This window comes from Acipenser ruthenus, chromosome 17, assembly GCF_902713425.1.
Source record: "Acipenser ruthenus chromosome 17, fAciRut3.2 maternal haplotype, whole genome shotgun sequence".
Taxonomy (NCBI): Eukaryota; Metazoa; Chordata; class Actinopteri; order Acipenseriformes; family Acipenseridae; genus Acipenser; species Acipenser ruthenus.
Genome location: NC_081205.1, coordinates 21,651,001 through 21,795,179, shown reverse-complemented (window position 1 = coordinate 21,795,179; position 144,179 = coordinate 21,651,001). Strand labels below are relative to the sequence as shown.

Here is a 144,179-nt window from a genome sequence, read left to right as displayed (position 1 = left end):
AAACAGTGCATGTATCTCGAAATAAGCAGAATTTGAAGGTTCTAGCCCAGTTGCACAAACTGATAGTCTTATGTGGTTTCTTCTTTGTTAATCAGATAGGTCTTTATAATACTAAATGTATTTTGTAGACCATCATCTATGGTTTGATAGGATGTTCACAACATAAATCTGTTTGCTAGATTGTCTTACCTTAACAACCTTCTCTGGGATAGGAAAACATTTTAACTTGAATACACATTTTCTTTCTCCTAAATCTGGGCAGAGGGAAGGAATCCAGAATGAAAACATGTTGAAATGCTTTTTAAAAAAATCATCCTTGCCATCTTTGACCTCAAAACATACACCCGTGTCATCTCATCTCTGAAAGCATTTTCATTAAGAACACAACAAATTTTAATCTGATTTGCTGCTTTAGCATGACGTGACCCTGGAATCAAGAATGAATCTACAGATAATAATAGACAAGGGAATGGTTTTATGAGGAGGCTGGTGAATTCAAAAGGCGTAGGGCTAGTTCTACAGCAGAATTAATTGTAGTTCCCGAATAGGAAACTTCAATGGAACAGGAGTGATAGTCCTTTGCAGTAAAATAGGGTCCCATTATCTGAATTGAGCTAAAGGGATATTATTAATCCTCAGAATGTAATCAACGAATGAGATGTAGAGCATTGCCCCTGAGAGAGACATCAGATGGGAGGCATGATGATAAATAACTGTTTTCTTTTTTTTCATTTTCAAACAGCTTGCAATAAAAACATTTTACTTAAGCAACCAGAGCTACAGCAATTTGTCTCCAATGTTTACAACTATACAACCCAATTCAGAAAATTCAGTACTGAACACCAGACCAAACTACAATTACTGTTGTTTTCTGTCTCTTCAATGGTCAACTTGTCAGCAATACTGCTATTCTTGCCAAAAAGGATGGTAAGCTTGGCACAAATTGTATTTTTTATATTTTTAAGCATAGCACACACACACAGAGGGTCATGGAAATGTGTTATAAATGTGTATAAAATCAGCAGAGTATACCAAAACAAAATCAAAGAGCTGTATACATGATTAGGAGTATATGATTAGTTTATGTTTGGAGAAGATTTGTGAAAATTCAAAGCAGTTATCATGTTCACTATGTACAGTAGATTGTGACAGACAGTATCAATGCATATTATTCACATTTTGAAAGAGAATACTAAAAATGCACAATTCTCAGTTCATCTCAAACAATGGCCTTTTCCTCAACTGATCTCCACTCTCCAAATTAGGTTCTTCCCACTTCTTAGGTGAAGTAGTACAATATACAATATTTGCAGTGTTAAATCTTCAAGCATGCCCAGACATTTATAATTAGCAACACTGCACAATGTTACATGCCCCCATTCAAACAATACAAAAAGAACTGCTGTTTAAAAATAGAACACATAGGCAAATAACCATAGCATTTGTGGAAACAGTGACTTCTTCTGGAATTCCTTGAACAGAGCCAGTTTATTTCCTATTTTGTTAACAAAATGGGATGTGGTTTGGGAGAAAGGGGCAATTTTGAATCCAGAATGACACAATTGGAGAAAAGCTGGCCGTCATGTCCACACCACCCTGTACACAGTGGGGGAAATTTAGGAGGAATGAAGGCTGCTGGATAAAGCATTCAACTTGAATCAGGGCACTCCACAAAGGGCATGGGTGAGCATGCTGTTTACTGAGAGGCTACTAAAAGTGCTAACTTGTTAAGCCACCTGAAGTGCCATATTCAGGGTAAACTGCATAATTGATAAAGGTTTAACTGGGACACTGTCGGCGAGGCCAGGGATGGCTAGCCGAGTAAGTAGAATGGATGGGCTTATGAATAATTCATGCATCTTTGTGATAAACTAGTAACAGTTACTCCACATTTGGTGCTTATTTTAAAAGGGGTTTTGTGAATGGCCACTTTTTTTAGTGCTCTGTAGAAAATTGCACAACTTACACAAACTGTTTATTTTCTGTACTGTATGACCTCTGTTCCCTTTATGCATTTGTTATTTTTAAAAATGTTTACCATGTTCTTGTTTTCAAAACGTGCTTTCACTATCCTCTTGGGTTTCCTTCCAGGTTATAACCTAAACTAATAAACTGTGATTCTTGATAGATTCAAGTCAGCAAAGCCAAAACAATCAATATGTGAGCAAAGACTTGGTCCCATGGTGGCTCAGTCTTATGTACTTTACTTTTGTAGAAAGTGCTTTAATAGTGCACTCATCTGCTTCAAGACTAAGCTGCTGACTGAGATCGGGAAGGGTTCATTCAGAAGGACAGGGTGGTATGTATCTGTAGTAGCAGTATTTGTACTGCCCTTGGGCTGTTTGATCCATTCTAGGTTATTTCAATACCAACAACCCAGTGGTTATCTTAGGAACTTTTGAATCATAAAGTCAATGACTTGATTTATATAACAACTGCAGACAGGGTATAATGGCCTCACAAAACAGTTTGCAATGCTATGCAAGAGGAAATGGGTACCAACAGTAACCACTGAATCTCAATAAAATAAAAGTTGTTTCCTCTATTGGCTGATAAGATAGCCTGCATGCTGTTAAATACCCCACCACTGACTACAGTATTTGTGGCGCAGAGATCTGTTCAGTTCCGGAAATTCCACTCCTATTCTACTAATACTTATTGGGTCTTTAAAATGATGTGAATTTAGTGTTGATGGCACAATGGTTACAGTCAAGCAACAGAGTTTCCCAATGCAATTCTGCAATCTCTTCTATTGAGTCCTGGGCCTCAAGCCAGTTGGTTTAGACTGTGTAGTGGTGTTGCCACGAAGTTATTCATCTTCCCTCTTAGGCCTCCAGCAGTGAAAGGCATAAGAGACTAATCAGATAACCCTCTGTGTAACTCCAGCCACAGTCATCACGACTGAGATTAGCTTCTATGTATGTCTCTTTATTTTTTGTTGGTCTGTCTTCTTCCCCCCTCCCACTCTCTCATTTTAATTTTCGGTGATATAACAAAGTAAAAACACAGGAAAGTGTAGTAAAGTACAGTGAAGGCATTGTAAAACACTGATATGTTTTATAAAGCATTTCAAAACTACGGTTATACTTGGAAGATCAAAGTAAGATTTATAATGGATGTACAGTATGCCCCTGTGACAGGCTGGACGAGTGGTCTGACGTCAGGCCAGAAGCTGGAAGGAAAACTACTGACACCAGGCAAGTACTGCAGTTTAAGGTGGCGTTTGCAGTTTTATTTAAATACAAAAAATAAATAAAATATTTTTATCACAGAACAAAATAAAACAGATAAACAAAACAAAATCACAAACACAAAATATAACACAACACAGGTCAGGCTGGGCAGATTGCCTTCACTGTTCCTATGTTTAATTTTTAGTTTTGTTTTCTGTTACTCTCACTCCGCTCGCTCTCTCCTTCACTAACACCCACCCCGAGCTGCAGCGAGCTGCAGGCTTTTATATTATGGCCGAGGGGTTTAACTGCCTAGTAATTAGTCTATTACCCCTCGGCCACAATCTGCACGAGTTTTTAAATTATTGTGGATGGTGTTACCCATCCACGCTACATAATAATCGGCTATGCCGTCACATCTATAAACAAAACAATAACTAAATATACGGCGCTCGCTGACACAAATACACTTCTAAATAAGTACAAATAAACACACGGCGCCTCGCCGTCATAAATATTAAATACATAAACAAACACAAAATAACCCAGGGGCGGAGGGGGAACCCCCGTTCTGAAAATAAATAAAACAAATGAATGTGCAGGGCACCTCGCCCTGTTACAGCCCCATATCAGCTTATATGAGCTGCCACATTTGTACTTGTTTCCAATAAATCTGAATTTTAATTTGAATATGGATTAGATTTCCTAGGCCTGCTCTAACATCTGCTACAAAGTGTTTTGTGCAAAGCAGTATGTGATAGAGAGCACAGCAAAGCAGCATTAATGTTAGTATTCACCCATTCACCTTTGAGCACCAATGCTTCCCTGTACTGGTCTTCTGCGTGCCTGTAGAGGACCAAAAATACATTTTCTCAGTTCAAACCCTTTTATGTATTAAGTGTTTCACAGGATTTAAACAAATCTATACATATAAGATAGCTGTGGCTCACTTTAAGATTACCAGAAGATGTTGTATGTGTACTAAGGCAAAAATAAATACATTACCCTGAAGACTATGTTTGATGCTAATATGTGAATGCATCATACATGAACTGATCTGCTCTTCCTGTGTAGCATGATGATTAAGATTTAATATGTTCGTCAGAGTTGAAGCCGGTGCCATGAATTCCCTGGATAATACTGTAGGTTCAAATTATGGTCAGGCAGGCTAGCAATGTAACCCTGTATTGCCTGAGGTTTGCTCTGGTGTGTTGCGTTGCATTGTTATTTGCATCATTTTCATATTTTATTATATAAAATTTTGAGTTTAACAAAGACATACAAATAATACAAATACAATCCCAGCATTACCATTAACAGCAACACAATGCAACAAATATTGCACAGGGGTAATAATACAATGCAGGCTACAATGATATGTTACTGTACAATGATGGAATACCAGTGTGCATTAGTTTATACAGTACCATTGTATTACCTTTGCTTCTGAGAACACAATAATTATATTGCCATTATAACTTTAAATTCAAATGCATGTTATTGACATGATATAATATTTGAACACAACTATTCATACTAGTATAAACAAGGAAAACAGAACATTTTCTTGTTAAGCTTTTCCAATGCCAAGAAATTGCAATTATTTTCACCTGAAAGTTCAAATATGTGTAATCAGATGTGCCTCAATTATTTATATTTGATACAAATAAAATACCTCAAGTAGTTTCATTATTTGTTTCCAATCTAGTGCTGCATATTTGAGACAAGGAATAAGGAATAGACATATAGTTTAAAAAATTGAACAAATGTAATGAACCATACATTACTTTAAAGCAATTCTTTTTTTGAAGTGGAATTGTTTTTTTGAATGGATTATTTTTTATAATAAACTTGCTGCTTATTGCTAATAAAAGTGAATTATGAAATAATAAAATAATGACATTTCTGTTTTTTATACTTTTATTCATATTGATTGTCATAAAGTTTGCTTTGATACAATTCAGGAACTTGATCAATTGATATTAATAATTGTTCTAATGACCTGCAGGGCAAGATCATAATACATGTTCTTTGTAATAACTTGGCCAGGCGATGCTCGGCCAATTGTGCGCCGCCCCCTGGGGGCTCCCGTCCATGGTCAGCTGTGGAATAGCCTGGACTCGAACCGGTGACGTCCAGGCTATAGAGCGCTTCCTGCACTCCACGCGGAGCATCTTTACCAGATGCGCCACTCGGGAGCCCCCTGTAATAACATTTAAAGATCTGTCTAATGGTTTTTTGCACGCAATAACAAGTTGAATGGAATGCACTTTTGTATGAAGTAGAACCTGAATTACGAACACATCTTGAATGGTACTATTATTTTCAATTACTTAATGTATGTGCATTATATTGTAGCGATCTCAGTTAACACAAGCAGGCGCATCACACAGGGCAAGGCAAACCACACATAGGCGGAGGGCGGGTGCGAACCCGGGACCTCTCGCACTAAAGCATAGCACCGATACCGCTGTAAAAAAGAGCCGGCTCCTTTGCAAGAAGCGTATATTGGGCTTATGTCCCAGAGTGTGATTACGTCACCTACCAGCCCTGCTGCTGCCTTCTCCCATGCACGCTACACTCTCCCCTGCCAGCCTCAAGTCCGCCCCGGACTTGCTCACCAGGCTGCAGTCCGACGAGTGCTTGCCAGGGTACCTGCATCCACTTCTGACACCAATGTAGCGATCTCGGTTAACGCAGGCTAGTGCATCACACAAGGCGAGGCAATCCACACACAGGTGGAGGCAGGCGTGAACCCAGGACCTCTCATGCTAAAGCATAGCGCTGATACCGCTGTACAAAAGAGCTGGCTCCTTTGCAAGGAGCGTATATCGGGCGTATATGTCCCAGAGTGTGATTACATCACCTACCAGCCCTGCTGCTGCTTTCCCCCGTGCACGCTACAATATTAACAAAATGCCTTAAAATGATGAATAACAAGTAAGCCAGGAGAGCTGTGTTTAACTGATATTTCATCTTTTGTGTTCAGGTAAGTGTGAGCTTCATAACTTTACTGTTCTGCTGCAGAGGGTTTTGAAGAGGATGACGGTCACAGGGTGAAGGTCAGGGCCAGGTTGTAAATCATGAATTGCTATGAAAGCACAGTAAATTCCAGTCAGTAGGTGGTGCTGGGTTTCTAAAATATCTATAATATTAGTCATTTAGGAACTCTTAATGGAGTAGTAACACTTAAGGCATCAGTTCAGTAAATGGAATCAGGAGAAAAAATGCCGTTATCATATATGCACACCAATTCCCATTAAACAATCTGTGTCTGTTGGCATTCACCAGCCTCAGGACCAACATGCTGCAGTAAATCTGCAATTATAACAACAACAATGAGAGTCTGTAAAAACCCCAATGCAAAAATCAAAGGAGCTTCCCTCCAGCCCAAAAGGAATATATTAAATACTGACAGCAAATGCAACCTCAATTAGATTAGCCTCATTACAAAATTTAATTGAGGGTGTATTTCCCTCCAGGAGAAAACTGCCCCTGTTTGTGCACTAACACGAGGACATTAAGCATCGGAAGCTCTTACTGGTGCCCATCAAGAGAGTTATAACACAACACCAGACTACAACCTAAATGGGCTTAATAAAGATGCTCCTGGCCCTAATTCACTGTAAGTGACTTGCTATAGTATCTCCCTCATGTTTTAAACCTATTTTATTAAGTTGGTAATGTATTAGGGCTCTTTTGCTTCCTTTCTGATGCTTGCTATGAATACCAATAAGCCAATTTCTCAGACTTATGATGGAGAGATACTGTTTTGAAAGCTGCTTCTGAAACCAGCGAAATGTGTCAAAACAGAGTTAAATAAAGATCAAGAAACATGAAGAGAACCTTACATAGGGACAACATTTTTGGGTTAAGTTACTTCAAATAACCAATTCTGTTAGTACAGGGTCTGTGGATGTTTTCAGTTCACACTTGGCAAACTAGTATACTGTAGTTTGTCATACTGTACTGAAGAGGCATTTAAAAGGCTAACAGAGTGTGTGGTTATATAGTATGGGGGAGAAGTGCAGTGTATAAATTAAGGGAGGTTATGATGAGCTTTCTAAATGCTCTGGTAAGATTCCAACTTAAATGTGTGTTCCATTTTGGTCACCGTATTACAAAGAGAACATGCAACGATGCAGACAGTTCTCGGAGAATATCAGCTACTGTCGACTCATCCCAGGCCTCAAGGGTTTGAATAAACAAGTTGGTTGAGGGAAATTAACCCATTTAGCTTAGAAAATAGCAGCGAAATCCTAAAAGCGGTCAAGAAAGTCAACCTCTGTAATTTTTTCTCAGTTGGAATTTAAATAGACATATATTACTGACAATGGACAGGAATTACAACCTAAATTAGTATCTACATCCCAAAATGGACAGCCTTTCAACAATGCTGCTATGTTTCCCTAAATTCTAAAAGCATGTTTAATCAAAACTGGGTGAGTGATTCTTTAGAAATGTAAAAATGTAAGTGTGATATATCACAGGTTCTACCACTAGAGTAACCCTTCAGCCTAGAATATGAATCCCTCTCGGGGGATAAAAAGCACTTAAACACTGCACCACTTTCCCAAGGAAAAAATGTGAAATAAATTAACAGAGACAGTGGCCAAGTGTTTCTTAGCACATTGGATTACTGTGCTTGCCGACTACAGTGATAGAACAAATTTGTCGTCCACTTTACCGTACCTTGGGCCGGGTGTTGTACACTTGCACTGTACTCTGAAATCCACTTCTATCTACTGCAATAAAGTTTGGGCATTTTAAATAAGTTAAATGAAGATTTAAACAAACAGCCACCTGCAACAGAAAAAGTGATGAGGCCTCACACAAAAAGGGGAACAATGTGTGTTGAGACACCCGTAGCAGAGGTTCATGATTATCTCAGACTAGAATTTGTAAGGACAGGGTCACACAATCAGCTTGCTGAACCCAAGAAAAGCTTTATAAGCAGACAGTAAGAATAACAGCATCACTAGATATGTAGCTCAGTATAGCTCAGCAGTTTAGAAACAAATGGAAACTGCATGGAACAGGCATGCAGAACACACGCACACACATACACACACACACACACACACACACACTTATTCCCAGCAAACCCAGAGAGAGCTCCACAAATGGAGTTACTCATAACACCAGGGGAGGAAAATGACCAGAATTGGGGGAGACAAAATTACGGTCACCAATACATTCAAACATGTTATCTTATAAACTCAATTCTTGATTACACCAAAAAGACTAACTGAGTCACCCAGAACAACTGGAAAAGTACAAAAAGTTGATGGACATTTCAGTTTTGTTTTATGTAATTATTTGTTCCTCAGGAAACTGACTTGAAAAGGTAATCTTATTCACATCAGGTCTTCAGCAGACAAAGATTTTAACAGTAATTAACAAGATGGTAATAATCTTCAACGAACACAGCAGAGAAAGAAAAAACTTATTCTAAAACATAAAGGCTTTGTTGAAAGATCACCTTTTGCTGACGGCTGAAAGAAAAACAGGATATTGTCCATGTAGGTTGTGACTTATGATACAGATAAGCTGCACTTAAGTATACTGCATGTCTTGCATACAATATGTTGCAATGCTTCTAAATCTGGTAACAGGTTGTACATAATATTTAGAAAAGTATGGTGAATACATAACTATAGCCTGGAAGGGACATTGATCAAGAGTAGGGTATTTGATTTTTACTACAAGTCCTTGGGGTATTTTAATCCATCTGTGGTGTAGTCTGAAAACTGTGGAAGTCAAATGCCCGTCCTCATCTGCAACTGATCAAACAAAAACCACACTACAAAATGAATAGTAATATTGTAATGTTCTGCAGGGGACAGGGAGTAGCTGTTATGTTTTGTTGACAGTGGTTAGGTGTAGCAATGGTACACATAGGTATGGGACAGGAGATAGTGGAGTCACCGGAATAGGGCCAACTACTGTACTGGGCGGCACCAGGAGGTTATATTTCAGAGATACCATAGCACGCCTGTGAGCCTGTCACAAAGACGGCCGGAGTGGGTGGCGTCAGACCAGAAACAGGAACACAAACGACAGAGAGGTGTGGTTTGGTGAAGCTGAGCGAATGGTTGCGCTCAGCATTTAATAAACAGCACAGAAAATAAAAGGTTTGTAACAAAACACAGGACACGGCACTATACACCAAAATAAAAAGACAAACAAAACGAACTAAACAGTGCACAGACAGACGAACAAAACACGGTGAGCAGATTTAACTATTATTACTTTCCACAAATACCTCCGTCTCCAATCCCGTTCTCCACTCACCGAACACCCAACCCCGACTGAATGCTACGTGTCTCTATATATACTGTTGTGCTGGGATTCAATTACTAATTAATTATTCACTTGAATCCCAGCACGTGAATTAATTCTGTGCAACCCCGTGCTCACATATTACATTTAACCAGCACGTTAAGTGATTTGTGCCCTCCTCGTGCCTAAATACAAATCTACACTTTTTTAAATACACGTGAAACACAGACCCGTTTATATCCCGTGTACCAATGACTATACACCAACATTAACACACGCACGCAACATACAACACATAATATGCACACAGGGGCGGGGCACATTGCCACAGAGCCTCATAAAGGGAAAGCTACAGACGTTCCTTCCTATTGTATTGGGGGAATACTAAAAAGCTGTCTATCTTCAAACAGGAATTTAGGACATAAGCAACAGTGACTGGATGCTGTAGGAGCAACTAATCTAGTGGAGTGTTAAGTCTTCGGTTTGACACTGTGTGAACACTGGTGAACCCTACCCAGTCGATAACATACAAGATGATTCAAAAGTCCCTGGACACATAGGCAAATTTGACCTCTTAGTTTCTCAGTTAAATGAGCTCATTCCACTTGCCCAAAAACTTCTGAATCACCCTGTATACAACTGAAGTATTCTTTCTACAGCTATCCCAATAATATCTTACCAAAGTTTGTTGATTAATTGGAAACATTTTCCTTTTCAATGAAACCGAGGACATCTACAGATCACATACTGTACTTAGCCTCAACAAACAAGCAGTACTACACAGTATCTTAGTCGTTTACCACAGAGAGAGGATGAGTTGTTAATAGGGCAGTTGCATAACAAGTGGTAATAGTGTAGCCCTGTTCAGAAGGACATTAATTAAAAGAGCCTAATTAAAATACTATATGCAGTCTGTGGTATTGCAGTGTAATTAATATTTCATAGATTGCTTCAGTTTATGGTCCTTTCATTGTATGAATACTGTGCCTTCAGAGAACGTTTGAAAAATCAACTGCTGCTCATCTGGAGTTCTCCAGCAACATACAGTATAACAAAAAAAAGGACAGTGTCATAGTGGTTGAGGTGTTCTGCACAGGTATAGCTGCCATGATCCAGTGGTCCAGATTCATATAATATTGCAGTGATAAAATAACAAAGCCTTAACTATATACTTTATCACACATATTTACCATACAGATTACTGAGTAGTGACAAGGAGGCTGTCAAAAGGGGACAAAGGTTGTGTATCTAATATACAGCTAACATTTGGGCTATGTAAACCAATTGAAGTCACTGTGTATATAGTGCAAGGAAGGGCAAACTGTTAAGTAATGTATGAAACAAGATATCATTATATTTACAGAATAATGTTAGACACTGCATTCCTGGACAGTATTTCTTTATATTATTATTATTATTTATTTCTTAGCAGACGCCCTTATCCAGGGCGAATTACAATTGTTACAAGATTTCACATTATACAGATATCACATTATTTTTACATACAATTACCCATTTATACAGTTGGGTTTTTACTGGAGCAATCTAGGTAAAGTATCTTGCTCAAGGGTACAACAGCAGGGTCCCCCACTGGGGATTGAACCCACAACCCTCCGGTCAAGAGTCCAGAGCCCTAACCACTACTCCACACTGCTGTTATAATCGTATTCATTTTCTTTCTCATACACCCGGCCCCATGAGAGATCCAATGCCGCCGCCCAAACACACCTTCAGGCAATTTTTTTTCATATAAAAAATATGGATTTTAAAATTTTGCTTGACCATTTTTAACTCAAAGCATGTAAAACAAATAAAATAGCAAATAAGCAAATAAAAATAAGCAAATAAAAACAAATTAAAAAGGTATAGTTCAACACATATGAACATTGATTGTTTGTTATAGCTCCCTCAATTTGCTATGCAATCAATCTAACCCAATCTAACCCATAACCAAGTTGATTAGTCAATGCAATCAACTGTACTGTGTGGGTCTTCTTGAATGCCTAGAATTAAACTCATCAGCGAACCAGTACTGCGTGTTTCTAAGCACTTACCTACACAAGTGGGCCATCTGCATAACCCTAAAAGACTCCTAACAGAAGCATTACAAGCCTTTCAATTTCAGACCAAGGTTTCACAGCATTTTCATCTTTTACCGGAGCGTAAAACAACCATTCAAGAACGTCACATAAAGTAACAGATTTCCAATTCAAAACATACAATCATTGTATTCTAAGTAATAACTACAATGCAGCAAGAATAACCCAATAACCCTAAACCACGTCTAAAGATGACATAGATTCTATAGATTCTCTATGTAATATTTTATTTTCATGTAGATGTAACTGGTGGAAGCACAAGTTTGATACTGGAAGTCTTCCATGAAGAAATGACAGTAGTTGGTAATCACAGACGAATGACCATGTGTCACACCAGAGTAATTAGGGCTTGGTGATTATTTTCTGACAGGTCAAATCAGTGCTTCCCTGGTTGCCCATAGTGGTTCTAGTCCATCTGACAGTATTACAGCAGGTGTGTGTGTAATCCTTGGTATAAGTAATGCCCATCACACTTTCCTCATCTTATATTTTTAAGATGATAGATCCAATGAGATGTGACACCTTGTTTAAAAGAAGGATTGCCCAGCTCTTAATGGGGAAGAGGATTTGTTTTTGTCTTTTTGTATTGGGACACAGGTTTGTCAGCTGTAGATAATGGATACAACAAGGTCTGTCATGGCTCATATCTTCAAACACTACACCACTGAGAAAAGCACACAAGCAGTTTTGAAGACTATGCAATCATATATATATATATTTTTTTTTTATCTTTACATAAAACAATGCAGTATACGACGTGTAAATGGATTAAAACACCAGACATTTAAAGCAATCCCTTAATAGATGAAGATTTTCTGGTAATATCTATTCCAAGCCAGACTTGTCCTGAAGAGCAGGTTCTATTTGTGAAGTCTGTCACATGTGCAACACAAAGCAGTCAGTGGCCTCTACTGACCAGATGGATGCATTGCATTGTTAATAAAGCCTTGCAAATTTTTTCAAATGAACAAAAGCATTTGCTTTGTTATCCCAATGGGGGAAAGAATAAAGCTGGATGATTTGCTAGATTTAAAAACACAAAAACAATGCTATTTTTATTTTTATTAACAGACATTTGTTTTTGTTTGTTTGTATTTGTACAAACAGAGCTGTAGTCCTGTAGTCGCGGGTCCGGGTCAGAAGCAGGTCATAACAATCGGACCCGCGCAGGACTCTAGCAGGGGTTGCAGCAGTGAGTCGGGTTGAATAATTAGGCATTCCAAATTGGGAGAAAAATCGGGGGGGTGGGGGTTGGGGAATAATTGACGTTTCCAAATAATAATAATAATAATAATAATAATAATAATAATAATAATAATAATAATCTAAAGGGAATGGCTGATCTTATAGAATAGTGCATAAACATGAATAAAACAATGTGGCAGCGTACACTGATACTGAGAACTGGTTGTAGAATTGTAGAAAATAGCTTTGTACCAACTATAAAAACACTGCAGTTTATTTTAGTGAAGTAGCTGCTCTTAATACCTCCACCCAAAATGTATGTATCTGATGTTTTGTATTAAATTTACTAAAAAAAAAACATTGTTAATGGTGTTCTCAGTATTAACATCACCTTAACAGCAACATTAATTAGATCAATTGTAATGTATATGGCCCAATAACTCAAATGGATAGTTTCACAGACATCGATTAGCACTAATCTTGGACTATCTGATGTTATTTTAGGTACCGGTAAGGAATTCCAAGACTAGTACTCATTCGAGTCTGTGAAACCAGCTGAAAGTATTGTCTCAGTAACACAGAAAACACTATCTGTACTAAATGTGTATAATAAGTACTTAATTGTAAAGATTCTAATATGTGTAATGTTTGAAGAGGAGGAAGGTGGTTTGCTTAATACAACAAACAAAGTAATTTTAGGAAGTTTCACGACAGATACTGACAGAACAAAAAAAAAGTACACCAGAAAAGGAACAAGCTCTCTTGGTGAATGCCATTAATACTGGGGCTAATTTGGAATCTTTTTGCTAAAACAATTAGGATTGAAGATTATTTTAACAATACCAGTGTAAACTACACTCACATAGAGAATGTATGGGCCTTCTGTAAGTATGTCCACTGTATTTCTGGAGCACCTGTGGACCACTCATGAAATGTCAGGAATGAGACAGACAATAGCATAATCATTATTGAGATACTGAGATTAAAACCGAGTTTGAATCATAGCTCAGTATATTGCTGGGAAATGTTAAAAAGTTAAGTGGGGTGGTGCATACCAGTCACAAGACATTTAGGGAGAAAATCGCAGATTATGTGTTTATGGATATTCGCAATCATACTAAATACAAGACATGTTGTGTGTGTGTGTGTGTGTGTTTTTTTAAGAATAGGAAGGAGAACAAGTTCATGTTGGGTGTAAAAAAAAGGTTCCATCCACGGAATAAAACTGCCATGGCAGATTATCCTGCAGCGAAATTTTCCCACATCAGCACACAAGGTTCCATGAAGGCTTTCGATTACTTGACTAGAAACAGTGACTAATTCAATAACTTGCTGACTAAGAAGATAGTATCATCATTTTATTGATTGGTTTGAGATTTAATATCATAACTCTGTGAAAGTGGAAGAGTGAGACTTTTCTATTTACATTATTTGCTGGTAATGATGAGTTGTTTTTTTTTTCTGATGACTCTTTCTAAACAGAGGGCTATATTCTTGGCAGCAGGCCAAACCAAGTATAAACACCAAATAATACTGTACAATTGACCTGTTAAATTGTAGTTAATTTCAGTCTAACAAGAACCTGTGCTTTTAAAAGAAAAAGGAAATGCAAGCTTTAAACATTCAAGGAAAAACAAAAAAGCTGTTGGATTTGTTATTGAGCAGTCACAAAGTTCAATTGCTGAATCATTCATAGCCCATTATTACAATTATTCCACTCCTGTAAATTGCATATTTGGTGGTTAAAATAAAACTAATATTCTGACTAATATGGACACAGAGCTATGTGACATCTGAAAGGTGACAATCAACATACATAAAAACCCAAACACCGAATTCAGACAGTAAACAAGCTGCATTGACTGAACCATTCATGCAATGTGGATTGAGCAGCTTATCAATGAAATACTGGGTAGTTATTACAAGACTTTCTTTCAACCAGTTCTCTAATTATTTAATTGACTGCTGTATTCTGAATAGCCCTGCATTATAGTACTATCAGGGACTCAATTCAGACATCATCCATCAAAAGTGAAAAGGAGGCAAAAAAAACAGAACAAATGACAAGAAACATAAAAAGATGCTTAGTTTTAAAAAAAGAGTCTTAAAGTATAAACAACAAGAACGTGCCACTGATTTACCATAACAGAAATATACTTATTTGTAATTATGATTCCTAAACACTGCAATTTCTTATTGTTATTTTATAAGCAGCAACACATGGGCTTGGTTAATCAAGCTAATGATGTAATTCAATAGACTCATTATTTTCTGTAATTTATTCTCCAGTGGGGACTGCCTTCACTGCCAGAAAAAGGCGAAGAAAAAATATTAATATTCATCCAGCAAACAAAACAAAAAAATCTATCACAGCTAATGAGCAAGCTCAATAGGCATTTAACAAAGCAACACAGGAGGTGCACTAATAGCGAAAGTTATTTATCTAAACAGAGATTAGGCTTGGGAAGCAGAGCGGAACAAAGTGTACGGATATGATAAACTCCATGTAAATTAAGCACAGATTTGAAGCATTTATGATAGAACAGAAGTCAAGGTCTACACTTGAGAAAGGTCTACACTTTTTTAAATCTGCTGCAAATGCACTGCTGCCTACATTAGAAGTTTTCAAACTAGAATTTAGATTTACTAATGTGAAAGAATTTGACACTGGATCATTACTTGAAATTGGTTCCACACCATTTTTTTACAGGAATATTGCTATTGTAATTTCCATCAAAGCAAATTTGACCAGATTAACATAACTGAGAAATGTGTATATCAAATTTAATGTATTCATAGTGTGGTGGCTGTGAATATAACACAGAGTTTATTAAAACATATACAACATAAAAGCAGCCACATTCAGTAGCTGCCTAAATATTCTACATTATTTGGAGGACAGCTTTCCTCTGCTGATACAATAAAAATGACAAACATTTTTAAAACATTTTTATGTGCTGGCTTCTCTGCCCTGGTTACTTATGAAACAAGCATTTGTGTTATTAGAAAACCCCGGCCAAGAAAATAGAGAGAGAAAATAGTACTCTTTGTTATGCTCAAGCTATCGTTTAGGCTATTACACTTGTAATGAATCTCTTTCTTGTGGCAAATAATACTGACATCTGCATGAGACCTGTACTTACCACTCGACTACAGAGCTTTCTCTTTAGTTAAATGGTAAGTCGTTTGTCTTTGAACTTTATGGTTTGTGGTTCGTGCCCAGCCCTTGGCTTTCTATTCAATTCAATTCAATGTCCAGAGATGCCAGCTCATTACAGTGACCCTATGGGAAGAATCCTGACCCCTGTGGTTGAAACAGGTAATTAAATGGCCATGTTCTTTACAATATTATAGCTACAGTATAGCATGTATGCTGGCTTGCCAGACGTGTGATTCCGTAAAATTTTTTGAATCCCTAGGGAAAGCAAGAGTCTAGGTGGTTGTGCACTTGTGTTTATGCTAGAGGATGATCTTTGATTAACCAGGGGGGAGGAGCGGGGGGGAATGTAATGAATTTTCTCCGAGTGGCTGATGAGTTAATAATACTGACATCAGCATAAGACCTGTACTTACCTCTCAATGGCAGCTTGCTCTTTAGTTGAATGGTTAGACATTCGTCTTTGAACCATGTCCAGCCCTTGCCGTTCTATTCAATTCAATGTGGTTTGAGGTGCCAATTCATTACACACTTTAGGCACTTCTCAAGTGTTATAAAGTATATTACCACTATTGTTTATGTCAATGTTATAACATACATATTAGATATGCTCTATAACATAGTGTGGCAGGATGGCCGGGTGGTGATGTCAGGACAGAAGCAGGAAGGGAAATACTGTGACACCAATACTGCAGTTCAAAATAAATGACGCGGCGCGCCGTTTTATTTTTAAATAAATAAAACGTTTTAACAAAAAGACTGTGCTCACAGAGCGAAAATAAATATTTTAAATAAAACAAATCCCGAACACAAAGTATAAATAAACCATACAGGTCAGGCTGGGCAGTCGCTGTCTCTGTTCCTGTATATTATAATTTAGTTTTGTGTTCTCTCTCTCTCTCTCCTCGCTCTCTCCGCTCCTCTCATACACCCACCATGAGTGCAGCGAGCTGCAGGCTTTTATGCAGGTGACCATCTCCCAACAAATTAATCACTTAATTAATTCGGGAGATGGCCACCTTCTGCACAAGGTTTTTATAATAGTGGATGGGGCTTCCCATCCACACTACCAAACAGTATGAAACAAACATTCAGCTACGCCGTCACTAAACAAAACAATAACAAAACATACGGCGCTTCGCCAACAAATATACAACTAAATCATAAAACAAACAAACACAAAACAATAATCTGCACAGAGGCGAAGGAGGGAACCCCGTTCTAAAAATAAATAAATAAATAATACGTACAGGGCTGCTTGCCCTGTTACATAGTTTTTGACGTCACAACATCATGTCAATTCACAGTATGAAGGAATCCAGTTAAAAACTGAATTGCACCCGGGGTGATTCAAATGTAAAGTAGATCTTTCTATGTGAACACCTTTATATGCATAACCCTTTCATACCGGTATAAATCATAAAAGGAATCATATCTTGTTTTACAAACCATTTGGAAGCAGCATGTGGCAGCTTAATGTTCCTTTGCTAATGTTCCTACCCAGTCATATTCAGTAATGATATAAAATTACTGCCATCAGTGTGATAATGATGTTTGCTTTGGGTGCACTTAGAGCGGCAGTTACATTGTAATTACTTCTGCAAAGTCTCCAGAGGGCACTGTGATGAGTCCTAGCTTGAAACTTTTATTTCCTGTCTCTCAAAACAAGGCTTGCCTGTGTCAGGAAAAAGGGATGGTAATATTTTTGGGGACAGATTCCTTCAGTTTCTTTACCCCTAACTTTGGTGTTGTCAAAGTTTGGAGAAACCATCACTGAAAAGTTATTTAGTTGTAAGCTGATCATGATGCTTCATCCTTCGGATGAGACATAAAACCGAGGTCCTATTTTAAGTGACTCTGCAGCAGCAGTTGTGATGCATAGTTCACAAGTATTGTGCTGGTCCAAATCCAGCACAAATAGCAATTGTTTACGTTTCACTCACGTCTCTCTCCTGTTCTTTCTCCCTGAACACTCCACCAAGAGTGAGAGATCTTGACCTCTTTTATGCAGCTGTGCCTGGGCTCGATTGCTTGTTAATCGTTCAATCGGGCCCAGGCACAGTCTGCACATGAACCGCTTTGTCAGAGAAGTCAATTAACCATTCCCTGCCAACCTTAACCCGTAGCGGTCCATTTATTCAGCGCCTCTCAGGCGTGTCAGGTCCAATTTATTTTCACACGTGCTGTTTATTTTACACTCGCTGTTTAAAAGTATTTTTTTCACAGTAAAACAGGTTTAAAAGGTACTGCATATCAACAGGACACTCAGTACTGCATCTCCAGCCCCGCCCCACCCCTTGTCCGCTGTATTTTTCACATACCTCTTCATAGTCGTGCATACTGATAATTCATCTCTTGATCACTCGTATTATCACCAAACTCCTCAATAATGCTATCCAAGTCATTATTTTATTACTATGACATCTCAAAAAGCTCTGCAAATGTCTGTGATATTCTTTGAGCGCTGGATGCGGAAGCAGCTATCTTGTTTGTTTATGTCTGACATAGGACCGCAAAGAGTTAAACACCCGTGCGCAAAGACATACATTTTAAACAATAATAACACATAACATAAAATATGCACATGGGAGGGGTGTACCCCGTCACACTGGTTTACATCTTGTGCATAAAGCACACATTTTGTATACTACATACCAAAAACACAATACAGCAGTACAGTAAATACCAAGCATTCTAGCGCAAGTCAGAATACTGAACGTTACACAAAAAAGCCAGACACAAACTTTTGACCTCAACTTTCCGACAGGTCAGTATCCATAACAGCAGTGTATAATACTGCACATTACACATTCAGCACACAACCTGTATCATGCATACATTCTCCTTTGAAAATAACTGTGTTATATTCCAAAATAACAGTAATATGGATATTGTAGCTGACCTTGCTTACTGTGGGCATAGTCATTAAAAATACACACAGAAAGAAAGCTTCACAGAAGCACTTTCCCACTCATATACTGCATGCTGAGTCTTCAGGATGTCCTGATGATGGTTCTTCACAGTTACATAGAGCAGAAGGGTTCTGATACCAAGCAGTACTGGAATATCCATGACTAACTATTGTGCTATATACAGTATAACATTAGGTTATTATCATAACCCTGGTGCCATGAAATAGAAATGTACCCAGTACCTAATGGGTGTTTACCTCCTAAAGACCCCCGAAACCTAAATATGTATGTCAAAGCTGCTTGCAGAGCCTGTGACGCAGTCATGTCCCGCCCCCGAGGATGTAAATGAACTACACGTACAGATATCAGCGTCATTTATTCTTCAAGCCTGTTGCAATCATGGATGCAACAACCTTGGAGGTTAATGGTTACATTTCTATTTCAGGGATCCAGGGTTATGATAATAACCTAACGTTCCCTTTCAAGTACGAAATGTAACCATTACCTAATGGGTGAGAGTACCAAAGCCGTTGCAAGGGAAGACTACAGAATGACTAGAATACTACAACGTTGTGCGTTACCATTAGGAACCCCAGTAACAAGTAGATAGGGCTAAAATATGAAGAGAGAATAGCACCGCTGTGTCTATGTTGTAAGGGTGGACCCATAAGCCGCCCTTAATACTCTAGTTCCAAAGCCAGGGTTTTCTTGATCCATAATATTCAGCCTTTATAACCTAGAAAAGGTATGAGGAGTAGCCCACAGTGGTACATTGCAAATGTCTTTGACAGATGCACCCTAGAATAAAGCCCACAAAGTTGCCATGCCCTTGGTGGAATGGGCAGTGAGCTTTTCTGGAGGGCTCACTCATCAGTAGTCCTGACTGTCTGCTATCCATTTGGACAGTCACTGTTTAGACAAGGCTTGACAATGGGACTTCGCCCCATAGCAGATAAAAAAAACTGTTCGGACTGCCTCCAACTTTTTGTCCTGTCAACATAACACTGTAATGTCCGCACATGACAAAGCGGATGGAGCTGTCACTCCCTGTCAGACGGCTTAATGCAGCCGTTCAGGGGCCAAACCCAGAACTGTAGACTCAATGGGTCAGGATGCCATAAGGTCCCCCGGGCCTGACTGAGCTGCTCAGGAGCTGTATCAGGGCTGAAAACCAGTCTCCTGGGCCAATAAGGGGCTACTAATAGCACCCTGGCCCGGTCCTGTCTGATTTTCAGCAGAAGCATTGCGAGTGGTGGGAAGGCATATAACTAGGCTTGCTACTATTCGATTTTCTTTTTTTTTTGCCAAATCGACGATTAATATCGACGTTTAATTTACCATTTTTTTCAATCTTTATTTTTCAATTCAAGCAGAGAATGGGTGAAATTTACCTTTATGCTTTAAATAAGCAGACTTTTTATGCCACTGAAAAACATCTCATATAGCGAAACCCCTTTATCATATTCAACATGCAACAAAACCATGCTTACCAACATTCTAATTGAAATAATGTTTGGTCACAGTGGAGCTATACCTTGTAAAAATAATGATCCTTCACAAATAAAACATAAAAACTACACAAACTAGAGAGGATTTCTAAATGATCACAGGATGTACTTTTTTATCAGTTGTAGCTGTTTACAAAAGCTTGAAAAAGTAGAACACTTGTATAATGAGAGGAGGATTTGCATAAAAACAACTAGTGATGAACCTAATGATCCTTGTGAACCTGGTCAGATGAACCAGAGTAAGAGAGAAAATAACCTCAACCGGCACAAGCCTGGAGTTAAATGGCCAGGAGCTCCTAAGAAAATAGCATGGGACACAGTTAAAACAGTGTCTCTGTTTTGCGTTGGAAAGGTTAGGTAAAACAGTTGAAAAGAAGCTGGATAAATTTGGGGATACCATCTACACATATGGAAGCAAGAGGATTGGAGTTGAAAAAAAGAAAGGAGAAAGTACAAACAATTCCTGTAAAGTGTAGACGGCAGCAGGAGATTGAGCGCATAGGTAGAGAAAGGAGGCAGCTGAGGAAGCAATGGAGGAGAGCAGAACAAAGTCAGAAGGAGGCACTCAATCTATTACAAAGGGTCATAAAAGATAAGCTTGCAACATTGCTCAGAGCTGAGCACCTACGGAAACACTGCAAAAAAAAGGAGCGCGTAACAACTAACTTTTATAAAGACCCATTCAAATTCGCAAAGAAGTTATTCACCAAGGAGAAAAATGGCACACTAAAAGCAACTAAGTCTGAGCTGGAGAGATATCTTGAAGAAACACACACAGATTCAAAAAGGCAGGAGCCTATGTCGATTCCTTCAGACATCCCACCTATCAATCCACCAGAATACCAAATGGAGGACTGCACACCTAAGAGGGAAAAAGTAGAGCAGCTGTGAAAAAGGCAATGGAGTCATCATCTCCTGGACCTAATGGAGTACCGTACTGATTGTACAAGAGCCCCTGGTGTTCTATGAATCCTGTGGAAACTGATGAAAGCAGGTTATACCAAGAGCATGGTGCCGAGCAGGTGGGGTCTTTATACCAAAAGAAAAAGATTTTACAAGTATCGGTCAGTTTCGCCCTATGTCCCTGTTGTTCAGAGATTGTCAGCGTACATATTGAAGAACTGCTTCATTGACACTTCAGTACAGAAAGCCAGTATTCCAGGTTTCCCAGGATGCTTAGAGCACATCAGTGTGATCTGGCAGCAAATTCAAACAGCTAAAAAGGAGAGGAAGGCGCTCCATGTGACATTCCTGGATTTAGCTAATGCATACTCTTCAGTACCACATGAGCTTCTTTAGGCAGCATTTCATTTTTTCAGCACTGAGGACAATAACAAACTTAGTGAAAGCCTACTTTGGAGATTTGCAATTTTGTTTTTCAACTTCGTTTGTTCATCACCAGCTACATGAAGTTACATTTTGACATGATGTAAGGTGGGCCTTAGCCAAGGACGGTTTACTTGGCGTCATGACCAGGTGCTACGATGTTTGGCCTTAGCATTGGAAAACAAGCACAGCATGACCAACAGGTTGCCAGCAATGCCACACACAAAGAACAACATTCCTCCGTCCAGGGGAGCAACCACCAAGAAAAGGTATTAAAACCAAAACTTGTCTAGGACAACTGGAAGCTACTAAAGACTGAAAAATGCTGGCAGATGTTCGACAACAGCTTATTTTCCCACCTGAGATTGCCACCACTAACCTTCGACCTGATATTGTCTTGTGGTCTGGATCAGCACACCTTGTAGAGTTAACAGTGCCATGGGAGGATGTTGTGGATGAGGCGTATGAAAGGAAGAAACTGGTTGCTGAAGCGAAACAGCAAGGTTTACCCACTGGAGGTGTGTTGTCGAGGATTTGTGGCACACTCCACAACCCGGCTTCTCAGAAACATCGGATTCAGTGGTCAAGGTCATAGTGAAGAACTTATCTGAAGCAGCAGAGAGGAGCAGCAACTGGCTCTGGTTGAGACAAAAAGTTTCTGGTTGGGGACCTCATGCATTGTAGAAAGAAAGCAATGTCGATGTAAAGGAAAGTAAGTAAGTTGGGCTTAGCTGAATGGGGGACGGAGGGGGGTGATGCTGGAATGCCAGAATCATTGTCGAGCCCTCTGAAGGTGTTGTGGGCTAGTCGACGAAACGCCAAGGATGAAAGGTGCCCACTTGAAGACCCCAGAGAAGTACCCTACTCAGCTCAGTCCAGACGGTTGTCATGCTGGGGAGGCCGTACAGTGGCTGATCCCTGGAGCCAGCATTACCCTTCAGCCATCAACACCAGGCAGAAGGATATCAACATCATCAGATGAAAGGAAACACAGATGGAAAACATTAGTTTATAGTAAAATAAGCTATGTCTTAGTTGGTGCTTATCTTGGTTTTAACACCTACTCTCATGTAAAGGAAATCATTTATGAATTATAGAAAAAAGAGAAGTATTCTGCTTTCTCTTTATTATCGTTTTCCAGTTTGGAAATTGTTATACTTCATTTTTTCAGTGTTTTCTCATATGTGTGTAGGCTCCATGCTGTTTTCTCTGTTCTTACTCTCCTGTAATTAAAATGTTCTCTCTGCTGCAGTTTTACTCTGGCTGGAGTGATATTATTGCTCGTTAGTCTCTGTTGTAGTGAAACAAGTGCTTTTTGTAATTTTTTACCGATTACAATTACTGTATTTTTAGGTTTAAACTGCCTGTTAGTGTGTTTCCTCCTTTCTCTTTCTGACTGGTACCTCTCCCTTTCTCTTACAGTTTCAGGATAATAAACCTTATAATCTTACTAGGTAGCCTACATAACGGCTGTAAACTCCACTGATATTACTATTACTGATAGTTACAAAATATGTTTAATAGTAAAAACTAATACAATGTAAAAATTATAGAGTAATATATGCAGATAAAATCAACAAGTATTTATCTTTCTATGCTCTCATGTCAGGTCCAGTCCTCTGAAAGGAAAAATGACGCTGAGATCTGTGCGTGCAGTTCATTTACGTCCTCGGGGGCGGGACATGACTGCTTCACAGGCCCTGTGAGCAGCTTTGATATACATATTCAGGTTTCGGGGTCTTTAGGAGGTAAACACCCATGGTTACATTTCGTACTTGAAAGGAAACCAATTAGGTTTCCTAACATTCCGAGGCATATTGGTAGCCTGCCTCTGATAACTCATTTAAACACATATCTCCAATCACACCCCATCATCTCTCAGTATAAATATTAATTCTGTGAGCATGGTATGTTTACATTCTCACCTCACCATTGCAGTAAATACTATTTTTAGAGCCATCAGTATTGTAGATCACCATGATCCACATCAACCATATGAACATGGAAATGTGTGGCATATGGACGGACAGACAGCATGATTGCAGATATTTTTTAGAATTCTGATTCTCAAATTGTGCTGAAGAAATCTCATCACAATAGGATAACTGATTATGTGGATTATGTAAAACTCAATTGGGAGGGGCATACATACAGTACACATACAGTACATATTTCTATGCACCCTCAGTGGGGTTTAATGCATACATGTGGCTCTGATATTAACAGAACAATAGGGACCAGAAGTGACTGCAATATCGGCTCCCACTTTTGCTGAAAGGTATTGTGGCAATGTGCCCCGCCCCTGTGTGCATTTCTGTTTTGTATGTTGCGTGTGGTGTGTTAATGTTGGTGTATAGAGATGGCTGCACAGGTTATAAATGGGTGTGTGCAGCACAAGTTATTTAAAATGTAGAATTGTATTTAGGCACGAGGATGGCACATCACTTCACGTGCATTTAAAGTATAATATGTGAGCACGAGGTTGCACATAATTCATTCACGTGCTGGGATTCAAGTGAATAATTAATTGGTAATTGAATCCCGGCACAACAGTATATATAGATACATGTTTTACTCACTCGGGGTTGTGTGTTCGGTGAGTGGAGAACGGGAGAGAGAGAAGGAGAAAAGTAAATAACAATTGCTATCGCGTGCTGGTAGGACCAGCACGATACTTGTTTGTTTATATATAGACTCACCGTGTTTGTTTGTGTGTCTGTCCGTGCACCGTTTGTTAAGTGTTAGTCCGTTTTGTTTGTCTATTTATTTTGGCTTAAAGTGCCGTGTCCTGTCTTCTGTTTGTTTAAACCTTTTATTTTTAATAAACCGCGCAACAGCGCTTTCATCTTTTCACCTCATCTGTTCTCTGTGTATTAATTTCCTGGTTCTGACGTCACCACTCAGCTAGCCATGTGACAGGTATATAAAAACAATAAATAATATTACACTACCAAGAAACATCTTTGTTGCAGGTATGAGCAGTTAAACTATTGCTTTGAGTTTTCCTAGTTTTTATGCTACATTTCTTTCAGATAAAAAAAAATGGGATCAACTTTGAACTAGTTTCAAAATAGTGCTATAGTGTGAAATTAAGTTTTAATTGTATTATTTACGCTATTAATATTTTAAAAAAGGAGAAAAAAAGTATTTTTACCATTCAGTTGTTTGCAACCATGACTTAACACATGTTGTTACTGTGGTCAGGACTGATACAGTGTGAATAGCCAAGAAAATTGCAAAATTCACTTTCTCATCAAAAACTCCTGCATTTTCAGAACTCTATATAGGGCATTGTGGATGATTTGCATACAAGCCCAGAGAATCTAGATGGTTAGCAGAAATATCTTCATGACAACACTGCTGCAACTTTAGGGTTCAGTATTGATGAGATAGCGGGGATCCAATTCTGCCAAATGCTGTGTGTTTTATATTCAAAAATATGTTTGGATGGTTGCCTATATGCAGCACAGACAAAAGAGACAGAACTACTATCCCATTTTAGATACCAGTGCCTTTCTATTGTTATTCAGACCCCTGCAGTGGGAGCCTATCCTTTCTTTTACAATTTGGACATTGCAATTACCCTTTAAAGGTCAAACACAGACACTTTCAATAATCGATTTTTTTTCTGGTTGGTGAATTTTAATGGCACCAAGAGCTTGCCATATTAACACTGTGTGTGATTGGAATGTTTAATCATTATTTATTCCATGGCTCAGTGTTTTACTGTAGTGGTGAGATGGTTCTGAAAGGGTTGAAAGTCACCAGTCACCAGTAAACTCAAACTTGAGATGGTAGCCAAATACACAACTAACATGTCACTTGAACAGATCAGCTATCAGATTGGGTCCACAACTTAACGTGTCAGCTTTTTATGATGACACACAAAAGTTTTAATAACACAGCAGGGCCATTGGTATCTCTCCACGAGTTTCCTAAAGAGCTGGTACGATGCTGGCAGTGGGTGAAGTTCATGAGGAAGACAGCTTTATTAATGTAATGATGTTCAAGATAGGCTGCTGTTAAAAAAAGTCAAATTAAATAAGGATGCAATACCATCCATTTATCCGAATGGTACCTGCAGGACAGCAACATCTTCTAGTAAAAAACGTAAAATCACCGGGACTCGAGTGGCTGCTAGGAAAAGAGGGGTGCAGAGGGTAAGGGCATGATCCTATCATTTCATTATAATTATCTCTTACTGTTTGATGAAAATATGTATAAAGTGACGCGATTATATAGCCAACAACTTCCCATGTACATTATTAATAAATAATGTGATAAAATGATCATGTTATGTCACATTCTCGTATGTATTCCTTAAATCTCTCGATTTCGTCGGGACACTCCCGCGTAAGATCTTCTGCCTCCGGATTATTTAGATCGTCAATCTTAACATAAAAAGCCTACAATGAACAAACGAGAGACTTTGAACGGAGTTCCTGGGCTGTGAGAACGCACCTTTTTTTATTCTTTGTGTCTCAAAACATAGACGGTAGAGTCTGTATTCTTTTTTGTTTATTTGTTTATGTTTAAAGGTTGTCAGCCGACAAGAACCTTTGCAGCAAGGCATAGCCTACATAGACAGTGAAGGTTATCGGGTTGTGTGTGTGTGACGCTGTGTAATTCACTGTACTATTATGTAAAGTCTGGTGTTACATCAAGTAAATTCTATCACTATTGAACATCTTATTATAAAAGAATTTAACAATAACTAAAACTTTCAAAATACTTCAGGGTCTGTCTTGTTTTTACTGTGAACCTGAACAATAAACGCTTTTGCAATCTGCCTCCTTGTTGTTTTGTAAACTTCCTATCAGTCACTGATGTTCTGCCCAGTTAAATACCTGTGCGGGAGATAATTAGAGGTCCCTCACCTTTATTGAGTGTGGTGTAGTTGAAACATACTATTGATAATTGAGCCTCTTGTTTGATTAATAACTAAATTCCAGGGATGCATAGATGCAACAATCAAGCGATATTATTCAAAATAAATTCACCATCTGAATAAGGATGCTTGGCACAAGCTTTTCACTAAAAGCAAGCGTGAAAATACTGGCAAGAAACAAATTCAAATTAAAAAACCTGAAACTGGCACACAAAAATAACTGTCATGTGCTACTCTACCATCAACAGACTACAACAAGCCACGGAAGAGAGAGAAGTAAGTGCAAATGTAAACAAGCTTATTTATTTATTTATTTTTACATTGTGAAGCCAATATAAATGAAGTACAAGACCAACATTTCTGATCTGTTTGATTTCAACATTTCTGATCCAAACCGGTAACATTGCTTTCACTTCTGTCCTCCATCTACTGCATTTGTTTACAACAGTGAATGTCCTGGTGTGACGTCATGCTCGCGAGCTCTTCCGGGTAGAGGTCTCAAAGGTTTTTGAAAACGGTCTAACTACAAATTTGCCTTTTTTTCCACTTTATAAGTAACGAATATGAATGAAACTTTCAGGACATGTATAGAAAGTTTAGCTGCATTCAACAATTACTTTTATTTCATTGCAACCCACCTTCAACAGGTGAAACAATATACTTTTTCAATGTGACTGGATCTGATTGATAATTTTTACCAACATGACGACTGGTCCTTCTAACAGGTACATTCTTATCAGTGCACAAGGAGCCAAGATGAGCGGTACTGCTTCTCTGCCACTGATAGAATAGGAAAAATGGAGCAGTGTGCGAGAGAGAGAGAGCTGATGTATTCTGAATTAGGACAAGGGATATTTGGTGGAAAATCAGGACTGTCCCGATGATACAGGGACCTTTGTTATGTCTGTCATTAAATCATTAAAATATTCCCATCTCTTGACATAACAGACAGTACACTAAAGAAATTCCTAGGCACTGGAAAATGTGTTTGTTTAAAAAAAAAAAAAAAAAAAGTTTAATTCTGTGATTCCCTACTTTCATTCTACAACCACTTAAGCGGGGTGGCTTCAGTTCCTGGGGGATCATGGGAAAGCTGCAATACTTTATATCTTCATGTCGTTCTGAAAAGTGAATTGTTTTGCAATTGCGAGCCTCTCAATCATTTTAGAATGTCACTGTTAGTACACATGTGATCTTCCAAGCTGCTGCAAATTCTGTTTAGTTGGGCCTGTGTGACTGTATTTTAAGTTATCTGGCAAACAGTATCCACAATTTCCAAAGTAAAAAAAACATACCTAATAAACATTAAGGACATTGAGTCCATACCAAAGCTGGCTGTGCAAAATGCATTTCAAAGTGACAAGAAAGCTTAACTTCTGAAGCGAAGGGATCTGGCACTGGATTCCAGCATGAACAGTGTAACTATAATGACAGCTGTGGATGGACAGAATATTTAAATGTTGCCTGGGGCATGAGTTGCATTGTCAAGTGATTACAATTTCTTGCCAGTTTCTCAATGTGCTGATTTGCCAGTTAGACCCTTGGGCCTATTTATAACGATGGAATTGATCAGTTGGGTTATCTCACTGTTGGGTCATTCCATATGAAATCAATCAAAACACAGCCATTTTTCACTTCACTGCCTCTGATTTTGAATTGCAGGCCTGAGTGACCTCCCATTCATGAGACACAGGTAATCAAAGGCTGTGTGGGCCAGTGGTTAAAGAAAAGGGCTTGTAACCTGGAGATCCCCGGTTCAAATCCCACCTCAGCCACTGACTCATTGTGTGACCCTGAGCAAGTCACTTAACCTCCTTGTCCTCCGTCTTTCGGGTGAGATGTAGTTGTAAGTGACTCTACAGCTGATGCATAGTTCACACACCCTAGTCTCTGTAAGTCGCCTTGGATAACGGCGTCTGCTAAATAATAATAATCAAAGCTTGACCTGATTTGGACACCCACCCTACCTTTACATGGTCATAACTTCCTCCAGAATTGACATAGAAAGCTGGTGTTGGTGTCATTTTAAAACTCTCAAATAGGACTATCTATTCATCAAAATGTGAAATACAAGATAATAAAAGTGTGTGAATCTGTGACCTTTGACCTCACTCAGGTCAAATCGTGTGACCTTGGATTTTTGTCAGTTTTTGATAGATTGTAGTCTAGACCCTTATCTACATTTCTTGCAAGTTTCATTTTGTGCCTGCCGTTGTTTGAAGCACAGCACAGAGTTGAATGCAGAGTGTCAGGTGAATCTTTTAAGTGAAGCGATTACACACAATTAAACAAAAATATGTATTTGCAATCGAGTATACTCTAGTCTCCTGTTAAATTGAAGCGGCAGTGAACTGGTGCAGCTGTAACAGCTATTAATATATTAATGAATAACCCGATTTTCAGGTCTCTGTCCTTATATTTCTGCATGCAACACAATTTACCACTCACCTATGCTTAAGTTGCCCTTTTCCTGCGTACCCACTCTGTCAAGGCTTTTGATGCTTTGGCCCTCTCCTTGTCTCTCAGGGTGTATGTCCTTCCTGTTGCAGTCGCTGGCTCCACTGATGTCAGCACATCCCCCATGTCTACAATAAATTGATCTGGACGGCGAGGGAAACAGAATGATCGTGCTGGTCCATTCAGGTGCAGGAAGTTAATTTCAGCTTCCCGTTACTTCTGATCAGCAGACACCACCAGCCACCAGTGATTGTCATACTGAATAGTAACATATTCTTTCACTTGGTAGGACATCCTCTTTGACTGTGATTGATTCTTCTCTTTGTTTTGTTGACTGGGAGAGCTCTCATACAAGGACTTTTGCTTTGGAAACTGGTTGAAAGAAGTGGAGATGTCGTGTGCCAGGCACAGTTCTTACCTTGAGGAATCGTTGATCCAGAAAATCTTGCTCAGCTTGCCATTGTGCTATCGTGAAGTATTCTACTTCAAGAGCAGGAATGTTGTCTTTTGCAAACCTGTACAATTGGTGTGGAGTCTGGATCTGGTCATGGTATGGACGCTGCAAACTGGCTTTCGTTGCCATTTGTTTAATGGTTCCTCCTACACCATCACAGAGTCCTTTGCCATGAGATGTTGCAAAGAAGTTCCACTCTGCTTCCATGCCAAAATCTTCCAAGTTCTGGCAAATGTTGAGGACATTTTTACAGTTCTTATATTGCCCTGCACACCTGTCAGAGAAGTAATAGATTTTTCTCGGGCGCCTCCCAAATTTGTTCTCCAAGAACTTCAAAAGATGCTTTCGAAAGAGATAAATAGCGACTGTGTCATGAGTCATGCATTCTGATATTGCAACATATGACATGTGCTGAGAATTCCCATCTTTGTCTCGCTAATAGCAAACAAAAGAATGTATGGTTGCCTGTGAACAGGCTAGCTGTATGGGTGACGTCAGGCCAGAAAGGAACACACAGCAGTACTGGCGGATGAAAACTGAGACGCTGCGGCACGCAGTGTTTTATTAACACACAGAAAATAAAAGGTTGAACAAAATGGAAAACGGCACTTCAGGCCAAAATAAATAGACAAACAAAACAGATAGTGGACGAACACTAAACAAGTATCATGCAAGTCCTCTCGCATGAGTAGCATTTGTTATTTTTCTTACTTTTTATTTTCTCCTTCTCTCTCCACACCCATTCTCCACTCATCGAACACACAACCCTGAGTGAGTGCTTCGTGCCTCTATATATACAACTGTGCCGAGATTCAATTACTAATTAATCATTCACTTGAAACTCAGCACGTGAACTAATTTGTGCAATCCCATGCTCACATACCATTACATACTTTATCTGCACGTGACGTGATTGTGCAATCCCCGTGCCTAAATACAACTATATATTTTAAATCACTTATTTTACACAGACCGATTTATATCCCATGCACCAATACCTATACACCAACATTAACACACCACACGCAACATATAACACACACATGGGTGGGGCACACTGCCACATTACCTGAGAGTTGTTCCAATGATGTGATTTTGCTTCATCTTGTATGATGAAAGTGAAGTGTGCAGGGCAAAATATGCAGTCTGCATCTTTGCGATGAAATCATATCAACGAAGACATTGGAGATGGCTGGTGAAAGTCTCTATGAACTGATCAACAGTTTAATTGATTGTCTGAAGGTTGAATCTGTCAGTTGTAGTCCACTTCTGATACTCCACTGCATCCACCAGGCTATCTTGAAATAGCATTTGTAGATGACTCTTGAAATCTTCAAGTGATGGACAATTTTCACACTTTCCTAAGTGGCAATTGACGTTAGGTGGGGAACACATGAGATAAGATAAGCAATGCCGATAGTGATTCAAAGGTACTTCTGTACTGGCTTCAGTTGTGGAAGCTTAGAACAAATGCACATCAGCTTTACATTCTGGTGTGCTGTGCAGACACAAACAGCATGTGTACCGCTACTGCCTGCCAATACACACTCAATCCAATTTTTGGATTCGGTTTCAGCTCTGCAAATTTGGAGAAACCGATCTTAATGTCAGGATGCTGTAATTTGAAGAAACGACAGGCCTCTGAAAGATAGCAGAGAACAAGCCTTTTTTGTTGGTGTCAACTAACATCTTCTCTTTTTTAAAACAATTTTATCATCTCCTCTGTTAGCGTTCTCCCCCCCAATTTTTGGATTCGGATCCAATAAGCATCCCTTCTCTTCCTGTAAAGCCTTGGCTGTCCTGGACATGTGGTACGTAGCACCAAGCTCAGCAGCAGTCCTCCGTATAGACCAAGACATTGGGACAGCTGCCAAAATATGAACTTGCTGACTTCGATTGATATTTGAATTACATTTTTCCTTCAGCTGGGCCACAATCTCTTGATATGCTTAAGCCTGCTCCTTGATTGTTTCACGGTCTTCCACTTCTGTTTGTAGGAAAACCTTTCTTAGCTTTCTCTTCATTGCTTCTCCGACCTTCTTTACCTTCTAAGCTGCATATACCTTTTGTGACAATTCTCTTCTCTTCAGTGGAGATTCTTGTATTGCCTCCAAGGCCTTGTTTATTTGTGAAATCTCATGTTTCTTTTCAGCTTTGAAAATGTCATTGCTTTCAGGTTGTTTGTCTTGAACATCAGGAGGGCTGGATTCTCTGGAACTAGACTCCTTGTGGTCACTTTGTGCTGAAGATGATGCTTGGTCTTGGTCAGTAGGATGATGGGCTAGAAACTTCATACAAGGGTAACATAACTTCTGGCCATACATAAATTTCAGCTTCTGGTAGTCCTTGATCTGCTTCTTTGTTAAGGTGCGATCTTTAGTGCAGCACACTCCACAATGCTTTGCAATTGGGTCAAAGCATGCTTTGATGTCTTTAACTCCAAGAAAGTCATTGGAAGTACTTACCTTTTATGCAACAAATAGTCTTCAATATCAAATAGACTGCAAAACCAGTTCACTGCAGCTTCAATTTAACAGGCGAGTATACTCGATTTCAACTAAATATTTTCTTTTAATTGTATTGGGTGTGTAATCGCTTCACTTAGAAGATTCACCTGACACTCTGCATGCAGCTCTGTGCTGTGCTTCAACCAATGGCAGGCACAAAATAAAACTTGCAGGAAATGTAGATAATGGTCTAGGCTACAATTTATCAAACACTGACAAAAATCCAAGGTTATGCGATTTGACCTGGGTGAGGTCAAAGGTCACAGAATCACACAACTTTTTTTATCTAACACTTCACAGAACCTTCCATAGAATGAGAAGATAGCACTATTTGAGAGCTTTAAAACAACACCAAACCTACCTTTCTGTGTCAATTCTGGAAGAAGTTATGACCATGGAAAGGTTGGGTGGGGGTCCAAAATGGGTCAACTTTGATGAGCTGCATCTCATGAATAGTATGTCACTACACTGCAACCACTTCTCCTAAATTTGTTATCCAAATCAAAGGAGGTCGAGGTTTTTGGTGATTGATTTCATATGGAATTACCCTATCCTTACTGCTCATAACTGCTGGGTGACATATAATATAATATCTTTATTTTTATATTTCATAGTGACCCACCATGACAAAGTGCTTTACAGAGGTAGGCTGTGAACTGTGCATTATATGCAGAGTCACTTACAATAGGACATTGATTTAACAACTCATCCGCAGGATGGAATGAAACTATCAAGTTCTCAAAAACAATACGTAAAGCCAAATACAATGGTGTACAATGCTGCTTACACACAAAAAAACATAAAACATCATTTTTTAATCAGATCAATAATAATATTTTGTATTATTTTCTTAGCAGATGCCCTTATCCAGGGCAACTTACAATTGTTACAAGATATCATATTATTTTTAAATACAATTATCCATTTATACAGTTGGGATTTTTTTTACTGGAGCAATCTAGGTAAAGTACCTTGCTCAAGGGTAGAGCAGCAGTGTCCTCCACCTGGGATTGAACCCATGACCCTCTGGTCAAGAGTCCAGAGCCCTAACCACTACTCCACACTGCTGCCCCACACTATTATAGTACAGAGGGATTCTCTGTCCCACTGACTTCATTTCAATAGCAGGGGTTATCCTACTGCTCTGCTTAACTCAAATGACTGAGGAGCAAGATATAACTGCATAGTTTTTCAACTGGTTTAACAAAGTATTGAATTAAAAAAAAGCCTAAGACCAAATAGTACAAGAAAGGCAAGAAAAAAGGATAAAAACAAAAAAGTGGGACACAAAAAAACACATCATCGCCATCTGTGGTAATATATTCAAGTTTCACATCTTTGCCTTGCTCGCTTGTTACACCATACAATTATTTCTGAACTAATCATAAACAACTTGGCTTATTTCCAGATGTGGTCTGTGCAGCACACGCCAAAGAATAAGTGGTCCTATGGTTTGTATCTCAGCTGCTTATAGAGTCTCTGATTAGAAGCACTTACCTCTAGTGCACATGTTGGAAAGAAAATCTAAAACAACACTTTAAAAGTGAAGAATTTTTGGCACCTGTGCCATCATTTTTAGACGATACAGCTTGAGGTCTGCCTATAATTTTGAGCTTTCAGAAAGCCCAGCTTGAGCTCAAGAGGTTTATGAAAAACAATCCTCTAGTTTTAGCCCACAATTAACAAACCAAGCTTCCTGTTGCAATAATTCAAGTTTACCGCATAAAACAAATGCAGTTTGCTAAACTATAACTATATAATTTAAGCATGGCAAACAAAGAACACTAAAGTAACCTGGCTGGCACAAGATAACAGCACAAGCTAAAAGCCATCTACATTTTTTTTTTTTAATTCTCCATTGCCAACCATCTGGAATTATAACCAGCACTTAAGCATCCCCAGTGCTGTAATTATAATCAGAGTTTCTGTAGTAATCTGAACCTCTCCAATCCCCTTCCCATTCTCTGCATCAACAGGTTCCTGATTCAAGAGGTCTTCATCAAAATGCACTAACATTCCTGCCTTAATCACAATGATTATGTAGTTCCTTTCCTGCAGGGGAGCCATTCTTTTCACTATAGGTCTCCCATTAGACACCCCGCTTCCTGATGACAAGTCTGATTGCAGCTCTCAAAGGTGCCTACTCCAGTTTCTAAATCTAGAAGTAAAGGAGGTTACATTGCAATTGAGTCCTCTATGATGGCAGGTGCTGCGCTGCGTTAAATAATGCTCCTTGGCCTTAATAAAATCCCCCCCGATGAAATATTTGCTAAATACAAATGGGGGCCACTCTCAACAAATACAACTATTACCAGAATCCATACAGAAAATGCAGAGCCATATTTAAGAGCATCTTTTAAGAGTCATGATCAGTTATAATTGCTGGTCAATTCAGATGTTGCGAATAACTGTCATTGTGGTCTTTTTAGCTTGTTTTCTTAGGAGTTTTCTACATAAAGTCTACAGGGAACCAGGGAGAGAGGCAGATAGATAAGTTCCTGCTTTTTGTAATTGTAACTACTACAGTTGGTGACATTGTAAGGTGGTGTTTGAATTGGCTGAGTTTGTGTGTGATTAGTACCAGCGCCAGCCAACAGAAGAGCCTCAACAAAAGAGCCGGGAGTCTAGCTGTGGGAGTCCAGCGAGGGGAGGCCTGCGCTGAGACGCTGTTCGACTAGATCCGAACCTAACAGCGCTCTGGAAGAAGCCATCTACTAGTCAGGTCTGTATCCTCCACCCCACTGCTCCTACTGTGCCTTTTGTCTTGCTTGTCCTGCTATGACTGTCTCTCACATCCCTGTTCTGTCCTCCCGTCCTCGTCCTCTGCCCTCCCTCCGCTGTTGCTCCTCCAACCCCTCTAACCTCATTTCTCTGCCTCTCCCCCCCTCCCGCACACTCTCTGGTGCACTCTGGAACTGTCACTCTTCTGCTAACAAAGCTGATTTCATCTCTGCCTTTGCCTCCCACCTCTCGCTCGATTTCCTTGCTCTCACTGAAACCTGGCTGTCCCCTGATAACACTGTTACTCCTGCTGCCCTGTCCTCTCTCTACGTCCTGTCCCATACCCCGCGTCTCACCGGACGGGGAGGTGGGACGGGTCTTCTCCTCTCTCCCTCCTTACTCTTTTCTGTCCCCTCCGATCTCACCTCCCTCTCTGTTACTACCTTTGAATTTCATGCAGTCCAACTAACCTCTCCCTGTCAACTCCTGCTCATTGTTCTGTACCGCCCCCCTGGGCCTCTCACTCACTTTCTGGATGAACTCGACTATCTACTCTCCTCCCTCCCCTCTCTGTCTACCCCGACTGTCCTGTTGGGTGACTTCAACATCCATCTCTCCAACCCCAGCCACTCTGCTGGATTCCTCCCTCTCCTTCACTCCTTCGACTTCTGTCTCTCTCCGTCCCCTCCTACCCACAAAGCTGGCCGTCAACTGGACCTCACCTTCTCCAGGGCCTGCTGCCCCTCCAACCTCTCTGTCACCCCCCTGGACCTCTCTGATCACTATTTCATCTCTTTTTCTCTGTCTCTCCCCCCTCTCCCTGCTCCTCCTACCCCCACTGTCACCTCTCGCCGTAACCTCCGCTCTCTCTCCCCCTCTGTCCTTGCCTCCACTGCTCTCTCTCACCTCCCTCCTATCGACTCCTTTTCACAACTCTCCGTAGACTCTGCTACCTCCACCCTCTTCTCCTCACTCACCTCCTCCCTCGACTCCCTCTGTCCCCTCACCTCCCGACCTGCTCGCCCCTCCCCTCCCCATCCCTGGCTCTCCTCTGTGCTCCGCTCGGCAAGAATCACACTGCGATCTGCTGAAAAGAAATGGAAGAGAACCAAACTCCCTGCTGCCCTAGACCTTTACCGCACTCTTCTCTCCTCCTTCTCCTCTACTCTCTCCTCTGCTAAATGTGCTTATTTCCAATCTGTAATCCAAGCCTCCACTAACAACCCACGTAAACTATTCTCTACCTTCTCCTCCCTCCTAAACCCTCCCCCCCCCTCCTCCTCCCTCCTCTATCTCCCCTGACGACTTTGCCTCCTTCTTCTCTTCTAAAATCTCAGATATCTGCAAACTCTTTAACACCTCTCCCTCCCCCGCACCCCCTCCTGCTCCAACCCCTACACCCACTACATCCCCTACTAACTCGCCCTCCCTCTCCACCTTCTTGCCCCTCTCAGACTCTGACCTCTCCTCCCTGCTCCAGGGTCACAAACCCACCACGTGTGCCTTGGACCCCCTCCCCACTCACCTCTTTCAAGCTGCTGCTCCTGCTCTACTCCCCTTCATCTCCTCCCTCCTCAACACCTCTCTACTTTCTGGCATCTTCCCCTCTGCCTTCAAAAAAGCCTCTATCACTCCCCTCCTCAAAAAACCTACCCTCGACCCCACCTCCCTCCAGAGCTACCGTCCTGTCTCCCTCCTACCCTTCCTCTCCAAAACCCTCGAGCGGACTGTACACCGCCAGCTCTCTGCTTTCCTGTCCAACCACTCTCTGCTTGACCCTCTCCAATCTGGCTTCCGCTCTGCTCACTCCACTGAAACCGCCCTTCTGTCTGTCACCAACTCACTTAAGTGTGCCCGAGCTGCCTCTCTCTCCTCTGTCCTAATTCTCCTCGACCTCTCTGCTGCCTTTGACACCGTTGATCACTCTATTCTACTATCATCTCTTGCTGACCTGGGGATCTCTGGCACTGCTCTGGCCTGGTTCTCCTCCTACCTCTCCAACCGCACTTACCAGGTAACCTGGCGTGGAGCAACCTCCACACCTCACCCTCTCTTAACTGGAGTCCCCCAAGGGTCAGTCTTGGGTCCTCTCCTGTTCTCTCTCTACACCCGCTCCCTGGGCCCCCTCATCGCATCCTATGGTTTCTCATACCATTTCTATGCTGATGATGCTCAGATTTTCCTCTCCTTCCCCACCTCTGACTCCACCATCTCCTCCCGTATCTCTACCTGTCTGTCTGCTATTTCCTCCTGGATGCACTCGCATCACCTCAAACTCAACCTCTCTAAATCTGACCTCCTTTTCTTTCCCTCCTCCTCCCCCTCCTCTGATCTCTCTATCTCTGTTCCTCTGGAATCTACCACACTCTCTCCCTCTTCCTCAGCTAAGAACCTTGGAGTCACCCTGGACCCCTGCCTCTCTTATTCCCAGCACATCTCCACTCTGGCACGCACTTGCAGATTCTTCCTGAGCAACATCCGAAGAATCCGACCCTTCCTCACCAACTATGCTACCCAGCTCCTGGTCCAGGCCCTGGTACTCTCCCGCTTAGACTACTGCAACTCCCTCCTGGCTGGCCTCCCTGCGTCCGCCACCCGTCCGCTCCAGCTCATCCAGAACTCTGCTGCTCGCCTGGTGTTCTCTCTACCTCGCTTCGCCCACGCTACTCCACTACTCCGCTCGCTCCACTGGCTCCCGATCACCGCTCGCATCCAGTTCAAGACTCTTGTACTAGCCTACAGATGCCTTGATCAGACTGCACCCAGCTACCTCCAGACCCTCATCTCTCCCTACACCCCCACTCGACCTCTCCGCTCCGCCTGCACTAGAAGACTGGCTCTACCTCCGCTACGCTCCCCTGCCTCCCGAGCCCGCTCCTTCTCCACCCTTGCTCCGCAGTGGTGGAACGACCTTCCTACAGATGTCAGGACTGCCCAGTCCCTGACCACATTCCGGCGCCTCCTTAAGACTCACCTCTTCAAACAGCACCTGTAGAACTCCTCTGTTGTATCCTGGGACACTATCACCCTTCATTTAAATATGCTTTATTTTGCTCTTATCTGCCCCCTATTTTACTGCATTTAATCCTGTACCTCAGAATATTGTAATCTGCCAAGTGTTTAATCTGTAGTATTTTGTACTTAATCATATCCTGATGTAACTATCACTATTTAATCATATCCTGATGTAACTTTCACTATTATCTGCTGTATTATTGAATTGTGGTTTGTCACACTTGAGAATTATTGTATTTCTTGTTCTTATTGTATGATTTATATTGTAACTCTTGAATGTATTTGTATTTGCTTGCGATTGTAAGTCGCCCAGGATAAGGGCGTCTGCTAAGAAATAAATAAAAAAATAAATAAATAAAGCCAGCAGCCAAAATAGATCATTTCACATCATATGTTTCTTTTTTTTGGTTTTGTTTTTACATCCTGGTCTAGAAAGTTCATCATAAGCACATACAAGGGTAGTAGCAATCACCCTTGAGTTTACATATTTCACATAGCCCATTTAAGAGCTACTAAATAGAAAGATCTGTATTCACTCCATGAGCTTAAAAAGCCCTTGTCACAAGGCTGGCTGAGTGGTGACACGTCAGACCCGGAAGAAACACACAGACAGACGGTGGTGATGAGTAATGCTGAGTGCAGTGGTGGCACTCAGAGTTTATTAAACGAAATAAAAGGGTTGAACAAACAGAAAACAGGACACAGCACTTTACGCCAAAATAAAAAGACAAACAAAACGTACTAACACACAAAACAAGTGGACGAACGTTTAAACAAGTACCGTGCTAGCACTTCCAGCACGCTGTAGCAATTGTTATTATCTTAGCTTTTAATTCTTTCTCCTTTCTCTCTCCCGTTCTCCACTCACAAACACCCAACCCCGAGTGAGTGAAAACATGCTGCTTTTATGCAGTTGTACCGAGAGTCGATTGCTAGTCAATCATTCAATTGGAATCTCGGTACAACTGCACGTGAATTAATTAAGTGTACTCCCGTGACCACACATTACATTTTAACCAGCACGTGAAGTGATCTGTGCCATCCTCGTGCCTAAATACAAATCTACATTTTTAAATACACGTGAAACACAGACCCGTTTATATCCCGTGTACCAATCTCTATACACCAACATTAACACACGCAACATACAACACAGAAATGCACACAGGGGTGGATCACATTGCCACAGCCCTCTATGTCACATTTGAATGCCACCTTATTTCCTGCCTGCATACAACATTTTCATGGATATTAATGCTGGTAGCACACATCTTCACCCCATCAAGAGCTCAGGGAACCACAATATTGTCCTCAGTCAGCCAGACTACTTAGGCTGTAAGCTGCTGAGTGAATCAACCCAAATAAGGAATTCAATTTGTAACACACCCAATCAATGGGTGTCTAAGATAAATTAGCACAATATGATTTAATTGATTTGCTATAATATACAATTAAGATCTCAAAAGATCTGCAGTACATCAGATCAGTAATTCATATTATTATTATTTATTTCTTAGCAGACACCCTTATCCAGGGCGACTTACACTTACTAGATATCACATTATTTTTACATACAATCACCTATTTATACAGTTGGGTTTTTACTGGAGTAATCTAGGTAAAGTACCTTGCTCAAGGGTACAGCAGCAGTGTCCCCCCATCTGGGATTGAACCCACGACCCTCCAGTCAAGAATCCAGAGCCCTAACCACTCCTCCACACTGCTGCCCTATGTCATATGTGAAAAGGACAGTCAGTATGTCTTTAAGGTGTACTTAAAGACCTACTCACCATTTTGTTATTTTGTAACACAGGTTTTCTTTGTGAATAGCCTCCGATTTGTGTCACAACCTCTTTTCTCTCTGGCTTAAGCAAGCATGTGGCTGCAACATGCAAGTATAAGAGCTTCACCACTACCTGTTGCACTGTGCTGGTGAAACAGGGACCCATCAACTACGTAATGATAGACAGAATGATATGGAACTCAAGCTCATAGAAAAAGACTGAAAAGGTTATTAAAAGCTCACCTGTAATGTATTATACAAACACCACATGAAAACAGTGTTAAAATAGCAAAGGCTCTAACTATAGCTGTAATCCCCAGTCATCCACACTATGGGTCGAAGCCTGTATTTATAAAACTTAACAAGATGTCTTAGCCCTCCTACTTCCCAATTGAAGAGCGGCAGCACTGGGAAGTTGTCATGCTGACATACAAGCAAAAAATGGGATATTTTTTTAAACAGTTGCTAAATGTAATAAGACTTCTACTTCTTTACTGTTTTGCTGACAGGAAGCTGAAAGTGAAAATAAGGCCTCCCCTCTAGAAGGTCACGAAGGGCAGCAGACTGTTTGCTGACAGGTACAATCTCTGCTGTCACTCTTCAGCCTGGCCTGGAATTGATTGTGACAAGAGAGGCTTGCAAAGAGGCTTCATCCTGATCCTCAGGGACCCTGCAGTGCTGAGGAATGCAATACTTCCACTAGCTGGGAGGCCCCACCATTTCTTTCACCAGCTGACGTTAATTTATCAACAAGGATATTGATTTGTTGTGCTTTTTGGAGAGTGAGAAGATTTAAAATTGCACTATCCATTTGAGTTGGGTAATGAATGAAGGTTGTTGTGGCAGGCTAGTACTACTGGAAGACGGCGAGAGATTCAAATTCTGCCTGGAGAAAATCTGACTAAGGAGCGACAGCATTTTAGTATTGTTTTGGAGAAGGTGAATGGATAAAATTGACTATTAAAAAGCTTATTGTTTACATAAAATACCACACAAAGCACTATCCTTCCCTGACATTCAGTCTAGCCCAATGCATTTACAGAACATTTTGTCTTTTTAAATTATGTGATTAATAATTCTGAAGAATAGAAGACGATTCTGTCCCTTTTCTGCATTTATTAGAGTAATCACAATTTAATTTTACAAGTGAGATGTAATGCAAAACTAACTTAAATCCTACCTAAAAGTCAAGATTAAGATTTCCGGTAAGCAAGCAAAGAAACCAATGCAAAAAGTCTGAAGAGTTCACAGAGAATTGTAAAATATTCATGTGTTTTTATTAATGTTATAAATGTAAATGTTATACTGCTGTATTATAACAGCACCTTATGCTGCTGAATAATAATGAGGTATGGGAATGCTTTCCTGACAACAGATGGCGATGTCATTTAAAAAATGTACAGTAAACCTTCTCTAACAGAACAGCCCTAACAAGTTCATGAAGTATTCTGCTCTCACTTTTTTTATCTTCATTTATTCCATATATTTGCAATTTGAATAGCTGTGATTAAACTTTGGATGTTTTTTTTTTTTGTTTGTTTTTCTTCATTGGCTTCTACATAAAGAGATATCATGCTGGATTTGTTCAGAATCCTGTACATTATATTAGGTGGAGAACCAAACCGTATGTCTCACAGACAAGCATGTTTCAAGGAGGAGGTTTCTAAGAAAAGTGTACAGTACACAGGGTTATAGAAACATGTATGAAGCAGATATCAAGAAATTACATGTTGGTATTAAATAGAACATGTAATAGTGTATTATGCAGCTTTAAATTGGTAGAGACCCAAACATCAGGCAAAGCTTTTCAGACCAGGTCCATATACTGTAGTAGAATGCAATGTTCTGAATGTGTCTATTCATACACATATTAATACTTGATTAGCCATTAAAAGTAGACCTGATATTGATGTGATGGTTGCTCTAGACACAGAGCTGTGTGTATAATGTGTGAAAAGGTCATCTTGTGCTGGCTTTGATGATGTCCTGCAGTAACACACTGGGGGAGAGCTGCAACATTTTCTGAAATCTTTATCCATTATGTCTTCAAAGTCAGGTTTGCCTGACCTTTAAAGCACAACATGGCCTGAGCTGGGAGAATGACATGGATACACATGACAGTACACCAGCAACACCTGACCTAGAAAAACCACATACCCCCCAAAATGTAATTTTATACAAACAGATTTGTTTTAATGAGACCCCCTTGTGCATTTAAAAAAAAGTCAGTATCGTTACTGTTTGCTACTTGAGGGGATCCTATTCTTAAAGTCTGGGAAGTCCTGAATGATTTAATTGTGCTTTGCCACACTTACCGATATTTTTACCTGTCAAGAGGACCATGTAAATAACATTACTAAGAAGACACGCAAAGCGGCTGCTCAGGGTGTTAATCTAATTGCATCACTAGAAGCACACAGGCGCTGATTAATTGCAGCATGGAGCTGTCACCGTTCTCATGCATTTCATTAGCAGCATGTTATTTGTTTTAATGACGCCCACTGCTCAGTAATTGAAAAGAATATGAGGCTGGGTGCCATAACCCCCCCCCCCCCCCCCCCCTCAAACCTACGCACCTGCTTCTGCTGCAAATGAATAGCCTCTAATTTACTCAATGTGACAATTCCCTAGATAGAGCTCAAGTGTTTTAAACTGTCAGTCCAGTCATTTCTAATGGCCAAATTGTGTATTCATTTGCAAAATACAAATATACATCACAGAAATAGCTGTGGCCTCAGCTTCTCTACCCTGGCCATTTATGGATGAATATTAAAGAGAATAAATGTTCTCCATAAAGGAGAAGGGAATAAAGTGATGGACCATCCCTTCCTGTTATGTTGACCAAGTGACCATTGTTTATTTATGAAAACAATTCATGAGGAGGATTTTGTGCAAGGTTTGGAGGCAATACATTCACTCCATTTATTTAAACTTGAAACCAGAAAGCTCTGGTTAGATGCAATTGTCTGTTGAATGGCAACTTAAACATCCCTATACTTGGTTACATCTACAGGAAGTCACAAGCATCATTTCTACTGTACATGGGACTGGATATACTGTACAGGTACACAAAAGTCACTTACCTAGTTAATTGTTGCATTTCAGGAAAAAAGATAATGCACTGTCAGAGCATTAGCTCCATAGTGTCAAGAAGCCATTCCAGTACTATTTTCTATAGGCAGCTGTGGTGTAGTCACATGACTCACATCTCCTGCACAGCTGTCTGATTCAGAAAGTAGTCCACTTGATGCAATGAAAAGAGCAGTAGGAACTTCTTCGATTACAAACTTCTTTAAGAAGATTAAAAATTCTGATGAAGATGACAGCAACAGTCTGCGGACACAAACAAAGCTCTTCCATGTGGAATCATCTCAGCTATGCCAAAACTTGGCTCAGGCATCATTGTTCTGCACTCACACACAGACATGTAAAATAAAGCTTTCTGATGAGTGGAAATACTTGTAGATATTAGATAAATGCCTTACCTATTGCATGTGTGGAGTAGTGGTTAGAGCTCTGGACTCTTGACTGGAGCATTTTGGGTTTAATTCCAGGTGGGGGACACTGCTGCTGTACCCCTGAGCAAGGTACTTTACCTAGATTGCTCCAGTGAAAACCCAACTGTATAAATGGGTACTTGTATGTAAAAATAATGTGTAAAAAAAGAATGTAATTGTATGTAAAAATAATGTGATATCGTGTAACAATTGTAAGTCACCCTGGATAAGGGCATCTGCTAATAAATAAATAATAATAATAATAATGTGTTACTAAAAGTTCAGTATACAAATAAAATGGGCATTTGCATAATAATTCTTGTTTAAGAAAATATTAGTGGCGTTCCGGTAACTTCAGATGTAGGACTGCACCACTGATAGCAGAGTGGCCTGGATGTGACACTCTAATATATATATATATATATATATATATATATATATATATATATATATATATATGTGGAGCTTGAAAATCATAAAGGTTTTCAATTGCTCACAATTCCTGTCGATTTCATCACAATCACGAAACAATCTGTAGGAGAAACAAATGGTGGTCACATTCAACACCTATAGACATGCTAGTGCAGCACTTTGATGCAGACTGTCAACCATCCTCATTTCCATGGTCCACCATGGCTACCTGCCATGTTTCACTGCTCTGTACTGTTCATATGCTGCATACTGTTTCCTCAGCATATCTGGGTTGGCAAAATCCTATTCTAACTCAAAGGAAGACTGGATGGACAATGTGTGACTTGCACTATATCAAAGTTAATAAAAAAAAAACTTTTAAATGTTAATGAATTCAAACATTTAATGCCAGAATCCCTTATTTTAAAACAAATATATTAAACTTATGTTAAATGTACAGTCTTCTTCACCTTCCAAATTGCTGTCTCTAAGCCTCACAACAGACAGTTTTGTGAACTAGGAACTGGACAATGAAATGTGACCTTTCCACAGAGGATTCAAATTAATCCGCAGTGGTTTATAGAGCCCCAGGTCATGGTATAACATCAGAGTTTCTTGTAAAGCCAGCCTAAGCTCTATATAAATGTCACCCTCCTTCACTCTAAATGAACTACAGAGAGCAAGCAAGCTAGGGCCTTGAACTAGCAATGAAGGGAAATATCACACAGAGCTCACAGCTTGAAGCTTTTTTTCTCAGTATTCTAGTACTACTGAATGCAACAGAACAGGGGCTGCAACTCTTTAAAAGAGAGCTCAGACTCCCTTTATACAGTACCTCTCCTTTGGTTGAACCCACAGCCGCTACTGGAAGTGCCCACTCTGTGTGCCCTCAGTCTCTGCTGTCAATTTTCTGTATCAAGACAATTAATTAGAATTTGCACATGCGACATACAGTATGTATATTTTACTATACAATTCACAATAACTGCATTTCACATTTTATACAGTAGGGGAGAGCAGCTTACCACTAGCTTCCCCCTAGCTTGTGCTGACCAGAGCCTATATTTATCAACTGTGCGTGCTCAATTATTCCCTTCTAAACTGTGCATACGCACATTCTTACAGAAAGCATGTGATTTATCAACACAGAAGTTTGCGTGAGAATGTCTGTAGACTCGTGCACACTCTGGACCATATGTACGACCATTTCTTTATGTTAATGATGGTACTGCAAGATAGGATCAACTTCCTATTAAAATCGGCTAAAGATCAGCAATCAGTGCAAAATGTAAAATAATAACGTTCTCATTCGATTTATGTTATTGCTGAAATTGCAATGCTTGTCGCATATAATTCTTTCACAATTTATTGCAGTTATACCAAATATGGTGTTATTAATAGTTTTTCCTATTTAGGCAGTAATATGATAGCAATGTTGGTAAGCAGGAGTTAATGTTTTTTGACTCCCTTGTTTCAGTTGTGCACTGGTAATTACAGAATAAATTAATAGGATATGTTGTAACAGGGGTGTTGGATATTAAGATTTTTTTTTCTATGAATTCACATACGGTAATACATCAAAAGGTAATTTGAACATAGCTGAGGTGGAAGACCTCTGGAAGTGTTTCAGGACAGAAGAACATTTCCAAAGGCAGCCCTAATGGAACTGTGCGAGAATGTTGGGTTCCAGGTTGAACAGAACAAACAAGCGCACACATCCTATTCCTGGACATATTCTAGTGCTGTATACTATTGGCTTTTTGGCCACTGGTAGCTTGCAAAGGCAGATCTGAGACATAACTGGAATTTCACAAACCTCTTGGCGCATTGATGCCTTGGGTTTTGAACTCGATCATTTTCACTCTGTCCTCAGTTCATTCAATTTCCTTACAGGGAATAACAGCAGATTGGAGTAAAAAGGGATTGAGATGTATAAACACTTATTACTTTGGATGTAATTAAATGTGCGACATTTCTATACTTTATGCCTACGAACAAATCAAGTCATTTATTCACACACCAATGATAAATATAGGCCCAGGTAAGCTGGAGGGGGGTGGAAACCATACACATACTTTTACTGTACATCAGATGTCTGGTTTCACACAGGATTTTAGACTGCAGACTGACTAACAGCAGTTTTCCTGACTAATGGAGATGGAACTATGGCATTATTGTACCGAGGTAGGATAAATTGTCTAGAATACTAAACTATTGAAAGCAAAATGATGTGCATGTGAGAATGTCAATGACCCTACAAGCTTGGTGATTACACCTAATTCTAGGTAAATGAAATACCCAGCATCCATATTTATAAAAGTCAGTATACTCACCTGTAACAGGGTCATGCTCGTGGGTGCGTGCATTCGCTGCTGAGTGACAGGCAGGAGATCAAGACAGAGGTTGAAGTTGACACGCCCTGCAGGCGCGCAGGATTTATTTACACACACACACAGTGAGAACAGCTCACTGAGTACATACGGCCAGCATACGAAAAAACAAAATAAAACACAATACAAAAAACTATAAAATAAAAGGTGCCATAAAAACGGCATGCACTACTCCCTAATGCATGGAGGTCCCGCTTGCTCACCTCGCTATACTTTATGGGGATCTATCATCCCCGAACTAATCTTTATATATCAACACAAACCCCAACTCCGGCACAGCTGGCAATCACACACAGCAGGCAGGCTATCCCAGGAGCGTCAGATACTTCATTAATTAATTACAACAATTACACACATTTACACAATACTATTTACAATGTATACACAAAAACCCACTCTTCATGTGCAGAAAAAATCTGACAACCTTCAATTGACATGAGACATGCTTGGGTTGGGTCACAATCTTAACTGGGGCTCACAGAGTCCAAGTTGGAAATAGTTTTGATCTCAGTCTGCTGCTCATAGAAACAAACAAGTCTAATTTCAAATCGCTTTCAATTCAATCTCAGTGGCACATGGAAATGTGGAATTTGGAGCATAGTCTGTGCTGCATTGTGTTGCATAATACATTTGCACCTCTTGTATAACACCCAATCAAAAACAAACCATAAAATACTATAACCTGAGTACTCATACTTTATATAATAGTGTACGGTCATGCAGTTTAACATGGAAATTGCCTATTTTTTTTAAGGGATGCATATTACATTCTGAAACGTAATTGGCTTGCCATTACTTCTGCTTGTGTTGGAAATTTAGAGGCGGCAGCAATTGCTACTAATCCTTCGATCCCTCTCAAGATCAAAGCATATCTGTACCTGAAAGGGTCCCACAGGTTTGGGGTGCAATTTTGACACTAGAAGTATCATAAACGTACTGTCACTCGGCCGCAGACAAGCCCATATAAAATCGAATTAAGTACCACAATAAAGAAGAATGCAACCCCTTTGGAAAGATTTAGCTGTAAAATCAATATGCAAAATGAGTAACACAGTTACTATTGAGCTTTAGTCCTGCTTTAATGCAACAGGCATCAGTAACAAAAAAAATATAAGCCCCGTGAAAGGTTTGCAACATTCATTTCAATAAATTCAATGTCACTATTTTAGCAGTAATCTACTTAATTTTCAGCTTGCGTAGTAACACCAGCAAGATTGAAAGGAATTAAAACAATAAAACGTCCTGTTGATTTATCCCCAGTGATTGGTAGGGATTTCCATCATTTTCATGACTTTGTTTTGATCCCTGTGTGAAGTCAATACTCTCCTTCAGGAATAATTACTCAGTGCCAAGTTGAGATGCACCAAACTCTTTGTGCAATGTCAAATTGAGTAAATGCTAAAGCATGGGGGGGGGGGGGGGGCGGGAAATGCTGTGATGTTGTATGTTGTCAATAAGAGCCCTACAGATTGCCACTGGCTATTCCTTCCTATATAGCTGCTATATAGCTGCTAAATGTGGATTTAGTCTCACCAGGTGATCCCTTTGAAAGATTGTTTTATGAAAATAAGCTATGGATAGTGCACTGGAACATACTTTATTTGAAGATGTATACAGACACTACGCAGTCATTTGAGTAAGTAAACTCATTTATATAGAATTTGAATTACAATACTGCCCTCCCTGACTATTTTAAAAGGTGGGGTCTAACATATACTTACGATTTTTTTGTTGTTGTTGCATATACCTATGTTAAAAAATGTCAGCACTATCAATATATGGACAACAAAAACACTGTGGAGGAAAGTTGAGTGATCCCCCTTTCTTGTCCTTGTCCAATGTCTGACCAGTAGGGGGTCGCTGAAGTGCAAAGAGTTGCAGAAATACAAAGGCTAATGCAGCAATCCCTATAGGTCCCTAGCAAAGACTAGAAACTTTGCATAAGAAGAACTCTCTGTTTTGCTTCCTTTGCTGTACGAAGTGCTTGAATAAATAATGTATAACCCCCCACTGCTGCAAGTGGTACTGTACCTGGAGCTATTGAGGTGAGAGTGAATTGATGAAATGGCTAGCAGGCTTCAAGGGGAGAGGAAGTTGTGTCTCTGATCAAATAGAGTGCATATAATAATTAACTATGGGGGAAAGTGGTAAACTGATACCAGTGATTTCTATTTTAAAATCCAAGGAATATAGTTAGCTTTGAACATAGAGACTATGGTACTTTCTGTTCCGGGACCAACAACCTTGTGAAGTGGGTCTCCTGCACAAAAGCTTTTTAGGGAGAGAGCTTCAGGCATTAAAAGCAGCATTGAGAGTCAGGTAATGCTATTTTATAAGCAGCTTTCTTTTTTAGTGTTTTCGAGCTAAGACTAGCAGGGTTTTGTCAAATAGTCTGCTCACAAAAAAAAAAATGAAAAAAAAAAACCTCACCAATTATGGAATCTGTCCCTTGTCGTCCACCCCCCTCCCCGATAACTTTTCACATTCAACTCTTGACATTTTAAACATGGGATTCAAAATGAAATCCTTGTTAAATATTTAAAAATATATAATATTGTACACTTGCATTGTAATACAGACACCATTTCAACTTAGAATCAGTATGAAGTGAAAGATTTGATTTCAATATGTGCAGAGACTGGCAGTCAAGCACAGTTGGAAGGTTCTGCTTGGAAAACAATAAAACGTGTTAGAGTTTTTCAATATTGTTAAACGGCATGGGGTACAGTAGAAATCCAATTGAGTGTTGGACTCCCTGGATGGAAATGCAACCTCTGGCATCATTCAAAACTCTGTTTTTGATTGATATTTGTAACCTGTGACACATGATTTTGGAAGCACACATCGTTTTCCATGAGGCACAGTTTCTCGATGAAAAAAACTATTTAAAAAATCCCAATAAAGCCACTCACTTACGTCTTACAATTACTGACTCTGCTCAATACCCCACAATTATCAGCTGGTCCACCACAAAAAAATAATGTAAAAAATATATAGATTTTTCAGTAGGCATTGCAACAAATTCACTGTAGGAACCAACATCTTAAACAAGTATGTAACATAACTTGCCACACTTGTAAATTAAAAATTAGACCCATCAGTGTCATAACATAGACATTTACAAATCTGAAACAATTTCAATAGAATAAATAGTTCTCTAGATCCACGTAGAAATGTAAGTGTGACACATGTACATTTTTTCATTTATGTAAAACAGGGATCCTAAAGCATTACTGGATTCTGAGTACAGACGAAATACAAGTCTTTTGTGGTTAAATGAAAATAGAGTATTGCCAGGACAGATTGAAAAGACAGAATACATAGCAATTGCTTCTCTAATTTTTTCAACTGTGCAATTGAGAAGCCAGAGTTCCAATCTTGGTCTTTCTTCCTACTTCAGCAGCTTTTATTGCTTACAAAATGAAGCGCACTACCCCCACTTCATCACGGCAGGAAATTAAGCCCGTTACAGAGGTGGCAGGTAGAAAAATCAATTCTTTTCCATCTGCATATTTTCCCCCGGACTCCTAAATCACTCTGTCTGGATCACTAGTAATGCACTCAAATGGCTTCTCTCTATCTTTTCCCTGAAACTGAAGGGGAACTAAAGGTCATTGTTGGCAAATTACTTTGTGCCGCTCGAAAATGGAAACAATAAAAATGCAAACAAGATGGCTAACAGATAAAGTGTGTGTGTGGGGGGGGGAGGGGGTCGGATAAACGTATCAACCTGAGGATAAATGATAAATGAATCTGTTTTCATATATATATGCCGTTTAGCAAATTCCAGGTGCTTACGTTTGTTGGTTGCTCTCAATAAAGGCTTTTTTCTGGCAACCCTTCCAAATAGTCTACTGGCATGGAGGTGGCGTCTAATTGTAGATTTGGAGACTTGGTGACCCCAAGATGCAACCAAGTTCTGTAATTCTCCAACTGTGGCCCTTGTATTTCCCTTTGCCTCCCGAACCATCTGCCTCACTGTGCTTGGGGGCAAGATACACTTCCTCTACCAGGCAAGTTTACCACTGTTCCAGTGGTTTTGAACTTCTTAATTATTGCCCTAATAATGGTATGTGGTATATTTAGTTTTTTAGCTATTGTTTTGTACCCATTGCCTGATTTATGAAGGTCAACAACCATTTGTCTCTTTTCATTTGTGAGTTATTTGCCTTTCCCCATGGTGATGGATGACAAATGGATTTCATATGCGTGTTACCTCATTTTTATACCCCAGTGAAACAGGAAGCCATGGAAGGCCACAATATAGTTCCTTAAGACTGAGATGAACTGAAAGAAGTAGAATGTTAATGCAGATTTAATTTTGTTTCATTTTATTTATAAGAATCTTTAGGGGTGCCAATAATTTTTGAGAAAAAAAATTTGTTAATGAAAAACTTTTTCTCTGAGCAATTGTATTAGCATAAAAGAATATGGTTTTCCCATATATTTGAGCTTAAAATATAGCTCATTACCTGTGTTGTTTATTTTATACAGCCTTTTTTGCTCATCTTTATCAAGGGTGCCAATAATTTTGGAGGTGACTGTATATATTATATATATATATATATATATATATATATATATATATATATATATATATATATTTTCATTCTATGTTGCCATAGAAACAACACAACCTTGTAATCTTCATATACTTATATAGATATGCGCAACAAATATATTCCTATTATATAGGCCTAGATGTTCCTACATCATGACGTTCCCTGGTGGGCAGCTTCATTTAACAAACAAACCACCGCCATTATCACACTGATATAAACCTCACAACGTCGTATTTGTGTTCAGTGAGAGAAAGAAATATAGAATACTGCATGGGGTAGTGTGTGATATGAGAATTGAATGTACACCCGAGGAGTGGGCATTCAATTCTCATTTATCACACAGTAACCTATGCAGTATTTTGTATAATCCCTGGTGAGCAATTTTTGTCCTGCCTGCGTTCTAAAGTTCTGTGTTAGTCTATGTTAGTGAGTTTTTAGACAGAGTGAACTGCATACATTAGTTAAAATAGTAGAAACTTTGATAACTTTGATAAAAAAAAATTAAATAAGGTTTGCATTATGTGAGACTGTACAGAGAAAACTGTCAATATGCAAGTGTCACAAAGACGGCCGGAGTGGGTGGCGTCAGACCAGAAGCAGGAAATAAACAGACAGAGAGGTGTGGTTTGGTGAAGCTGAGCGAATGCTTTCGCTCAGCATTTAATAAACAGAACAGAAAATAAAAGGTTGGAACAGACAAAACACAGGGCACGGCACTTGCGCCAAAATAAATAGACAAACAAAACGTACTAAACACTTAAACAGACAGACGAACAAACACGGTGAGTGAAAACACTTATTTACTTATATTTACTTTTCTCCTTCTCTCTCTCCCGTTCTCCACTCACCGAACACCCAACCCCGACTGAATGAAACGTGCATCTATATATACTGTTGTGCTGGGATTCAATTACTAATTAATTATTCACTTGAATCCCAGCACGTGAATTAATTCTGTGCAACCCCGTGCTCACATATTACATTTAACCAGCACGTGAAGTGATTTGTGCCCTCCTCGTGCCTAAATACAAATCTACATTTTTAAATACACGTGAAACACAGACCCGTTTATATCCCGTGTACCAATGACTATACACCAACATTACACACGCACGCAACATACAACACATAATATGCACACAGGGGCGGGGCACATTGCCACATATACCCCCCCCTGTGCAAAGCACACATGGCCTCAACGGCCACCTCCCCCTTAAAAATCCAGCAGTCCAGGACAAAGTCTCGGGCTGGGAAGGGAGGCTTCAGTGGGCCCATGGCTGGCCATGCTGTCAGCACCCCTGCCGGTAGTGGCACGGCTGACAGCCTGCTGGTCCACGCCTGCAGCGAAACTGCTGCAGTGGGAGCAGGTCTCCGGACCTCCCCCACGATCTCCGGCAGCGAAACTGCTGCAGTGGTAGCAGGTCTCCGGACCTCCCCCACGATCTCCGGCAGCGAAACTGCTGCTGGGGTTGGTGGTCTCCAGACCTCCTCCCCCTTCTTCGTGGTCGACAGCTCCCCTTTTTGGGGCTCCGGCCACCGTACTCCCTGTGGTGGAGGTACGGGAAGCAGAGACAGCTCCTGCTGTTCTGCTTCTGGCTGTGGCGGAGGCAGAGGCAGCTCCTGCTCCTCTGCTCCTGGAAGTGGCAGAGGCAGCTCCTGTTCCTCTGCTCCTGGTGGTGGTGGTGGCGGAGGCAGAGGCAGCTCCTGCTCCTCTGCTCCTGGCGGTGGTGGAGGCAGAGGCAGCTCCTGCTCCTCTGCTCCTGGAGGTGGCGGAGGCAGAGGCAGCTCCTGCTGCTCTGCTCCTTGCGGTGGAGGCAGAGGCCATGGGGCTGATGCTGGCCACTCAGAGGGAGGTTGTGGCGGTGCTGGCTCCCTCTGCTGTGGCGGCTGGGCTGGTGTTTGCCGTGCTCCCTTCAGCAGCATAAATAGAGGCTGCTGGGGGACACCTGCATCCTGCCCTTCTCCCCCCCAGAAAAATTCAAGGGGTTGAGCCTGTAATTCCTCCCCTTCTGGCTCTTGGGACGGCAGCAATGGCTCCTTCCCCTTTAGCTCTCGGGATGGCAGCAGCAGGTGAACCAACAGGCATGCTTCCTCTGCTGGTGTAGATGGGGACAGCAGGCATTGTTCTTCTGCTGGTGGAGGTGGAACCAGCAGGTATTCTCCCTCTGCTGGCAGCTTGGGTCCTAGGGCTGTGGAAGCCCCGACTTCCCTCTCTTCGGGCTGTGGATGCACCGACTCCTCCCTTTTGGGCTGTGGACGCACCGACTCCTCCCTTTTGGGCTGTGGACGCACCGACTCCCCCCTCTTGGGCTGTGGACGTTCGGGCTCCCCCCACTCAGGCGTAGGATGTTCGGGCTCCCCCCACTCAGGCGTAGGACGTTCGGGCTCCCCCCATTCAGGCGTAGGACGTTCGGGCTCCCCCCACTCAGGCGTAGGACGTTCGGGCTCCTCCCGCTTGGGCTGTGGACGCTCTGGCTCCTCCCGCTTGGGCTGTGGACGCTCTGGCTCCTCCCGCTCGGGCTGTGGACGCTCTGGCTCCTCCCGCTCGGGCTGTGGACGCTCTGGCTCCTCCCGCTTGGGCTGTGGAGGCAAAACCAGCAGCCATTCTTCCTCTGCTGGTGGAGACGGGGACAGCAGGCATTCTTCCTCTGCTGGTGGACCTGCTACCTGGGCTGTTGTAGTTATGACCGCCTCCAGGTAGCTGAGGACCAACTCCACACCTTCCTCCCAGGTGCTTACGGTCTGTTCCCTCTCATACGCCTCCCATCGCTCGCTGTCCATCAACCGCAGGAACCGGACGGCTACTGGTATAGACTGGGCCTCCAGCCAAGCATTTTCCAGGATCCAGTCCCGCACTTTGATGGCGTCTTCTGCCATTTTTTTTTTTTTTTTTTTTTAATCCAAATATGCGGTTCCTGCTCTGGTCTGAGTCCTGGAGGCGCTGTAGATCCCACGTAAGACACCACGTGTCACAAAGACGGCCGGAGTGGGTGGCGTCAGACCAGAAACAGGAACACAAACGACAGAGAGGTGTGGTTTGGTGAAGCTGAGCGAATGGTTGCGCTCAGCATTTAATAAACAGCACAGAAAATAAAAGGTTTGTAACAAAACACAGGACACGGCACTATATGCCAAAATAAAAAGACAAACAAAACAAACTAAACAGTGCACAGACAGACGAACAAAACACGGTGAGCAGATTTAACTATTATTACTTTCCACAAATACCTCCGTCTCCAATCCCGTTCTCCACTCACCGAACACCCAACCCCGACTGAATGAAATGTGCATCTATATATACTGTTGTGCTGGGATTCAATTACTAATTAATTATTCACTTGAATCCCAGCACGTGAATTAATTCTGTGCAACCCCGTGCTCACATATTACATTTAACCAGCACGTGAAGTGATTTGTGCCCTCCTCGTGCCTAAATACAAATCTACATTTTTAAATACACGTGAAACACAGACCCGTTTATATCCCGTGTACCAATGACTATACACCAACATTACACACGCACGCAACATACAACACATAATATGCACACAGGGGCGGGGCACATTGCCACATATACCCCCCCCTGTGCAAAGCACACATGGCCTCAACGGCCACCTCCCCCTTAAAAATCCAGCAGTCCAGGACAAAGTCTCGGGCTGGGAAGGGAGGCTTCAGTGGGCCCATGGCTGGCCATGCTGTCAGCACCCCTGCCGGTAGTGGCACGGCTGACAGCCTGCTGGTCCACGCCTGCAGCGAAACTGCTGCAGTGGGAGCAGGTCTCCGGACCTCCCCCACGATCTCCGGCAGCGAAACTGCTGCAGTGGTAGCAGGTCTCCGGACCTCCCCCACGATCTCCGGCAGCGAAACTGCTGCTGGGGTTGGTGGTCTCCAGACCTCCTCCCCCTTCTTCGTGGTCGACAGCTCCCCTTTTTGGGGCTCCGGCCACCGTACTCCCTGTGGTGGAGGTACGGGAAGCAGAGACAGCTCCTGCTGTTCTGCTTCTGGCTGTGGCGGAGGCAGAGGCAGCTCCTGCTCCTCTGCTCCTGGAAGTGGCAGAGGCAGCTCCTGTTCCTCTGCTCCTGGTGGTGGTGGTGGCGGAGGCAGAGGCAGCTCCTGCTCCTCTGCTCCTGGCGGTGGTGGAGGCAGAGGCAGCTCCTGCTCCTCTGCTCCTGGAGGTGGCGGAGGCAGAGGCAGCTCCTGCTGCTCTGCTCCTTGCGGTGGAGGCAGAGGCCATGGGGCTGATGCTGGCCACTCAGAGGGAGGTTGTGGCGGTGCTGGCTCCCTCTGCTGTGGCGGCTGGGCTGGTGTTTGCCGTGCTCCCTTCAGCAGCATAAATAGAGGCTGCTGGGGGACACCTGCATCCTGCCCTTCTCCCCCCCAGAAAAATTCAAGGGGTTGAGCCTGTAATTCCTCCCCTTCTGGCTCTTGGGACGGCAGCAATGGCTCCTTCCCCTTTAGCTCTCGGGATGGCAGCAGCAGGTGAACCAACAGGCATGCTTCCTCTGCTGGTGTAGATGGGGACAGCAGGCATTGTTCTTCTGCTGGTGGAGGTGGAACCAGCAGGTATTCTCCCTCTGCTGGCAGCTTGGGTCCTAGGGCTGTGGAAGCCCCGACTTCCCTCTCTTCGGGCTGTGGATGCACCGACTCCTCCCTTTTGGGCTGTGGACGCACCGACTCCTCCCTTTTGGGCTGTGGACGCACCGACTCCCCCCTCTTGGGCTGTGGACGTTCGGGCTCCCCCCACTCAGGCGTAGGATGTTCGGGCTCCCCCCACTCAGGCGTAGGACGTTCGGGCTCCCCCCATTCAGGCGTAGGACGTTCGGGCTCCCCCCACTCAGGCGTAGGACGTTCGGGCTCCTCCCGCTTGGGCTGTGGACGCTCTGGCTCCTCCCGCTTGGGCTGTGGACGCTCTGGCTCCTCCCGCTCGGGCTGTGGACGCTCTGGCTCCTCCCGCTCGGGCTGTGGACGCTCTGGCTCCTCCCGCTTGGGCTGTGGAGGCAAAACCAGCAGCCATTCTTCCTCTGCTGGTGGAGACGGGGACAGCAGGCATTCTTCCTCTGCTGGTGGACCTGCTACCTGGGCTGTTGTAGTTATGACCGCCTCCAGGTAGCTGAGGACCAACTCCACACCTTCCTCCCAGGTGCTTACGGTCTGTTCCCTCTCATACGCCTCCCATCGCTCGCTGTCCATCAACCGCAGGAACCGGACGGCTACTGGTATAGACTGGGCCTCCAGCCAAGCATTTTCCAGGATCCAGTCCCGCACTTTGATGGCGTCTTCTGCCATTTTTTTTTTTTTTTTTTTTTAATCCAAATATGCGGTTCCTGCTCTGGTCTGAGTCCTGGAGGCGCTGTAGATCCCACGTAAGACACCACGTGTCACAAAGACGGCCGGAGTGGGTGGCGTCAGACCAGAAACAGGAACACAAACGACAGAGAGGTGTGGTTTGGTGAAGCTGAGCGAATGGTTGCGCTCAGCATTTAATAAACAGCACAGAAAATAAAAGGTTTGTAACAAAACACAGGACACGGCACTATATGCCAAAATAAAAAGACAAACAAAACAAACTAAACAGTGCACAGACAGACGAACAAAACACGGTGAGCAGATTTAACTATTATTACTTTCCACAAATACCTCCGTCTCCAATCCCGTTCTCCACTCACCGAACACCCAACCCCGACTGAATGAAATGTGCATCTATATATACTGTTGTGCTGGGATTCAATTACTAATTAATTATTCACTTGAATCCCAGCACGTGAATTAATTCTGTGCAACCCCGTGCTCACATATTACATTTAACCAGCACGTGAAGTGATTTGTGCCCTCCTCGTGCCTAAATACAAATCTACATTTTTAAATACACGTGAAACACAGACCCGTTTATATCCCGTGTACCAATGACTATACACCAACATTACACACGCACGCAACATACAACACATAATATGCACACATGGGCGGGGCACATTGCCACAGCAAGCTATTACCAATGAACAACTAATGACACCGTATTTTGTATTGTACAATTGTGGGAAATATTTTAATTCCCTGAATACAATTCATTTTCAAATACAAAAGCAGAGACGGTGAAAGGCACACTGGGGTTGGAATATGAGGTGTAACATTTGATAAAAATCAGTACAGTATTGACTTATTTCATTTAATTTAGTGGACCCAGCCATCCCAAAGACAAGTAAATCAAATATAACACATTGACCTTTGTATTCCCTACCACAAAAGGTCAAACAAGTGACAGTTTGCATGAATATATCTTTTTTTAGATACTGGAATTACTTACAGTGTTCAGCCTCTTCTGTAAATTCTACCTCCTTGTCAGGGGGCTTAACCAATTAAGAGGCTACTAACTAATACATTAAGTTAGTAAATCTTACCTTGCTTGTAGTGCTATTTACAATCATTGCACTTGTGTCAAATTATCAACCAAAATGCACAGGCAGAGTGATTTGTGACATGGCTGTAATGTCTGATTGCTCAATGAAATTAACAGAAACACAACAACGAGAATTCTGGTCATGTCAAAAGAATGTATACTATGTGTATTGGTGTTCCAAAATGTATTTATTGTTCAGATTTTAATGGCCAGTGGAGCAGAGTTTCACCCGATTCAATGGGTTGTGATGTGACAATAACAGATTTGCCAAGCTTGGAACTCAGAGTTCCCAACAACAACTGTGACATTTAATCCATAAAACATAATAAATAACTTAATTAAATTTGGCACGGGATGAACAGAAAACATGACCGTTCATTGTTACCCACTTTGAACCATTGTGTATCCACTCTATATGGTTTGCCCCAGGGAGAGCTCCAGCCAAGTACCAGGCTGAATTTTCTAACCATCAAGCCATTTGGTTCTCTTAGCAATAATTTAAGAAAGATCCGGAAAAAGTTCAACATCCTTAAGTTCTTGCAAATACTGTAAAGCCATAAATATTTACAACCTAAATATTTGGCAAATCACGCCCACAGCATTTTTGCTCCAGAAATGTTGGTGACCTGTTGTAATATATGAAGTATGTATTGTTAGTGGAATTTGATATTTGAGCCAAAAATGTTTGCAGGTATTTTTTTATGAGCGAAACACACACAATAAAAGGCTTGCAGATATTTATGGCTTTACAGTTAGTCTTTGTAGATCCTCTAATGCCTGTCATATCTACAGGATTAAACATATTGCTTCTGTCAGATTTCATTGTCTGGTAAGCCCGAAAGCCAGGCAAATCGTGACTCCTGCAAACGTAATGGATTTGGGAGAAAACAAGTCACTATTTCAGAACAGGTCATAGATTGTATTTTTTACAGTTCCACTGTCAGCTCATAACCTTGGGAGAGATTGTTTTTTTTCTTTACACAATTACAAAACCCACAAACCTTGTAAAATCCTTACTCCTTTATCCAGTATGCTCTTCTCCTTCTCCACTTACAAGTTTTATATGATACAAGAGGATGCTGTTGAATTCATTATTTGACAATAGACGCAGACATTTTGTCCGTCCATATAAACATATATTTTTTAATTATTTTACATATTAAATAAACCTTTCTGTAAATCTTGCTTTACTTGAAAGAAACACATTAATAATATATAGCAAACTTTTTTCATGAGAAAAAAGAAAATGCATTAGGTACTTTAGATAGTCTTTATTTTTTGCAATTCATTGGCCATTCCCACCTCTTAACGTTTCTTTCCTGTAACAAACTAGATGATTCTGCTAATGACTAAATCACTGCCAGTTAAGACCACATACTGAATTGAGCAGAAATTTGGTGAAATAAATTTCAAGTAATTAAATGTCAAGTGTAGCAAAAATGTCACAAAAGTAGGATTCCAGTACTAAATGGATGTTACCAAAGAAGAAGTCTGCAATAAGAAAGAACTTGACGGGGGTCCCCGAGTGGCTCACCTGGTAGAAGCGCAGCCAACGAGGGAAGTGGGCTGGTCCTCGCTGGGACTCTGAAGGGAGCATTGCATTGGCTCAGGCGCTCCTGTGGGTTAGGGAGGTAAAACCGGCAGGGACTGTTTCTCCTCATTGCTCTACAGCGAACCCTACTGGCCAGGTGCCCAGTGAGCTCCGGGGCGGACACCTACAGGGCTGGCCTTTGTCTTCCAGAGGTCGGTAGCTCACTGACATCTGCTCTCGAGTTCCTGGGTGAAAAAGAAAGCAGGCTTGGTCATGGGATTGGAGAAGGTCCACTGAATCTTCGGGTCTCATGAGCCATGTGGGGAATTACATTGTAACCTTCTGCACCACAGCTTCTTCCTGCAAAAATCTGACATATATGCACTGCTGTGCAAAAGTCTTAGACACATTCAGAAGTTACAATATGGATGTTATGAGCATCAACAATGTACTCAAAGCCTCCACTAGTGTTTCCTACTATTATAACAACTTTGACTGTTATTAATACAGCTTAGTTTGGGTGAAAAGAAACCAAGCTTGTCATTTAGCAATCTTTAATTCACATTCATCAGAATCTTCGAAAACTTGTGATCCCAACAACTCAAAGTATAAACTATACATGAACAGCTAACATGAAGTGTTGTAGTAGCTAATCCATCACATTTACCAATCAAATCTAGCAGCAGTGTAGAGTAGTGGTTAGGGCTCTGGACTCTTGACTGGAGGGTCGTGGGTTCAATCCCAGGTGGGGGACACTGCTGCTGTACCCTTGAGCAAGGTACTTTATCTAGATTGCTCCAGTAAAAGCCCAACTGTATAAATGGGTAATTGTATGTAAAAATAATGTGATATCTTGTAACAATTGTAAGCTGCCCTGGATAAGGGAATCTGCTAAGAAATAAATAATAATAATAAATCTAATTAATGACTCATTGTCAAGTGTTCCTCATCATTAACATCAGATGTTCCTCTCTACACATCCATAAACCTAAAAGCCCACTTTACATACTGCAGAATACAGATCTATCAGGAATAACTGTTAGCTTAAAACAAAATGGCTAAAATGTCGTAGCAGATTGCCACAGAATTGTGTTTCTGCATAAAGAAGGAAAAACATTTAGTGAAATAACACGCATCACTCGATTTTCAAGGTGTGGTATCCGAAGTATAATCAACAAATACAGAGAAACATCATCTATAATTGACAAACCCAGGACTGGAAGACCCAAAAAGCTGTCTAACAAGGATGAGCAATACTTGAAGATAATATCCTTAAGGAATAGGAAGAAGACAAGCGTTGAATTGACAACAGAACTGGCAGAAGGCACAGGTGTCGTTGTCCATCCATCAACAGTACAAAGGTCACTTTTGAAGTCAGAACTTAAAGGATGTGTTGCGTAAGAAAACCTCTGTTACGAAAGGGGAACAAGACTAAAAGGCAAAAATATGCACAAGAACACATAAATTTGACTATGGAACATAGGTCAAAGGAGCTTTGGAAAGACGAGCCAAAGTTTGTTATTTGCAACTAACTGAAGACAGTATGTGAGACAACAAACAACTAAAACTTATAAAGAGCCTTGCTTGAAGCCAATAATTAACATGGAGGATATTGACTGTAGCAAGGTACAAGCAAATTTGAATCCACCATGCAATCCCCAGTTGTGCAAGACTTATTGGTCCAAACTTCATCTTACAGAAAGATAATGATCTAAAACACTTAATTAAAACGTATTTGCAAAAGAAAGAGGAAGCTGGCCCCCTCAAAGCTCAGCTCTCAATATAATTGAAGCTGTATGGGACTATTTGGACAAAGAAAAAGTAAAAAATAATCCCAGCAATTTAGATGATCTTTGGAAGGTCTTGGAAGAAGCGTGGAGCACCATTCCACGAGAGTTTATAACAAAATTATTTGAAAGTGTCCCTAGAAGAATTTAAACGGTTTTAAAGAGAAAGGGTGGACATACTCACTATTAGTTTATATCAAAGTATATTGTGTATAAATTTGGTTATTTGAATAAGATTTTTGTTTTTCATAAAGGTGTATTTGCGTTGAACACAAAGTTTTAGTTTCCTTATGCATCAGAGTAGAAAAATGAAATGCCTAAGACTTTTGAACAGCAGTATATATATATATATATATATATATATATATATATATATATATATATATATATATATATATATTCTTTAATGCAGGGAATGTAAATATTTTAAAAGGAAATGCTACTGGTAAACTGCTGCATTCTGTAACTTTTGCTGTGATCCGATTGAGGCTACAACACCACCACACATGAGTCTACAACACCACAGCACATGAAGTAATTACATACCAGGAAGCAGCATCAACTTGCATCTAAAGCGTGGTCTTTTAAAAATAGCTGCATACAAAATGAAGCACAAAATACAACACAATGACTTGAACAGAAGAAGAGTGGGAACAGTGATAAGAAATGGGAATTGGTTTTAAAAACCTTACTTTAATAATCTAGGCTTCCATTAAACATTGTGTTATTATTTACCGGTAGAATAAATATGTTACTTTCTTATTCTTTGCAGTCCATTTTATAGCAGCAATTTCATTTTAAATATAAAAACAGTGTTGGTGTAACAGTTCTGTACTAATATTGAGTAGGCATAAAGGAATGAATTGAGTACTGACATAGTGATATAAAGGTTGTGCACAATAACTGACTCTTAAATTAATGCCAAGTACAGAATTTATTATTTGTACCATTTAAGATGAGATGATCTATGTAACTTGACTTTATTGTGCATTTTAAAGCCACATTGGCAGTAACACATAAAGACACTCATTATTAATTGAACATTTAAAAGAAAGTATCTTATGTTCATATCCAAATCAGTGTATACGAAAAGCAAATCACTTGATGGTTCTATTAATGTTTAGCATTAAGTAAAATAGATATAAAAGGTCATTGACGACACAGTATATCCTAGATATTGTAAGCCTGCAATTCACCAACATTCAATGCCGTTTGTGTTTTTATTTAGTTTTTTTAAACCCTGCATATATTCTTAAGCATTGGCTTTTGTGCAAAGCTCTTAAATCCATTTACACCCCCCAAATAACGTCCATTAGACATCCAGCTGGCTAGCAAGGTACAGTCACATGATCATTCTTTAAAACGAGGACAAAAGAAACACCCACGTTAATACGAACATAAGTCAAAAGAGCCTTCATGTAAACCGCCATTACACTAGAAAGCATGCTGTTGCTGAATTACTCATTTATATAGCTGTGGATAAGTACTATGAGGCAGATAGGCTAGCTCCTGCTTCAAGTAATCTTTAATTAACTACATTTGGTAACTCTGTAAGGTGGTGTTTGAATTAGCTGAGTTGGTGTGTGTGATTAGTACCAGGTGAGTGGTTTAATTGAATAGAAGTTGTTTTGCTATCTGATTGGTTTCCACGCAGTTGTTTTTTTAATATATATTAAGCAGCCTATTTTAGCGCCAGCCAGACGCGCCAGCCAACAGAAGAGCCTCAACAAAAGAGCCGGGAGTCTAGCTGTGGGAGTCCAGCGAGGGGAGGCCTGCGCTGAGACGCTGTTCGACTAGATCCGAACCTACCAGCGCTCTGGAAGAAGCCATCTACTAGTCAGGTCTGTATCCTCCACCCCACTGCTCCTACTGTGCCTTTTGTCTTGCTTGTCCTGCTATGACTGTCTCTCACATCCCTGTTCTGTCCTCCCGTCCTTGTCCTCTGCCCTCCCTCCGCTGTTGCTCCTCCAACCCCTCTAACCTCATTTCTCTGCCTCCCCCCCTCCCGCACACTCTCTGGTGCACTCTGGAACTGTCACTCTTCTGCTAACAAAGCTGATTTCATCTCTGCCTTTGCCTCCCACCTCTCGCTCGATTTCCTTGCTCTCACTGAAACCTGGCTGTCCCCTGATAACACTGTTACTCCTGCTGCCCTGTCCTCTCTCTACGTCCTGTCCCATACCCCGCGTCTCACCGGACGGGGAGGTGGGACGGGTCTTCTCCTCTCTCCCTCCTTACTCTTTTCTGTCCCCTCTGATCTCACCTCCCTCTCTGTCACTACCTTTGAATTTCATGCAGTCCAACTAACCTCTCCCTGTCAACTCCTGCTCATTGTTTTGTACCGCCCCCCTGGGCCTCTCACTCACTTTCTGGATGAACTCGACTATCTACTCTCCTCCCTCCCCTCTCTGTCTACCCCGACTGTCCTGTTGGGTGACTTCAACATCCATCTCTCCAACCCCAGCCACTCTGCTGGATTCCTCCCTCTCCTTCACTCCTTCGACTTCTGTCTCTCTCCGTCTCCTCCTACCCACAAAGCTGGCCGTCAACTGGACCTCACCTTCTCCAGGGCCTGCTGCCCCTCCAACCTCTCTGTCACCCCCCTGGACCTCTCTGATCACTATTTCATCTCTTTTTCTCTGTCTCTCCCCCCTCTCCCTGCTCCTCCTACCCCCACTGTCACCTCTCGCCGTAACCTCCGCTCTCTCTCCCCCTCTGTCCTTGCCTCCACTGCTCTCTCTCACCTCCCTCCTATCGACTCCTTTTCACAACTCTCCGTAGACTCTGCTACCTCCACCCTCTTCTCCTCACTCACCTCCTCCCTCGACTCCCTCTGTCCCCTCACCTCCCGACCCGCTCGCCCCTCCCCTCCCCATCCCTGGCTCTCCTCTGTGCTCCGCTCGGCAAGAATCACACTGCGATCTGCTGAAAAGAAATGGAAGAGAACCAAACTCCCTGCTGCCCTAGACCTTTACCGCACTCTTCTCTCCTCCTTCTCCTCTACTCTCTCCTCTGCTAAATGTGCTTATTTCCAATCTGTAATCCAAGCCTCCACTAACAACCCACGTAAACTATTCTCTACCTTCTCCTCCCTCCTAAACCCTCCCCCCCCTCCTCCTCCCTCCTCTATCTCCCCTGACGACTTTGCCTCCTTCTTCTCTTCTAAAATCTCAGATATCCGCAAACTCTTTAACACCTCTCCCTCCCCCGCACCCCCTCCTGCTCCAACCCCTACACCCACTACATCCCCTACTAACTCGCCCTCCCTCTCCACCTTCTTGCCCCTCTCAGACTCTGACCTCTCCTCCCTGCTCCAGGGTCACAAACCCACCACGTGTGCCTTGGACCCCCTCCCCACTCACCTCTTTCAAGCTGCTGCTCCTGCTCTACTCCCCTTCATCTCCTCCCTCCTCAACACCTCTCTACTTTCTGGCATCTTCCCCTCTGCCTTCAAAAAAGCCTCGATCACTCCCCTCCTCAAAAAACCTACCCTCGACCCCACCTCCCTCCAGAGCTACCGTCCTGTCTCCCTCCTACCCTTCCTCTCCAAAACCCTCGAGCGGACTGTACACCGCCAGCTCTCTGCTTTCCTGTCCAACCACTCTCTGCTTGACCCTCTCCAATCTGGCTTCCGCTCTGCTCACTCCACTGAAACCGCCCTTCTGTCTGTCACCAACTCACTTAAGTGTGCCCGAGCTGCCTCTCTCTCCTCTGTCCTAATTCTCCTCGACCTCTCTGCTGCCTTTGACACTGTTGATCACTCTATTCTACTATCATCTCTTGCTGACCTGGGGATCTCTGGCACTGCTCTGGCCTGGTTCTCCTCCTACCTCTCCAACCGCACTTACCAGGTAACCTGGCGTGGAGCAACCTCCACACCTCACCCTCTCTTGACTGGAGTCCCCCAAGGGTCAGTCTTGGGTCCTCTCCTGTTCTCTCTCTACACCCGCTCCCTGGGCCCCCTCATCGCATCCTATGGTTTCTCATACCATTTCTATGCTGATGATGCTCAGATTTTCCTCTCCTTCCCCACCTCTGACTCCACCATCTCCTCCCGTATCTCTACCTGTCTGTCTGCTATTTCCTCCTGGATGCACTCGCATCACCTCAAACTCAACCTCTCTAAATCTGACCTCCTTTTCTTTCCCTCCTCCTCCCCCTCCTCTGATCTCTCTATCTCTGTTCCTCTGGAATCTACCACACTCTCTCCCTCTTCCTCAGCTAAAAACCTTGGAGTCACCCTGGACCCCTGCCTCTCTTATTCCCAGCACATCTCCACTCTGGCACGCACTTGCAGATTCTTCCTGAGCAACATCCGAAGAATCCGACCCTTCCTCACCAACTATGCTACCCAGCTCCTGGTCCAGGCCCTGGTACTCTCCCGCCTAGACTACTGCAACTCCCTCCTGGCTGGCCTCCCTGCGTCCGCCACCCGTCCGCTCCAGCTCATCCAGAACTCTGCTGCTCGCCTGGTGTTCTCTCTACCTCGCTTCGCCCACGCTACTCCACTACTCCGCTCGCTCCACTGGCTCCCGATCACCGCTCGCATCCAGTTCAAGACTCTTGTACTAGCCTACAGATGCCTTGATCAGACTGCACCCAGCTACCTCCAGACCCTCATCTCTCCCTACACCCCCACTCGACCTCTCCGCTCCGCCTGCACTAGAAGACTGGCTCTACCTCCGCTACGCTCCCCTGCCTCCCGAGCCCGCTCCTTCTCCACCCTTGCTCCGCAGTGGTGGAACGACCTTCCTACAGATGTCAGGACTGCCCAGTCCCTGACCACATTCCGGCGCCTCCTTAAGACTCACCTCTTCAAACAGCACCTGTAGAACTCCTCTGTTGTATCCTGGGACACTATCACCCTTCATTTAAATATGCTTTATTTTGCTCTTATCTGCCCCCTATTTTACTGCATTTAATCCTGTACCTCAGAATATTGTAATCTCCCAAGTGTTTAATCTGTAGTATTTTGTACTTAATCATATCCTGATGTAACTATCACTACTTAATCATATCCTGATGTAACTTTCACTATTATCTGCTGTATTATTGAATTGTGGTTTGTCACACTTGAGAATTATTGTATTTCTTGTTCTTATTGTATGACTTATATTGTAACACTTGAATGTATTTGTATTTGCTTGCGATTGTAAGTCGCCCTGGATAAGGGCGTCTGCTAAGAAATAAATAATAATAATAATAATAATATATATGAAAAAAACAGGCCTTGTACTAAATAATGTACCTGACCAGACATTCGTTTTCATTGTCAGAGACAGATACAGTATATACTGGCTCTGTGCGAATGAAGAAAAGCTTCTAGGCATTTTTCTATTGGGAGCATGTATTCTGAGAGCTAAAACTTGTGTCAGCATGGCATATTTATGTCCTGGTAACACCCTAAGTTACAGTTGGTCACTCAAAGCTCAAATGCGAACCATAAAGTGGTGTCAATGAATAAGTAGTGCTATAAGGTGGGATGGTTGGAATTTAAGACATCGTAATGGGATTTACCTGACAGATATGGATATCTCATACTCTGCTTCTTTGATTATAATTATAAATAATATTATTGAACCTCCACTACTGTAGATAATTGGAAAATAACTACACCACATTCATTACATTGGAACATAACCCAAAATAAAAACGGAGGTTGAAATAACTTGTAAGCTTTCTGTCACAAACGCCTCCCCACAATTTCAGTTTTAAAAACATTCTGTCGTTGTGCAACACCACACAAAATTGAGTTCTGCACTGGCTGCTCGATGATTGGCAGAGAACTCTGCCCCTACAGGCACCCTATTTCACATTAACTGCATAGAAGACACCGCACTATCTTGAACACCAAATGTCAGTACAAAAATATAAAGCAAATCGAAACCATAGATAAATGACCCTGATGTCAAGAATCAGTAGCTATTTATTTATGACACAGAGACTGGATCTCTTATTGCGTATGTGTGCAGCATTTGTAACAAAATAAAAAATATGTCTCCTCATGCATTTGGCTTAAGATAAAAAGATTAGACGATAGTACACCAGGATAGAAAAAAACCTCAGGTTCAAAGACAAGGCTATTGGCTAGAACGCATGATAAAAAGACCACCCTTTGTGTGTATTAATTCATCGGTTTAAACAGAAGTTGCACAATGGGAAAGCTGTAATCCTTCTTGGGACCACAGTGGCCAGGCAAGTGTTTATCAGGAGTTTGGGACCGCCTCTCTGCTTAACAGTGATGGTTATCTTAATGCCCGCTCACCCAGGGTTAATGGATTTTTGCCTGGGGATTTTAGAAGCGTCAGTGGTCACATACAAAAGGAACTTGTTATGCTGTTTTTGCAAGTAGATATAAATGACACTATTCATTATCAAATACTGAAACTTAAAGAACTCAACACAAGGGGAATAGTAGCAGTTTAGCAGTGAGTGACTGCAGCTATTCTATATGTATTTTGCAATTAACCTTCGTAGGTGTTGTTTCAATGGGACACACACAGAATGGTGTACAAGTACACTGTAAAGGAACAACCAATGTTTGAAAAAAAAAAATAATAATAAGTTGGATTTGTTGATGATAGTTTATTATTATTTATTGAAGTCAACATTGTTCTATCTCCTTTCTTTGACCAGTACATTTAGCAATGCAACTTTTTTAGTTGGACATTATGATTTTCCAAAAGCAAGTAGATTGGAACAAAACATTCACAGTGGTGAACAGAGCTGCACCCTGATATCTCCTGCTTAATTCATTGCTCTGTACATCAACTGATTTTCAGACTAACCTTCAAACTGTGAACTGCATTGTCTCTGCTTCTTACATTTAGGACAATAATAAAGGATGTTGCATCTGCAAGCTGACTGCACCTGGGTCATATTTAGACACAGCTTCCATTAGGGCAAAGTCACTTCCATTGTCCCGTGAAGCTCAGCATGCAAAACTTTAGGACCCACATGATCAGTGTGGATGAGACCAGTCAATGATGCAAGGCATGTACCCAAATCTTCCATACCGTTATATGCAAAGTGCGCCAAAGCCTAATTTTAAAGCACAGAACATAAACCGATTAACATTCTGTAGAGTGAAAAAAATGTGTCTACCTTTGATTGTTTGAATAAAGAATAAAGTTCTGTAGATACTGAGCAGCAAAGGCAATTCAACTCACAGAAGCCTCAGCACTGATGATTGTTAAAGTGTTTTTGAAAGAGTTATTTATTATAATACTGCTAAACTCACCTGCACATCCAGGAAAACAATGAATGTTATTCGTAGGCACAAAAGGAAACAGTAAGGTGATGTTGAACACAATACTACCACCTACTGGATAACACAAGTAATGCAAGACAAAACAACTCCATTATTCAATACAAATGTCAACAGATCACATCTTTCACTTGCTAGTTAAACTGGTAAGGATAGCACTTGAAAGTTGTTATGCACTGTTTAGTATACCATCTGAGGATTCTCAAAACTGAAAATTAGATGCATGTACGTATTAAACATTCATTAATGTTTATCAACTAATGGAATGTGAGCCAGTTATGAATAATGTATAGCATTCTAATTATTTATTTTTAATGAGTAGCTAGAAAAGTGGGCTGGAAACAAAATGAGATTTGTTGTTCAAAAACAAATCTCATTTGAAATCTCATTTAGTAGGTCTTGGCTTGCCCTTAGATTTACAGACATTACAGCTGACAGGGCAAAGCCATAATCATTTCTCAGGGCTGAACTGCAACTGGTTACAAAGGTGAATTTAAAAATCATAATATCTTTGCTATCTGACCTCCATGCTCTACCTACCATTTGCACAACATACTGTAATGTCCCATTGCACAGCATAGGACATATGAGGATATCCTCTAAGAAGACACCTGTAGTGACATCTCACTTTCTCTGGCCCTGTTTCCATGCCACATGGCAACACAGCATTGTGCATGCTGGGTATCCAAGGACTGGTATTAACATTAATGGTACAAGTACAGCAGGAGCTGCTCTCCACCTAGTAGCTAATGAATTACTATGCTGCTTATTTTCTTAACATAAAATAAACAGAACTCCCAAACCAGAAATTGCTCCACCACCCTCCATTTCTGCCTAGACTTTATTCCTAATTCTAATTTAAAAAAAAAAAAAAACAGTTTTCTTTCCCATTTCCAGCAGGTGGTCAGCATTCACTGACAAGCACTCTAAATAACAGCATCCCCCATCTTATACTGCTACAAGTCTGGAGTCAAGCAACAGGAGAACTGTGTGCTGCATTAATTCCAGTATCTGTGAATGCCTGCTGGCCTAGAAGTACTAACAGGATGAAAGAAAACCACCCTTAAGAAGTAAAGGGTCAGTTAACAAACCAAAGACTACCAACAGCTTGCAGCACTCTAACCTTTCAGACCTCAGCATTGCACTGGCCACTTGTCTTATGATCAGCAAGATTGAAAATCATTCGCAAGAGACATTAGTCCATTCTCGCATTCACAATCTACCTGCCAGTACCATCACCTCTGGCTCTGTCCTGACAAGACGCACCGAGTAGACATGCAGGGTGACTTTCTTGACATACAGTATCCTCTGGAGTCAATTCTACATTCTGCCCTCAAAAGCACTATTCATTGCTATAGCAGTAGCAGTAAGTTACATTTAAAAAATGAATAAATAAATAAATAAATAAATAAGAAAACAGCTGTACCGCTATGGCCAAAAGTTTCTCATCAATTACAATTTTAGGATTGAGACTTATATATATATACTGTATATATGTATGGAGTAGTGGTTAGGGCTCTGGACTCTTGACCGGAGAGTTCAATCCCAGGTGGGGGGCACTGCTGCTGTATCCTTGAGCAAGGTACTTTACCTAGATTGCTCCAGTAAAAACCCAACTGTATAAATGGGTAATTGTATGTAAAAATAATGTAATTGTATGTAAAAAATAATGTGACATCTTGTAACAATTGTAAGTCGCCCTGGATAAGGGCGTCTGCTAAGAAATTAATAATATATATATATATATATATATATATATATATATATATATATATATATATATATATATATACTGTATACAGTGCCTTGCAAAAGTATTCAGACCCCTGACCAATTCTGTCATATTACTGAATTACAAATGGTACAAATTTTGTTCTGTTTGATATTTTATTTTAAAACACTGAAACTCAAAATCAATTATTGTAATTATTGTACATTGGTTTTATGTTGGGAAATATTTTTAAGAAAAATTGAAAACTGAAATATCTTGCTTGCATAAGTATTCAACCCCTGTGCTGTGGAAGCTCCCAGTTTTCACCGATGAAAGAAATTGCCCTAACGAGGACACAATTACCTTACCATTGGCCTCCAGCTGTGAACCATTAAAGTTGCTGTCACATTTTCTGGATAAAAACCCCACTGTTGAAGGATCATTGGTCAGGCTGTGAATCTGAAGGAAAATGAAGACCAAAGAGCATTCTACAGAAGTTAGAGATAAAGTAATACAAATGCATAGATTAGGGAAAGGGTACAAAATAATATCCAAGTGTTTGGATATCCCAGTGAGCACAGTTGGATCAATAATCAGGAAGTGGAAGCTGCATCACACCACCCAGGCCCTGCCAAGAAAAGGTCGTCCCTCAAAACTCAGCGCTCAAACAAGAAGGAGACTTGTGGGAGAAGCCACAGAGAGGCCAACAATCACTTTGAAGGAGCTACAGAGTTCAGTGGCTGGGAGTGGAGTAATGGTGAACCAGTCAACCATATCAAGAGCTCTGCATAACACTGGCCTGTATGGGAGGGTGGCAAGAAAGAAGCCATTACTCAAAAAGTACCATCTGAAAGCACGTCTGGAGTTTGCCAGAAAGCATGAGAGTGACCCAGCTGCGATGTGGGAAAAGGTTTTGTGGTCAGATGAGACCAAGATAGAGCTTTTTGGCCAAAACTCAAAGCGCTATGTGTGGCGCAAACCTAACACTGCCCATGCCTCAAGACACACCATCCCAACAGTGAAGTATGGTGGTGGCAGCATCATGCTGTGGGGATGCTTCTCATCAGCAGGGACTGGGCATCTTGTTAAAATTGAAGGAAGAATGGATGGAGCAAAATACAGGGAAATACTGCAAGAGAACCTGCTTCAGTCCGCTAAAAAACTGAAGCTTGAGAGGAAATTCACCTTTCAGCAGGACAATGATCCCAAGCACAAGGCCAAAGCAACATTGGAGTGAATGAAACAGAACGAAATTTCAATGTACCATTTGTAATTCAGTAATATGAGAGAATTGGTCAGGGGCCTGAATACTTTTGCAAGACACTATATATATATATATATATATATATATATATATACAGTATATATAAAACACTTTATGAAGAACAATTAGTTAATTGTATAGGGGGGTGCAAAACTGTTCACCATAGCTGTACAACAAAGAGATTTATCTTCAGTTTCCACTTACCATCTGTGATCTCCAAAGCTAGTCTACAGTATGTGACAAATATTTCAGCTGATCCTATTATAAAGGAAGTGACAACAACACAAAAAAAACTTTATTGTTCACAATTACACACAATCAATTACAAAAAATGACATGGTTCATGTAGGCAACGGTGAAATCTTAAGCAGGAAGACAGCATGCTTCAAGATGAGGGTCTTTATGCAAAAGCTCGATGACTGAGCTTATTTGTCAGGGAACAGTTAGGTTACAAAAAAAAAAAACATTTGATCTTAATTTCCATCTACTTTACCTGGTCTTTGTAAGATTCTGGAAATATATAGGAGGAGATGCTTAAAAACAATTCTAGAAAGAGGACAGAGAAAATACTAATATGGTTCCATATAGGGACTTGCTCTGGAACCCTTATTGAGTTTAGACCCTTAGAACCATCTGATCCAATAAAACTGTAATTAGTGACTTGAAGCATAGAATTGTGAAACCCGGTCTAACTATTTTGTTTCATATTGGACTCATCATAGAGCCCTCTATTCAGTATACAGGAATAATACAATAATCCAAAAATGTCTAAGTTCTCGAAGCCAGAAACTAAAGACATTTGACATTAACTTATAATAATCGAAGAAAACACATCTGTTGGGTGACGATCTCACAGTCAAGTCAAAATCAATGTAATGCTTAATATTACCATAGAAATTTTAAATAAAGTGTATTTTTACAAATGGTCTACTGACCAATTCATCAGTGTTGGAATATGAGAAAACAAAGCAAAATAAAGAAGCCGAGATAGCTTAGCTGTCCATTTATTTATTTATTTATTTAATTTAATTTTATTTTATTTTCAACAGTGTCAGGGAAAAAAAAAACAAAAAAAAAAAAAAACAGAATGCTGCGTCAATACCTTTAAAAGGCCAGGAAAAATTTAAAAAGAAGCGACATTTCAGACAAGTTACTTTAGAAGCAAAAAGATGATTCTATCAGAGCTCAGCTGTATAAATAAGATTACTCCTTTGAATTGGTGATTACTCTTGTTACCAAATCTATACATTAGCAGCCCCCTGCCCCTCCCAGCTTAGATTTACATTATCTACACTCTTATCAGGGAGATCTTGTTCAACCCCCCCTTTTAAGCTTGCCTTCCAGAATGAAATCAAATACAAATTGCTTGGCCTGGCTTAGAAGGATTTCAATTCAGCCTTTAAACAAATTAGATTTGTGATATCAGGAAGGCTGATAAAGGGATGAAATACATCTGCAGCATGAGATACTGTAATCTTAAACTAAAGGGACTAAATCCTACTTATCAAAGTCTTTGGCTATTAATTCAGATTGGAGTTTTCTTATTTGCTCACCTTCCATTCTTCTTACTTGATAACTTGTGACAAGCGGAGTCTGACAGGGACCCTGTTAGCTTATCCCTTTCCCACTTAACGAAAATGTTTGATGCCACTAGGTGAAGAACCTTGATAGCAGATTTAACTACAAACTAGACTGCATGAACAAAAACAAAGCATTTCTGAGGGAATATATAGTGTAAGGTGAATACAATGTGGCCTCCAAACACTATAAGCTATATGCTGTGTTCAACGAGGCAAACATTTACAAATGTTCCTAAACATATTGTAGACTAATAGATTGGAATGGTAGTGTGTGGTGAACACATTTTGTAAGATGTTTGCAAAATGTTTGTGTAGCTGAACACAGCCTCTTAATGGAACTTCCTTGAGAGAATTAAAGAATACTGCTGTGTGCCAAATGTGGTCTCCTCATTGACATGCTGGGATTGTATTATGAGCTTAATTAGCCACAGTGTATAGGTAACAAGCTCAGGCATGCCTTATTAAACTCATAGTAAAACCAGGAATGAGTCAAACTGCTATGCAATGGGAGTCTTATTTCCATTCCTGGACATGAACAATATAAAACAGTTAATTTATAACACTCCCTGTAAAGGAATTTGACTAAATACAGTATTCTCCTCGTGTAGGAACACCTCCTAAGAGAACACTTCACCTAAGAGAACACCCTTGTGGTGAAACTGATTTTTCCCCATTGTAAATGCTCCGCCTAGAGAAACAGGAACTTTGCTTAAAAGAACACCTTTTTGGCCCCGCTAGCGATTTGTTCACAACTGATACAGTACTGTTTTGTAACCTGATAACTCATCATCATCAAACTTAAATTCAAATGGTTTATTCAATCTTTTCAAATGTGACTTGTCATCGCGAGTATCTACTGATTGTGCCAAATTCACAATTAAGCAACATCTAGAAACCAGCGCACACAAGTTATACATATCACTAGGGTGACTAGATTTTCAAAGCTCAAAACCAGGACACATTTTTAAATAACTGATAAGACTAATTAAACCATTTAAGTATAGGCTATTTTAATTGTTATTTAAATAGCCATCCTCTCACTCTTAGTATTATCTTTCTTTTAGTTTTTTTAAGCAGCTAGCTAATTTCAGTACACTCCCGGGTGTATAGTTTGTGGCTAATTAGTTTAAGTAGCCATATTGTGTTATACGTATTGCTACTTTTGTATTGCGATTCTTCTTCTTCTTCTTCTTCTTCTTCATAATAATAATAATATAAATTAAATTATTAAAAATACATTACGTTTTGGCATCTTTCTTTCTGACCATATTACATATGACCATATTACACATAATTGTAGATTCATATTGAATATATAAACTAAATGAAAACGCAAGGTGCGCAGAGGAATAAGCACATATGTCTGTGTTAATCACTTTAGAAAAATAACAATGCAGGTGCCATAAACTCAAAGCGGTTATTTTGATATAAGGTACAGGAAGTGGCTGAAAACCAGGACTTTTTAAAGATTTTGAGAAAAATGTTGGGACACCGGGACCTTTGATGGAAAACTGGGACTGTCCCGGCTAAACTGGGATGTCTGGTCACCCTACATATCACTGTACATTCAGAAATGGTATCAGTGCTAAAAATAGTGCACCACAAGCAATACAGACATAACTCAAATAAACTGATCAAGTAACAACTAAGCAAGCATTCTGAATTAATTTAGCATTTCATTTAAATGTATTCTAATAGTAAAGAGTGTACACCTTTTAAACTTGACACCCTAGTCACAGGCCAAAGCCAACTGAGCACCAACTGTCATACCTCTTCTCAAAGTCTACTAATTCATCACAGCCTTTTCATATCACAGGGATTTCATTTGCACAACACACATATCAGTCATATTAGGAACAGCAAACTTCTGGTGGGTTGTCTAACCCCTGAATCTGTTTGTTTTAGAATGCCACTTTCCCATTTATAAACACATGTAGGGACATCTTTCCTAACTTCATAATAGATGACAAGAGAGGCCCTCACTAACTGGACACTACCCGCCACTTCATCACTAGCGGGTCAAAAGAGAGACGTCTCATGCAATTTATCTACATGGTATTGGCACCTTGAAGTTGCTTTTCTGTGAGATTTATTGATGCAATGGGTGGCAGACTCATTGCAATGTCAGCTGATGGACTTATTTATAGCCAGGCTCAGTGGTGCACTCATGTTAAGTTATGATCAAGTCCTAAGCATAATTTACATGGGGGACATGCCCCCCCCCACTTTATCAATGATGGGGAAATGTCTCCCTCACATTGCAGGTGTACTAAACTTTTATTTCACGTTAATGTATTGGTATAATCACTAGTCAGTATAGAAGTCAATGGGAAGAAAAATGAGATCAGATCCGGGATCACTGGAGTCGGATCATGAGATGTTGTTTTACTACGAGGATCTGGATCAGGCTCCACTAATCCGTAATGTTGGTCCGATCCTGGAGCTGCACACACCTTAACTAGGGAAACTGACCAATGAGAAGTCAACATACGTGATGCATAGTTTAAAGACCCAGGTGGACAAATTTGTAAACAGCCTGAGAACACAGTAATGTGGAAAAATGGCAAACGGTGGACAAAGATAAAGAAGGATGCACTATGTTGTTGCATGCAAGACACAGGAAAATGATTTAAGTTTGTAATTCACCATAGCTCATGTTATTTACTAATGTTATCATGGGGGTTTTTGTCTACCTACAGTTTAACTTTTAATTTTAAAATTGAAACAGTATATACATGACAACATCCCTTCTGTCTTTTCTTTTCCCATACAAACTAGACTCAGACGTCCTATTAAAAATGAATATTACAGTAGCATATTGTCATTTTAAGATATATTTAAATGAATATACTGTAATTTGCATTTCAGAAGGATGATAGTGCAAAAACACAAGTGTAATTTTGTATGCATTAAACAAAATATATATATATCAATTTCAAAGTGTAGATCAAATTCAAAGCCAATCTTGCAAAGAGTACATTATCTGGAAACCAAAGGGTCATGGCAATACAGAAATCATATTTTGTATGGTGCAGCTGAAATTATTACATAATAAAGACAAAAAATGAAGCATTCAGAATGTTTATTTACATTTCTATAATGTAACACAAAGTGCCAGGTTTCCTAAATGTTTGTTCAAATTGAAAAGAAATACAGTTATGCTCTTAATATTGATGCCCTGTGTCCCAATGTATCTGTATGAATGATGGCTAAAATACTTAATTAACTTTACTTTACATCACCTATTGACAATACTTATGGTCCCCCTATTAGTAAAAAAATAAATAAATAATGTAGTAAATAAAGTAGTAAAGATCATATGGTCATCGAGTACAATATATCTGTAATTAAAATGTGGTATCACTTCTATTAGATTTATCAGATATTAAGTAGCACATACAAGATTTTGCTGAAATCAATTAGATATATTTTACCACTTTTCTCAACAGATCAGCTCCAACAGATCAATACCTGAAACCTCTTAAGCTTAATCTAGCATTTATCAATTCAATTCTGAATAAGAAATAGTCTGGACAATAAACCAATAGCCTTAATGTTTCCACCACAGTATTCAAACATTTAATCAAAATCCACACATATAGGAAACCAGGGGGAATAGCAATGTATATTTACCCACTGTGATCCGCATCAGAATACAAACTACTAAATACACCTTCTTTTTTATATTTATATTTATATTTAATGACATATGTATTGCAATGAAAAATTGTTTTTATCTTCTAATACTGTATTCCATTGATCTCTTTCATGGAGGTCAAATCACCTGAGAAATTCAATTTGCACATTACCTCCTCAGATTTCCATGACATTTCATTAGATGGTGGGTAATAGGGAAATGTAACATTCTTTTTCAATGGTTTGTCTTTACAGGCCAGCTTATATTTCCATCACATAAAGGCCTAAAAATCTAAGTTGCTCATGTCCATGTTGTTTTATACATTTTAAAAGCCGAAAATATTTATAATAATAATAGTTCTCCAGAAGAAGATTTTGGTTCACGCACAAACACCATTTTTGAAAAAGTTAATTGTACTGACACAAACATGATGGTTTTCAGGTTTAGAGTTAATCAAGTAAACCGTTTTTAAACTGAAGCAGTTTTAAATTTAATTTCAAATAGGTCCGGCAGCCATCTTGTTTAACAAAACACCACCATTTTGCCACATTTAAAGTCTGTTGTCACCGGGACGATATCTACCAAGTTGGGAGTAAGTTGTTAAATGGTTTTCGAGCAGAAGCAGTTTGTTGTTTGGTGTGCGTTTTGGTGAATTTGGTGGCAGCCAGTTTGATAGAAAATTTAATGCAGCAACTTCTGCTTTGCAAACTTGAAGCAGGTTTGGTTAATGATGGCATATGCAAAGTATCATATTTCCACTCAACTCATTGCATTTGTAACATTTGACATTTTTTTTTTATTTTTTTTTTTAAAGGTAAGCATATTCGTATTCATATTCCATGCCTTGATGCCATTGATAATAATTGTGCTATTTATCGTGCAAACTTTTAAAACAAACAGTATTTAAATAAATAAAAAATACTGATGTATCACAATAATTACGTCTTATACAGCAGTGTCTTTTTGAAAAAAGCAAAGTTCTTGACTTTAGTGGCAACAGTATGATACTTTTCATGCACTTCACATTGACAAAATGAAACATTGGACCTGAAACCATGGTTTATATATTTAGAGTATGAAATACAGAAAGGCTTAGGAGAAGAAACAAAGTACTATTTCTATAAAGTATAAAATACTGGTATTGTTTAATGTGTTTAAGATGCAGCTTTTCTATAATCTTTTAAATCGGGGTGGGATCAGTCAGTTAGAATACCAGAAAGAAATAAACTAAGAACACAACAATATATGCAAGGCAACTAATACTGTTTTATTAAATACAGGTGGTTAACTATATTTAACAGATAGGACACGTCTAGAATACACAAACAAGAAATAGTTCATTACAATTAAAGAACAAAGTGCATGCTGCTCAATACGATCGCGGAGACGGGGCTTATTAAAAGAAAAATAAAACCAATACTTTAAAGCTCCCCGTCTCCAGCACCCCTCCAAAATACCCAATATCTTTTGAAAATACTAAATCTAAAACAGTTAAAAACACACACAAAGAGGGAGACAGCAATGTCGGTGGCTGTTTCATTCATTTTTTCTCCCAACCCACCGCTGAACACAAACAAGTCTAATTCTCCTGCTCCTGCTGGCTGTGCATCCAACTTCCACTCCAGACAAACCTGGGTTCACATCAACAACAAAATCCAATCTCTCGAATGGATGAAATCAGGAACTTTTATACCAGGTGCTCAGCTTCTTCAAATGATCCAACTATGGGGGCTGAGAACAGGAGAGCATCAACGTCCCAGTGGGGTCTGTGCTTAAACTACAAAAGCAATGTGCAATACAAAATAAACATGCTTTAAAACAAGCTGATAACATCCAAACAAACTAACATTAAATCAAAGGTGATAAATCAAAACGTGATTACTATAATTTAAAATGTTAATAAAAAGTGCCTAAATAAATTGATGTGGGTCAACCCGTTATATCAGATTCATAAACAGTGCACCATAGGCAAACAAGATGTGCAAGCAGACAGGAACACAGACTGGTTGGTAAAAGCACTAAAGGTTTTTCTATTGGAGTATGTTACAGACCCCCAGGTCAGAATAGAAATTATTGTGTATTATTACATGATGAAATTAGAAATGCATGTAAGGACAGGAATACTGTAACCATGTAAGAGTTCAGCTTTTCCAGTATAAACATCCTGTGGGATGTGGTACAGTAAAAACTGAACTGATGAGTGCAGTAAATGATTGCTTCCTGACTCAGTGAGTCTAAAAACCAAACAAGGGATAGAACAATTTTAGATCTGGCATGCACAAACAACTAGGATGTAATATATAAATAAGACACAGTAGAACCACTAGGGTCAAGTGATCACAACAGTATGCTACCAGTTCTTAAAGATTTCAGGATCAATGAAGCAGAGGTATTAAATAAGCAACCCCATAATGCCATTCCACCACAATGGGACACAAACATTACAGTCTCTTAATTATGGAAACAAAGGGACAGCACTTGATCTAACATATGGCAAAATAATAATATTATAAAAGTAATTCAAAAGCATTGTTTTGCTAACAGGTGACTGGTTGCTTTCCATAAAGAAGAAAAAAAAAACAGTGTTTCAGACTGTAACCCTAGTTCTTCTAAACCACATTCCAGAGCTGAAAGAATCCACCCATTCAGCTCTGTGAGGCCTCTGAGTTCACAAACACGACTCTTTATCGCCCCTCTCTGTGGTGCACTCAATACGCATTTACAGAGACACAAGCACATTTCTTATCTCACTTTCCCCTCAGTATGTATCTGCTGGTTAGAAAAAAAAATCTATGTTTCATTTGAGATCTGTAGATGTTTCTGTGCCCAACAGCCCAATGTTTGTCATTAGCTGTGATCTCCCCAGCGTGCCTCTAATCTGAAGGGGGTTCTGCTGTGTTGGATATTGAGCAGAGACTGGGCATTGACTGGCTGCTGAAGATCTTTATTACAGATATTGATTAGTGCTACTGTTCTCGCAGTTTTGGGAATTATGCAGGTCAATACATTTCTGTTCTGCCACTGCATCTCTCTTTAGGTTTCCTTTTTTCTCATATTGTTGTAGAGAATAAAATGATGATCTACAAGGAAATTATACAGATTAAAGCCCATAGTTCCACCCTCACTCGTTAGTGATTTTACTCATTATACAACAGTCTGGAAATATTGTCGCACATTGTTTTCCTGTATCTCTGATAGATACATATTGTGTTAGTTAAGAAATAGAGCACGTTGTAAAAACTGTATGTAAAGTTTTTTGTAGAAAAAGCACTCAAATACTATCAATCATGCTTTCATATTTTATTTACAAAACCTGATTGTATTAGAAAGTTCAAAACAAGAAATGAAAGCAGGCAAAGAGACAAATACAAGTTAAAGCAAACACGTTTGAAAATAAAATATGAAAGCATGACGGTAGTGTTTGGTGAGAACTTGGCATTTTTCTACACTTTTTGTCAATATTTTGTGCTATGTGTACAACACAACAGTTCATGTAATTGTAGCTAAAACACAATAGTGCAATACATTTTGACCGCCCTGAGCATCCATGAATTATATTTCTCTCAAATGTGTAGTTTTAGCAAACATGTACTGCATTTTCATTTTTAAAAAATGATATCAGGTACCACACTAGGTTAAAGAAATCTCTATTTGCAAACTGTGCTTTTAGACCATCTTGCACTTCCTGGGTGATCAAAAACAGAAGAGCTACTCCTGGACTCACAGTCAAAGAACCTTAACACAGTAATATTTGAGTAATTGCCAAAAGAACTATTCAGAATGACAGGAAACATCATAAAAAGCAAGTAAAAAAATGACAAATTACAACAGGTTTACAATGTGTACACCTTTAAAGAATTAAAGCCAAGGAAGTGTTAAAAAAATGCTTAATAGATCGATATTGTTTTATTCCAGTAATGTATTTTTCAAACATTTAAAGCTGTCAGTCGAGCCAATTGGCCTTCTTTAACTAATGCATGTAATAGCTGACTAAGGGATCAGTCATCAGCCTCATTACTCTGCCAGGCTATGTGACAAATAAGCTTTATTGTAAGACACAGGTGATAGATGTGTAATCCGCAGGCCAATACCTAGATAATCAGCAGATTTGCTCGCCAATCTCTTTTTTTATGAGGCCCAGATAACAGTCTAGTAATCTGCAAATCTGATTACAACCTACTAATCTGAGAACCGTGCCACAAGTCATTTCTTTTGTAAGATTGAATTAATGGAAAACAAAACTGGTAAAGCCGTTACCCTAATCATCCCTAGTGACTGCTACAGGGTAATATAGCTGCACAACTAATCAGCCTCATTATGTGACAAAGTGTATTTAACAGCAATCTGTAGGCCTCTGACACACATCACCATTATAAAGCATGTGTTTTGCCTTATTATTGTAATACGGTTCCATGTAACAACAGTTATAGCTTATTTTAGGTTAAAGGGCATTACATATTTGATCTTTTTTGTTTTGGTAATAATGGGTCTGGTAGGATTTTAACGTTTGTTGACGATTCATCTGAAGACAAATGCTCCAGGAGAATCTACACATAAATCTAACCCTAACCTTAAATTACAACTCAAACCGTCAAACTGAATCATAACCTTAAAGTATGACTGGAATATTATTCTCTATACAACAGATGCTATTCAAAGTGTGGATGTTCTCACAGCATATAGTACCAGATTCATTTCGATTGTAGTGCAGCTTTTAAATTATTTTAGTTTGATTTTGAATGAATTCTCTTCTTAGAAAGTAACTAAATAGCTTTTTTTTTTAATTTAGCAGTCAGCAATTGATTTTACCCCATTTTTCTCCCAATTTGATATATCCAATTGTATTTTTTAAGTTCAGTTCACCACTAGCACCCTTGCGCTTGACTCGGGAGCGGCGAAGACGAACATATGCTGTCCTCCGAAACGTGTGCCGTCAGCCGTAACTAATAAATAATTTTAAAACATTTGAAAACACTGTCGGTTCTGTGCTCCATCCTTTACCGAATAAGTTTACAGTTCAGGAGCAACTTCATATGGGTATGAAATGCGTTATCTTAACAAATGTAGACCTTGTTTAGATTTCCTTTGTACAGCATTAAGTCTGCTTTTTATTTATTTTTAACTCCAAAGCCTCAATGTGGTCTCAACAGAGCACTCACAAATGTATGTAAAACAGTTGATTTAATCGAGTTTTGCAATTTTTTAATAATGTTTTTGTAATAAAGTTACTGACACTTGTTTTGGTTTAACATCTTGATGAGCGAGTCATATTTGTCAAGTTATAAATAGTGTATGTTTCCTTTTCTAATTCAATCGTCACTTTAAAAAAAACACCATAATCAGTTTTTAAAATGACAGCATTAATATTACTTATCGCGCATGTGTTGGTCATACAAATCCATATTTGAAAAAATCAATTTGCAGCTCTGAGCTCGACTCGCTACTGTTAGGAAGCGCTCTCGGCGTGCAGGTCATTCAATAGAAAGTGCAACGTAATGCTGTGGAGCGCTCTGCCTATTGAACACACCTCTGGTAAACCAGAGTGTAATCCTACAGCACTGCCCCTATGTAAGACTGAAAGGGCAGCATCGCTGGCGAGGCTGGTTACCAGCAGGAGGGAGACTCAGAGACAGAGAGCTGCAGTTAAAGTGGGGAGGCCCGTGTTTATTTACAAAAATATAAACATAACAAGGTACAAGGACCAAAATAAAAGGGTTAATCAAAACACAACCAAATCAAAAGACAAACCAAACACCCAAGCACTGCTATCATGGTGTATCTGACCTTCTTGCTTTGTTCAAGCTGGGCATTCGCCTCCACTGAACCTTCCATTCAAACTGCGTTCTCAGACAAAGGAATTAGTTCCCTTTTTATACATGTGGCCATTCTGAATTAGCACCTAATCATCCAATCTAGGAATGGTCATATTCTACACATGGATTTTAGCAGAGATGGAATTAACCACATCCCTGCCAAACTTAAATTAAAAATAATACATCTTTATTGAAAATGACACCCCCAAACAAAACACTATTTACAGACAGGGGGCAGGTTAATGGTTACACTCTGGTGTACCAGATGTACTTAGAGATGAGAGTTTCTGAGAGCTACTCACAGAGCTACTTCTAAATCCCCAGGATGTGATGAATGAAACATAAAACCATATACAAAGTAAATCTAAATAACAACAAGAGTATTATGGTTCAGAACTCTTCAGAAAGACTGACGGTCTAGAAATTCTCACTATCTGCATTTACAGATTGAAGTTCTCTTCGGTTACCAGTACAGTGTATTGAACCTCTGCGTTAATTTATGCATATCAATATTTAAGATGATTGAGTTTTATTATTTGAATTATTTATGCTGAAGAGAAATTAAACTGCACAAATCAATCTAAAACATAGCTCAATCAGTATGTATTATCAGTAAGACCCAACCACAGCTGCAGGAAAACAGGTGATCAGATGATTTACCCACATTTTCAAGTATTTGACATCAGACTTAAATCTGTAAAAATGCTTTTTGTGTATTGTGAGACCTTAATAAACCGGTTATCAAATCAACTGCACTTTTATGGCTGCTCATTTATGGAGACCACTGTCATTCAATTGTGTTGACATTAGATGATTTGTTCTGATGTTGACAGCTTGTAAGATTGACAGGTTTCCGTAAATACAGGCCTGCTGATTCCATTTAATGTGGGTTTTTTAGATCTACACAACCCCACACCAAATGCATGTTGGTGCTTATAGATTATTATTCTGTATGATTAGAAGTGTTCAGTGGTTACCTCTAATCAAATTGATTGGCTAACTCTTTGATGTTTCAGGCCCGCAAGCAAAGGAAATCGTGTCTGTCATACACAGAGAGTGCAAGAGAAAATACACTCTCAAGTTTATTAGCGGTAACCACTGAACACTAAATATGTATATAATTCATTTATAATGTAAATGTATTATCCAAGTGCAGTGTAGCTAGAGTGTAGTTAAAGTACAGTACCTGTACTGTATTTTGAAGTGTATCGGCCAAATTAATATGTACTAAGCTAGTGCCCTACTATTAAAATAATGTTAGAAATAATGCACAGTAAGACATATTTTTACAGTTAGCATTTGGCAAACTCCTTTTTATATGTGTCATGCATTCATTTTTTTTTTTTCTAATGAGATCATCAGTTGCAGTCTCTCAACAGATGTACCCCAGTGTAATGTAATAATTTATGTGAACAAAAATGTCAAATTTGAAATAAAACATGAAAACATAAATATGACTAAAATGCTCAGTAAAGTGTGCCCTTATTGTATAAATGACTCAGAAGAAGTAATTTAGTACAGTATATACTTAATCCTTTTTCGTATAGACTGTTTTGCATTATAATACACATGCACACACATAGCCCAGACCATTATCCACATTATATAATATCTACTTGGCAAGCTGAGGGCCGCCAAGGAAACACATTTCTGAAAGTGCCTCCTGAGTTCCATGGCAGCATTGCCTTTCATCTATGGTGATCCTTGATTACATAAAAAGAGAGATATTGAGGTGGAGGAGGAGGCCCGGATATGTCATCTTTCTTGTGTTCCTAATTCTTCTCTTTCTTTATAGCAATCTCTCTGAAAAGGCTGACCTCAGAGAAAGGCCTGGGGATTGGGAACCTGGAGCTGTTTAAACTGGCAATGCCATCAACAATGAGGTAAAGCATGTTTGTTATAAAGAGACATACTTTCTTTAGTGTAGGGCTCTGCAGAAAGCACCTGGATGTGGGAGACAGTACGGTTCATCCTCATCCTTTATTATGAAGATGTCGAATAACAAATAATCAAGCACTTCTGACAATATGATGACACTTTTGTGGTTTTACACAACCCACTTTAATTTAAAAGATTACTAATGAATGTTTTAAAATCCATGTTATTACCTCGTATTAGCAGTAGCTGTGTCACAGCTCCCCCATTTGTTGTGTTGTAGATCTTTTGGCTAGTATTTTATACTTCAGTTGAAATATGCAGATATAAAGACAACACTATAGAAGTAAAAGGTGCTGCTGTTTCCTGGTGCCAAATCACTTCCTATTCTGTAGGTTAGTTTCCTTGTCATAGCCTAGCTTCACTCAGACCATGTGACCATCCTCACAAAAAGTGATTGGATTATCCAGATATATGCAAAAATGTAAGTCTGACTTACAGATGGACAGCTGTCCGGGCAGACTGGACAGGTTGGGGGCGTGAAGCCATATATTGAGTCCACAGGGGTGCATTACACTTTCACACTAATGCTTAACCTCATCACACTACTGCAACATCTACTGGACAGAAACATGGTGCGCTCAAGTGGACTTTGTCCTCCCAGTGTTGGTACTCCACAAACAACCTCTGTCAAGCTCCTGGATGTAAAGAGGTAATTGGTTGGTAGTGGGATCAGAGGGGACCTGATGACCTCCAATTCTCCTGAGCTGTTGTTGAGATGAGGAAACACAACGGGACATTCTAAATGGTGAAGGAAAACAGGGCTAAACTAATTGGATATTACAAATAAAAAAAAAAAAAAAGATGTGGGCCAATTACATTTTATGTAGTTACAGTCAGATACCATGAAAGTTTCGTCAGACAGTTCTGGAAAGCGAGCAAACATTTCAGTCCCGGCCTGCCATTCAATCTCGGGCCTCTCTCAAGCACACACTGGCAATTGTCAAATGTTTTGTGATGTGGACTAATAGACAAACTCATTTCACTTGTGAAAAGCTTAAAAGCTGGTAACCACACCTTTCCGCCGCGTATTAATAGTGAATCACATTTCAGATTTCAATCTAATATTAGAGGATTAGATTAACTATCCCACCCAGTGCACAAATGTGTTCTTTTGGCTGGTCCTTCCATAGCAACCACTCTAGAGTTTAACCTGCCTACTGAAGCTTTCACAATTCCCAAGGTAGCGAGCAAAGACAAAAACCCACAAACTCATCTACATGCAAATTCATCTCCTTTCACAAAGAAGAAAAAGTGATGGCTGCGGAGAAAGAGTCAGTTCTTAATGCACAGAAATAAATGATATGAGAGTAACCATAGCAACTGTCCAAAAAAAAAAAAAAGGATCCAGGCTAAAAGTATCATCTACATGTAAATGATCCTCACTGCTGCACCTGTGTGAACGGACACTGAGAGACTTTTGAGATAATGTTTAACTCTTTGTGACCATCACTGTCTCTTGTTAACTGTCCCAGTTTATTCTGAACTGCACACAGCTTTGTTTCTGATTAGGTCTACAAATTTATTTGGCTTTCTGGTCTCGCACCTAGCGCCATACTTCCTTTCTACAGTAAATATAGTGGTTATCATCCTTCATCAAGTTAAAATAATTTCCCATAAAAAGTGCTTTGGAACTGCAGTGAATGTTTTCAAGTTCCAGCAGCTGAAACTAGACAGAAACCACTCTACCCCAAATTAGGAGTCACAGGAAATCTTGCAAAATATGGGAACTATAAACCACTTAAAACAATCAGGTTCCAGGTAGAGTGCTACATTCCCTATAGTAAACAGCCTTGGGTGTCTAAAATACTGAAACATTCACTCTAACAGCAGCCTAGCCAAAAATCCTTAGAAAAACATTTAAAAATTACACAAAACAATTGAAGCAGGTCAAAGGGTTTTACCAAGCAGATTTGTTTGAAAAAGGGTAAAAAGGGTAAAAAAAAAAATCCCAAACTTATCACTCAGGGACACTTTTATTACCTGGTATGAGGGGCCAAATTCCCTACAGATGGGCCCTGTGGCACAGCAAATGTTTATGCCAAAAATTCAGTATAGAAAATATTTCTATACTCTATACTCAGAATTTACCAACACTACCATCCAGCTGCTGGCGTGAGAGCTTTCTCCACACACTGCGACCAATCCTAACACCATGTGTGTTCCTTAGTGAGGTAGCCCAAATAAGAAACTGTCAGGTCAAAAACTTAACTTCGCAAAATACAATACAATATAACATGATATCGTGCTTTTGATGATGTTGCATCCCCGGATATAACAAAAGCATAGTCAAACAAATAACATGCCACGTAATTCTTACCCCTGTCAAAGAAAGTAAAAGCTATTGGAAATTAAATAATCTAGAGTGTTTCTGGTTTCAGTAATGCCTTTGTCAGTGTAACCTGCTGCATCCAGCAGAGAACAGTATATCAGACTGGGTCTTTCATGCCACTACTTTTTGTAGATCAATCCCTTCCTGATATTACTTTTATCCAGGGTTACTTGGAACTGAAAAGGCAGTGTATTGAAACGTACACTATAATCCCAGTCGGGACTCTTACTGGAAGAATTTACCATGACATCGGGGATAAGGCGATGGATGCACTTTATTGGTGTGACATATCATTAAATGCCATGAATTTAGGAGAGTTCAAATCCACAAGGCAAATAAATGAAACGGTTGTGACAGTGAGGCTGTAGTATACTTAAGCTGCGGGCCCTGGATGGATAAAGGTCTGCACGGTTTTCAAAAATTGTTTAGAAAGGAAGAAGAGATGTGTTAGGCCATAAATTAAAAGTTAAATTAAATTAAACACTTTCCAAGGATCCATTAAACCGGATTCTTCCTAGTGCGGGTCAGTTTTTCTCCTCTTATGCGTAAAACTCTGGTCTCTTAAACATGTTGATGAGCAGTGAGCATATATATATATTTAAAAAAAACAAAAAACAAAAAAAAACAATGGGCCCTCAGGTACCAGTAAAGATACTGCTGCTTGGAGCGCAGGGTGAGTTAACATTCAGAGACCAACAAGTCCAGGCTGGGTTTAGTAACTTGGTACCATCCATTGCTTTGGTTAGGCAGGTGAAAGAAGGCGACGGGTTTGATGGTGGGCACAGAGGTCGTCCATTGATCTTCAGTCCACATGATTGCTAAGTGGGCTCCAACGGTGAGGCCCCATTCAAACTGGACATTCAAATTGGGCAATTCAAATTGGGTGGTAAAAATGTTTTTAAAAAATGATAATACAGACTTTGTATTTATTTTATCAAACAACTTGAATAATTGTAACAGGGTCAAGAATGCCCTGTTCAAATTTATTTTACACGTGTATGTTATTATTTTTATAAAATGTATTTATGATTTGATTAGTGCCCACTTTGTGTTGTCTGACACGGTTTGATAATTGATTTGTATCACGTTATGTTGGCTTCTCCACCCGCTTCCCTGTGTTTGCCCTGTTTAGCACCTAGTAATTGAATTATTGATCAATTTAAGCACCTGAATATAAATAGCACGTTTTCACAAACGGGAGGGCCATCCTGAGGTTTGTATGTCTGTGCAGGAGTGGGAACGCAGTGTTTGGAGCAGGGAATGACAAGTGAGAGAGACGGAAACGGACCAGTAAATGGAGCATCCCGACAATAAGTATTGGGCTGATGGTATGCCGGTGTGGAATGGCTCGAGTGATTTTTAGCCTATTTGGTACTCGATTGGAGTTTAAGAAGTGTACAGAATAGGTTATATTGCGATGCTGGTTTCTCTCTCGCTCTCTCTGTTCCCTCCCCTGCACGGTGTGTGGTGTGGGTATTTGTACTTTTGTACCGTGATATTGTTTTTATTATGACAGTTTTACCGTGTTTTGGAATTGTTTTATAATCAGTACCATTTGAAACTAGGTGTTGCTATTGGAAGTTTACAATAAACAAATGCTTGTTAAAATGTATCTGTGATTTTCTTGGTGACCCTGTTCCTACATTTTTAGATCTGTTATCTGAATAAAAAGAACCTAAAGGATCTTCTGTAATCTGTTCGGTGCCTTATCGCACTGAACTGGCATAGTCAGGCTACATTAGTGCTTTTACATTCAACACTTGCTGCATCTTGTGATATTTTGTAATTAAAGGCAGGTTTGTGGTGTGTCTTGTACGCTTCTGTGACCGGGGAGGTGTTTCATAATAATACAGAAGACAAAATATTTATGGAAAGAACATTTAAGAAATGAAAAAGATTTCCACCAAGCAGTAGACTTTTTTTCTTTCAACTTTGATAAACATGTGAATATTTTGGTAAAAATAACTAAAACCTGAAACTAAAACAAACAAAACATTAAACAAAATATTTGGAAAGTTTGATAAATTACTTTATAAGACGATCAAGAAAAGGATAAAATCAAATGTGTTTTGCTTAATGATGCCACAACCCAAAACACCTACACTCAGTCTGGCAAAGCTGCTATCATTAACCACAGACCCTGGTCCTTGAATACACTGTCCACTCAAAGAAAATCCTTTGCCAGCCTCTGCAGTTTAATAAAGTCACTGGTGGCAAGCAACTCAAGCACAATATGATTAGAAACCATTACTGTTTATAAGAAGGAAATCTCATTAAAACAGGGAAAGAACACCACATAAAAATGCATTATACAAATGGTACTCTTGAGAAAGTTTGTGTGCCAGGTGTCAAATAGGCAGCAAGGACACAGAGCTTGGGCTGTAATGAGTATTGTCAGCATAAACATGAGAATCAACAGCATGTGCATGGATCAAACCAACCCAGAGGTTACATATAGATTTTAAACAGAAGGAAGCTGAGGATAAAGACCTGTGGGACTCCCAAGTTCACCTCATCAATCAAAGGAGGACAGACGCCAATTGCAGCAGATTGTGGCAACGACAGGGGTGAAACCAATCAGAGGGAGGACCTGGGAGGCCAACATAGACATGCAAACGGTTCAGTCGTATGTTGCGGTCAATAGTGTCAAACTTGTCTGTAATAGCCATAATAATGGTAAGCAGTCTCACGGATGACAATTGTGTCATCATTACTGACCCTTGACAGTGCATCTTCCAATGTTTAAAATCAATGTCCTCTCCTTTGTTAGCTTCATTACCATTTACACCGCGTACCATATACGTGTTAAGATCAACTGACTGTACATTTTTAATAGATTCACCTTTGAAGGTGCAACACTCTCCTTCAAGTTAAATAAATGTCAACTGATTGTCTCATGTGAAAAGATCATTTAAATGAAAAAAACGAAAAGAATACCGCTAAATTAGGTACACAATTACATACATATTATTATTATTATTATTTTAATCATTTAACATTTTAATCTTTTTGAAGAGGTACAACGGCACTGGCAACAGTCAAGCAGAGACCTTCCCCTCCACAGCTTTGACCTGAACACCTCCTACCATTCACCCTCTCTGAAAACAGAGGCTGTCAACGGTGTAGAATTGTACAAATTATGTGGTAGTTTTGTGAGGTTAACTAATGTCTAGGGTCTAGGTAATAGGTTTGGACTAAAAGTATTTCATTGACCTGATTATGTTCAATTCCTCTGAGTCTGTTTACCACATTCTTCACAAGTTTATCAAAAGCCAAACCATGTTGGCAGTTTAGTTTGCTTCCGGATTGTTCTTTTTTTCTGTTTGTTTGTTTGTTGTTGTTTTTTTTATTTATTTTCTCTAAATTTTTCACAGTTCCATTATGTCTAATCCTGTGTGCATATTCCATCCTGTGCATAGAACATACAAAAACATTCAAAGATTTAAAAAAAGAAAAAAAAAGAAAAGCACCACCACAGTTCCTAAGTACAATCTTTGTTTCTGTTAAACCGCAAAACTTACCATTACAGACAGACAACATCCATATCCTCACTAATTATTATATATTATAGTATTTGTGCTAAAGATTGTCTTTATCAAATTGTATAACAATTGGACAAGCCGTTCTCTAGAAAACTAAAAAATATGAGATACGTACAGACACCAGCTTATGCCTGCCTTCGCTATAACGCTTGTCAGTGATATGCATCTCCAGCAGGAAATAAGTAGCACTCTACACTTGACATAGTAAGTTATAGTAGCATTTTCATTTCTTCCATGTTGGTCCATACTTATTAGAGTCCCCCATACTTCAGTTAAAACCCCACAACATATGCTGTGCCGTCCTGCTTTACTAAAACTGTGAGACAGAATAAGAAAGTGATACTTTAGCACGGCAAGCATTGTTTGAGTCTCGATACCTTGAAGGATTTTGATTAAACCTAAAGCAATCTGTGTCTGCCCTCTTGTGACTGCCTCTGTGCACTGCAACACTGTCTGAATTTTTTTGGCACTTACAGGAGCTCATGGAGAATTACACCAGCCCCTTTCTTTGGAAAACGTTTTTCTCCATTGTACATTTGTACACTGTTCCTTTCAAAGCAATTCTGAACAAGCAAACCATGTATTCAAAAGCAAAAACTGATATTATGTATTAATGCCACATTACAGCATATCAAAGCATAACTTAAAAATAAGAAAGCAGGTGTATACAAAGGGAGTAGAGTAAATGGGTTATACAGCATCATAATAGGATGAATCAACACACCAAATCAATTTCATTGCCACAGCCGTTGCTGGAAAAGCTACATATGCTATTGGTTCAACTACAGATTCTTTATGTAACTACTATTATACATGTATTCCTTTTTACAGTAGTGTAAGGCCTTATCTCATTGCTTACATACATTACACAACCCTTATTCCTGTTGATAGAAGTTAAAACAATATGCATCTACTCCTGGGTGATCTTTGGTATTTATATACTCCATTGCCCAGCAAGCTCTTGTGTCCCCCCCCCCCCCCCCCCCCACCTCCCGTTTGTTCTTCTCCCATCCATAATACATTATTAATTTACAGTACAACTTGCAGAACTTTTTAGTGCGTTTTGGTCAACTTGTGTATCTCTGTTATGATGTATCTGCTTCGATATTTATCAATGTATTTTTCCCAATTGCAATGCCCAGATTGTCCGCGCCTGAGCAACCCCCCCTTCTACCGTCCCTTTCGACACAGATAACCTCATTCAATTGGCCTTTGAAAAGGATTTGATGGAGAAGTTCCGCAGCGAGTGGTAATGAACAAGTCTAATGCAAAAGAAAAGCGATGTACTTCACGACATTGGCAAGTTTGTTTTGTATTTCATTAATGTGCCTTGCTTTTATATTTTGTTGATTTGTTGATAGTTATTTGCTTATTTATGCCATCTATCAGTGGCTCAGAGGCTGAGACAAGGCTAAACACCCCCCCACCCGTGCACGTTGCATTTCATAGAGGGGTTCTGTGACATCATAAACATGACCCCTTCCCCCCACCTGCAGAAACTGCAGCTATGTTATATACACCCAAATACAAAAATGTAAAAATATTAGGTTTTTTTTTATATAATAATGAAATCATTAATTTACTCTCTGTAAAAAAAAAATCTATTTAAAAAATAGATTTTATTAAAATAAATCTCAATAGTATTTTACTAACTTTTCTGTAAGTGGAACAGTCCCATTTAACACCTTGTTATTTTCCAAGTAGCTTTAATCAAACAGCTATGTTAACAGGAAATATATACAGGGCAGTGACAAATGTTTTAATTGGCACAAGGTAACAGCTACATTATACCAATAACTAAACAGCAGTTTCATCATGACACATGATATACCGGTACTTGTTATCTGCTATCACCGCTGTGCAAAGTGCAATTTCTAATTACAGTAATGCATAGTTAAAGACAACATCAGTTTAGAAAGCAATTAAACTGAGCATGTAATTAAGTAAAAACAAATAGCGATGATGTCTTGCTTCTGAGGTTTCATTGGGCTTACTATATTCAAGAGATGCCAGGAAAATGATAGTCAGTTTGACATATTTGGTGAAAAGAGCATTTACTAATTTTCTTCTTCTGCCTGAGAAACACCACATGGAACACATGAGCTATTTCTTATATCCACTGGGGAAAGTGTTGCAGGGGGTTAGGGTAATTGTAAAACTCTAATGTGCCATGTTTGACAGATGTATTGAGGCCGCATGGATGACTTCTTTAGTCACCAGGAAGACAAACAGAAAATGATATACAAATTAATTCTAAACAAGAAGAGTACATTAGACAAGATATATTTCGTACCCATACCCCAGTTGTTTAACCTTCACACAGAATCCGAACAGTGCTCAAGTAATTAAACATTACCAAACACACACACAAAAAAAACCTTTGTTTCAAAGATGGGTTTATTTCAATTACAAAACATCACAGTTCCACAGGTAACATTACATCAAGCCAAAAAATTCATGGAGGATTCAGAAGTAATCAATCTTGCCTCTAAACAAACCAAATGAATAAACGGATGGCTATTTGTATGTTAGAAGCAAAAGAACCAGCTTTTTAGAACAAAATTAGTTTCCCAGGAAATTCCCGCTGGAGTGGCACATCTCATTAAACTATCATATAGCAAGTTGGGGCAAGATGGTGTCTTTATGCTGTAATAATGTTGCATTACACAGATGTATAACATTTTAAGTACATACTGAAATAAAAATAAAATTAAAAAAAGTTATACATATACTATAAGATACAACATGCTTTTATTACCAGAGCCCCACATTTTATTTCAAGGCATTTCACCAATTTACTGTTCCAGATGAAGATGATTAAGATTTAATTTCATGATCTAACTCTCACAAACTAATACCTGGAACTAAAATGACAAAACTCCACCATTATTCAATTAGGTCATGCCAAGACAAATGGGTTTATCAAAGGTGACTTCAAATGAAATTTAAAAAATAAGCCTTACTGTATATTTACACTTGAAACCAATTAAGCCTTTTCATTTTGCCTGGTAACAGATTAGCAATAAAAAAGTCAATTGCTATAAGGAAAACCCAATTTTTAAACCCTGTCACCTTTAAAATAGTACACAACATTCTGTTAAGGACTGGAAGCTAACTCAGCAAGATATTAATTTTATTTGTAAAGATTATAAAGTCAGTTGACCACTCTTCTATGCAGTTGTGTAAAAAAAAAAAAGAAAAAAAAAAAAAAATGTAGCTGATGCCGGTGTTATTGGATTGGCTGCTTTTTGAAGGGGAAAAACAATACAAAACAAAAACAGCAGAAAGCTGCATTTTTACCAGGACACAAAACCTGCTTCACCCCCCAGCATCAGAACAAAATGTCCCCCTGCATTTGAAGCACCCTGTACTACTTCATACTGCATTTCTTACCTGATTCTATTACTGTTGTGTGTTTTGCATGGTTCTCCATTGGTGCTTAAACCTTTACTTACCAGGCTTATTAACTAATGTACTCTTTCAACCACAGTGGCTTCTTCTGAAACAACCCTTAAAAGCTGAAGTTTTGAAGTTAGGCGGTTCTAGAAATGACCACAAGGGGCGTGCAACTGTAATTTCCGCTCCCTGTGCAACTCTCAGTAAATGGAAAATCTCTATACAAAATGGCAGCTGCATACCCATAGCGTTCATTTAATAAATGACCTCACTTCAGAATTACAGTACATGAAACACACATACAGTAATAGGATATTAAACAGGTAAGTGATTCAATAATATCACCATGTCATTCTTTAAAGTTATAATTATTGATACAATTAATACATTATATGACAAGGCACATATTCTGCCATTATGTGACCAGTCCAGGCCTTTCCCAAATCCCATACAGCAAAATCTGGTTTTATGGGTACATTAAACAAAGCAAGAAACAGATTATGATTACAGTGCAAAAGTACAAAATAAAATGTTATTTTTTTGGCAAGATATTTAACTGGTATCCATTGAATTGTTGCTCTTTTAATCCATCATATACAAAACAAAGCAATTGTTCAATAATACCCTGAGATGTAACCCTTTTCACAACGGGCAAAGCACTCAAATCATAGCATACTGCCTGCTGGAAAAACTCATAAAGCAGTGAAATTAATGCAAATACATTTCAGGGTAGCTGAAGGAAAATTAAGAAGCTTTAATTTTTATTAGCAAAACGTATTTCTTTACTGCACCTTACAAAAATCCAATCCTAAAGTTTGAGACTAACAGAAACAAAACCCCACAGTGGTATTTGAATCAATTAATTACACAAGTGTATTTGTGTTTTATTATTTTAAAATTTGTATTTATTTTATTTTAAGCCTTCCACAGGCACATTTGCAAGGGCTGCTTAGCAGGGAATTAAGTTCTACTGCCAGGGTTTATGCAAAATGAGAAACAGTACTGCATAGAAAAATAAAAATATGTTTGCAGAATATTTGTAAAATTTCCCAACAAACCCATATTTAAATACAGCATAATATATTTCATACTATAAAAGTGTGTGCAATATATAAGGGATGGAAATGAGACTCCTGTTGCATAGCAGTTTCGCACATTCCAGGTTTTACTACAAGCTTGATTAGCCACAGCATATAGGTTACAAGCTCAGGCGTGTCTTATTAACCACATAGTAAAATCAGGAATGGATCTCTGTGGTCCAGTTGTTAAAGAAAAGGGCTTGCAACCAGGAGGTCCCCGGTTCACTCACTAACTCACTGTGTGACCCTGAGCAAGTCACTTAACCTCCTTGTGCTCCGTCTTTCAGGTGAGACGTTGTTGTAAGCGACTCTGCAGCTGATGTTCACACACCCTAGTCTCTGTAAGTCGCCTTGGGTAAAGGCGTCTGCTAAATAAATAACAATAATCACACTGCTATGCAAGAGTCTTATTTCTATCCCTGTATGTATGTATGTATGTGTGTGTATACAATATATATATATAATATATATATATATATATATATATATATTATATATATATATATATATATTATACACACACACACACACACACGTGTTCTCAATTGTATACAAGCAATATTTTGCTTTTCAAGCTTCTAAGACAATTTCTTTTCATATTACTTTCATTCATAAAATGTGTCTTCTACAGATTCATCAGTTAAGGAATGAGCCTTAATCTTTTTTTAATTTGAGTTCCAACACCCAAATTATTAGGTGATCAAATAGAGCACTTCTGTACCACTTCCAGAATCAAAATGGATCATAATCAGTCCATTTATACAGTGTGCACATGCATCTCCTATCAGTTCCAGTTCTCAATATAAAATTGTGAACATGTTCTTTGTTTTACTACAGTACTCTCTTTAATGATTTCTAGGCTGGAAGATCTGCAGTTAGCAAAATAATTAAAAGTAGGTTCAAGAGTATTGAAAAATGAAAAGAAATTAAAAAAAAAATAAAAAAAAGCAAAGAAAAGGCGTATCGCTCCTGGGCAAGCAGACTGTTTTGAGTTTTCTTGATTTCTACCCAGCACCTACAGTCCATTGATAATTGATTTAGTTACCCTTTCAAATTACTTTTACAAAGACAGACACCCATTTGAATAGAAAATGTGAAAATAGCATTCAACACAATATCAGTCTTTGCAGATCTGTATGCTGGGATTCAAACTTCTCATAAAAAGAAAGAAACTCTTTAAACAGAGTTGGATTTCTTCTTTTCCTGTTAGACTACAGGTTACAATTCAGTGTGCCCATTGTGATCTAAAAAAAAAAAAGAAATAAAAAAAGAAAGGAAACAGACATTATATTTTCATCCACCGGTCAGAAAACTCAAGAAGTCAGTGGGCACTACCTCACAGTAGCTGACTGTGGGAATTTTCAAAATGAATCGCTTGCTTATGTTGGAACAGTCAAAACATCCCTGTGCATTTTAAAGTTATTACCATTTACAACAACTGAATCCACAACAATGCATGGAATTGCCTAGATATAAAAGGCCAAATGTTATAAATAACATGTAGTGACCCGCAAGCTTTTCCCATATGGTGTGGATAGGATATTCATGAACTCATTGTAATGTACACAGTTTCAGGTCATGTAATTCAGATGAACCAGTAGCCTGCAGTAGAATGAGGAGGTCATACTGACCCAAGTTCTTGAAATAATTATTATTGAATAAATACACTACAATACAATTTTCATATCTAGAAGAAATGAATGAAGTAGCTAAAAGTCTAATGAAATCTTCCTCTGACCAAAACACTCAGTCTAAACCAATATCCTAGTAGTAATGATAGATATACGCCAGGCAAAAATGCAGGTTTTCAGCCTGGACTAAAAATGAGTAGAAACCACAATCTCCACTGCCTGTTTACCTACCTGCTTTGCTCCTTGATGCGGTGTCATTATTGACTGGAACGGAACCCTTCTCCTTCTCATCTGTGAACTTGTTGTAGATCTTCTTGATCTCCTGGTCATATTCTGACCACTCTCCCACTATCCTTACTGCTGCCTGCAGTTTAGGCTCTTTGGTCTGTGGGTTATTGCACTGGAAACAGAAAAGGCAATCCGATTAGATGGCAAGAAATGTAACGTATCCACATTTAGAATCACTACGTCAATGCACAACTTTATAAAATTACTCATAGTACAAAAGCAGGCTCAAGATTTGGCTGACAATTCTAATTAATGATTCACAATATAGTGACCTTGAACAGTAACTATCTAGTAAATCACAAGCTTTAAGGAGTTAAGGACCATAATGTTTCCACTGACTGTAAAGCAAATGAACCAAACAGCTTAACAATGAACAAATATCCTCTTCTTTGTAAAACTAAACATCACATATATATTTTGTTCAAAACACAATAAGAATAATGAACCATTTGCTAAAGTTAATCTCTACCCTGACTTAAATCAGTCGCACAAATAAGGCAAACTCGTCGTACCAGATCAATAGTTTTTGCCCACTTCTTGGAGGACTCATCACACCAGGTTTCACACCACAGCCATTCCTGGGGGAGGGATTTTATAGGCACCTGATGGATCATGTTGTTGGGTAAATCCTGAAGACGAAACACAACCCAGTACAGTTACTGAACCTCAACACTGCAGCATCAACTGTTGGATGTGTAGATGTGTAATTAATCATGTACAATATTTATTTTATGTCAGTGACATGTATTTTGTATGGCCTAACTCACTGGGCTTGCTCTCTGCAAATTATAGCAGGACAAGAACTGGTGAAAGGCTGAGAAGTGTGAAGCACCTGGAACGGACCTGATCCATGGCTAAATAGTCTTGCACCTACGACAGCTTATAAATGGGAATCTCAACCAGAATTCACAACAAAGGCCCATCCAACTCCCACAAACCTGGTCGAGATTGGAAAGGCTGTTGGGGTCCTGACTCAGACCCTGGTATTGTCCTCTGAGGCGGTCTCCAGCAGCTATCTTTCTGAACTTCTTCAGGTCCACCACATACAAGGCACTAAAATAACAAAACACTCTCAGGTTACAATAGAAAGACTTCATGAATTTCAGTAAAAACTGGTATTTAAAAAAGTGAATACATACCTGATATGATATTTTCGCCCAGCTAAGTGACTGGCCCAGTATCCTGTCTTCCAGAACCTGTATCCATCCATCTCCCTTCGGCTCTCGCAGAACGGGGTGTAGCCATAGGGAGCCCCTTCCAGGTCAAAGTCTCTCAGCTCTTTCAGGTCTGTGCGCACAATCTGTGTGAAGAAGTAAGACAGTTAAAAACAACTGAAAAAAATACATAACTCCATCTGTTTTTATTCTAATTCCATGAGGTAAAAATTGGTGTGGCTGCAAAGTACTAGTTAAGTACTGCAATATAAATATACTACATGCTGCACTCAACTGTTATAGAGATTCACCAGCTACAGCAATGGTAATAATGTTGGCGCTTGTGAGTGCTTACGTACAGAACGAGGTCCTTTACAATGCAGCACCTGAGACTCATTCTAAGGAAGTTAGTTGTGGTAATGGAGTTATCTCTTCATACTGTATATGACTGAACCAGAATGAAATATAAAAAATATTATGGCTGCTGAAAATGATTTCCGATTTCATTGTTATTCAGCCCCTACCCTAGCAAACAGAGTGTCAATACATGCCCCCCCATTGAAAAGAATAGTTAAAACATGGCTGCAATGCCTGACTGATCCACAAAATGGCAGTAGAGTCACTGCCAGATCAGCCATGTGGAGACCAGTGTAAAAAACAGTAATTGCTGCTAAGCAATAGATGGCAATTATGCCATACATGGCAATCCATCTCTCCGTCTAGCTTTCGACAGACATAGACCTCAGGATGTACAAAACTGAAAGCTTAGCAACTACCATCTGTTTTAATGATGTATTTGCTATAGCAGAAAGAAAGCTTTTGTTATGTTTCTGTCTTGTTTGGCCCAATTTACATTTCTACCCTTGGCTCCCAGAACTTTTTGTGAAAAGGCATCTAAATATTTTATCAGTTGTGGTACAAAACGACCTTATGCAGCATGAACTACCGTGATGCACAAACACAACCAAGTTCTGAGGTAGAATACTAACTGGATAGCAAACTCTTATGTGGGTTCAAATATCACAACTCCAAATCTGGCTAATAATGGCAGGAACAAAAACATATTCAGTCTACAGATGTCCAGTTTAGAGCACTGGGATCGTATGCTTTTTGAAGCACTATCCTTGATTTGTGTCTCCCACAGCTCTCTTGCCAAAATCAGTCAGGCCCCTTGTTTGAAGCAAGTACAATCAAATTGTAAGGATATAAAGAAACACAACTTTTACTTCATCAACTCGAACATTTCACTTAAGTGTGTCGAATGTTTTTGCTACTTGCTCCGTCATCAAAAATGGTGCTAATTATATTATCTGATAACCCCTGATAAATCAAGGTTAATTTGAATAGAATTACAAAGTTGTTTTTTTATGTTATTACCTGGTCAGCATCAACAAAGAGAAACTTGTCAACAGCCAGTGGAAACAACACATCCAAGAAGAGAATCTTGTATCCCCAGATGATTCTTTGCTTCTCTGTCTGCTGGTGGAGCCACCTGGGCCATTTGTACTGAACCAGTTCATACTGGAACCCATACTCCTCAGCCATGTAAGGAATGAACTCCTAACAAGAAGATTTAAGTGAAATATTTAGCTGGAGAATTGAACCATGTCAGGCCATAAGAATGAATTATCAGAAGAATGTGTGCATAGGTTAATGATATATATTGGTTCAGCACTAAGTAACTTTGCAAATACACAACTCTATTATAACAAAAAATTTAGTATTAATTTTTAATTACTGTAAAAACCTTTGTATAAGTCTATTTTCTATGTATTTTTAGGGGGTCGTAAAACAGGGGGAGCGACTTATACAGCAGTGTGACCTATAGGCTTTTTCCTGAAATTGTTGTCTCAAAAAGGGGGAGGGGGTGGGCTTATACACCGTTTTTTATGGTAGCCCAACCAAAGGTTGTAAATAATGCACAATTATGTCTCAATACCCAATATTCAGATAACCTAGTGCCAAGGAATGACCATACACAGTTTAGTCACAATTGAAGTGTGACACTGAATCTGTGTCTTCAGGAGAAATAAATACCTCATAAAAGAAATGCATCGCACAAACCTTGAAAGCTGGAGACAGGTAATTCTTCAAGAACCAGAACTTCACAGGGGTTTTGGTGTGCTTAAGTACAGACAGCATCATAATCCTGTTCAGAAAGACAGCCTTTCTTTAGCACAATTAAAAACAATACTACAAATACAACAGAGCTAGTTGTACCACAGAATAATAATGTCTTTCTGCAACAGCAAATTTAACTTACATAGGAATAGTCTGAAAATACATTTTGAGAAACATATTCTATTAATGCCTTCATTTACAAGATTCCAAAGCATGGCATGTTTAAGGATCTCATTTATATCTATACACAAACATATTTTTGTGCATTCTGAAGCAAGAATTGTACACACAAGCTGATATCAGAAAAACAATTGGGAGTTTAATCACAGGAGACAAGGTAGAAAAAGAAATGTATTTAAAAACATAGCATAGTAATGAAGACCATGTAAAAGCAATATAATTGCTTATCTTCATTAAACAGCTGGGGAGGAAACATGTACTCTTATTCACTTTCAATATAAATATATATATATATATATATATATATAAATATATATATATATATATATATATATATATATATATATATATATATATATATATATAATCTCTCCTAAAAAAAGCTTACCAGCCAAAACACTGATTTGAAACTTTTTGTACATTGTTTTGCTATAGTTGTAAAAAAAGTTTTAGAGTATGGATTTTAGAAAGAGAAGACATTCTGGAAGGCAGACCTCTGGCTAATTCAGTCTGAACAAACCAGTACTCATTAAAAGTCCTATTTTGGACATAACGACGACACAATCCTGCAAATATTCACTGACCTTGCCTGTCACAGTTAATCTGTAAGCTACCAATTAAATAGACTCTTAAAATGGCAGGTTAGAATATCTCATTGATAATGTGGATATGGGAGGGCATGGTGTGTCCCCAGGGCAAAGTTGAGGATTCAAACTCCTACATCTCTAGTTTCAAATAGAATGTAAAAAAACAGTATCCTCAAAACACAAGCATAAGTGACACTGTACAAGAATTTGCAAGAATGAAGATGGCTTAAATATTAATGAAGAAACATCCAAGCAGATGCACAGATAATATTGTGACCAATGATCCCATTGTAGGTTACAATATCTAACATCAAATAAATTATATAAAAATGTGTTTGCTCATAGGAGAAATGTATACTGTACAGTATGACTGTATATCAATATAGACAAATAACAGGTTTCTGCTATGCTGAAGCCTTGATGTGCAAATGTTTTAGATAAAGCTGTAATAACCAAGGCGCTTTAAAAACATTTTCACACATCTTGCAAGTCATACCTTACAATTACACTGCAGATTGTCAATTGAACACATTTTTATTTGGAATAAAAACAGGACTTGTAAAAAAGTTCTTATGTATATTTGTAGTTACTTTTAACTCTGACAAAATCAAGTATTCTTAAAACAATTAGTTTTAGTTTCAAACAGTGATTTCTAATATGCCGAGACAGATGGGCATGACCTAAACCCTGAATTACATAATGGCAAGGATCGTCCGCCTATTCATTTCAATGGGCTATGTGACATCATGGCAATGGCGATATCTCAGGACATCATCACGGTTCTCCTTAAAACTTTTTTTATTAGAAGTTTTAATTTCAAAATAAGTGCATAGGGCACTGTATAATAGCAACATGGCACTCCAGAGTGGGATATCGCCACTTCTCAGTCGTGCTATATTGCTGAATTATAATACAGTTTAGATGGTAAGAAAGTGAAGGACGCCCCAATCCAAATCTGCCCTGGCTTTTGTGACTCACAATTACCCAACATTTAACTTTGTGACATTAAACCAACCTGAGGAATCTTTCGTAAAGGTGCCCTGATGCCACTGAGAAAATGTTGATGACATCATCTTTCTCCGGCCTCACTTCATCAGGCTTTGCACCTCCAGTAAATCCCCTATACAGAAACAAGAATACACAGCACAGTTTAGGAGGATTCAAAACTTTCGAATATAGTTTCTCCATCCACTTCTTGCAGGAGCATGGGGTTACAAATTAAAAATTCAAACTTTATTACAGTTAAGGAAATAAAGCTGAAATTAAAAGCTGCCACAAATGTTTTTTCTGTTAAGCAAATAACATTTTACACAGGACAAAATATATGTAACACTTTATGGACACTACATCTTTTAATGATTATTTTCCCCTATTATTGTTAATACATTTTAATGTCATACAGTAAGTTATTAAGATTAAGGCTGCTATTCAAATGTTTTTACTCGGGGCTTCTCCAAAGAAACATTTGTATATTGTAAAGTGGTGTTTTGCTGTAATCTGTTTACAGGGCATATCACTGAGACAAGAACAAAACAGAAAGTAAATGAAGTGAAGTTTTATACAGAATACATTTAATCTTTCTAAGCATAAGGGGGAAATGTTTCCTCTGTACTGTACAATATATGATTTGCAATAAACCCTTTTCTGGGTCAAAGTACAACACTGGATTTTAAATAGCATGTTAATCATTCTTTGACATGCAGAATCTTGGATATAATGATGTATGTACATCATTATATCCATTTCAATCTTCTTTTCTGTTTGACACATACCTTGTTAAGGACTCCCAAAATCCTGAATCACTGTCATGGTTTCCATCACTAAGCAGCTCTTCATTTATTTTGTCAGACTTTTTCTGGACCTGAGAGAGGCAAGAAAAATTAATCTGTAACTTTAAAACACAAAACACTATTCTCCGTATAACCCCAGAACATCATAACTGTATCAAAAGCAGCTTTCTAAGATTGATTTAAAAGAAGCTTTGATGCGGCTCTTTTTTTATGAGACGTTCAAAGCGTCTCAAACTCAAATTATTTATTTGCTTCAAACCAGAATTATTTAAAATTTTGCTGGTTTCACAGGACCCCCCATGATCAGTAATCATAGTGCTAATCAGGGCCTGTGTAACCAGTCGCACCTGGCATTTATACAACTCATTTAACTGAGCAACCACCTCTGGAGTGGAAAAGTAAAAAACTATTAAAGTACGTGCACAGCATCAATTATTATCATAAGTGTTTCTCAAAACAGTATTGTGCTTCACTGTACATTTTACTAAATCATTCAAAAAACGACTCGCATACATTTTAAATTTTGACTGAACGGACTTAACCAAAACCTACCTTGACTTTAATGATTTTACTCTTGAAATTGTTCAAGACCACTATCAAGTCATCAGCATCGGCAGGAGAGTCGGTGCCCTCATGGCTAAAGAAAAAACAGAAATAGGATCACACAATGACAATAGACAGGAAAACAGGACATGTTACACAGCATAACCCTTGAAGCCAGAATTTTTTTTTTTGTGATGTTAATTTAAAGATGTGTACATTTTCTCCCACGTTATCTTTACTAAAATTGGATTTTCCAAATTTTGAAAAGCCAGAACCTACCAAGACTCGCCACTAAATTACATAGCTTTAGTTGACTCATTAAAGTACTATAAGACTTGCCCTTTCTAACTGCAGACCCATGAAATAAGTCCTAGATCCCCACAGCCATCTCTGCCCTGGCTCTGCTCTTACAAAGTTCTTAACACAGCAGCAGCCAGATGACCTGAAATGTACTCTACATGCTCAGATGTACATAGAAATAAACACTGAATAGTCACATCAATTAGTTTACCCCCAAGGTAACTATTTATCAGAAGCTTAATACCTGTAAATTTTGTAGATTTCTTCTGATCTCCCCTTTCTCAATTTCAGAACCCAGGCTCCAGGATTAGCCTTCAGCTGGAAGTAACCCTGTGAGATATAAGCAGTTTGTTTATTAAATATTAATCCAAGATTATATAAGGTTCTAGCAAGAACTATACCAACTCTATATCCTTTCTAGGTGCTTCGAAAAACAATTGTATGCCAGTATGCATGTGTACGAGTAATTATGTATCAAATCAACCCAATTCAAGAGGTCTTTCCACTTATTCATCTTAGAGCCTCCTATGTATATGCGAACTGCAAAACAAATTTACCCTACTTTAATTACTCGCCAAATACTGTCTATCCAAAGTTAAGGGGGTAGTCCCCCAAAATTATATCCTACGTTTTAAAGCCCAAATCTCTTGAAATATTAAAGGTATATGTTGGAAACCTTTGTCTCAATGTACTCTGTTTTCTAAAACATGTACAGTTCAGCACATATTTTGCCATTAATAGGGCAGATTACAAAACACAGAGAACCATACAGTTGGATCTATATGATCTTTCAGCTAGGTCTTGTAACCTGAAGCGACTGTGTGTTACAGGTGTTACAGTTCAGGTATGTAGACACGTATTTGGATAGTTATTGGATGTATAGCTTATTTTGCTTCTGTATCACCTGTGAATGTTTTCTGATCCGTAAGTCAGTGCCTGTTAGAAAACTCGGCATCCTCAAACTGTTTGGTTTTGTTATCTACTGGTTCTAGAGAATTCACACAAGAAATGTAGTTACGAGTCCCTACCAATGGCACAATAAGCTGCAAACGTTTTAGAAAACAGACTGCATACTGCGATATATTAAATGTAGCCAAATCATGGTTAGTCTATTAACTAAACAAAGCTTCTTTTGGGGGGTGGGGGCGACAATCTCCCTTACACTAGAGTAGCTATTACTCCCCAAGTAACTGAAGTAGAGTAAAACTAATTTTGCAGTATATTTGAAAAAGTCTGGTGTAAATTGAAATGGTCTAGTCAGGACCACTGGTTGACTTAGAAAGACTTGTGTATTAAACACTAATGCTTTATGATAAAGAACACTCACCAGGTTAGCCATCACAATGGTATCCACAATGACAGGGTCGGATGTTGTCCCCAGAGTAAACTGCAGTCCTCGAGGGGGCTGACCTGAGCTCACATCATAAGAGTGCCCCTCCAGCAGCAGATATTCCAGCTCATACTCAGCAGCCACCATACTCTCCACCTGAAAATAAAGACAAAGCCAGCATTACCAGTTAGGCTGCATCATTATGAGCATTAATAGTGTAATTGTAATGAAAGGAAAGTACTTATTTTTAAATAAAAGGAAGCAAACTTATACAGTTAAAAGAAATGTAGGGCAGATATTGGAACAAAATGGAACCAAGAGAAAGCTGTAGCATGGCCCAGAAAGTCCTCAGTAATATTGTATTACAGTGGAAAGAAGATTGCTACAATTGTTTGCAAAATGGGTATGTTGAAAAAAAAGAGTAGCGTTTGCATTATCTGGTGGTGTATTTTGTAACTTACCTCTTCCAAGTAAATATTGTCCAGATCGTAGCGTGTTTTGACAGACTCCACCATCCAGCTCTCTGGGGGGTTCACATTCAGTGTGAACAGGGGAGAATGAGGCATATCCAGGAACTTGGCAATAGGGCCTGGAGCAAAACTATTATCTACCATGAAGGTAACCTCGGGCTCCATCACATAGCGATAAAAGCTGAAACAAATAATTAGTATGTGACAGAAATAGGCAGACTGTATTTGTTCTGAATAAAACAATTGTCAATCATCTGAAAATGTCACAACAGCTATGGGGAGAAATGTTAAGCATATTACCTGTATAGGAAATGCAATAGTGGTAAATTAAAAAATACTGCACTCATGGCAATACAAGTTTGTTTTGTCTCACTGTTAATAATGGTAAGAACACATGGTTGTAATGCTCCTATAATATGCACCGGCGAAGTTTTAAATGAAGCCTCAATTTACTTTTTAATTTCAACTTAAATGTAGGTTCTGTTTGCTCAGTTATGCTGTTTAACTACAGGTAAATGTGTACAGAATAGAAGTTGCAAAACTTTGTTAGTTGAGACTTTCCCAACATAACAGGGTGTATACTGGCACTATGCAAACACCCTCCCAAATCTCAAAATGGGCTCTATAATCCTGACCTAAAGAGCCACCCCTGCTATACAGCTACGTGCCTCCCTCAAAAACAAACAAATTGGCCACTGGTTTTGTGAAGTGTACTGCTGTCCTCTAAAAAGGTTTTTATTTTGCAAACATATTACCAGTCACTTTCTTTCTCTCAGAATATATTGAATGGACTTCCAGAAAATTCGAACTTCCACAATAATTTGCATTTGGAAATTAGTTTATTTCATCAGCAGCTGCTTAAAGCAGGGGTGTCTGCTGTAGAAACCAGACATTGCTTTTTGGTTTACTTTATAAATATTTGATAAATTACTTTCCTTAGCTAAAGATTTTTTCATATTCAATTTATGTTGCCCTAATCCTACTGTTGTAAAACAAATATATATATATATATATATATATATATATATATATATATATATATATATATATATATATATATATATATGTGTAATTAAACAGTATTCCTGTGTGTCTTTGTTTTAGCTTTTACAGTATTATCTTTGACTTCTATCTGTACACCTTTCCATTAAGAACTTAATTTTTGTTGTGATACTTTAGGGCGTTCACAGGTTTTCTGCTATTGCTTTGTACTCTTACCTCTTCAGAGGCAAGTCAGACAGCTTGGACTGGCAGTTCATAAAAACTCGAAGGTTCATATTGATCAGCTGGTTCAGAACCTAAAGAGAAAAAAAACAAAAAAACAGAAGGGATGCAGCCGAGTTATGGGTGGTATGGCATTTCCTGACATTTTGGCTTCAAGGGACAGAAGTCCGCACCAGGAGGCCTGGAGGCCCGCGGCCCCAAATGGGTTCTAGGAAGTTGGCTGTAGAGAGATGATATCCCGCGCCAACAGGGCCAGTGTTCAAGGAATTTAAGCATAGCATTCTGTAAGACCTATTTCTAAAACCACCAATCAAAACAAAATAACATCTCACCCTTCTTCCATGTGATTGGGTTAATATTCTCTGAAACGCTCAAATGTAGACGATACAAAAATCAACAAATTCTAAAGGAAACAAAGTCAGCAGAGATTTCTGTGCAACTATTAATGAAAATAGGAACTGCAAGTCATTTTAGTGCAAGCTATTAAGAATGCTGTTATGTTTTATGTTAAATAACCCATTTGATGGTAGTTTGCACTTACTGAAACATGATAATAACGGAAAATAACTTATTTTGAAGAAGTATTCCTAAACAGTAAAAAAAAAAAAAAAAAAAAAAAAAATGTAAACACTGCAATTAACAAAATGTGTGAGTGTGTGGCTCTTAAAACAAGGTGCTGTGTGGTGGGAACTATGTTTTAATTGAAATCTGTTTATGTACCCACTGCAAAAAACCAAATAAAAAATCTAAATAACTTGAAAACTACAAATCCAACCAAGGTCTAACCACTGTAGGAAATTAAGTCAGCAGAGACCGCTACATTGGCGCAGAGTACTATAGCTGTAGCTTTTACAGTTTTTTTCTCCAGGTCTGCTGAAAAAATTACATTATAATTTGCATTGTACACAGAGGAAATTAATGTTTTGACTCCCTTTTATATTTTAAAATATTAATGCTATTGAAAGACTGTCCCAAAGTTATTTTGAAGAGAATGTCAAAGTGCATCACTCTCCCCCTTACCACTGCAGAGATAGTAATGGTTGAAAATCAGAGTTTAACAGAGAAACAAAGTTGAAACTAACTATAATGATAGGTTTGGTTTCTGCAGCTTGATTCAGCATGCATTTCACCACGATACAATGGGCCACTGTTAAAATTGCATTTGGTGTAGACCAATGTTGTTACAAAAGCAGATGTAAATATGCTGAAGAGGGATCCTGAGCTTTGATCCAAGGTAGTACCTTGATGTGAGTGCCTGACTGCTGAAGCTTAGAAAGGGTGATACCTCTGAGCAAGTTCAGCAGCTACTACTGCTACAGAAACATTATATATACATATCCATCAAATCGTTTTATTTTAAAATGTAAATACAAACATATAATGAAGTGTTTGGAAGTAGGATTAATTCAGTTATACTGAGGATTGTTTAATGCCAACCCTGTATACAGTACTTTACCACTCACTATGAGGAGAGGAGCAAGTTTCTGAGCAGCTCTGGTTGCAGGATCCATTACAGCCACAACATCAAAATACACTTCTTCCTCCTTCGGTCGAACCTTCACTGCACTAGGAGAGAGCAAACGAAGAAAAAGAAAAACTTCTATGGTACATCTTTGTCAGCCTGATACTGTTATAGAAAAGTCGTACTGGTGTAGTCACAAAGGTTTAAATATATAATTTCCAACTCAAATTTTTATTGTCTGGCTAAACTTCTCTTTTGCCAAACATTTTCTTAACTACGAAGCACTTCTGCAGGTACTACATTATAGAGCACGCCACTCTACTCTGTGTTAATTCACAGTGAAGTGCTGGACAATGTATCCCTTTCACAGGTTCAGTTTGAATAAAGATGAAAAACAACCTTAAGGTCCACCCTGTCTCTCTATGACAGATACAAACATGATGGCACTTCCCCTTATCCTGAATAAACATTAATTCTAATCAATTTTCTAATCAATTTCAACTGATTCAAAGTGTCTGTGTGCTGAAAAACTTCTAAAACTTACCTATATCTGTCTTCAAATAAATTGTACTCAATTCTTGCATCTCCCTTGGGCTGAGAGGAGAGTAAAGCATCCACCTTCATAACCAGGTCACTGGCACTAGAAAAACAAACAGACAAAAAAAGTATTATGTTAGTAAACGCTATAGAGCTAGCAATACAGCAAAAAAGTAGATCACCATAAACATCTACTGTATGCAAAGACACCTTTTTATATTGAATGATTTTAATACTCTTAATAACATAAAGAATGTCTGCAGTGGACACACTGGAACCATATTCGGCCAAATTCTCTGCGTTCAACACAATTTTGAGAATTGGCCCAGGTTCAGTTCAAATAAAACGGACGTTAAATAAATTATATACTATTATGTGACATCCAATTCATGCCAAATGCATTGACAACTACTTTAATATCCTTACACTGACAATAGTAATGAGCAATACCAGAGTAATTAGAATATGTTAGAAATATACCGATCCTCCTCTATTCCCAGTTGCTCGATTTTGCTCCGAATTCTCTCTCCAGATGTCCTCAGAATGATGCTTTCTAAGAGGAGGAAATCATCCTGGTTGAAGACTTCACTGTCTTCAAGAGGCCCAATTATCTGGAACAGATTATCAATCCATATCAGGTTACACTCTTCTGATTAGTTTACTAAGAATGTTTATTGATGCCCAAAACATTAAAACAGAACTAAGCCACTAAATTAATCTAGTTACTTGAGCAGTTTATTTCAGTAAATAATGTATACAGTAGTTTACAAAATTAGGAGGGCTGTTTTAGCAATGTAGTTTACGTCCACTGTTTCTGAATGTTAGTTTTACTTTTTCAGTGTGTGTTTTAACCAATAGATTGTGCTTCTTTGTGAACTTGCCTTAAAATAATAAGAGTAAATGGTACTGTTTAGTATAAAGCAATCACTGTATATTTTTACAAATATTTCTAAATATGAAAGCCCTCTATCAAGATTAAAAGTAAATGCTGACCCTTTAAAAGCTGAATCATTATATAGATGGATATTACCTAAAGACTTCGCCAAATGTTACACTACTGTCAGTACTTATTTACTTTCCTAAAAAGAAAAATCTGACTTACCCGCCCATTGCTGATCACAGCTCTCTGTCCTTTCTTCAGCTTCAGCACATCTCTGCAGAAGGCGGAGTGCGAGAGCAGAAAGTCTACTTTGGGAGAGTCATACGCACTCTTAAACAAGCCAATATCCATACCCTGAAAAGAAGAATTTATTTTATTATTTTATTTCTTAGCAGACACCCTTATCCAGGGCGTCTTACAATTATTACAAGATATCACATTATTTTTACATAAAATTACCCATTTATACAGTTGGGTTTTTACTGGAGCAATCTAGGTAAAGTACCTTGCTCAAGAGTACAGCAGCAGCAGCGTCCTCCAACTGGGATTGAACCCACGACCCTCCGGTCAAGAGTTCAAAGCCCTAACCACTACTCCACACTGCTGCCCTACAATGAAATCGTACTGGACAAGAGAAATATACCTCATAAACAGGCATACTCTAGGTTATATTATCAGTTATCAAGGAGTAATAGTGAGATACATTCACATCATTTAGTATAACTTGATAATATTATGAATGCAAACTTCTGCAATAGTTTGTAAGATATTGCTTTAAATCAGCCCAACTTAATTTGCCTAGTCAGAAAGGTCACCATAACTTACGTTAGGATGCACTCAATATAATGTTTAATTGCAATTAAATACAAAATGTAGGCAACATACATATTGTGATGCAGTTCATTTCAATGTTATTCCCGAGTAGTTTGGTTTTTATGTATGCCTCGTTTCCACTGCCAGGCGCTACAGACTTCTGCTGCCCATAGCTAGCCCCCACATATCAAAAGAGCGTTTCAGTGTTTTTTCCACCCAAACCTGGTCAACCTCTTGTATTGTATTGTGTTTTAAAGAAACTGGCGGTAACAAATACCTTTAACCACAGATAGGCTTTTTATAAATAAAAAGGAATCTGGTTAAGGACAGCACAGCCAAACAAACAGCCAGATTTTCTCGTTGTGTTTATCATGAATAAAAAAAAGAAAGGACCACAAAGAAAAGGATACCAATGACTTCACAGCTTCTAGACAACTAAAGGTCATACCATTTCAAGACTTTGCTTTACTAATTAGATTTTTACTGAATGGGCGTCAGTACTGATAATCAAGACGTTTTTTACTAAACATATTATTTGTTCATTTTTATTTTGGACTAATGTTTAGTCATTTAAAGTTGTATTTAACAAGCAACAGTGCATTCAGATAGCTGGATTATTAAGTAAGTACCGTACGGTGTCAATGCATCTAGACGCCTATACTTCTGTATATCTGTGTTACAGGGGATATAACTTTCTGGTATGACACAGTAGATTCATACACTTACCCCGACTGCAAAGTCTGCAACATCTGCCCCAGACTCCACAGCCTCAGCCGTGTCCGCCTTGGACAGCTTGGTGATGAAATTCTTGGCGTTGTTGGCTGTCTGCGTCTGAATGGCTGCCCAGATCGCTCTTGCAATACGACTGTTCTCTGGTGTTGCTTTTTCAGCAGGGTTGTTTACCATACCAATTCGAACATTATTACTGGATTTCTGAAAATAAATAATGTCTCATGAAACTCTGCTATTCCTACTTGCATATTAGATCTACAGTGCTTTATATATCAATGCTGCTGATATCTGGTTTAATATGCAGTGGTTTCCTATACTTCCTAGATCACTTAATTAGGACATACTGGATTAGGCATCATTGCCCACCTGTTCCAAGCAGAAAAGCGCTTTTATGAAATTCTGAGGTCGAAGGAAGTCAGCCTCATATCTGATCAAAAAGGAAAATGTATGGGTTAATTCTTTTATGCAGAATTTTTTATTTCATGTATTTTTTTTATGTATTCCAGCAAAGTTTTTTTTCTGTCTTAGAAACCATTTCACTTCTGTATCCTCACTGTATAAAATGTTGAGGAAAATCACATTTATGTATAGCACTGTAGGGGTGGAAAGAAGACTCGCATTGTACAGCAGTTTGATCAGTTTCAGGTTTTACTAGGCTTTTAATAAGACATGTCAACAGGGTTCTTGCAGAGATAAATGCTGAACAAGGAGCCAGTCTAGGTGTGGAAACAGCTTACCATATGTTTTATTGAGTCATATAATAACTGCCTTCCTGAGGGCTGGTCAAAATCTCCAACAATCCAGAAAGTAACCGGTCGAATATAGGTGTCATCTACAATAAAATAATAAATCAATAAATGCATAAATAAATCGATTAAGCTCCAAAAATAACTTCTTAAGAGTATCTCAACATCCTTGCTAAATAATGTAATCGTTCACAGAAATACAGTCTGCACTCTATATAGCTGTCCATGCATACAGTACACATACCATGCTCCAGAGGGGGTGCATTTTGTTGGTTAAATGCAAATTATAAAACCCTGATGAGATATAGTTATGTTTGAACATTTTGACTATTATTAGACAACAGAAGTTGAAAAAGCCACAAACAATGTAGCACAATAACAGGAAATAAAGACATTGGATCATCTGATCAGTAATGCAGTATTGATGCGCTTTTTAAGGTCAAACCAAGAAAGGAGGGTTCAGGGTGAGGATAAACACTAAAGAAGTAAAACACACAGAACAGGAATTACCATAGATTTCCCTGGAAGACATTCCTGGTCAAGCAAGATCAGGAAATAAAACAAAATGAGAAGAGAAGCAAAGAAATCAGAATAATAATAAATAAATGCAGAAACAAGATGATTACAAAGAGACTGGGGGACAAGGGAGTCCAATTTAGACACAATCATTATTGTAACAGGTGAACATTTGGACTGGAAACTTGAAAAGGTACTAGTGTTGTAAATCGAACCCTGACGTTGACATCGATTATCAACGTGCAAATTCGAACGACGATTAATCAATCATTATCGAGTTAAAATGCTTTAAAAAAAAAAATCCCTCACAGTAAGAGTTTAAAGGAACAATAAGTCCTCTTTTTATAGAGCATGGTATAAAAAAAACTCATTCAAACACATCCCAATGTTTTAAGACACCTTTTATAAATACATTGTGATTTAAATATAGCACTTTCCAATTTCCATATGCCTGCCGTCACTAGCCTTTGCCTTGTTTTGTGTAAAATCTGACAAATTTCCAGTGTAAACATAACGGTAAATTAAGAAGAAAAAAAAAGCAACCCCACTGTCCAGAGGAGAAAAAAAAAACAAGGTTTGAAAACTACATTAACTTTATGGCCTATTCACAGAAAAATAATTCAATCTCTCATTTTTTTTAAAAAAAATTGCTGTTGGTTATACAATTTATGAATTACGTGGCCCAGCTTCTGCTAGCGAAAGCAGCCATCCCTTCCAGTGTGCCACGGCTACAGAGATGCATTTCACTTTTTGCTGTCATATTTTTAATCAAAACTTTACATGACTTTGCATAGCCACTTAGATTTGCATAACCTTCAGTGAATACAACATATATCGTTTTTCCAAACAGTACATTAGAGGTAGCCTACCTGTCCTGTAACGGAACTTGACAGCGACAACTTCGGTTGATAATTTATATTGCGTCTCCATACTTGAATATGTATACATCTATTTCATACATGTATGTGGATTTATTATTGACTGACTTACTGCCCACATCGCAATCAAGACATGTAGAATATCTATTTTATACATGTATAGGTCTAATCAATCTATATACCACGTCGCAACCAAAAACGTGTCACATACCGGAGTGCTCAGAGAAGCGTTTCGCCCATATGGATTCGCTTACACATATACAGTACACTACTAAGGGCTTACCTATTTCACGGCCTTGAAAAACGTGACACAGACCGTGAAATTAATCCTTCACTGTGAAAACTGTCTATTTAGTGTATTTTTACCCAGCATTTAAATCCAATTAAGTTATGTGCATCAGTCGAGGTTCCTGATATGATTATAAGCTTGTTTCAATTTCAAAAAGAAAACTGGACAGGATTTATTGATTGACACTTAACAGCAGCCAATAACCACTCTGGGCTCTCCTCACTGATTGGTAGATATGGGCATCCAGGGCAGGTTTAGTATCTTAGGAGATCTGAACTGATATTGTTAAGCGAGTGTCCAAAATGAATTAAAAAAAAAAAAAAAAAATACAATAATTACTGCAGCAGATCGTGTACAATAATTTTGCATTCTACTGGTGGCAAACTATTTTGTACAACCTGCAATGTTTAATTGGATCACATACATCAAGCTACGATGCAGCGGCATTTAGACCGAGACAGCACTCAAATGAAAAAGGTTGCAGATAGTGCATTGCTTCAAAACAAAAAAGTTAAAAAATAAATAAATAAAAACTTTTTTTCTGAAACAGCAGCACGTGACAACATAGTAATGTTAAATATTATTAGTTCTGCTCAAGACAGGCGTTTACAGTTGGGACTGACTTATAATAGCTATAAAATACATTAACAAAGCAGGTTACTCTTGATCTCTGCATCATCATCCTGTATTTGTTCACAGATGCATATTCTCAGTAACTTTTAGAAGCAACAAGACAGATTACGTTCTTGACAGTAAGTTAATATATGCAAGACACATTTTTAATTTCATGGAATATTTGATTTCATTAAAATATTATCTATTTGTTATCGTGGGGTCCCAATCGATAAATAATTTGATTATTATCGTTATCGTTACAAGCCTAAAAAGACATATTGTAATTACAGAAGTGTTGTTGCATTTAGAAGCTTCATAAAGCAGTGAGAATACAATGGATTATAAAAAGTTATGGTGACAAAAGGCTAAATCAATGAATAACAGTTTTTATAGTACAGTGCTCCTCTTAGTTCACGATTCAATAATTCACAAATTAAATCGCAGATAGGTTGACAGTTTTTTACTTGATATGCAAAACAGATTGTGAAATAAAGACAGATTCATATTTTAGATCCCATAGCTACTCCCAAGAAAATCGACAAGCTGATAGACCAGGTATTAGGGGAGTAACAATTCATTGTGAATCGAGGACTTGTGATACTTTCTTTACATGACAGTAGGGTAATGGAGTTCAAATGTATCATTTGTATTGTGAGAAGACCAAAAGCACAGCATAGCTCATTGTCACCAAATGGTTCTTGAATGAAGAATAAGTGTATTTTGTAGTGGGTATGAATACATACTGTCCCCGTCTCATTTATTTTTAGTCTTTTAACAAAATAGCCCATCATGAAATAACCATTTGATCTCAATCATGCATAAAATGTATCGTATTATTACATGAGTGTATCACTGCACCCCTACCAAGTACCAAGCTTTTTACCTTTCTTAGTCAAGTAGTTCATGCTGTTGGCCACTGCAGCAGTCTTCTCTTTGGCATCAAGAAAAGTAAACCTTGCATAATCATCCACAAAGTAGTTGTCTGTAAAAACAAACATACTAATGAAAGGGCTTTCAATGTTTCTGCTTCCTGTAAACCACGAATGCATCAGATAAACTTTTTCCCTGAAGTGAATGTGTAGAACAGCATAACAGAATTCCAAGAAGTAACCAGTTTGAGAATTATTCTTTGGGTTGGCAGTCATCCATAAAAAAAGAAGTAAAAGGACAGAAGTTAATTTCAAATCAAATGGCTGTTATATACATTGATGAACAATGGAGAAGCATTTAGAAATAGGCATCACTGCATCTAGTCCCTCCACATTCCTGCTAAAAAGATCTGGTGCGTCTAAATCTCACAGTTTATCCACAACTTCATAGAACTCAATCAAAAATGTAAAGGCAAAAGTGTAAGAAACCAAGAGGCTGATTTGATCAACCTAAACCACAGTCAGATTTTATTGCAGCATTTTACAAATCTGGGAAAACCTCTTGGATTGCATCTTTCGTTTCACAATTGCTGTAAAATGCACTAATAATTCCTGAGTGGCTTCTCACAGAGTGGTATAAACTGATCAAATCAACCCCCAAGTCAAAAACTAAAATATTTTGGCTAGTGCCATTGGTAAAGTGATGAATACATTATCCAAAATGTTTGCCTACTTGCCTAATTGGTCACTTACTTATTTTTGAAAAATCAATGTACTGCCTGGTAGTCGAAAGAATCCTCGAGTTTATTCTTGGTACAACATTGGGCTGGTTCATTACAAAATCAACAACGTCTTGATCGGTTGTGAGTTCACCCTGGAAGAGAAATAGGAAGATTACCTAAAGAGTTACAATTTAGTTCAGTTAAGCCTTGAGTAAATCAACAAAATCTCAAACTGTTACTTTTCTGCCTAAAGTTCACACTACAAAACCAGTAAAATGTTTTTATGCGATATTGCAAGATTGCAATCTGATTTTGAATGCTTTAGCTCCATTGCAAAAGAAGTATCATGTTATCTAAAAGCATAAAACCTGTGTGAAAAATGTAAACCAAAAACGTATAGTTTTTTTTTATGGAATTCATAATTCATTGTTAAAATAACCTCAATAACCTCCTAATTTGTGCAGTAGTAGTACACATATAACTGTTTGGCTTCTAGAATTAAAGTGGCGAGCAAGTTTCTAAGTGAATTGTGTCCATCCAGTAAGAAAAGAAACCACACTCTGGCCAAATGTAGTAACCAGACAGTAAGTAATCAAATTCTAGTTGGCTGATACTGCAGTTTTATCTATTTAAGCATTGCAGACTTGTGTACAAGCTTGCAGTGCACATAGTTTTACATGTTCTTGTTTGGATGTCAGTTTCTGTGAAAGCCTGTGGGGCTCATAACCTTGTAGGAATGATGGGGAAACGAAACGAAACAGGCACAGTCGCAGCGTTTTATAGCAAACTGTTGCCTGAAAACGCCCCCAAATACTTGCTATTAATAGATCTATTAGTCGATCTATGAGCATAATGATTTGCTAGTCACACTGGTGTGTTAGGCAAGAACCCTTAGCATAAGTCATCCTAGGGTATTTCTTTAATGTTACTTAGTGATGAGTAAATACCATGCCAGAAAAGGAAATGTGGCAAATGAGCAGGGCTAAGAAGTGAAATCTAAATTGGAGGTAACTTCTGTGCAGCTGTATAACATATACTCTACTGGCATTGCTCTACTAACCAGATAGACAGCTCTCTGGTAGAAGCTTGTGGTCTCCAGGATCTTGTGCATAGTCACAGTTTCCAGCTCATCAGCATCCAGCTGATCTCGCTGGTAGGGCATCCCATTGTACAGAGCCACAGGGAGAGGGCCCACACCAGTCTGCTCATAGTAACTCCTTCCCTCCTGAAAACAATGGCAAGCAGAACATTCACATTGAACAACTTCAAACATTCAATCACAAAATCAGAGGTAAACACTACCAAGTAAAATGCCTTCATCAGTGTTTAGGTACTGACTTATAAACACTGATGAATATATTAGCCAATTATTGTGCCACACTAATGAGCATTCTTGTGCATCTCAGTATGCTAGAATTGTTGTCTTGTGCACAGAAAAAATGAAATGGTAAAATCAATGATAGATGCTTTTCACTATTCTAAAAATCTATATCCCACATGAAGTTAATGATATGTACAGTTGTTGACCTTTGTCTTGGAGCAGGAGGTTATCTTGTAACTTGCAAGTATAACTGAAGATACAAGGTCAGCTGTATAACAAAGTGCACATTATTCAAATAAGTATAAATTGTAAAACCCTTTCAGTTGCCATAACATGGTATTTTGACTTCAATGCAGTTATAGAAACATGATGTCGGCTTCTGTTGTTATACTGCAAGTATACAGTGAAGCAACAGGAAGAGACATGGGTTCTTTTCTAAATTGAATCGCTTTTATTGAGAACAGGTCATTTTTTTTTTTTTTTTTAGAGTTTTCTTTATTTCAATCTTCTGTGTTACTTTCTTCTGATAGTGTGGGGTGTTTTCTATTAATGCGTGGCAATTTATTTACCTTTCTGTTCCTGTCATATGCAGAATCAGCTCCTAGAATGCTGCTCACTTCAACGTAGGGATATTTCTTCTCCAGAACACTAATTACATTCTCCACTTTCAGCTTCTCTCCAGTCCGAACCTTGTTGTACATCTGCCAAGCAAAACAACAATCAGATTGGACAGAATTTGATGAAAATCAAGTGTGACATGCATTGTGGGGAATCGCTGAAAACAACGAGTCGGGAATATTCTCTGTACAGAAGCACTGTGCTTTGCTTTTAATGTCCTTTAAGAGCATTAAAGCTTATCTGACTGTTCTTGCTGCAGCATGTATAAAACAGTTATGATATCAAAAATGTCATTTAATTTTAAGCAACAGTGGATCAACTGTTTATCAATTTTAACCCCTTCACTGTCCAATTTGAAATGCGAAAATGTCACCAGCAGGAGGAGTGATGATCAACAGGCAACTCAACCCTCAGGTTAAGAGTCCAGCCTGGGAATCATTTGGACAGTATGGGTTGCTGAAGCGGGACGTGATGAACTCTGACCTGAAGAATTTTTTCTCCACCCCACTGAGTTCAAAGACCAATGCAGAGGTCCCTGTAGACTCCCAGCCAAGACTGACAACTCAGCATGGCCAGGATTTCAAACCAGCAAGCTCCTGAGTGTATGTCTCACTTCCACATGGTGGTCCATTTACTGAATGAGCGACTAGGGTTTCCTACTGGTGGACTTTATGCCCCCTGATATTAACAATAGTTACGTACAGTTGTTATAGCCTGGAAGGCATGATGATTGCCCATTTCTTCGGATATATAATTAAAAGCTCTGAGTAAAGCAACTCCAGTATCCTGGAGTCCATCAATATCTTCAGAGTCGTCAACCACAAACACCAGACCAATCCTGGATATTAGAAAAAAATTAAATCAACACGAATCAGAGGCAATGACTTGTTTACTAGAATTCTAAACATTTACAAACTATTAATTACAATGCAAATTCAAAAAGCTGTTGCTTACATATATAATTTTTTAGACTTGGTCTTACAAAAGCTAGCCTAAGTTGGGGAGGAAGGTAAATTTCTTCAGAGCCCTGGTTGTCAGAAGTACTTTGTTGAGAATTGTTACTAAAATGATCAGATGTTAGTACTCTAAGCTGTCAGGTTTATGCTAATTGTCCTCTGAACTAATTACAGTTATTTCAACCTGTATTAAGCCTCACCTGAGGCTGTAGGTATTCAACTGATGACTTATTTGATGCCAGGTAACTATGGAGGGGGTTAGCTGATTGCTGGCACCTAATCATTGTAGTAACACTTCTCAGCAAGGCGATTCTGAATGACCAGATGCAGGACAAGAAGAATCCCTACCCCCTACTTTGGCAGAACAAACACTTTTAAGAAACTTTTTTTTTTGCCTTTTACCAGGATTATAATCATATAAAATAAAAACCAAAGCAAAAAAATCTAACAAGAGTACACAGTTTGCTTTATTTTTAAGTTTGAATGCAACTACTTACAATGGTTACTTTGTTTGTAATACTTATTTTGAAAGAAAGAAGAAAAAAAAAACAACTATCAAAATATCTGTCTCAGTTGCCACTTCAAAGAAATAATTTAACAGTTTGCATAACTGAAATTACTTAGCCGATGGGCCTACCTTAATGGAATGTGATTGCTAAAGAACATTTCAGCCACATTTATCAACTCAGCAGTGCTCTCGTCTGTGGGGTCAACTATAATTACCTGAAATACAGATATAACAGAGTTACACTGGTGCGATTCCTTTTCTTATTTTACTAGGGGTTGGCAGGATATATAAAATATGCAACATTAGAATGTACTAGTACAAATACGTAAATAATGTGAATGAAACACATTTTATAGCATCCCTGTTAACTGATGTTGCATTAGTGAACACCTCCTGACAAATCCTCACTACTAACTGTAACAGCAACAGAAGCATTCTCAAAGAACAGGTTGTTCCTGTGCTGTGAGACTGCCTCAGGACCAAACAAGAGTTAGAGTATCAAGGGTGCTTGTTCACACTTTAAATTGCCACAAGCCAAAAGATATTTACAATAATGTTCTTCATTAATTATAGAAAACGGTAACAGTGTTGGTGACTTGGGGGTAGATGTACTAAAGGCGTTGCGGCGGTCTCAATAGTCCCAAACGAGTCGGAAGTCTAGGATGAAATGTAATAACAAGCGCAATGCTATTAGTGACTTTTTAGGGAATGCTTTGCAGCAGAATTCTTTTTTTTTTTTCTGTGGTTCAGCCTTAGATGAATATGTAATTATGGGTGTTTCTGCATACATTCGCAAAAATTGGGTGGCAAATGAGGGTACTCAAATATTATAATGAGATGAACTAAAGCTGCCGGCAATTGCGACACTTACAATTAAATCAATTTGTTAAGAATTTTTGAAAGCACATTTTAAACAGTCGTAATTAGCAAACCTTTGAAAGACAGTATGAGAAACACTATCCCCTAACCATGGTCACTGTGACTGCAGCAAGAAGGAGACATTGTCTTCAACAAAAACAAGTGATTTGTAACATTGTATTTTATCTTGCCCTTCATTGTATTAATACTTGTACTGTGATTCTTGAAATGTATTTTTGTTTACGACTGTAAGTCACCCTGTATAAGGGCGTCTGCTAATAAATAAATAAATAAATAAATAAATAAATAAATAAATAAATAATAATAATAATAATAATAATAATAATAATTTGTAGGATGAGAAGAGAAAGGGTATTTCGTACCCGCATTACCCTCTTTGATTTAAATGAAGACCATGTTAAGCACAGGTACAGGCTCGGCAGCCACATAATTCTTTGATCTGCTGTCTGATTTAAAAGATGACCTGGAACCTGTCACCCAGAGAAGCCATGCTATCCCTGCAGTGGTCAAACTATTGTCCACCCTGCATTATCTTGCCTTCGGCTCCTTTCGGGGGACTCTGGCAGCTGTTACTGGCATTTCTCAATCCGCTTTTTCTCATGTGTTGCCAGTTGTGCTCAATGCATTTTTGAGGCGAACACCCAAATACCTATTTTTCCCTAAAAGCAGGGTATACCTACAAGCCTTGAAAACACATTTCTATGACATTTCTGGTTTCTCCAACTTGTTGGGAGCAATAGACTGCACACATGTGCCGCTAACCCCTCCAGCTCATTCTGAGCATCTGTATAGTAATAGAAAACACACCTATTCTATTAATGTGGTTTGTAATTGTGAACAATTTAGCACTGCACCCCTGACTAACTTAAATAAAAACTGACAGTATACATTTGGCTTATGCTACTCATGATAATACGAATCAGTGGTATAATGCAGAATTTGTTGCTGGTCCCTTGAAATTTGTATTAACGAGAATTGACTGTCCTCCTGTAAGTATAACTTGTCAATACGGCACCATAATCTATTTTGTGTTAATTGTCTAGGCTACTGAGTACTCCAATGTGTATAATGCAGCAACATGATTTATTTTGTGTTACGGGTAGCCTATAGGCTAAAGTAAAAAGAAAGTGTGCTGGGTATTCATTTTATTTTACTACTGCACTGTATAGGCGTACTGTACAGATTTATATTTTTTCATAATGTAATGTGTAGCCTACCCAATTAGTGTTACATTAGTGTTATTTCATTTAAAATACATCGAGTACTATAAATGTATGTGTGTGCGATTGTACTGTATTTTTTTAAACCCAACACCTCCTTATGTTGAACAAACATGTCCGGTTTAGAGAGGGGCTACTGTATGATTATGAAAAGCTTTTTGATAGAAACACATTTTTTTTTTTATTTGGGGGTGAAGGTGGGGGCCCCACTATAGAATCTGATGGGATTAAACTACCTTTCATTATTTATTCGAAAAATGTCGCACGACTCTCGCAATGCTAGAGATCTTGCCAAGAGGATGCAACAAATTAGTATATTGCGGCTCTTTTCATGAACATGTTTTCTCTTAGTACATACGACAAAATGTATATGGTATATTTGCACTGCAACTGGCCCATCTTAGTACATCAACCCCTCAGTCAGGCAAGACTTCATAAATTAAAAAATAATAATAAAAAAAAACAAAAAAACATATGCGATGGAACATGTATTTATGAAATACAAATAGTACCATTAATACTGTACAGTACAAGTAATAATAATAATAATAATAAATAATAATAATAATAATAATAATAATAATAATAATAATAATAATAAGTAATTTTAATGTTTTATACCCACCAGGGGCATTAAAAGTTTAGTTTAAGGGGCTGATGTAAGGATAGGCGCAGTACAAACAATAGCAGCTGCAAAATCCAAATTCAACCAGGCGATCAAAAGGTGGCAGGATCTGCAGTGGCGAACAAAAGCGAAACGCGCAACGCAGCACAGGCATGCAGCAGGAACAGGAGGAGGGCCGCCATCCACATCACAGCTGACACCACTGGAGAGGACAATCCATCCCAAACAAAGTGACCCTGGGTTTGAATATGCAGGGTCTTCTCCATCTCCCCCTCCCCCGAAGGTTTTCCTGCCTGTCCTCAACAACAGCCAAGCATCAATGCATCAGCCATCCTGAGGCCAATGACAAGTCTGAAGGTGTGCGGTTTTATACAGCTCTTAATTACTCTCTTCTACAATGGTTTGCACCTTGTCAGAGGAGGTGCAAAGTTTTCGAAAGGTCAGCAATTGTCCAAGTGAAAGGCAAAATCCTACATCTCATTATAATGTTTGCGCCTGCTTAGTATTCCAGATCCCTGCCAATTCCATGCTCTTTTCTTCATTTAAATGGAAAAATGACATTAACTGATATTGAAATGACATTTCAATATCATTTAAATGGAAAAATGATTGCAAAGTGCTAATTTGATAGCGGTTGCAGAACGGCAGATGAAAAACATTCTTTACATATGCCCCATTTTAAGGGGCCGCTAAAGTTCCACTTTACGCCAGCTAAACTGAGTCTTTTGGCAGCAATATTGGTGTTTTGCACCCGCAAATCACTTTCAATGTATCCTTACATCAGCCCCTAAATGCTAAATGTTCATAAACTATTTAAACGTTATCTGAAATAAGAATGTGAAATAGATGTTGGCCTTAGTGTTTGTACAGTACCTATACAGTGCAAGGTTATTTAATATTCAGGATTTATTCATATTCCATGTATATATATTTTTTTTTTTGTTTGTTTTACATGTAGTCTTATATACATTAGCATTGTAGTCATGTATTTTAAATGTTGGTGTGCTTCTTGTTCTGAGTGGTTTCTAACATTATAAATATATGTTACATTTTGAACATTTAGGAAATTAAACCAACATTCATTTATTGCTTCAGCATTACTTGATTGAACGTTAAAATATATCGTATATGAAGTTATGCACTTACAAAATGGTGGAAGTTCTTCCTGATCTGTCGGATGACTCCAGGGAATGTAGGTCGGAGGAGCTCCTGCACACTGGAGGGCCATGAATCATACCTGCTGTCCGTCTCAAGGTTATTGATCCACTGAAAGAAATAACCGCAAACACACCATTTTAATCAGGTGAGCAATGTATTCCAAGGGCAAGGTCAACAGCAGCACCCTTTTCACACTGAACAAAGCAGACAGCCACTTAGTCTCTTCACTTTCAATATAACAGATACTCATTCAGCGTTCTCTTTCAGGAACACGGCTAACCTTGACTTTCTTGTTGACTTTCCTTCTCTTGTGAAACACCAGATAGTTACAGGGAGTGAGAAGTTGCGCTTTGTCGTTTGCCATGGAAAAATAAGTCAGTGTAGCAGAAACAAACAATGGCATTTATCCTCTGCCACAGTTGTAAATATGCAATTAGAGCCATCAGTAAAAAACACTAACCATTTATTGAAAATAATAATATTAAATAAAATAACTCACATAGATGGCAGGGTTCCTGATATCCACAGCATAGTCCGAGTCTGACGGCTGCACGTTCAGCTTCAAGATGTCGTGAATGACAGAAGTATCTATCAGCAGACTGCGCAGTCCCTCCATTACACGGGCCTCATTCCGCAGGGTATCAAACACACTGTCGGCAGAGGAATGAACGTGTTTGTTAACTGTAGTGAGTGCTCATTAAGATCTGCCTAATACATCACTCAAAATTAGACATTTAAGTTTCTATTAGTAAACAAAAATTATAACATGTATGTGGAAAGGAAGTTTTCATTAAAAGGACAGCTACTGCTCTCGTCAACCTGAGGTCACCTATTGAAAAGACATACTGCACCCAACATTTTTTTTTTTTTTTTTGTTATTTAGAGTAAACCTTGTTTAAAAAAAAAAAAGATGGTAGTTGCTGCTGGCCCTTTAAAAATAGCAGTATATACAACAGTAAACTGGTGGTTATATATTTGCTTATACTCCACAATTGTTAGAGTGGGTTGAATAAAGAAAATTAAAAAAACACAACAACTGACATAACATTGTCAAGATGTAGTCATCATGGGCAGCTAGGACAGGAGCTGTTCAGGACAGATGTGAGACCATTACTCAATAATATGTGTGTACAGTGGCATGACAATCATATTGAGCATTTCATATAATAATGAGAGTACATACCTGAAAATATCTTGCATATCCAAGTCAATGTGAAGGCCATTGATGAAAAGTGCAGAGTCACCAGGCTGTAGGCCTAAAGTTCCTTTGAAGTACTAAAAGAGAAACAGGTGCAATCAGGGCCACGCTTCACAATTCAATACATGGTTCATTAATTAACCTCTTCATCCCCTGAGTCTTTGTTATTGTTGCAGTAATTGATTACTCTGTGGTTCATTTTATGCCGAGCCAGGTTGCATTTTTTTTTCTTTTTTTTGTTACTGAAGATGTTGAAAAATACCTAAAGTCAAACAGGCAATGGCTGAGGTGATGGTCAATGCAGACAGAAACTGAGGAAACCACCATAAGCACCCTTATATGTGTTTAACAGGGTACATTTGCACAGTCATTTTGTAATTTTTCCATGGGTTATACTGTGCATCTAATATAGTTTGCCATGTTATTATTATTTATTTTTTTTAACATTCGTTACTAAATCTCTCTGGACTTTACAATGCTTACTTATGATATACCATGCTTTCACTATGCTTTACTTTTATAAGGTCAATAAGGAGAACATCAGATTCATGTCAAATTTCATTAAATTTCCACGTACTGCAGCTAAAATATCAATGCATATTCAAAGAGGGACAAAAAATTATAATTTACTGATCTAAAATACGTGGCATTTTAGCGGACGATGGACTTTTATATCCGCAATTTGGATAGATTTGATTTATTTTTCTACTTTCCTTTTTAAGTTATATATCAGTTTATCAAACTACATTTGTATTACACTTCGAACATTTAGTCCACTTCAAAATTACTTTTTCAACAGCAGATGCTGAATGTAAAAAAATTACAGCTGCTACCTTGGGGGGAGGGGGGGGTTATTAAGTTTCCTAACCTGTGGGGAAAAAAGGCCAGATGCTGTGGTTGCAATGGTATTAGTACCTAAGGAATACTATCTACACTATATTGTAAGCAAATTACCATATGAATAGTTTAATCTCTCTAATGGCCACTGTAAAGTATTCACTCCCAACCATTACCATACTAAAAAATATGTGTTTAAGCAAAAAGGGAGTGGCTTACAAATTAATGAATGGCTCTCATGTGCTCAATAGACTTGTTATTGTTCTGCGTTTTACTTCAAACTGAACAGCTTAAAAACTGTGATCTGTGTCAAACTCAACGAACTCCGGTGGCAGCTGAGACCTTGAGAGAGTTGGCAGAGATTTAAGAACATCTGTGCAGGCAAGCGCGGCGCACAAAGTGTGGCCTGACTAATGCTGAGCTTGTCCGTTGGAGAAGTATGAGAAAGGACAAAATTTGGCAGCTAGAGTGTTGACTTGTGTAAAGTCCCTTTGTCACATAACCACCGTTTTGTCCCGTCTTTATTGGTTACCGGTCACTCAGAGAATAAATTACAACATTTTATTACTTACATTTAAAGCATTACATGGCCTGGCCCCCTCCTATCTTTCTGATCTCATACTTCGTTATATCCCTAGTCGGGTGCTGCGGTCTGTGGACGCTGACCTACTTAGTGTACCGTCTGCTCGAACTGCCACGTATAGATCGCGTTCTAGCACCCACACTATGGAACTCCCTACCGAGACACATTAGAAGGATCCACTCTCTTTCCCTTGTTTGACCAGGTTTTTTAGTTACAATTCTTCGTGTAGTATATTGTTTTTTGAGGTTTTTTTCTGTTTTTGTTATTTTACTTTTTGCAGATTATGTAAAGCGCCCTGAGACACTCCCCGTGTATATGGGGCGCTATATTAAATGTAAATTTAATTTGAATAGACATCCAGTCTACTGGCTGTGGAGTTAACTGGGTTTAATAAATGGTAAGGCTAGAGGCATAACTTAATTGCAGTGCATTGTGGGAGACATGTTAGAGAAGTTTACTAATTTCCCCAAAGAATTACTGCAGTGGAACCAAAGGAATATAAGTAATATATTCTCACAGGTTACTGGTGGCTGCCCAGATGCACGTTATAAGCATTTTTTGTTTTCTCGTTTACACACTTTTTTCATTAAGAGATAAACCACTGTTTATCTGCATCACCAGTTATCTCCATTTATACATCATACTTATATGAACAGTGCACTATAAGGAGGCTTTACAAATACATTAAAACAGCTAGGAAAAATGTAGTCTATTCACATAGTAGCAATAACGTAACATTACATTCTCATAGCCTATTTACATTTGAACAGCACTTTGTACACCTCCTTTAGTTGGTAAAAACATCCACTGTCTGGCGCTGGTGGAAATGTAGAACTAAATAACTAAAATGAAATAGATATTTGCTTTATACTACAACTTTTACTTTTGTTTTATAACTGAATTATCTGCAAATTTCCTAAGTAGCAGTATGTTATGCCGAAGTGTCCTAATAATATGAAAATCAGCTCATTAGAAGGCTAATTAAGAATGTGTTCACTTAAAGGATTATTGAAACAATCATTTACAGATATATTAATTACTGAGCAAAGCTTAACTATCTGTAATTGTGATTAATTAACTTGCATTCCATTTAAGGTTTAGGAGGACAGTTATAAAAGCAGTTACAGTTTCTTAGTAGACACCCTTTGGAGTAGCAATTTTGAATACCAATAATAATCGGAGGAGACTTCTGGTCGGTACAGGACACTTGCTAATGCTTCTGCCATATCAAGCAGATCTGTTTGATCTGTGTAAATATTCACATGTATTTATCCATTAAGAACTCTGATCTTTTAGCTTGGTTTACTGGATCATTCTAAACAACTTGCTTATGAAATGATGAAGCATGTAGAACTGCTCACATATCAAATCTGTCTATTAAGGTATCAGTAAGCAACATAACACAATGTGCCAGTGGTTAGAGATGCTTACAGATACAGCTGGCCTCAGCTAAGAGGTCAGTGGATTAGGTGTTTGTGATCACTTCACATAAGTTTCATAGTTAAGACAGGTACATGTCCCCTTAACACCTACCTTCTGGTTTTCTTCCACTTCTTTCCTGAGCTCAGAATTTACCACAGTTCTTGTAATGGACCTGTAATAGAAAATAAAAAATAATTAAAAACCAATTCAAGTTAAGAATCTTTGTTCCTCTTGAAAAATGTTAACGAGAGACTTACGGAAATCTAATCTCTTCTCAGTCTATTAAGTTCATGTGAAGTATAGTACTAATTAGGACTACTGACAGCTCATTTTTCTTGTTCTTTTAATTAAGTGCATTTTGTTTTATTACCATAGCTTCATAATGATATCCCACTAGCTTTGTGCTTTGAGTGGGCTTAAAGTGTACTTTATTGAAGTACTTTATAATGGCTTTTGCAATCACTTTGAAAATCGCAGTATTCTAATGTGACAGCCCATGTTTGGTCTGAAGACTAAAAACTATCAATTTTTCAAACATGAAATGTGTTTAAAAAGAAAAAAAAAGCAAATCAAATCAAGAGCTTCTGATATTTAAATTGTGCAAAACTAGTATAACATTTAAACAAACAAAAAAAAATGTCAAGAGACAAAACAATAGAGTTGCAAAGACAGAACTAAACTTCTCAGCAACTGTGCTACATGTTACAATTCATCCAATGAAGTACAAAATAAATGACCTAGTCAAGCCAGTATAAAAATTGGTTATACAGGGTCAAACATTTCTATTCACCTTGATGTAGGATACAGGACATTCCTCCAAACAAATCGATAATAAATAAAACAGTAAAGAGTATATTGTCAAATAGACGAAAGTTCCAGTAAATGCAGATGTTTTCCTTTTTAGGATTACGATGTTTAAAACAAAATGGTAATACAAATGAAAAGGTTCAGCAAAATACACAAGCATGTCCGAAACACACAACCCCCGCCATGCTGTAAATTCAGAATCAGATGGATGAACCCCATGGATTTTTGGGGTGCGACAACTCTGCAAATCCACACCCCACATAAGAAAAAAAAAAAAAAAAAAAAAAAAATTTAGAAAAGCATCACTGTAACTAAATAAAACCTAGCCAGTTGCCTGCAATACCTGGCCTTGTTGGGGAAGTTCTGGCTAAGATCCCTCATGACTGTCAGAGCTTCGGCTGAAGGAGCTGCCAGGATTCGAGCTGCTGTCTGGAAACTAAGATCTGGAATAAGAGATATTATTGTATTTATTATATTATTAACCTGTGACATTACAGTTAACCAACGCTGCAGTCATCAAGTGCTGCCCATTACTCTGGACATGAACAATAAAGATGATACAATAAAATGAACCAATGTTGCAAATACCTTGCAATTGCCAGACCTTCAAAGGCGACATCTCATTGGTACTTTCCACAAGGTGCTTCCTTAATTCTTTGAGTTGCTCCTGCATATCGGAGTATAGAGTCCTACGAGCGAGCGAGCGAGAGAGATTAGAAAATTGAAGTTAAATCTCACCAGTAGAAACTCATTGAGATTAACGTCTCATTTTCAAGCATGTCCTGTTCTTCACTGCATGTAAGAAAACCCTTGATTTTTTATTAGACTGTTAGCAGATTTCACTCCATGTCACTCCTAGATAAAATTGCTCTGAAACATGCAGCTCTAAGGTGAACAACAAATGCAAACCTCACTACACATTTCCCACAAACTATTGCTTTATTCTATAATAATTAGGTATTTTGTAATGAATATACAGTGCCTTGCAAAAGTATTCAGACCCCTGACCAATTCTCTCATATTACTGAATTACAAATGGTACATTGAAATTTCGTTCTGTTTGATATTTTATTTTAAAACACTGAAACTCAAAATCAATTATTGTAAGGTGACATTGGTTTTATGTTGGGAAATATTTTTAAGAAAAATAAAAAACTGAAATATCTTGCTTGCATAAGTATTCAACCCCCACACATTAATATTTGGTAGAGCCACCTTTCGCTGCAATAACAGCTTTAAGTCTTTTGGGGTAAGTATGTACCAGCTTTGCACACAGTGTCAGAGTGATTTTGGCCCATTCTTCTTGGCAGATTTGCTCCAGGTTGTTCAGGTTGGTTGGACGACGCTTGTGGACCGCAATTTTCAAATAGTGCCACAGATTCTCAATGGCATTGAGATCAGGACTGTAGGACATTCACCTTTTTGTTCTTTAGCCACTCCAATGTTGCTTTGGCCTTGTGCTTGGGATCATTGTCCTGCTGAAAGGTGAATTTCCTCCCAAGCTTCAGTTTTTTAGCAGACTGAAGCAGGTTCTCTTGCAGCATTTCCCTGTATTTTGCTCCATCCATTCTTCCTTCTGATGAGAAGCATCCCCACAGCATGACGCTGCCACCACCATACTTCACTGTAGGGATGGTGTGTCTTGAGGCATGGGCAGTGTTAGGTTTGAGCCACACATAGTGCTTTGAGTTTTGGCCAAAAAGCGCTGAGTTTTGAGGGACAGCCTTTTCTTGGCAGTGCCTGGGTGGTGTGATGCAGCTTCTACTTCCTGATTATTGATCCACCTGTGCTCGCTGGGATATCCAAACACTTGGATATTATTTTGTACCCTTTCCCTAATCTATGCATTTGTATTACTTTATCTCTAACTTCTGTAGAATGCTCTTTGGTCTTCATTTTCCTTCAGATTCACAGCCTGACCAATGATCCTTCAACAGTGGGGTTTTTATCCAGAAAATGTGACAGCAACTTTAATGGTTCACAGCTGGAGGCCAATGGTAAGGTAATTGTGTCCTCGTTAGGGCAATTTCTTTCATCGGTGAAAACTGGGAGCTTCCACAGCACAGGGGTTGAATACTTATGCAAGCAAGATATTTCAGTTTTTTATTTTTCTTAAAAATATTCCCAACATAAAACCAAAGTCACCTTACAATAATTGATTTTGAGTTGCAGTGTTTTAAAATATCAAACAGAACGAAATTTCAATGTACCATTTGTAATTCAAATATGAGAGAATTGGTCAGGGGTCTGAATACTTTTGCAAGGCACTGTATGTAATGACTGTTTCCATTGAAGAAAGATGTAAACCGTATTTGGACCAAAATATATTAATAATTGATAGACATAGTACAATCAAACTGTTAAATTATTCCAAAACCAGACCATCACTTCACAAAATGTTTTGGCCAGTAAACACAGTAATTAGGAGCTCTTACTTCAGTTTTCCAAAGAGAAATCCCTGAACTTCATCAACAGGGTCATTCTCACCATACAGTGTAGCGTTTACTTCAGCCCCTGCAATTTAAAATCCAGCATTAAACAAAAATGTAATGTCAAATTAGAACAAGGGTTTTCTTCATAAATAAGTGCCTGTTTATATAAGCAAAAAACAAAACACCCCAACATTGACAGCTTGGTTTTCAGAAATTATAGCATTTAATGTTAATATTGTAAATTACTTTTTTTTCCGGCTCAAATTGAAAACAGTCTAATAATAAGCAACAGTCTGCTAAATGAGGAGCAACCTTTATCATCACAGGATGGCACAGTAAAAGGTGATCACCACAGAAAACTGGGATGTCAACACAGTGCAGTATGTTACTCTTACAGTACTCTTCAAAACATGCAGATACCGTATGTTATGTGAACTTGATCCTGGTGTGACTAAAGTATAGTGTACACCACACAAATGTTTTAATATATATATATATATATATATATATATATATATATATATATATATATATATATATATATATATATATATACACTACCGGTCTAAAGTTTTAGAACACCTCCATTTTTCCAGTTTTTATTGAAATTTACGCAGTTTAATGTCTCAATGTACTCTGAAATTAAAGCATAGAACAAATAAACAATTGGAGATAAAAAAGAAATCATCATTTTGTTTAACAAAATTTAGTCTAAATTTTTGACTCATCAAAGTAGCCACCTTTTGCAGATATAACAGCCGAACACACTCGTGGCATTCTTTCTACAATGGAAATCAAATATTGTTCAGAAAGTTCTTCCCAACACTGTTGCAGAAGTTCCCACAAATGTGTTGCACTTGTAGGTTGCTTTGCTTTCACCCTTCTGTCCAGTTCATCCCAAACCAGCTCGATGGGGTTTAAGTCTGGAGACTGTGCTGGCCATTCCATGATTTGAAGCCTACTGTCTTGTTCTTTTCTTCTAAGGTAGTTCTGACATAGCCTGGAGGTATGTTTTGGGTCATTATCTTGCTGTAGGATGAACCCCTGACCAACTAGGCGTATACCAGAGGGTATTGCATGGCGCTGCAAAATGCTGTGGTAGCAGTTTTGGTTCAGGGTGCCACTCACTCTGTGCAAGTCGCCAACTCTGGATCCAGCAAAAGAGCCCCAGACCATCACGCTTCCTCCTCCATCTTTGACAGTTGGTGTCACACACCGAGGAACCATCCTTTCGCCTACTCGATGGCGTACAAAAACCCTGCGTGATGAACCGAAGATTTCAAATTTTGATTCATCGGTCCATAAGACCTTCTTCCAGTCTTCAGTAGTCCACTGGTGGTGCTTCATGGCCCAGACAAGCCTCTTTTTCTTATTTTGCCATCTTAGCAATGGCTTTCTTACTGCCACTCGACCTGTCAAACCTGCAGCTCGAAGTCTTCTCTTCACAGTTGAAACTGAGACTTGCTTACTTCGACCAGTGTTAAGCTGTGCTTGAAGCTGTTGTCCTGTGAGCCGCCTATCACACAAGCTGTTGACTCTCAGAAACTTGTCTTCTGATTTTGTTGTGGCTATGGGTCTGCCAGACCTCTTCCTGTCAGAGTTTCCTCCAGTTTCCAAGTGCCTTTTGATGGTGTAGGAAACTGTACTCACTGACACCTTGGCTTTCTTTGCAATTTCTCTAAAGGAAAGACCTACACTTTTAAGGGTTATAATGGTCTGTCTGTCTTCCTTTGTTAATTGCCTTTTTCTCGCCATTATGAGAGCAATATACTACTTCCTGCAGTACAATACTGTCCAAATAATGCTTAAGAGGGTGTAGTAACACAGTCTGTTCCAACACTGCTTTTATACAGACAGAGGGTTTGTAAGTAATCAACAAAAGTTGGGACACCTGTAGGAATTGTTAGCATCAACCTTCAAGGCTTAATTTACTTCCATTGCTGCAGAACAGCTGTAAGTTGTTAACCCATTACTTGTTCCCTGAAAAAGGCCTTTTTGAAATGTACATTATTTTTCAGTTTTTGGTAACCTAAACTTTTTGTTTTAACCTCTGGCAGTTTACCGCTTACCTTTGTACCATTTCAGGTTATTCACTGGACTTGAACTGCTTAAATTTCAATAAAAACTGGAAAAATGGGGGTGTTCTAAAACTTTTGACCGGTAGTGTATATATATATATATATATATATATATATATATATATATATATATATATATATTCTTTTTGTCACACTTATTAGGCTTCACATATCCTGGCTCAGAAGTGGGCATATCTTGTATATATTGTCAATTAATTAACAATAATTAACATTAACACAAGACAAACATGTTGTACTTTGAATATGAAAAAAGCATTTTATAAAGGCCATACCTTGAACCTGAGTATCATCCTTGGCTTTGTACTCTTGGTTCTTGATTGCCAGTTCAACACCATATCCAGAGAGGAAAACTTTACTTTGACTGGGATTCTGTCATTTCAAATACATTGTTAGTAATGTACAAATCCCCAATCAAGGCTACATTGGCCAGAATTAAAAATGAGGATAGAACTCATTCAAAAGTAGGCAAGTGTGAACTATATAATTCATATAATTCTCTCAAGATTATTTGTTAAATAATTCTTATAATCACACTTCATCACATGTGGCTGCTGAGTCTTCCAGTGAAAACAGCTGAAATATATGTGACTTAATCACGTAATTCGGAATATTCATGCCCCATAGGGGATTTAACGAAGCAGTAGAAAACAAATTAGAATGAGAATGTTTGCTATCACAAAATGTACTTCAGTACTTTATTTACTGTACAACAGACCAACTTTACTTACTATGAAGTAGCAGCTCAGAAACAATTGTTTTAATATTACAGTTAGCTCAGTATTATTATCAACTCATCAGTTTGGGTTAAAAAAAGATGAGGCTCATATGAACTGTATATAGGATACTTACCACAATGAAATGTCGGAGGATGTAGGTGATCTCCCCACTGTTAGCCTTTGAAACAAGGAGTTGATGGAATTTGGAAAACTCTTTGTTGCCCATCTGAGCGTACAGAATAACCACGGGGGTGTCTGGACTTGAGGATGGAAACCTGTGATCTCCTTTAAACAGGTATGGCTTTGGCCTAGGAAATATGAAAGCAACAGATTATACAATTGTACAGTATGAATTCATACATAGATCAAACATTTGTCTATTTCACTCAGGGGTTGTCTCTAACAACCTATATTACAGCATTTACAGTAACCCATGACTTCCTAAGCTGATACAATCTTTCTGTTATCTTAATTGCATAAATCTAAAACTGGGGGTAGAAGTTTTTCTTTTTTTTTTTTTTTTTTTTAATTTGGGCCAGCAGTTTTTAATCCTTTTCTTCTGCTAAATCAGCTGTTTAATGAGCTGGGCTGTCCTATCTATGCTCCTAGGATGCTCTAGAACACAAGTGTAAACAACATTGACTTAATACTTCCTTTTAATACGTCGTTTTGACGTGGTATAGTAGATGTGGATTGTTGATCATCCAGTCATTTGCATCTTAATGCAGTAATCAGTCTTGATGGTTCTGTAATATTTCTCATTTAAGTACCGGGTAACAGTTAAAATCATTTGAATATACCTCTCTGAAGCGGTCTCCAGCAGGGCTTTCAGGCTGTCTTGATTGCAAGTCGTTTCACCATGAACATTGAGGAAAGCCTTGCATCCCGAAGGAGGGGGCTCATTTGCAGCAATCTGTGCAAAACAAAACAGCATGACCTAGATTGCGGGCCAATTCATAGTAACAATAGAGATATTGACAATATATATAATTAAGAAAATTCAGAAACAAAATGCATAATTTAGGTGTTTATCAATTCTGAGTTAACCTGAGTTAACCACGTTTCTGTTTCAGAGAATTACAAGTGGTAAAAAAATAAAAGGATGCACTATCAGCGAAGCTGGCATTACTGGCACATTCACTTACAGCAGATTCTGACTCTAGCTCAGGAATGCACTTACCTGCTGAAAAGACTGCACTGTGGAAGAGTATGCACGCAAAGAAAGGGCAAACTTCAGCATGTTGAGCTGCAGATTGGTGAGGAATTGGCTGGCTCTCTTCAGTATCAGGTGATAGTAAGAGTGATCAGTATCTGACAGGTAAAAGAAAAAACTGTTAGAAATCATTCGAGCAGAAAACTGAAGCACAAGGGAGCACAGATTCATTGACTGTCCAGATAATTCCAGTAAACAGTTTATATGTTTGTGTATATATATATATATATATATATATATATATATATATAAAAAAGACATTTTCAGCCTCTCAAAGAACAGTAGTACTATTGTTCATGTTTTCATTAAAGTGGGCAAGTGGTTTCATATAGCCTTACTGGCAAATGACACATGAACACCTATACTTGATTTTTCCATTTTCCACAACAATACCCACCCATAACCACAACAAAGAAAGAAAGAAAAATCATATTTATTATACAGTAAATGCTCTTTAATCATTCTCAGGCACTGAATTGTAAGGCCGGGGTGATGCCTTGATCCATTGTATTTTTTAATCACCATCAGTGGTCAAGCATGTGCATCATTTTATTTATTTTACTTTTTTTTTTGTTCCATTTGACACTGCTTCCCACATTTGCACACCGTTCAAAAAACAAAAGGTAATTGTATTTGGGTTCATTTACACATAAATGAATGGTGGAAAAACAACCAAGGTTGCTTTCTAAAAGTCGCCCGCTTGGCTGGAAGCATCTTAAGCATCCCAGGAACGTCAGTCCCCAGCATGGGGTTTTCAGCCAAGCTGGGCAGATTGTAAACAAGCTCCATAGAATATGTGGACACTAACATACAAGACTGTTGTTGCCCAAGATAAAACTGGATTTACTTTTTTAAGTATTCAACGGATTATTTTCGTGATTTTGCTACCAGTTGGCACCAGTCAAGATGAAAATAAGGCAAGACATTTAATTGATGTAATAGTCTGATCATTTAGTAGTTATTCAGTAGATTATCAGTAGCTCTAAATGTATTACTTATGTTAGTTTGTGACATTTTTTTTTATGGAAAACGATGGTAAAAAAAAAGGCGGCATCGTCCCAGCCTTACTGAATTGACCATTCATATTTTGTATTTATTATCATAATTCTTGTCTAGCATGTCTGAAACAATATGGCACAACAGCACACAACCCAGTAATTATATTTCAAACTGGCTAAATAAATAAAAGGAAAATAGGGGAATAAAGAAAGTTACAGTATATGTGTTTAGGAAAACAGTACCTCCATGTTCATTGGGACCAATTTCTTGATTAACTTCCACAAAATCCCAGAACATATCCTGGCTTTCTTCTGCTAAAAATTCACTGTAGTTCGGGAAAAAGGAGGTCACTTTGATTGCTTGTGGTTTTCATTAATCAAGAGAGAAAAAACTTTACTGCACAGTAAATCCAGAGACTTGAGAGCAGGTAAATCAACAAGCAGCTGACAAGAGATTGTTAAAACACCAAGCCAAAGGGTAAGCAAATTAGTTGAAATCTTAAACGGGTGGAATAATCAGGGTTTACAAAATATAAATCATTCTCACCTACATGTCATTTGGTTTCCATTTCTCATTACATTCTTAAAATGAACTTCAAAAAGTTTGAGATCAGCATGTTTCACAGCTATTTTTTTCTCTACTTATCATAACTTATGTCTAGTTATGATAATAATGTGTGACTACTAAGAGAGGCAGACTTATGTCACACCTTCAACAACTAAAGCATGTTTTAATGGACTAGTGGAAAACATATTGCTATGAACAATGCTGAGCTCAAATATTTTAAAAATAATCTTTAAGGATGCAATGGAAAACAGAAACAATACAAGAATGGAAACCAAACATGAATATGTGGTTGAAAAGGTTATTTAATTTTGCATACCTTCATTCTCCCTTTAACTTTGCTTATAATTTTCATTAGTGATCAGAAACATGTGTCTACTTGACTCTCAGTTTTGCATTTGCAGAACTGTTGAAAACTTTTTTCAATTAAGTACACTTTTGTTCACACTGTAATCATAATAAACCTTAAAGTTAGACAGTATTGTCTTTTATGGTAATCACCATACCATGCAGTTCAAGTTTCAAGCAGTGACATCTTTTGGTTTGTTGCAACCCCAGTGATTAAATTCTACCTGGGTGTCCTCTTGTTGCTTGTTTGTAAAGATGTACCAAGAAATAAGTCTTGTAATATTTGCTTTTAATTTCAAGTTTTCAGTAAACTGTTGCAGACAGACAACATGCAACCATGGCCATAACTAGCTATGAGGACACCAAGGTCATGTCCTTGGTTGATTTTTCCCATCATCAATGCTGATGCTCATGTAAAAATTCTGGTAAAGTACAAACATCTCTGTTGGATTGCCGTGTAACACAGATTTGGAGGCTGAATAGTAAATGCCAAGCAGTCATATAAATACTGCCAGCTTTAGCTTGAAACCTAAATTTGACCTCAGTAGAATGTCAGCTCTGGTTACGATACTGCATTGAATGGCCCACCACTTGTGTTGGAAACAAAATTCTAAAAGCCAGTGAGCAGTACTTCCAACTGTATCCATTAGTTCTTGTTTAATGTAGCCAGGGGAAATCCATTAAATGGAAGCAGATGTAAACTGTTTTTGACAAGACAATCTTACCTTGCTTCAAGCAACAGCGGAGTTGATGGCCATTTTGCAGTGAGACTAGTTGTTACACCTTTGGAGTCACCCATTACAGGGGCAGCACAGAGCCAGATCAGTATCGAAGCTGTAAGGATCCCCATTTTAGAAAACCTACCTAGAAATTTAATAACAAACATTTAAATAACTGGTTTGCTGATACATTTTTATAGTTCATCCTGTCGTGTGTGTTTTCTGGCTGTTGGATGTTATTCCTGCTCTGCAGACTAATATAAAGAAGGTCTGTCTCTAATACAGCAAAACCAGCACCATTCATGAGCTATCATGCAGTCTTTATATAACCCAGCAAATAGAATGCCTCTAACGGTCACTGAGATATGAGGCATTGAGAGTTGCAACTTTGTGAAATTACTGCAAAAAGAGGATGTTGCTGTCTTTCTACTTTCAAATACTAGTTTTGCACTAAAAAGTCCCAGTCAGTCACTCACTCTCACGTTCTCTCGCTCTCTCTCAACCTGCACGGGAAAAAACAAACAAAGCTCCAAACCAATCAACGTAGCAATCGTGGCTGTCATGTTTATCCAATAAGCGTCCAGCTGCTGTACATCCTGTATTGCGAATTAAGCTACTATGATAGACTATGAGGTCTCAACTATTTTTGCAGGTATATTGAATCCTGACTGAGCAATTGTACAGAAAATAGGGCTCCCTCAATATTTGTAAAGTATGTTAAATCTGAATATTTTGTTAAGACGTCAACAGCGAAGAAACTCTACTTTTTACAAACATTTAAATGTAACATTCGTTTCTGTTTGTAAATTAAATCGTTATTTCTGATATATATATATATATATATATATATATATATATATATATATATATATATATATATATATATATATAATTGCACGATGTATTGTAGAACACAAACAGGCAGTAACCAGTGTAATGTAATATGTAAAGTGAAACAAAATCTACTCGGTTTGAAAGGTTCAAGCTTGATTCCTTTTTTGAAAGGGATTCTTTCTTCGCTTTACTTTAACAAATAACGAAAACGACCATCGTCCTCCAAATAAAACTTGCATAATTGTATCTTGGTTTTAAATCTAATTTTACTCACCGAACCCGGCTATTCCTCCTCTTTGAGTCGCCATGTTTGGGAGGTAATGTAATGGGGTCCTGTGTTGCTACAGTGTCTCAAAATGTGCCATTTAATACATCATTTTCTAAGGCAGATTTAAGCTATATGAAATGCAGTCATTAAAACGTTAATTTATTTTTTGATATGGTATTTATTGTCAGAGAGAATGATATAAAACTGTAACCCGGATTTCTGGCAATAGCTATAGCCGCCCTGTAAGTGGGACTGAGCAAAGAAAAGAAACAGAATGCATGCTTGATTAAGAGTGCTGTCTTTGTCAGAGCCAAAATGGCGACAAATGTATCAAACCCATTTGGTAACTTCATTTTAAGTCCACAGCAGTATTTAATTATAGATATATCAGAATATATTTTTAAATATGTTGACATACTATAGAGCCTCTAGTTTACCATAATGACAGTGCAGTTTTTCTACATTACCTCTTGAAAGCTGCTTGACACTATGAAACTGATAACCAAATTGGCAAGCTACTGGTATAAATAGTGGAGGTAAGTGGTTACAAATTATCTCAAAGAGTTCTGTTGTAGATTAGGAAGAAAAACAGAAGCAGGGAGCCACTGTCTCACTGAGGTACTTGCTGTTTACTCCTAAAGTAACATAGAGGGTTCAGTCAGTTATGAGCTGTGCTGCTTCTGACTTCTGACTTCTACTCTGACGTCTGCCTTAGTTTATGGAAACAGCAGTGTGTCCAGTTACCGTGGGATAAAGTGAAAATTAAATACCTTTCACTTTCCACTGTTAAACATGCAGACACTTGTTTCCAAGATCTCATTTTATTGGGGTAATTTTCAATTTACAACTATAGCCTATTAATTCTTTCTGTAAATATTTGTATTTATATTTATGTGGGTCATAGTTGAAATTAATGTTTAGAACTATCCAAGACCCCTTGATTAGATGAGGAATTTTAACAGGAATTTGATATGCTTTAATAGTATTGAACAGCCATTTCAACTATAAAAGAACAGTGTGGAGTGATGTGACCTACAACATTCATCCAATTTCACCACAAAGCAGGCAATGCTTTGCACAGTAAAACATCATTGGACCTGGGTAAATGATTTCTACAGATGAAAGTGGGTATGGATTTTCTTTTAATTCCCTTCTGTGACTTAAAATAGACCGAAAAACTGCTCCTTTAATGATCCTATCAGCTTTGACCTTCATTCAGGGAACAGGTGAAATTGTTTGTCCATGTGAGCGATGTCAACTACAAGCAACAATATGTGGCAGTTGCCAGCCTTGAGCTGATATATGGGGCAGACACGTAGAAGTGATTCACAGTATGTCATTACAGAGCTCAATCATTGCAGGTTACAGGTAACACACCAAGATGCATTTCAAATAAAGCCTTGCATTTTAACTATAAATACATTATTTGTATATGCTTAGATATGAGAGTAGATACATTTTAAACATCGCCTATATTTTATAGCACTTTGAATCACGTTTTAAAGGTGTTTACTCCAGTGAATTCCTTGTTACTGTTACAAAACTTAGGAACACACAACTGGAGAGGACTTAAGAGGCTTTGAATCATACTAGCTACTTCATTGTTTGGTTAGTTTTGTAAATTTACCAGATTTTAATTACAAACTGCAGCAAAATGTTTCTAATGTACCACGTGTCAGCTGTAAAATAATAATACAAAAATAACTTGTTGCTCTTTAGTGCATGATCCAGTATGTCTCCCGAGGGCTCCAAACAGTTAAAACTATTTTTCAATGCAGTCATTTTTAGTGTTGCATATGGAGTGTGCATTCAAATACCCAGTAGACAACCATGGATTCTTATCGTATAAAGGAATATACTTAAATGGTGAAGTATGGTATGGCATTATAATGCTTCTCATGCTCTTTGTTAATAAATTACTCTTATCAAAGTTTATTATATAAAAAGCATGGCAAAGTGTAGTAAAGCATAGGTAAGAATGGTAAAACACAATTATTTACTGTATTTTAATTTCCTCTCATTTGAATTTACTCTTATTTACTACTGATTTTATTGTATATTTATTGATAATTTTTAATGTGATACTTTCTAACAACTGTAGTTGCCCTGGATAAAGGCATCTGCTAAGAAATAAATACAATAATAATAATAATAATAATATGGTAAAGTATGGTACATGCATAGTATTATATTGGGCAACATTACTGTGGTAAACTGTTGTAATGGTTCCTTTTACCTATTGGCATCAACAGAGGTCTTCTGATGCTGGTTGTCTTGTTTCACCTGTGCATCTTTGGCTTGTCACTTTCTTAGCCTTCATCATGTCCTGCCAAACTCTATTTGTGATGCAAAATCCCTATCAATTCTAAAACCAATCTGTTATGTTTGATACATATTTACTAAATAGAAACCTGTTGTTTCTGTGGTGCAAATATTTGCAAATGCATGTAATTCAACTGTGCAATAAGTTGTGAATGTAATGCATGCTCCTGGTTGGTTGGAGGGATTTGTGCCAATGCTAGGCAGAGGTTATAAATAGGGCAGCATGTCCTTTTAGCTCCAGAATACAGAAGCGTAGAGAACCTACTGCTTGGAGAGCTATTGTTAAGTGCCAAAATAAATGTGGACTGCTGATTTCTTATTTACCTTGTTGTCTTGTTATACAACTCAGAAACATTTGGTAAATACACGACACATTCTTTTCTCTCAGAAATATAACTGTTTTTTTTTATTAACTTTATTGGTATGGTGGACCAGTGAGAATGAGGCTAATTTGCTTACAGTTTGTAATCAATGTTTTGTATTTATTTAACTTATTTTTGAAAAAAATGTATCTGCATGAATTATGGTCAAAATAGGGTCTAGGTCATAAATGGGGACTCCAGGGATTAAACTGCATTTAAATTCAAATTTATATTAAAATAATTAAGACACACATAGATTTACACCTTTACAGGTCCAGTATCGAGGATATCAAAACATGGGATTTAAAAAAACCCAAAACAAAACATGCTATACAATGAGAATCTAATCTCTGGGCTTTTACAAGAGTGTATCTGATAGTTTATATATGCAAAGGCAGTCTTCAAACAGGAAACATTTTACAATAAAGTCCTCAAAATGGATTAAACCAAGCCCACCCATGTCAAATTGGATTCTGAACTTGGTACATAGAAGCTGTACTTTTGTGACCCTGTAAATTTGCTAAATAGCCCTCCAGTGGTAAAGTTTAGGATGACAGCAGAGGCAAAGCACATCAGCTGGCTAGAGTGTAATACAGTAAATCAAATCCAAGCATTTTCATTTACAATAGAATCGAATGGTTATAAACTGTAAATGGAGATTTTGTGGTGAAAGGAGGTTTTTTTTTTGTTTTAAGTCGTCACCAATGGTTTTTACCCTGGTTTTCTCCCCAATTTGGAATGCCCAATTATTATTTTTATCCCGGTTCACCGCTGCAACCCCCCCCCCCCCCCCCCCCCCCTGGCGACTCGGGGAACGGAGGCTGAAACAGATCTGAAAGGGCACCTGCGGGTCTGCAGTGGAGCCAATCAGCCACAGGGGTCATAAGAACATAAGAACGTTTACAAACGAGAGGAGGCCATTCAGCCCATCTTGCTAGTTTGGTTGTTAGTAACTTATTGATCCCAGAATCTCATCAAGCAGCTTCTTGAAGGATCCCAGGGTGTCAGCTTCAACAACATTACTTGGGAGTTGGTTCCAGACACTCACAATTCTCTGTGTAAAAAAGTGTGTCCTATTTTCTGTTCTGAATGCCCCTTTATCTAATCTCCATTTGTGACCCCTGGTCCTTGTTTCTTTTTTTCAGGTCAAAGAAGTCCCCTGGGTTGACATTGTCTATACCTTTTAGGATTTTGAATGTTTGAATCCGATCGCCGCGTAGTCTTCTTTGTTCAAGACTGAATAGATTCAATTCTTTTAGCCTGTCTGCATACGACATACCTTTTAAACCCGGGATAATTCTGGTTGCTCTTCTTTGCACTCTTTCTAGAGCAGCAATATCCTTTTTGTAACGAGGTGACCAGAACTGAACACAATATTCTAGGTGAGGTCTTACTAATGCATTGTAAAGTTTTAACATTACTTCCCTTGATTTAAATTCAACACTCCTCACAATATATCCGAGCATCTAGTTGGCCTTTTTTATAGCTTCCCCACATTGTCTAGAGGAAGACATTTCTGAGTCAACATAAACTCCTAGGTCTTTTTCATAGTTCCCTTCCTCAATTTCATTATCTCCCATATGATATTTATAATGCACATTTTTATTGCCTGCATGCAATACCTTACACTTTTCTCCATTAAATGTAATTTGCCATGTGTCTGCCCAGTTCTGAATGCTGTCTAGATCATTTTGAATGACCTTTGCTGCTGCAACAGTGTTTGCCACGCCTCCTATTTTTGTGTCGTCTGCAAATTTAACGAGTTTGCTTACTATACCAGAATCTAAATCATTAATGTAGATTAGGAATAGCAAAGGACCTAATACTGATCCCTGTGGTACACCACTGGTTACCTCGCTCCATTTTGAGGTTTCTCGTCTAATCAGTACTTTCTGTTTTCTACATGTTAAACACTCCCTAATCCATGTGCATGCATTTCCTTGAATCCCTACGGAGTTTAGTTTGAGAATTAATCTTTTATGCGGGACTTTGTCAAAAGCTTTCTGGAAATCTAAATAAACCATGTTGTATGCTTTGCAATTATCCATTTTCAATGTTGCATCCTCAAAAAAGTCAAGTAGGTTAGTTAGACACAATCTCCCATTCCTAAAACCATGCCGACTGTCTCCCAGGATATTGTTACCATATAGGTAATTTTCCATTTTGGATCTTATTATAGTTTCCTTAAGTTTACATATAATAGAAGTCAGGCTTATTGGTCTGTAGTTACCTGGTTCGGTTTTGTCTCCCTTTTTGTGGATCGTTATTACGTTTGCTAACTCATTATGGTTATTGTTTTATGAAAACCTCTGGAGGTGGTAAGAAAAATAATGTAGGCTATACCTATACCAGAACTATCTCTAGTGACTCTTCTTTGTACATTTAACATAATACATATAATAGATATTAAGCATTAATTGATATTGATTGCAGTCTGGAAGCTGTCAGCTCTTCTCCAAGCACTATTGTTGACAGAGACACTGATACTTGTAGCACCTCAATAAGCACTTTGGTTATACTGGCTCACTTATTGTAAGCATAATCGACTGGGAACTGAAAATCTATTTCATTGTAGAGTGTTTATAATATACTGTATATATATATATAATATTGTTTTTTTGTTTGTTCGTTTATGCACACACACAAATTTAATATCCACAATTCTTTTACCCCTGTTTTTCTCCCCAATTTAGAATGTCTAGCAGCTCAGGAGAACTGAAGGTCAGTGGGCATCCTCTGATCCCTCAACTTAGGCAAATGCAATACTTTGAGCTCACAGGGTGCCTGGCCAGTAAAAACAGTCCCTGACGATTTTGCCTGACTAACCTGCGTCATCTAATTCCTGCTGTTTTGTGTGTGTGTGTGTGTGATTAACCAGCTGCTGTAAGAGCTGCTGTGTAAGAAGAGATGATTTTACAAGTTTTATAAAAGGCAAAAATCTGTTACATTTTGTAACCTATGAAAGTAAAATGGGAGTTTTGGCCAGAGAGAAGTAACCTTCCACATTCCAAATAAAAAGCCATATAAATATATGTTCTTGTTAAATGTATCCTTGTGTACACATATTTGAAGCAACACCAGAATCTTTAACCCCACTCTGTCCCTGTTTAAGTCCAGACTTGCTTGTTCTTCATAATTCCATATGTCTTACCTGTTTTGCAGTATACAGACGTGCTCAAATTTGTTGGTACCCCTCCACAAAAAAGGAAGAATGCACAATTTTCTCTGAAATAACTTGAAACTGACAAAAGTAATTGGCATCCACCATTGTTTATTCCATATTTAATAGAAATCAGACTTTGCTTTTGATTTTTTATTCAACATAATATTGTAAATAAGAAAACAAATGAAAATGGCATGGACAAAAATGATGGGACCGCTAACCTAATATTTTGTTGCACAACCTTTAGAGGCAATCACTGCAATCAAATGTTTTCTGTATCTCTCAATGAGACTTCTGCACCTGTTAACAGGTAGTTTGGCCCACTCTTCCTGAGCAAACTGCTCCAGCTGTCTCAGGTTTGATGGGTGCCTTCTCCAGACTGCAAGTTTCAGCTCTTTCCATAGATGTTCGATAGGATTCAGATCAGGACTCATAGAAGGCCACTTCAGAATAGTCCAATGTTTTGTTCTTATCCATTCTTGGGTGCTTTTAGCTGTGTGTTTTGGGTCATTATCCTGTTGGAGGACCCATGACCTGCGACTGAGACAGAGCTTTCTGACACTGGGCAGTACGTTTCGCTCCAGAATGCCTTGATAGTCTTGAGATTTCATTGTGTCCTGCACAGATTCAAGGCACCCTGTGCCAGGTGCAGCAAAGCAGCCCCAAAACATAACCGAGCCTCCTCCATGTTTCACTGTAGGTATGGTGTTCTTTTCTTTGAAAGCTTCATTTTTTCGTCTGTGAACATAGAGCTGATGTGACTTGCCACAAAGCTCCAGTTTTGACTCATCTGTCCAAAGGACATTCTCCCAGAAGGATTGTGGCTTGTCAATATTCATTTTAGCAAATTCCAGGCTGGCTTTTTTATGTTTTTCTTTCAAAAGTGGAGTCCTCCTGGGTCTTCTTCCATGGAGCCCACTTTCGCTCAAAAAGCGATGGATGGTGCGATCAGAAACTGACGTACCTTCACCTTGGAGTTCAGCTTGTATCTCTTTGGCAGTTATCCTTGGTTCTTTTTCTACCATTCGCATTATCCTTCTGTTCAATCTGGGGTCGATTTTCCTCTTGCGGCCGCGCCCAGGGAGGCTGGCTACAGTTCCATGGACCTTAAACTTCTTAATAATATTTGCAACTGTTGTCACAGGAACATCAAGCTGCTTGGAGATGGTCTTGTAGCCTTTACCTTTACCATGCTTGTCTATTATTTTCTTTCTGATCTCCTCAGACAACTCTCTCCTTTGCTTTCTCTGGTCCATGTTCAGTGTGGTGCACACAATGATACCAAACAGCACAGTGACTACTTTTCTCCATTTAAATAGGCTGAATGACTGATTACAAGATTGGAGACATGTGTGATACTAATTAAAGAAACTAATTAGTTTGAAATATCACTATAATCCAATTATTTATTATCTTTTCTAAGGGGTACCAACAAATGTGTCCAGGCCATTTTAGAATATATTTGTAGAATAAGCAATAATTAATCTCTTTTCACAGCTCCTTTGCTTTATTCTATGACATACCAAAGGCATGCAAGTATACATGATAAAATAGCTTTTAATTTCATCACTTTTCAGGAGGAATGAAGCATTATTTCAATGAGCTGTAAGGGTACCAAGAAATTTGAGCATGTCTGTATAGGTCTCAAATGAAATGTACAGTATTTTTATTTCAACATATCTGTTACTACACTCGTTTAAACAAATCTCTGTTTGAGACCGCAGTGCATTTCC

At 38.7% G+C, this 144,179-nt stretch overlaps 1 protein-coding gene across 5 annotated transcripts; it reads right to left on the bottom strand.

Annotated features, from left to right (window-relative positions):
* Positions 1 to 91,502: 91,502 nt before the first annotated feature.
* On the bottom strand, positions 91,503 to 137,085 carry LOC117423008 (UDP-glucose:glycoprotein glucosyltransferase 1-like). 5 transcript variants are annotated; one of them, XM_058990121.1, is made up of 41 exons: positions 137,067 to 137,085; positions 135,504 to 135,642; positions 134,109 to 134,191; positions 132,835 to 132,965; positions 132,455 to 132,567; positions 131,788 to 131,962; positions 131,211 to 131,307; positions 128,843 to 128,921; positions 126,996 to 127,096; positions 126,751 to 126,850; positions 125,712 to 125,772; positions 122,744 to 122,835; positions 122,060 to 122,210; positions 121,549 to 121,668; positions 117,808 to 117,893; positions 116,917 to 117,052; positions 116,166 to 116,297; positions 115,336 to 115,500; positions 114,307 to 114,427; positions 113,568 to 113,666; positions 110,897 to 110,920; positions 110,378 to 110,472; positions 109,635 to 109,841; positions 108,318 to 108,449; positions 107,696 to 107,826; positions 107,223 to 107,318; positions 106,680 to 106,782; positions 105,211 to 105,290; positions 103,984 to 104,173; positions 103,520 to 103,678; positions 102,437 to 102,522; positions 101,902 to 101,986; positions 101,332 to 101,420; positions 100,575 to 100,679; positions 98,736 to 98,820; positions 98,049 to 98,231; positions 96,657 to 96,817; positions 96,456 to 96,570; positions 96,030 to 96,146; positions 95,461 to 95,629; positions 91,503 to 94,842 (listed from the first exon to the last, which is right to left on the bottom strand). In XM_058990121.1, the coding sequence occupies exons 2-41, from the start codon at positions 135,626 to 135,628 to the stop codon at positions 94,817 to 94,819; spliced, it is 4,605 nt and encodes a 1,534-aa protein (XP_058846104.1). In that variant the 5' UTR covers positions 135,629 to 135,642; positions 137,067 to 137,085; the 3' UTR covers positions 91,503 to 94,816. The 5 variants fall into 5 exon arrangements, with proteins under 5 accessions (XP_058846104.1, XP_033894225.3, XP_058846103.1 ...); XM_034038334.3 differs by lacking the exon at positions 137,067 to 137,085 and adding an exon at positions 136,606 to 136,852; XM_058990120.1 differs by lacking the exon at positions 137,067 to 137,085 and adding an exon at positions 136,464 to 136,543.
* Between the last annotated feature and the right edge of the window lie 7,094 nt (positions 137,086 to 144,179).

What these genes read in the sequence shown, in the direction of transcription:
- LOC117423008 (XM_034038334.3), bottom strand. Translation starts at nt 136,639, where the DNA reads ATGGCGACTCAAAGAGGAGGAATAGCCGGGTTCG. An exon ending in AACTTGCTCCTCTCCTCATA is followed by an intron (nt 105,291 to 106,679) that starts GTGAGTGGTAAA and finishes TTTTCTCTTTAG; the next exon opens with GTTCTGAACCAGCTGATCAA. An exon ending in CGCATCAAGGAGCAAAGCAG is followed by an intron (nt 94,843 to 95,460) that starts GTAGGTAAACAG and finishes TTTTTTTTTTAG; the next exon opens with ATCACAATGGGCACACTGAA.